A 144,179-nucleotide genomic window follows, 5' to 3' on the forward strand; every position below is an offset into this window, starting at 1 on the left:
TGCTGTAGCAGCTGCAGCAGATCATAGCTATACCTCAAACATGTCGCCCCTGCAACACTGATTGGAGCGATCGTGCTATGACGCGCAATCAGTGTGCAGTGGGGCGGTCTGATCTGCAGGTCGCCACCCTCCCCAGGCCTTTGCTGGTCTGGGAAGCCCTCCCCCAACATGTCTGCAGCGTGCACTGGCTGGTACTTGTGGTACCACGCCACCGCCGCCGCCACTGCTGATGCCTCTGATGTCACCACTCCAGCTCCTGCTCCACGTGAGTATTCCGCTCCCCTTACAGCACGTGCACGCTCCTGCGAAGGCCCCTGCGCGCTCCCGTGATGGCCCCTGTCCGTGCCCCCCGCGATCTGCCCCCCCTCGCCCCGATCTGCCCCCCGACATCCCAATCTGCTCCTCCTGCGATCTGCCTGCCTCCTTTTTGATCTCTATTCTGCTTCTGCAGCTCTTTCTCCGGTATCCCCCTCTGCTCTTCCCACCTCCCCATTTGCTCTCCCCTCTCCCCATCTGCTCTCTTCCTCCCCCTCTGTTCTCCCCTTGACGTCCACTTACCTGCCTTCACCGGGTCGTCTGAGGTCTTCACTGGCCCAATCACATCTGCCTCCATCGCTGGGTCCTTCTTCCTGGGTCTTCTGCTGATCTGTCCAATGTCCTGCCTGCTGCTCCTGTACAGCTGTCTATCTCGCTTGCCTTCTATTCCTCCTGCAGTTCTTCTGGTAAGTGATCCTCCTGCTAATCCTCTGGGTACTGTGGGTATAACTTTTTTTTTTCCTGTATCCCCTGTCCATTTTTATACCTAATCCGTCCGTGCGAACCGCCGAGCGCTGATCAGGAATGCACATAACGTATCTGCATCCGTGGTCATTCTTCGGCGAGAATTTTTTTTTCCCGTATCCCCGACGCTTTTTGTATCGCATCCATCCGTGCGTCCCACCAAGCGCTGATCAGGCATGCACATAACGGATCTGCATCCCTGTTCAATTTTTGCCGTGATTTTTTATTTTCCGTATCCCCGACGCTTTTTATATCTCATCCGACCGTGCGTCCTGCAGCGGCCGATCAGTGCACCGCGTCTGTGCTTTTGAAAAGTCAAATGCCGTTCCTTCTCTTCTGAGCCCCGCCATGCGCCCAAACAATTTATTTCCACCACATATGAGGTATCTGCATTCTCAGGAAAAATTGCACAATACATTTTATGGTGCATTTTTTCCTGATACCGTTGTAAAAAAAAAAGTTACCTGGTTGATGCAAAAATGTTGTGGTTAAAAAAAAAATGTCACGGTTCAACGTTATCAACTTCTGTGAAGCCCCTGGGGGTAAAAGGGGCTTACAAAACATCTAGATAAATTCCTTGAGGGGTCTAGTTCCAAAATAGGGTAATTTGTGGGGGAGCTCCACTGTTTAGGCACCATAGGGGGTCTCCAAACGTGACATGACGTCAGCTAATGATTCCAACCAATTTTGCTGTCAAATGGTGCCCCTTCTCTTCTGAGCCCCGCCATGCGCCCAAACAATTACTTTCCACCACATATGAGGTATCTCCGTACTCAGGAGAAATTGCACAATACGTTTTATGGTACATTTTTTTGATACCCTTGTGAAAAAAAAGCTATCTGGTTTAAGTAACAGTTTTATTAGAAATAAAATAATTGTATTCATGGCTCAACATTATCAACTTCCGTGGAGCCCCTTGGGGCTCGCTAAACATCTAGATAAATTCCTTGAAGGGTCTAGTTTCCAAAATGGGGTCACTTGTGGGGGAGCTCCATTGTTTAGGCACCTCAGGGGGTCTCCAAATGCAACATTACGTCAGCTAATGATTCCAACTAATTTTGCTGTCAAATGGTGCTCCTTCTCTTCTGAGCCCCGCCATGCGCCCAAACAATTACTTTCCACCACATATGAGGTATTGTTGTACTCAGGAAAAAATGCACTATAAATTTCATGGTGCATTTTTTCCTGATACCCTTGTGAAAAAAAGCTACCTAGTTGAAGCAACAGTTTTGTGGTAAAAAAAACCCTTTTTTTTCTTTTCACGGTTCAACGTTATAAACTTCTGTGAAGCCCCCAGGCGCTCAAAGTGCTCACCAAACATCTAGAAAAATTATTGAGGGCTCTAGTTTCCAAAATGAGGTCATTTTTGGGGGAGCTCCATTGTTTAGGTACCTCAGGGGGTCTTCAAACCCGACATGGCGTCCGCTAATGAGTGCAGCTAATTTTGCACTCAAAAATTCAAATGGCGCTCCTTGCCTTCCGAGCCCTGCCGTGTGCCCAAACATTTGATTTCCACCCCATATGGGGTATCTGCGTACTCAGGAGAAAATGCACAATAAATTGTATGGTGCATTTTCTCTTTTCTCCCTTGTAAAAATGTAAATTTTATGGCTAAAGTAACATTTTTGTGTTAAAAAGTAAAATTTTCATTTTTTCCTTCCACATTGCTTTGGTTGCTGTGAAACACCTAAAGGGTTAATAAACTTCTTGGATGTGGTTTTGAGCAGTGTGAGGGGTGCAGTTTTTAGAATGGGGTCACTTTTGGGTATTTTCCATCACCTCGGCCTCTCAAAGTCACTTCAAATGTGATGTGGTCCCTAAAAAAAATTATTTTGCAAATTTTGTTGGAAAAATGAGAAATTGCTGATGAACTTTGACCCCTTCTAACTTCCTAACGAAAAAAAAAATGTTTCGAAAATTGCTCTGATGTAAGTAAACAAGTGGGAAATTTTATTTAGTAACTATTTTCTGTGACATATCTCTCAGATTTATGGGCATACATTTTCAAAGTTTGAAAATTGCGAAATTTTCAAAATTTTCGCAAAATTTCCTACATTTTCACAAATAAACGCAAAAAATATCAGCCTAAATGTACCACTGACATGAAGTACAATCTGTCACGAAAAAACATTCTCAGAATCGCCAGGATCCGTTGAAGCGTTCCAGACTTATAACCTGTCAAAGTGACACTGGTCAGAATTGCAAAAAATGGCCCGGTCATTAGGGTGTTTTAGTGGCCGGGGGTGAAGGGGTTAATTGATATACTGGTGGGTGCGAGCCAGACCACCTCCTCCCAGATGTCTGACAGATAAGCACTGGGGACGGAAATCCCTGCCACAAAAAGCCAGTGGTTGGTGTGGTTCAAAGAAGAGATGGCAGCTCTGGGTGGGTTTTATAAGACCTGATCAGGCCGACACAGGTCTCTGGAGTTATCTTGGCCCACTCCTCCATGCAGATCTTCTCTAAGTTATCTAGGTTCTTTGGGTGTCTCATGTGGACTTTAATCTTGAGCTCCTTCCACAAGTTTTCAATTGGGTTAAGGTCAGGAGACTGACTAGGCCACTGCAACACCTTGATTTTTTCCCTCTTGAACCAAGCCTTGGTTTTCTTGGCTGTGTGCTTTGGGTCGTTGTCTTGTTGGAAGATGAAATGACGACCCATCTTAAGATCCTTGATGGAGGAGCGGAGGTTCTTGGCCAAAATCTCCAGGTAGGCCGTGCTATCCATCTTCCCATGGATGCGGAGCAGATGGCCAGGCCCCTTGGCTGAGAAACAGCCCCAGAGCATGATGCTGCCACCACCATGCTTGACTGTAGGGATGGTATTCTTGGGGTCGTATGCAGTGCCATTCAGTCTCCAAACGTCACGTGTGTGGTTGGCACCAAAGATCTCGATCTTGGTCTCATCAGACCAGAGAACCTTGAACCAGTCTGTCTCAGAGTCCTCCAAGTGATCATGAGCAAACTGTAGATGAGCCTTGACATGACGCTTTGAAAGTAAAGGTACCTTACGGGCTCGTCTGGAACGGAGACCATTGCGGTGGAGTACGTTACTTATGGTATTGACTGAAACCAATGTCCCCACTGCCATGAGATCTTCCCTGAGCTCCTTCCTTGTTGTCCTTGGGTTAGCCTTGACTCTTCGGACAAGCCTGGCCTCGGCACGGGTGGAAACTTTCAAAGGCTGTCCTGGCTGTGGAAGGCTAACAGTAGTTCCATAAGCCTTCCACTTCCGGATGATGCTCCCAACAGTGGTGACAGGTAGGCCCAACTCCTTGGAAAGGGTTTTGTACCCCTTGCCAGCCTTGTGACCCTCCACGATCTTGTCTCTGATGGCCTTGGAATGCTCCTTTGTCTTTCCCATGTTGACCACGTATGAGTGCTGTTCACAAGTTTGGGGAGGGTCTTCTTAATTAGTCAGAAAAGGCTGGAAAAAGAGATAATTAATCCAAACATGTGAAGCTCATTGTTCTTTGTGCCTGAAATACTTCTTAATACTTTATGGGAACCAAACAGAATTCTGGTGGTTTGAGGGGTTGAATAATAAATGACCCTCTGAATAAACTTTTCACAATTTAAAAAAAAAAAAAAAAAAAAAAAAAAAGAGATAACATTCTTTTTTGCTGCAGTGCATTTCACACTTCCAGGCTGATCTACAGTCCAAATGTCACAATGCCAAGTTAATTCCGAATGTGTAAACCTGCTAAATCTGCTGGGGGTTGAATACTACTTGTAGGCACTGTATATATAAATATATATATATATATATATATATATATACACAGTACAGACCAAATGTTTGGACACACCTTCTCATCTCTAGAACAACTATTAAGAGGAGACTTTGTGCAGCAGACCCTTATGGTAAAATAGCTGCTGGGAAACCACTGCTAAGGACAGGCAACAAGCAGAAGAGACTTGTTTGGGCTAAAGAACACAAGGAATGGACATTAGATCAGTGGAAATCTGTGCTTTAGTCTTATGAGTCCAAATTTGAGATCTTTGGATCCAACCACCGTGTCTGTGTAGAAAAGGTGAACGGATGGACTCTACATGCCTGGTTCCCACCGAGAAGCATGGAGGAGGAGGTGTGATGGTGTGGGGGTGCTTTGCTGGTGACACTGTTGGGGATTTATTGAAAATTCAAGGCATACTAAACCAGCATGGCTACCACAGCATCTTGCAGCTGCATGCTATTCCATCCGGTTTGCGTTTAGTTGGACCATCATTTATTTTTCAACAGGACAATGACCCCAATCACACCTCCAGGCTGAGTAAGGGCTATTTAACTAAGAAGGAGAGTGATGGGATGCTACACCAGATGAGCTGGCCTCCACAGTCACCAGACCTGAACCCAATCGAGATGGTTTGGGGTGAGCTGGACCGCAGAGTGAAGGCAAAAGGGCCAACAAGTGCTAAGCATTTCTGGGAACTCCTTCAAGACTGTTGGAAAACCATTTCCGGTGACTACCTCTTGAAGTTCATCAAGAGAATGCCAAGAGTGTGCAAAGCAGTAATCAAAGCAAAAGGTGGCTACTTTGAAGAACCTAGAATATAAGACAGATTTTCAGTTGTTTCACACTTTTTTTTAAGTATCTTATTCCACATGTTTTCATCCATAGTTTTGATGTCTTCAATGTGAATCTACAATTTTTAGAGTCATGAAAATAAAGAAAACTCTTTGAATGAGAAGGTCTGTCCAAACTCTTGGTCTGTACTATATATAATAATAATAATAATAATTTTATTCATTTATATAGCGCTATTAATTCCACAGCGCTTTACATACATTGGCAACACTGTCCCCATTGGGGCTCACAATCTAGAGTCCCTATCTGTATGTCTTTGGAGTGTGGGAGGAAACCGGAGTACCCGGAGGAAACCCACGCAAACACGGGGAGAACATACAAACTCCTTGCAGATAGTGTCCTTGGTGGGATTTGAACCCAGGACCCCAGCGCTGCAAGACTTCAGTGCTAACCACTGAGCCACCGTGCTATATATATATATATATATATATATACATATGTATGTATATATATATATATATATATATATATATATATATATATATATATATATATATATATATATATATATATATATATATATATATATATATATATATATATATATATATATATATATATATATATATATATATATATATATATATATATATATATATGTATATATATTATATAATATATATATGAAACTTCTTGATGATATTCTAATAATTGAGATGTACTCTCATGTGTATATATATATATATATATATATATATATATATATATATATACACTCCCTGACAGAAGTTCTGCTTCTTATCCATGTTATGTAAATAAAAGCTTATAACCTGACTTTAAATTCATCCATTGGTTTTATAAATTACTCTTTTGAAAGCTGTAATCCTCCCAAATTTGGTTTAGGTTGCGAAAATAAAGTTGCTGCAAAGCTGAAATATTGATCAGTTAATGAACACAGAAAGGTCAGATTTCGAGACTGCTCAGGTCTCTTCTTCAAGCTGAATATTTTTTTAAGCCTAAAGAAGAGACCTGAGCAGTCTCGAAAGCTTGCTATTACTACCATCTTTTCAGTTAGCCATTAAAAGGTATCAACCATGGAGGACTCTCAGTTCTTTTAAACAATTTTTTATCTTTACTGGCTAACTCGGTACAAAGATATATTTTACCTGAATCAGAAAAGTCTAAAATTTGTTTATCTAAAATTTTAACTTTCTGGAGTCCATAGGTAGCACAAACTTCCCATCCTATAATTAAAATCACTATTGCTGTAAAAACATACATACTGTGGGGTATATTGTAAAGCATGAGGGAGTGTCTACTTAATTACTGATCATGGGTTATTGCTAATTAATCTATCTTCTGTTCCAGCTAAAGATAAGGTAACCCATTGTGTGCTGCCTATGGACTCCAGCAAATTAAAATTTCAGGTGAATAAATTTTAGACTTTATTAACTATTTTGTCTGATATAACTTTCTGGTTTAAGGGACTAAAAATGAAAAGTTTGAAAAGTGTAAAATTTTCACGATTTTCACCAAATTTCCATCTTTTTAAACAGCTAAATGCAAAAAATCATCCTAAATTCACCACCAACATGAAGTCCAATATATTATGAAAAAGCAGACTTGGAATCACCGGGATCTGTTTGAGCATTCCATAGTTATAAGCTCACAATTGTCAGAATTAAAAAAATTGGCCTGGTCATGAAGGTGAAAGGCTGGGTGGTTAATTGGTAATTGTTCCTTTACTCCCTGTTTGCGATCACCAGACTAGTCTTAAGGCCGCTTTACACGCTGCGATCTCGCTAGCGAGATCGCTAGGGTGCGTACCCGCCCTCATCATTTGTGCGTCACGGGCAAATCACTGCCCATGGCGCACAAAATCGCACAGACCCGTCACACTACTTACCTGCCTAGTGACATCGCTGTGACCGGCGAACCGCCTCCTTTCTAAGAGGGCGGTTCGTTCGGCGTCACAGCAACGTCACCCAATCAAAGCGGAGGGACAGAGATGAGCGGGACGAACATCCCGCCCACCTCCTTCCTTCCTTCCTCCTTTTCCGGTGGACGTAGGTAAGGAGATGTTCGTCGTTCCTGCGGTGTCACACATAGCGATCTGTGCTGCCGCTGGAACGACGAACAACATCGTACCTGCAGCCGCAACAATAATTGGGATTAGGGGGGCATGTCACCGATTAGCGATTTTGCACATTTTTGCGATGATTCAAAATCGCTCATAGGTGTCACACGCAACGACATCGCTAACGCGGCCGGATGTGCGTCACAAATTCCATGACCCCAACGACATCGCTTTAGCGATGTCGTAGCGCGTAAAGCGGCCTTTAGGCTGCTGTCAATCAATAAGGAAAATATACCTCATAACCATAATTATGCAATTTAAGGTCACGGATGCCCACAATGGGGATTAACCGTGACTAGCACTTACTCCATAACATATAAAAAACCAGGAGAATCAAGAGTAATAAATTGTGCAAAATGTAACAATATTTATTGATGCACAAACATGCAAAAAGACACAAAAGAAAAAAATGTCCACTGTAAAACCATTAAAAGCATCATAGACAGAGAGGATATGACCCTAAAATGGGACAGGAATGCAGCTGCATGAATGAACAGTAAAAGTAACCTGAGTTACGGTAATAGTAACTGTCTCATAAAATATATCAGCAATTTTGTGATATCTCCACTATAGCCTATTTTGGCTTTTTGCATAACTGCAAATTCTCCCTTTTTACTGTGATTTTGTAGTACTTTGCACGTAGCACTTTCTTGCCCTTAGTAACCTGTCCATTGAATTTTACCATGTTTGCATTTCTCAGGCTATATTATTAGCAATTCTGGGATATATCCACTACAGCCCATTTTTTGCTCTCACATTATTGCAATTCATGGCAAGATGCAACTATTTATGTCTCTTGTGTTGATTCGAGTATTACACATGATGTATTAATGCATGATACATTTTATATGAGACAGTTACTATTAATTCAGGTTACTTTTACTGTACATTCATGCAGCCGCATTCCTGTCCCATTTTAGGGTCTCTGTCTATGGTGCTTTTAATGGTGTTTTACAGTGGACATTTTTTTCTTTTGTGTGTTTTTGCATGTTTGTACATCAATAAATATTGTTACATTTTGCACAATTTATTACTCTGGATTCTCCTGTTTTTTTATATGCTGTCTATCAATGCCACTCTTCTCCTGAGGTTACTCTGATCTTACTGTTGGCATTTACTGTGATTATAAGAGTAAAGCAGAGCTATGCTTCATTACAAACACCTCTGCATCTGCAGCTTTCGTCTAATATTAGTGTAAGGGATACTTTGCACGCTGCGACCTCGGAAGCCAATGCTGCGATGCCGAGTGCGATAGTCCCCACCCCCATCGCAGCTGCGATATCATTGTGATAGCTGCCGTAGCGAATATTATCGCTACGGCAGCTTTACATGCACTCACCTGCCGTGCGATGTCGCTCTGGCCGGGAACCGCCTCCTTACTAAGGGGGCGGGTCGTGCAGCCAATAGGAGCGGAGAGGCGGATATGAGCGGGATGTAAATATCCCGCCCACCTCCTTCCTTCCGCATAGCCGACAGGAGCCGCGGTGACGCCGGTAGGAGATGTTCCTCGCTCTTGCGACTTCACACACAGAGATGTGTGCTGCCGCAGGAGTGAGGAACAACATCGGACCGTCGCATCAGTGTAATTATGGAATTCACCGATGCTACACCGATGATACGATTATGACGATTTTGCGCTCGTTAATCGTATCATCTAGGATTTACACACTACGATGTCGAGAGCGATGCAGGAAGTGCGTCACTTTCGACATGACCCCACCGACATCGCACCTGCGATGTCGTAGTGTGCAAAGTACCCCTAAGGCTATGTTCCCACAGGACATTTTTGGTGTTTTTTTTCTGCATTAAAACTGTAGCAAAACCTCATCTCTTGTCAGGACATAACACATGGTTTTGGTGCAATTTTTCTGGTGTTTTTTCCTGGTGGTTTTGCACTTTCTCTTTGCTTTGTATGAGTAAAGAACTGCAGCAAAACTATGGCAAAGCCGTGGAAAACTGATGAAAGAATTAACATGCTGTTCTTTCAAAAATGCAGCAATAACCAAGGAGGCTGACATTTTAGTCAGGAAAAAAACACAGGTATTTTGTGTGTGTGTGCATGAGATTTCTGGAATCTCATAGACTTTGCTGGTAATGTAAAAGCAGTGTTGTATTAGCATGGATTTGCATAAAACCAATGAAAAAAAAACTAGGCAAAAACACAGCAAAATCGCCCTGTGTGAACATGGCCTTAGTGTGTGGTGAAGGGAGTACAGCAGAACTGTGTATCATAACAAACATTTCTTGCAACATTCCACTCACAGCTTTTAGGGTGGGTTGAGGGGGAGTAGAGCAGAGCTGACTACGCTGTTAGAAGAAAGCTGCATGAGAAGTTTGTAATGACACACAGATCTACTCTGCTCCCCTCCAACACTTGTAATCACAGTAGATTCTGACAGTAACATCAGTAAGGAGAGCCAGGTTGTGTGTCATTACATGTCTCACAGACACAAAGCTGGGTCTGACATTTGCTGAGGGCATCTTCTTTTTTTCCCAGGAATGATATCTCTTGGTAATTATTAGTCAAAGTTAGATTTAGTGCAAATCGAATTGCACATCCCATTACATGAGCTGCAAAAGTGGTCTGTGGCTGCTGCATGGAGGAGGGAATACCGCCCCTCACCTGTTGACATCTGTGACCCTTCTTTGGATTAGCCAGCCTGGGTGACATGGTCGTAGCATGACACACATGTGACATCACATCAAGCTGATTACAAGGAAAAAGAGGTATACCAATAATGGGATCACCAGGCAAGATATATAACAAAATACAAAATCTTTATTAGTAAAGCACATGAACAGCACATGGCCACACATTGGTTAAACAGGACACACAACTATTAAAAACATTTAAAAAGCCAAACAGGCATAGGTGCTAAGTCAGAACCCTATAATCATAAATTGAATATTGTATTAATAAGTTTCAGAAACACACCCCTTGCAAAGATAGCAAATATCAGAACTTGATCAGGATTAGAGGTAGTAATTACATATACACCCCTATAGGAGATACCAAAAGTGCCAATTTATAGTCTTAGACAATAAATGTCAGGTTGTAAACAGGTGGTCACAACAAAATCCACACTTAGAATATCTGGACAGCAGTACATCTATGCTCTATCAGCCCGAGGGCACAATGAGATCGTACAAGGCACCACTCTGGGTATATTGTATATTCCAATTAGTATATACCGTAATCTATTAAGTAACAGTACAGATGGTAACACACTATGCAAGTAAAAGGATTACCACAATTATCAGTCCTAAGATACAATAAGGTCATATAAGACACCACTCAGGGTGTATAAGACATTCCAATGATAAACATGATGATATACTGTGCAGACATAGCTACATATACTTAAACAGTATCTAATATGTCTCACAGGGGTGTAGGTGCACCAGGGTCACTGACTGTGCTGACTGTGGAGGACCGGTGGATACTAAGAAGGCTGATCAACGGCACTTATAGTAAAAACACTAAATCATAGTTTCCTGAAAAAAGAGAGACCATGGGCGAGTCATTTACCCAGTCAAATATATAATGCAGGGAGAAAAGGGTCCTGGCGTGGTTACCCCAACCCACGCGTATCGCCGCTTGAAAAAGTGGCTTCCTCAGGGCAAAAGGGGAGCCATGAGCAGCTAAGAGGCAACAGTCCCTTTCTCAGGTCATAGACCAATGTATTGATTAATGGATTGGGAGGGGCAAATAATTTACACTAACTCTATGCAATGTTTTACTTGGGAAAAAATACACAACCCAAGAGACAAATATACTAACAATCTTTTAGTTGAAGGGGAAATTTGAATCTAAACTTTACAAACGCATATCTCCACAATGCAGATGAGAAATAAAAAACATGTTTTACTCAGCACTGCAGCTGCTATTCCACGATGTGGCCAGTTTAAAATGCTCAAAATGGTGAAAAGTCTTTTTCAATAATTTAAATAGTTATAGGTTGAACCTGATGGATCTATGTGTTTTCTGAGCTTATGTAACAACGTAACTTTAGTTTTATTATCAAATATATGAAGCACTGCCACCATGCAAGTCAAAACAACCTTTTAATGGGTTATGGTAGGCAGGAATCAATTCTCAGACAGATTGTTTGCAAACCAGTATGACTCGCCCGCCCCAGGGCCTTAGTGGACTCGGTGTCGGGCCGGACTAGTCCGGGGTAGTCAGCGGTGGCCTGAACCCGTGACCCTGGCGGAGTCAATTAATGTGGCGGTATTGGGGACGATCGTAATAAAGTTTGTAGAAGATTCGTGACGCAACCTGTGCATTGCGGCTTTGGAGCCGCGGCTGCTGGACGGGACCTCCGGGGCTGGTGTTATGGCAGCTAAGGTGTTTCTTGCTCCCCACAGGTGGAGCGGGTACCCCGGGGCAACCGTTTGTAAAGTCTATGGTTGGTGTTGTATTCCGCAGGGCTGATGGGGCAGTGGAAAGGAACGGACACAGACAATGATTTCTTTTACCTTCTCTTTTACTTATCCTCAACGGGTGACCTACAGGGAGCCTGTTACAGATGGTAGCGGCGATCCGGTAGCCTGGAAATAGTCAGGGAACTCACACTGGCCAGGTGAGTAATGAGGCCTGATCCCTACGCACTGTCTGTGTAAGCAGGGCCATGCTGCTTCAGCGATGCTGAGACTCGTTTTCTCGTTCTCTGAGGTAATCTATTACCTTCCCTGTATGGCAGGCCGCGCGGACCGTCACAGGTGCCGCTCTCCCAATCCTGGCTCTAAGTCCTGACTTTACGGCTGTGCCTCTGGGTGTGGGGTGGACTGAGACCTGAAGTCCTCTAGTCCTCCAGATACAACCACCGGTACTCGAGTACTCAATTGGCCCCCAACTCCGGTATTCGATTTGCCAGCAATGACGTTGGGGTAAGCTGGCTGCGCTCCACTCCCCGGTGTCCTTCTCCTCTTTGCCTCTCTATGGACTGTATTTTCCTGGGCTGAACGATCCGGCTCAGCTCCCAGCTGACACACCACACTACTCGAGTTCTTTCCTCACTGAACTCTCCTCACAGACTGAATAATTCTCCCCCAGGTCAGAGCTTAAGAAATCTTCCTCATACTTCCAGGTTTGGAGCTCCCTCTGCTGGCTCGGGGGAGAAACTGTGTTGAATTATGGTACTTACTGGCCAATGGACTTCCCCAACTACCTCCAGGCTCAGCATTAACCCTTTTGGGGAGGGCAACACTGCTGCGGCATCCAGACCGCATGGGTGCCACAAGTATACTTTGTGGCTGTCCCAGTTACAAATTCATTAGCTACTGTGTTTCATCATAAACTTCATGTCGGGGGGCGTGGCCTAGCAGAGCATGGTGCTGGTCACATAATCCAGGAGCTCTGACGACTTCAGGCGGTGAAGCGGCTCACACATCTTACCGGCAGTTCCTTCAGCGGTGAATCTTTCTCCAGGCACTCAGTATCATCCTTGGATCAGATGAGGCGGTCCAAAACCAGGCTCCGGAGCTCCCTCAGAAAGGCATCTGACTTCTTTGTCAGAGGCTCCGGGCTGGAGAGGATTTCTAAGATGGTTGCTGCCTCCCCTCATGCTGCAAAGTCTGCAGGACCTGCACGCTCTGCTGTTTCCTCTGCCTCAAGCAGAGGAAGCTCCATGGAGACTGCGGGCACTGTGGAAATGGTAAGCCCTGATAACCAGCCTGTCACAGAGGAGGAGATGAAATCCCTCTTTGCAGCTTTCAGGAAATCTATGCAAAATGATATAAAGAGCATGTTGGCAGAGCTAAAGGGGGAAGTTGGAGCCATAGGTAACCACACAGATCATTTGGAGAACAAAATGGAGGAGTTAACAGGGTCCCACAATGCCCTGATAGATGAGCATAAGGAGCTTAAAGCTGAAGTCCACAAGTTAATATCTAAAATGCTGGACCTGGAAGACAGATCCAGGAGAAACAATGTTTGAATAAGAGGAATACCAGAAAAAGTACATGATAAAGATTTGCTCCCCCTGTTACAGGACTTTAGTCAAGCTGTTGTGCCTGATGTAGAAGGGAGAGATATCTTAGTGGACCAGATCCACAGAATCCCTAAGCCTCAAGGACTTAACCCTTCGATTCCCAGAGATACTATTGCCCGCATTCACTTCTATAAAATAAAGGAGGCCTTCCTGCTTGGTTTAAAGAACAAACCTTCCCTGCCAGACAGATTTGCTTGCCTTTCGGTGTTCCCAGACCTCTCAGCTGACACGCTGGCAAGGAGGAGAGAATTCACCCCTTTTACAAAGATTCTATGGGATAAAGGCATTATATATCGTTGGGGTTTCCCTATCAAGCTCATTGTCAGCAAAGATGGTAACACTCGGGTTTGCTTCTCTACTGCGCAACTTGGGAAAGTGTTTGAGGACTGGGATATTCCACCCCCTCCGCCATCTACCTTGGATAAAGATTCACCCCAAAACAGGAGAATTAGCCCTGAATGGTTTAAAGCTTGAAGTTCCCATAACTTTCGCCTTTTGAGGTCGTGGTCTCCATTTTTCTGGATTTTTTTTTGTTTCTGCAGAGGGTGCTGGCTACTAAATTTTGTGGCCATATCCTGCCCACCTGCAGTTCCTGCCCTACGAGCGTCTTTTTTTCGCTCTTTCTGTTTTGACTGCTTGTCAGTCCTTGTGTAGCTCTGTCATGTTATGTGAGGAGCAACTTGTTTCTCAGTTTTTCTTTAATTATGTCATGTTATTTGTTGATAGGTCTTGCCTGTTTGTACCGTTTCTTTCTGCAGGGTTAATACTCCAAAGGAAGCAGATTCTCAGCTATCACAGCTACTTTTGGCCTTACACACCATGGGTTTAAAGGTATTGTCTCTAAATGTGAAGGGATTAAATTCTCCGCATAAAAGGTCATGGGTCTGGAGGAAGGCAAGGAAGGCGAGTAGTGATGTTTTATGCATTCAAGAATCACATTTATTAGCCCAGGATAATGGTAGAATGAAAAATGTTAATTATCCTCAACAGTTTTTTGCCAATAATGTCCACAAAAGAGTGGGTGTGGGAATCCTCATTAAAAGCTCTGTAGCTTTCCAGTTTGAAAGGGTGGTGGGGGACATTGAGGGGAGATATGTCATTTTAATTGGTCTACTAAACAACGTGCAATTCACTATTGCTTCAGTGTATGCTCCCAATATAGGCCAATTAAAATTCATACGTAAATTTTTGGAGACTTTTAGGGGAGTGGCAAAGGGTTCCTCGGTGATGTGCGGAGACTTTAATGTCCCTATGTGTAAATCCCTGGAGTGTTCCCACCAAGCCCCGGCCAGAAAAGAGATGGACCACCTGATCCGTGAGTTTCGTTTTCATGATATATGGCGATATGCTCATGCAGGAGAGACTACTTTTTTCACTCCCTAAGGTTTAATACCTACTCTAGAATAGATTATATCTTAGTAGATGATTCGTTACTGTTGGGTTGTGACCAGATTAACATTGGCCCCATTACGCGGTCAGACCACGTGCACGTTATGTTAACAATTTCAGACGAAGGTCCTACCCGGTCTACTTACAAATGGAAACTGAATGATTATATCCTCACTAACCAAGATACCAGTGATGAAATCGCTCGGCAATTAAAATATTTTTTTGCCATTATTGATAATCAAATGGTCTCGGATGAAACTCTTTGGGCGGCCCATAAGGCCTTTGCTAGAGGTGTCCTCATCAAAATTGCAGCAATGGAGAAAAGGAAAAGGTTACAAGCATTTAATGATATTTTGTCTAAATTCCAGCTCCTGGAAAGGGCAAACAAGGCCCACCCCTCTGACATTTTCTTTGACTCTATTAGAGGTCTGAGAGATCAGCTGAGATCATTTATGCTGTATTCCTATGAAAAAAATCTAAAAAAGCTTAAATCCAAAATCTATAGCTTGGGTGATAGAGCCGGTAGGGTCGTAGCAAGTCGTGTGAAGAAAAGGGAGGCTCGGATGGCCATTCCCTTTTTGATTAAACACGACAGGTCCAAAGTTTTAAACCCTACTCATATAGCTAGTGAGTTTAAAGAATACTATTCCCAACTATACAATCTCAAGTCAGATCCTAAAACACACCAGCCCACGAAGGGTGAAATTTCTTCTTTTCTTGCTAAACTAAATTTGCCCAAACTTTCTCCCACACCTCTGGCTGCTCTTAATGCCCCCCTTACTGAGGAGGAAGTAGTTTGGGTTATTAATTCCTCTAAGAGACTTTCTGCCCCAGGGCCAGATGTTTTTTCTAATTCTTACTACCGCCAGTTTGCGCACATCTTGGCTCAATTTTTGGTTAGAACGTTCTCACTATGGAGGGACTCATCTGATATCCAATCTGAAAGCTTGGCTGCGACAATCACTACTATTCCTAAACTGAGGAAGCCTCCAACCTCTCCTTGTAACTTCAGACCTATCTCTCTTTTGAATTGTGATGTGAAGTTATATGCAAAAGTCTGGGCTAATAGACTCCTCTCAGTTTTGCTGGCACTGGTCTCCCCTGACCAAGTGGGATTTGTCCCAGGGAGGCAGGCTAGAGATGGCACTAGAAGACTGATTGATTTGATGGATTTTCTTGAGTCCAGTGGTACCCCCAGTGTATTCCTGTCCCTAGATGCGGAAAAAGCGTTTGACAGGGTACACTGGGGCTATGTGGACGCCGGTTTGGACACATTTGGTTTCCATGGTAATATAAAGGATGCTATTATGGCGTTATACAAAAAACCAAATGCTTCGATCTGTGCAGCAGGCTTCTATTCTGATAGATTTGACCTGACTAATGGGACCCGCCAGGGTTGCCTCCTTTCTCCTATAATTTTTGCTTTAGTCATGGAGCCCCTGGCGGAGTCCATTAGGCTCATCCCGGAAATCTCTGGAGGTAAAATAGGCCCTGTAGAACATAAGATCGGTCTATATGCAGACGATGTAATACTTTCTTGCACTGGTAGTGAAAGATCATTGATAGGGGATCAAAAACGCTCTCCTTGAATTTTCTAAGATTTCATATTACAAGCTAAACGAAGGAAAATCGGTTCTCTTCTCAGTTAATGTTCCACCATCGTTCCACCATCTGTTAGAGATAGAATATCCTCACTTGTTCCATATACTTGGGCCCAGGACGGCTTTTCGCACCTAGGGCTAAGGATTTATAAACTTTCCAATATTGTCAAACAGAATTTTAATACTCTGCTTGATTCCATTCGAAAGGACATAGACAATCAAATGCATTTACCCCTTTCCTGGATGGCACGCATTCAGATAGTTAAGATGATGTTCCTACCAAAAATTATTTATTTATTCCGCTGTCTCCCCAAGAGGTTTCTCTCTCTCCTGCAGGCAGTTGTGAGCAGATTTATTTGGGCAGGAAAGAAACCTAGGCTTGGTATGTTTACCTTATTTTATAGTTATTCACATGGTGGTCCCGAATTTTTAAATGTACCATAAAGCAGCAGTTCTAGAGGCGTTAAGGGAGTGGTATGATGATTGTAGTACTCACAAATGGGTGTTTGTGGAGAAATACTTGGCCCCGCGTGGGACTTTGAGATTTCTACTGGAGGGGCGAGTACTTAGTTCCTTTGCCCCCTCTCTTCCCCTGCAGACAATGAAAGTGGCATTTTCTTACTGGTCTGATCTGGTCTCTACTCGTCAGGTGATTAAATTTGAGTCTATTTCTATTTGGGTACTTTCACACTTGCGTTCAGCGGAGTCCGCCACTATGGAGAATAGCGCAGTCCGTTAACACATTGCGCTATTCTCCATAGACTTGTATCGACAACGCACTGTAACGCAAGTGTCAGCATTGCATCCGCTGGACAACGCGGCGTCATTATTTTGACGCTGTGTCGGGCGGAAGGAACGCTGCATGTAACGTTTTTTTGAGAAACGGAAACCTTTATTTTTCACTGCGCATGCTCTTTTTTTTTTTTTTTTTTTTTTAAATCACAGAAACATTATTTTGTTTCTCGGTTCACGTTCAGCTGAGCGCCCGGCCGCCGACATGTGAGAGCGCTCAGCTGAGCGCCCGGCCGACGGCATGTGAGAGCGATCAGCTGATCGTTCACAATAGCAGAGTCATGGTCCAGAATTATGTTTAAAAAGGTATAACTTTATTAAATACAAAATTCATTAAAATTACACACAGTAGGAGGGGAGATAAGGTACAAGGAGCAGCAATAATACCACAGTAAAGGTAATTGGTGAGCACAAATATTCAAAGTGACATACAGTGCAGAATATGTAAGATGAACCGTTAGCCAACAAAAAGGTATATCCCACTTATGATAAGGATGGTATTTACATGGTAGTACTGATGTCTGGGTCAGCCAAGTCTATTGAGCACGATGTAATATCACCAGTCAGTATGGGAATCACCATACCACCTTCATAAAGGTAGTAAATATAGCATATGCTAAAGTCAATAACAAGACAACACATGTGGCATTAAAGTCATATGTCTATAGTACGGTGGCAGGAAGAAGAGTCCCAGTTACTAAGTGGAAAAGTATTCCCAGTATATAGGGAAGCGCAGGCATCCAAAACCCAGCACACATAAGTGAGATTAGTTAAGTCAGCTGCACGTTAAATCTGCACTGCAGCCACCAGATCACTAAGTTACATACAGTCACGAGTGCTCACCCATAATGTAAAGGTTGCAGTAGATGCTGTCCAGGGGGCCCCGACGCTGCATTTCGCGTAGGGCTTCCTCGGGGGGCCATGCCTTGATTATGTGTGCCGGGCTACTTAAAGCCCCGAGTGAACGTGAAATGACCGACACCTGTAGCGCATGCGCAGCGCGAGCGGACGCCACGGGCACATCGCTTCCGGTCTCAGAGTGATGTCGTGGGTCAGGGAAATCCCTGGTGACGTCACAAAGTCCCGCGCACATCACTCGTAGAGACCTTCCAGGATGCGTCCAAGCTGTCAGCCCGCGGCGCGCATGCGCACCAGCCATCTCACGGACAAACAGTGCTTGGGAAGTCATAAAACCAGTAAGTATAGAGATAGAGATCATGCATAAAGTTAACAAGAATATGACAAAATTGTATTCTTACAATACAGTGAGAGTGAGAAAACAAGGATTGTTTACAGCAATGTGCATCATAGATAATTTGTTTTTGCTCAGAAGGATGATGTCAACAGTTGAAAAAGATATGGATCCCATAAACCTATACAAAGAATAAGAAAAAGACAAGAATAAGAATATTAAAAAAGACACACATTATTAAAAACAAAGGACCTGAAAATGCTCAGCATAAATTACAGGAATGGAGCAAAGCTCTGCTGCTCATTTAGCCCACCAGGCCTGAGTGTACCCAAAATATGAATCCAGCGGCACTCACGTTGTGCCAGGACTGAACTGCAACGACTCCAACATCAGACTTACCTATAAGTTTGATAAACAGGAGATTGATTTCCTGGATATAAAAATTCTGGTACAGGCTGACGGTGTTGTATACACTGATTTGTACAGAAAAGAGACCTCTGTTAATGCACTCCTGCACGCCTCCTCCGCCCACACACCATCTACCATCAGGGCAATCCCCACGGGCCAGTTCCTCAGAGCCAGAAGGATTTGTTCACTGGCAAACGTTTTGAGGAACAGGCCGAGGATTTAAAAGACAGGTTTACTGAGAGGGGCTATAGCAGGAGGTGCATTAGGGGAGGTTATCTTAGGGCTAAATCTAGCAATAGAAATGATCTTTTGACACCCATTTCCAGGAAATCGTCCCCTGGGGCCATTCGGTTTATCTCCACCTTTAACCACCAATGGGAGTTGATGCGTCAGATTCTACAGAAACATTGGTCCATTTTGCTCACTGAGCCAATGTTGGCTGGTGTTCTGCCTACATCTCCCTTGATAACGGCAAGGAGGAGTATGAACTTGAAGGACCATCTTGTTAAAAGCCACTATGTGGCAAAGGTGACCAATCCCTGGGCTGTGGGTATGAGGAGGGTCGGTTTTTATCCTTGCGGTGATTGTCGTGCGTGCTCCAATATGGTGAGATATTAGATTTTATATCATGCAGCAGTACGTATGTGGTATACTACGCCACATGTACTTGCAATTTAATCTATGTAGGTCTCACCTCTAGGGAATTATGTGTTCGCACACGCGAACACGTAAGAGACATTCTGGCAGCACGAACCGTCTCTCCTCAAACCTATACCGAGGCATTTTCATGCTCATCACAATTGTGATCCCGCTGGATTTAGGGTTCGTGGCATTGAGCAGGTTAGGATGGGTGCTAGAGGTGGCGACATGAAGCGCCTTCTGGCACAACGCGAGTGCCGCTGGATTCATATTTTGGGTACACTCAGGCCTGGTGGGCTAAATGAGCAGCAGAGCTTTGCTCCATTCCTATAATTTATGCTGAGCATTTTTGGGTCCTTTGTTTTTAATAATGTGTGTCTTTTTTAATATTCTTATTCTTGTCTTTTTCTTATTCTTTGTATAGGCTTAACTAATCTCACTTATGTGTGCTGGGTTTTGGATGCCTGCGCTTCCCTATATACTGGGAATACTTTTCCACTTAGTAACTGGGACTTTTCTTCCTGCCACCGTACTATAGACATATGACTTTAATGCCACATGTGTTGTCTTGTTATTGACTTTAGCATATGCTATATTTACTACTTTTATGATGGTGGTATGGTGATTCCTATACTGACTGGTGATATTACATCGTGCTCAATAGATTTGTCTGACCCAGACATCAGTACTACCATGTAAATACCATCCTTATCATAAGTGGGATATACCTTTTTGTTGGCTAACGGTTCATCTTACATATTCTTCACTGTATGTCACTTTGAATATTTGTGCTCACCAATTACCTTTACTGTGGTATTATTGCTGCTCCTTGCACCTTATCTCCCCTCCTACTGTGTGTCATTTTAATGAATTTTGTATTTAATAAAGTTATACCTTTTTAAACATAATTCTGGACCATGACTCTGCTTTTCCTGAGTTTTCATATTGTTGGGAGTCTCCACACGTAAATTTCTATGATGTACCGGATGTATCTGATTATATGATCGTTCACAATAGTCTGCTGCTGGTAAAACTGTAAAGAAGAAAAAAAATAAAAAAAAAATAAATAAAAAAAAAGCTTTTCGTTGTTTTGTACGATTCGTAGCATCCGTTGTGCCACTATATGCAACGCATCCGTTGCATCAATCACACAACGCAATGCTATGGAAGCCGTCCAACGCAAGTGTGAAAGTAGCATTAGAGCCTTGGAGCTTCATGTGGATGGCCTCACGTTAGGCAATTGGGTGAGGAATGGTATTATGGTCATGAAAGATATCCTCTTAATTCAGGAGTTGAAACCTTTCTCTGTCCTAATGGATGAATTTGGCCTTCACAGAAATAACTTCTACCAGTATCTGAAAATTCGGCATTTTTTAAATTCATGTGTATTTCCCTTATCCTGCCATAATGCTGTTTGCTCGCCAATACAGCGTTTTTCCAGTTCCTCCTCCTCTTAAAAACACCCTCTCTCGGTAGTATATAAAGTGTTTAATTCCCCCGGTAATGATCCTAAACAAGCGTATATGAGGCGCTGGGAAGGGGCTCTTGCTTTCTCCTCAAGCCCAGACCAATGGATGTCAACTTCTAGCGACCCGCAGAAATATTCCTCCTGTATCAATCATCTTGAGCAGCCTAAGAAAGTTCACTTTGACTGGTACTACACCCCATTGAAGATTTCCAAATTCCGTGGTTCCTATCCCCAATCCTGCTGGAAGGGCTTGTCGGGTGTTGGTTCCCTACGGCACGTGTGGTGGGATTGCCCGTTTATTCGGCCTTTTTGGGAAGAAGTGTCTAACATTATTACCTCGGTTACAGGCCTGGCTGGAAGTTTGAGCGGTCCGCTAGCGGTTTTGGGGGTCGGTTTACATATATTCCCTCACGATTTGAGACCAATTGTATCACACATTCTAATAGCAGCACGTATGTGTCTGGCAGACCACTGGAGAGAAATAACTATCCCCTCTAAATTGGAAATTATCAAAAAAAATCAATAAACATTACTAATATGAGCTCCTTCTGACCTCAGATCTGCTTACCAAAAATAAAATAAGGAATCGTTGGTCCCCCTGGCTGGTGTCCAAATTCTTGTCCTTCCAGTCCTGATTGGTGGACCTGTTATCTTATTACCTATCATCCCTACCCTTGCTTCCTATGTGGCAAATTGTATGCCCTAACCCTACTATGCAGAATTTTCAGCTGTTATCTGTTTTTACTTTGAATTTTATTGTCCTGCTGTTATAGGACAAATTTTTCAACTGTCCGCATGTTTGTTGCGGTGTATAACCTGTATTATGTAAAATCTTGATAAAAAATTATTGAAATAAAAAAATAAACTTCATGTTGTGCGAAAACCATTCTAGTTTAGCCTTGTCCTAGAATTGCTGCATGGAATACAAAATGTCATTGCTTACCTAAACCACTAGATGGCAGCTGTGTATAATATAATCCAAGTTCAAAGCATATGCATGAACAATGTACAATAGCAGGTCCAGGATATAACACCGCATCACAGTAGTCTATGAAATAAGCAATGGTCACCGCTGGACCTGGGGTGCTTTGTGTGGTGAGATCAGTGGTCAGATAAGTATCTGATTAAGATCAAGGATACAATTGAATAGTACATATGGTCATCATACTTTTGTCAGTAACTGCAGAAAATGGAACAATTCTTATTTCTTCTTCTATGCAGATTAGCACACATGTCCAGATAAGTGCAGACCTCATGTATTGTTATTATTATTATTACTTATTATTATAGTGCCCTTTTTTCCATGGTGCTTTATATGTTAAAAGGGAGGTCATATACATAGACAAGTACAATTTTACATGCTAAATGATTTTGCTAATGAACATAGTCAGATCTTTCCATTTTTGTTATGTGGTGGTGTAACAATAGATGAAATTTAACTGGGCATTAGTGCTAATATATTACAGAGAAGAAGAGAATTTAGGATTGGAAAGAAGACTGCCTGACAGAATGATATGACACAAGACTGAGTTTGTGGCATTACCACTACTGTCATGTACAGTATATGGAGAAAAATATTGGCACACACCTCTCCATCATTGACTTTAGGTTTTGCCTTTTGTTCTCATTGCCATAGGTTTATAAATGTAGCCCCTCGTTATGCAGTCTGCCTTTACTAACCTTAGTATCAGAATCTAATGATCTAAAGCGCTCAGTGAAAAGGAGCCCTGTACTGGAATATGAAATCCATGTTGTAACAAGTTGCTTCGTGAAATTTCTTCCCTTTTAAATATTTCACGATCTCCTGTATGAGCAATATTGAAAAGTAGAACTGTTTAAGAACCACATCTACTCAGCCAAAAAGTGGAGACCATATAACGATACAGAGCGAGGTCGCCGAGTGGTGAGACATATAGAGCATAATTGTCCCTAAAGCTGACTGAGTAACTATAGAGCCTAAGGGGTACTTTGCATGCTGCGACATCGCAGGCCGATGCTGCGGTGCCGAGCGCGATAGTACCCGCCCCCGTCGCAGCAGCGATATCCTTGTGATAGCTGCCGTAGCGAACATTATCGCTACGGCAGCTTCACATGGACTCACCTGTCCTGCGACCGTCGCTCTGGCCGGCGACCCGCCTCCTTATTAAGGGGGTGGGTCGTGCGGCGTCACTGCGACGTCACACGGCAGGCGGCCAATAGGAGCGGAGGGGCGGAGATGGGCAGGATGTAAACATCCCGCCCACCTCCTTCCTTCCGCATATCCTACGGAAGCCGCAGTGACGCCGGTAGGAGATGTTTCTCGCTCCTGCGGCTTCACACACAGAGATGTGTCCTGCTACAGGAGCGAGGAACAACATCGGACTGTCGCGTCAGCGTAATTATGGATTACGCCGATGCTGCACCCATGATACGATTACGACGCTTTTGCGCTCGTTAATCGTATCATCGAGCCTTTACACACTACGATGTCGCATGCGATGCCGGAAGTGCGTCATTTTCAATTTGACCCCACCGACATCGCACCTGCGATGTCGTAGTGTGCAAAGCCCGTCTAAACCTCCTCTAGCATTACCATCAGGACAAAACGTGTGTGATGAAGACTTCATGTCATGGGTTTCCATAGTCCTGCACCTGCATGCAATCCTTAGCTCTGTATTAATGTCTACAGAAATGGCATGTTTTAGACAAAGTGAGACCATGCACAAAAGTTAAGTCTGGCCCCAATTGCTAACATAGTGCTCCATCACACACAAATATTTAAGTTGCATTTACAGGAGCCGATTTCAGACCTTTAAATGGGCCTGATCAACTATAGTAAAGTCAACACCAGGCGTTGCGCTGCTAGGAACTATGGTCCTGATTCATTGTGCATTCCAGTCTTACTAAATGAAACCACTGGAGTTATACTGACCCAATTTCTTAAAAGGCGCATACCACTTAATAAAATTGGAATCTTACAAGTCCTATGCGCCTCCAGCACAACGTACATGCACATATATCTACTAGAGATGAGCGATGTTCGAGGTTCGCCAATTTTATGTTCGAGTGATTTTGGGGGGTGTTCGAGACGTTCGACGAACTCGAGCTTTTTGCTAAAAGTTCGGCAGTTCGAGTTACGTTCGAGAACAGTTCGAGCACCAAAAATGTGGCTTTTCACAGTAAGGCTATGTGCACACGTTGCTGTCTGTATGCGTCCTGCATCCCCAACACAATCCCTCTCTCTTTCCTACTCACCGATCACGGGCGTCTCGCTGCACGGCTGTCACAAATCTGCGGCGTCTTTTCCTCTTTTGAAAATGGCTGCCGCTTCATTATTCAATCAGTTATTCCGTGCTTTCCCCACCCACCGGCGCCCATGATTGGTTGCAGTCAAACACGCCCCCACAATGAGTGACAGCTGTCTCACTGCAACCAATCACAGCTGCTGGCGGGCGGGTCTATATCGTGCAGTAAAATAATAAATAAATAATAATAAAAAAAAAAATGCAGTTCCCCCCATATTTGATATCAGCCAGGATAAAGCCACATGGCTGGAGGCTGGTATTGTCAGGATGGAGAGTACCACGTTATCGGGAGCCCACCACCCTAATAATATGACCGAGCAGCCGCCCGGAATTGCCGCATCCATTAGATGCGACAGTCCCGGGACTCTACCCAGCTCATCCCGTTTTGCCCTGGTGTGGTGGCAATCGGGGTAATAAGGAGTTAATCATGCCATGCATCTCCCCGAGATACCTTCTTTAATTAAACTGTAAGTGAAAGTAAAGATACACACACAGCGAAAAATCCTTTTATATAAGGATAAATAAAAGACAAAAAAAATCCTCTTTCACCATTTTTTTTTTAAACATAAATTTTTATTGCATTTTTCAGAATTATTACAATATGTCTAACATTTGAACAAGAATAAATTCACCTTACCAATTTACCCACCCTTGTCTTAACCCACCCTCTTTTATTCCCACTATATCCCCCCCAACATTTTTAATACGCTGAACACCAGGTATAAGTCGCAAAAGAACACACAGCTCCTCTATATTCTGATTCCCGTTTGAAGCCCTATTTCTCTGAAACCCTCGTCTCGCCCTACTGTTGTGTCTCTACTGCGTGTGTATTTTCAGCTTTCCCAATGTGCCTTGCAAGTCTCCCAGTAGATACCATTCCGTATTAGTGAAAGGAGATACCACTTTCCGTATTTCTGCAACTCCATACTGTTGTACTATAAATCTCTTCCATTTTTTAAAAAAGTTTCCCGTTAGTTCGTCCTTATTTCTTTCGGATTCCAACTGTTCAATATTGAGCAGCTTTTTAATCTGATTGACCACCTCCTCCTCTGATGGAACAGATTCCTCGAGCCATCTGCGTAGTAGGGCCTTTTTCCCTATCATAGCAATATTATGAAAGAGTCTTGGAATCGTGGTCCCCCGTGTATCTCCTCCTCCTTCCTTTTCTTTAGTCCTGTGGTGGAAAATCCATAACAATGGGTCTAGTTCCATTTCTACTTCCCATACTTTTTCTATAAGTGTCTTCATTTTTCCCCAAAATTTCTGACTTTGTGGGCACTGCCAAATCCCGTGGTATAAGTCCGTTTTCGTCTGTTTACATTTGGGGCAATGTTCTATTTTATTCATAGTCTGCTTGGTGGGGATGTTAAAACCATAAATTGCTCTGTGCATTAATCTAAACTGTGTGTCCCTGCAGCCCTCATTAATCACCTCCTTCCTCATCCATCCCTGCTGTATCTTTTCCCCTACCTCTGTATCTTTTAGTTGTCGTGCCCATGCTCCCCAGACCTGGTCGAAGTGCAGTGGTACCAGTGCTGTTCTCAGATCTTTGTACAGGGAGGAGATAGTAATCTCCTGTTTATCCTTCATTATAAATTGGTCCATTTCATTCATTACCTGTTCTTTTCTAACATCCCTCAATAGTCCCATTATTCCCTTTTCCACCTGTTTGTATTGTATGATTTGGAATGGGGAAAGCCCGTACCTGTTCACCATCTCCTCAAGGGTCAACCACCTATGTTCCGTTTCATGGAGCAGATCCTTCACCCCACTGATCCCCTTATTTCTCCATTCTAGAAATAGTTTGTTTTCCCTCCCTGCTGGGAATTCCGGAAAATTCCAGATATTTAGGTATTTGGAGATTCGCCAGGACCGGTTAAACTTTTTCCTCACTGCTTTCCACGCCATTATCGTATCCCTACATACCAGGGAGTGCTTAATTTTCCTCGGAATATTGGCCAATGACGTGTAATATTGCCCCCAAGTCCCATGGTCTACAGTACTCACTTTCCAATTTTATGTTAGAATAGCTATTTGTCTTCCTCAGCCAGTCTATTACGTGCCTCATCAAGCATGCAAGGTTGTAGCCTCTCACATTTGGCATCTTGATTCCTCCCTTTTCCAGTGGTAGCATTAGTTTTTCCGCCCTAATTCTTGGTCTTTTTCTCTTCCATAGGAAGCTTGTAAATGCTTTATTCAGTCTATTTACATCCGCATGCTTTAATAATATAGGGATAGTCTGCATTGGGTATAGCAGCTTCGAGAAACTCATCATTTTTAAGAGGTGGTTTCTACCTAGCAGGGATAGCGGCAGCCCCTCCCACATCTTTAGCTCTCGTTCTATTTTCTGTATCAACGGTTTGAAGTTTAATTCATAAATGGAGGCAGGCTGGCGTCCCATCTGGATCCCCAGATATTTAAGGTGGGTTTTTGCTATCGGTATCCCACATATGTTATCCCCTATTCCATAGGTTTTCAAGGATGACATGGTTCGCTCATTCAGAAACAGTATTTCCCATTTTGTCTTGTTCAATTTAAAACCTGCCATAGACCCAAATCTCTCTATCTGTTGTATTGTTTTTAAAAGGTCATTCTGTGGTCTATTCATGAATAATATGATATCGTCCGCGAATAGAGCTGAATGTACTTTTTCCATTCCAATGTTAATGCCCTCAAAGCAGTCTCCTCCATTGATCAGTTTTGATAATTGCTCAATGGCTAGATTGAACAAGAGAGGAGACAGCGGGCACCCCTGTCTCGTCCCTTTGGTCAAAGAGAAGGGTCGTGACAAAAATCCGGGTGTCACCACTCTTGCCTGAGGGTTTGCACATAGTATACCTATAAATGTTCTGAATGCTCCCCTGAAGCCCATATTATCTAGGACTGTTTCCAGCCATGGCCACTGCACATTATCAAACACTTTTTCAGCATCCAACGTGATCATGGCTGGCAACTCCCCTCCTTGTAGATCCCTGTGTCTGATGGCGTCCATTACTATCATGGCCTTTCTTACGTTCGTCACGGCTGCTCTCCCCTTTACAAACCCCGATTGGGCGGGAGAAATTAGCCTTGGTAATACCTCTGCTAATCGATTGGCCATCAATTTGGCCACTAGTTTAAGGTCTTGGTTGATTAGTGAGATTGGTCTATAATTCGTTGGATTGTCCAAATTTTTGTCTCCTTTGGGTAAAAGTTTTATATATGCAGTGTTAAGGTGGCTAGACATTCCCGTACCCCCTAACATTTTATTAAACATACGTGTCAGCGTTGGTGATATTTCCTCCTTTAGTACTTTATAGAATTCCCCATTGAACCCGTCAGTGCTTTATGTATACTCAGTTCTCCTATTGTTGTTTGCACTTCCTCTATTGTGATGTCCGCGTTCAGTCTAGTCAGTTCGTCCTCGGTTATTTGTGTAAGTCCTAATGTCTTTAGCCACTCCCTCCCTCCTTCTCTATTTTCATCCCCTTTACTATATAGTTTGGCATAGTATTCCCCCAAGATCTGGTTGATCTCCTGCAGATTCGTCGATTTGGTCCCATCCTGTCTTGTCATACTAGCTATTAACGTCAACGATCGTCTTCCCTTTGCCAGGTTAGCCAGCAGTTTACCTGCCTTATTGCCAAATCGGTGCAAGTCAACCTTCTGCTGAGACCTTACTAGTTCTTCTCGTTTTCCTACCCACATGTCAAACTCTTGTTTTGCTTCCTTCCACTCTTCTTTTGCTTTTTGGGATTTGTTTTCTAGGTACCTTGTGTATTTCTCTCTCAAACTAGTGCTTGCCTCCTGGTAATGTTTTTGTGTCTGTTTCCTGATTTTGGCTATATGCCCCATCAGTCTCCCCCTTAATACTACTTTTGCTGTTTCCCAGAACAGCCTCTTCCTCGTGCCCGCTGTTAGTGCCGCAATATTCCTCCCACCACTCCTTTAATGTTTTAATAAAATCTTTATCTTTGAGTAAGAATGATGGAAATCTCCATATATAATCCGAGCCCCTCTGTATTCTGTCATTTAAGTCTAAGGTCACCGGGCTGTGGTCGGATATAACCATGTTCTCTATGTCTACATCCTTGATCCTGTGCCAGAGTCTTTGGTCTACTAACATAAAGTCAATCCTTGACCATGCTTCGTGTGGGTGTGAGTAGTGTGTAAATTCACGTTCATATGGGTGTTGTGTTCTCCAACTGTCCTGCAGATTTGTGTCTTCCAGTAATTTGGCCATCAAACCCTTTGTATTCCTACTCTGCCTACCTTGTTCCTTGCCATACCTCCTATCCTCCTCTTTCGAAACTACTGCATTAAAATCTCCCCCCACTATCTTATTTGGGTCTACATCCACTCCCAATTTGTTGGTGATAAAGTCAAAGAAGGCTTTTTGTTCGGTATTGGGGGCGTATATATTGTGTATACTAAACTCTCCCTGTGGGCTAGTTAATTTGATATGTATGTACCTCCCATCATCACTGTCTTGGGACACTATTTCGGGAGTAAAGTGTTTGTTTATTAAGATCATTACCCCTGCCTTCCTTCCCTGGGATCCTGACCCGACTACCGCCCCCACCCATAATTTTTGCATAGGAAAAAAATCCCCTTTTTGCAGGTGGGTCTCCTGCAGTAGTGCGATATCTACCTTCAGTCTTTTAAGGTGTCGTAATATCATCATGCGCTTATGTGGAGACTTCAAACCTTTTACGTTCCAAGTGACTAATTTAACCACTATCCCAACATCTCGGGACATTTATGTCACTATATGTTCTAACTTGTGTGTGTCTTGGCGCCTTTCCCTGGTCTTTTCCCTGCCTTAACTCCGCTGCGTACTGACAACTATGTATTGCCTGGGCGCAACCTTGTGTCCTCTTCTTGGCATTAACTATAAACCTGTTGGCTACCCCCCCAACTGCCCTCAGTTTTCTTTCGGTGTTCTTATAGCGTTGCTTTCCCTGAACCCAACTATTCAACCTAAATCTATGGTCAACTAACAACCCCTCAACTGTCCCCCCCTTTACAATCAATCGTCTCGTCACTTCCATTTTTTCTGTGATGCTCCTGGCTCCGCAATCCCCTCTCAGCCCCCTAATTAACATTTACATATGGCCTGTCTCCCATTGTTCTGTTATCTAACACACCAGAGCAAGGCCTTCCTGGTCAATAGCCGTGCCAGCATACAATACTCCCTCCCTCATTGCCCAATAGCCGTGCCAGCATACAATACCCCCTCCCTCATTGCCCATACCTATTATTTGTTACCTCTGGTCTCAATTTCACTTCACCTCCCATCAGCATATGTGACCTGGCTACCAGAAGAGCGATTTATCAGTAGATACTAAAAAGAGAGAAACCCGGTCCCCCATAGATGTTAGGATCCCCTACACCCCCGATGGGGCAGGGCACTTTGGTCCATACAGATTGAAGAGTCGAGGGGAACTGAAGAGAAAAGAAAGGAAAAGCCTACAAGAGGGGGGGAAAAAAGGAAGAGGAAGTAGGAAGTGGAAAAGGAAGTGGAAGAGGAAGTAGGAAGTGGAAAAGGAAGTGGAAGAGGAAGTAGGAAGTGGAAAAGGAATTAGGAAGTGGAAAAGGAAGTGGAAGAGGAAGTAGGAAGTGGAAAAGGAAGTGGAAGTTGAAAAGGAAGTGGAAGAGGAAGTAGGAAGTGGAAGCGGAAGTAGGAAATGGAAGAGGAAGTGGAAGAGGAAGTAGGAAGTGGAAAAGGAAGAGGAAGTAGGAAGTGGAAGAGGAAGTGGAAGTAGGAAGTGGAAAAGGAAGTGGAAGAGGAAATAGAAAGTGGAAGAGGAAATGAAAGAGGAAGTAGGAAGTGGAAAAGGAAGTAAAAGAGGAAGTAGAAGTGGAAATGGAAGTAAGAAGGGAAAGAGGAAGTGGGACAGGAGGTGAAAGTAGGAAGTGGAAGAGGAAGTGGAAGTAAGTAGGAAGTGGAAGAGGAAGTGGAAGTAGGAGGTGGAAGAGGAAGTAGGAAGTGGAAGAGGAAGTAGGAATTAGAAGAGGAAGTGGAAAAAGAAGTAGGAAGAGGTAGATGGGATGGTAAAGGAAGTGCAAGAGAAGTGGAAGAGGCAGTATGAGGTGGAAGAGGAAGTAGGAAGCAAAAGAGGTAGTGAAAGGGGACGCAGGAAGCGGAAGGGGAGGCGGAAGAGGAAGTAGGAAGCGGAAGCAGAAAGTAAAGATGCAATAATAATCAGTAGATGTTACTCATCCCCTGCATTCCGTCAGTCCCCTCTCTCTTGGGCCCCTCAGTTCAGTTCAAAAATATCGATTCTTCTCCCTGCAGCCTCTCTCATGGCGCTCCCCTCTTCTGGCCTCCAGGCCAACGCGACGGCGACCTCCTTGCTTTTGGACTTCCTGCATGTATCTCCTTCCCCTCCATCCAGTCGTTCCGGCCCGATGCCCGGCTCTCCTCCTCTCTTCCTTGCCGAGTATGTTGCCTCTCCAGGAAGTCCTCCGTCTGGTTTCTGTTCTCCATCTTCTCCATCCATCTCTCCGCCTCACTCAAGTCTTTTGTCGCAAAAAGGGATCCATCACGTCTTGTTACTCTTAGTATTGCAGGATACAGCAGTTGGAATTTTATGCCTTTACGATACAGCGCGGTACAAATCTTACTAAAGGCTTTCCTTTTGCGTGTAACCTCCGCCGAGTAGTCACCGAAGATCAGCACCTTATGCCCTTGTAGAGACAGTGGGGTCCTCCTTCCTCTAAACGCTCGCAGTATCTCTTCTTTGTCTTTGTATTCCAAGTATTTTATTATCACTTGGCGCGGCCTGGCTGGTCCCGTCACTCCCGTGCTGTCTTCCTTCCCATTTGTTCCTCCTGTGCCTGGACGCTCTCTTACAGGGCCCACTCTGTGCACTCTTTCCACCCTGCATTTGTGCGTTAGACCTAGCGCCTTGGGGAGCTCTGCTTCACATATGTTGTCCAATTGCCGCATGCTTATAGATTCCGGCAAACCCACCAGCCTTAAATTGCTTCTTCTGGAGCGGTTTTCCAGATCCTCTAGTTTGTCTCTCATGGCCTGGGATCCCTCCACCATCTCCTGCAGCTGCCCCTTTAATGCTGCCACCTCGTCCTCTGTGTCAGAGATTCTTTGCTCCATCTCTGACATCCTGGCTCCCTGCTGTGCGATCTGTTCCTTTAAGGGTGCTAGCACTGCCCCCACCATAGCCTCTAGAGAGTCTTTGATCTTGTCTGCCAGGTGCACTGCCACTGCTCCAGCCAGACGGTCATAATCAATTTGCAGGCCTGGGAACTGCTCGTGCTGCTGGGCTGTCTGCTGCTGGGCTGTCTGCTGCTGGTGCTGCTGGGCTGTCTGCTGCTGGTGCTGCTGGGCTGTCTGCTGCTGGTGCTGCTGGGCTGTCTGTTGCTGGTGCTGCTGGGCTGTCTGCTGCTGGTGCTGCTGGGCTGTCTGCTGCTGGTGCTGCTGGGCTGTCTGCTGCTGGAGTTTCTGGGCTGTCTGCTGCTGGAGTTTCTGGGCTGTCTGCTGCTGGTGCTGCTGGGCTGTCTGCTGCTGGTGCTGCTGGGCTGTCTGCTGCTGGTGCTGCTGGGCTGTCTGCTGCTGGTGCTGCTGGGCTGTCTGCTGCTGGTGCTGCTGGAGTTTCTGGGCTGTCTGCTGCTGGAGTTTCTGGGCTGTCTGCTGCTGGAGTTTCTGGGCTGTCTGCTGCTGGAGTTGCTGGGCTGTCTGCTGCTGGAGTTGCTGGGCTGTCTGCTGCTCGTGCTGCTCGGCTGCCTGCTGTTCGTTCTGCTCGACTTCCTGTTGCACGTGTTGCCGAGCTCTTTGCTGCTCTCTCAGCTGCTCCCCCTCCTCCTCCTCCATCCGTCTCCGCTCACCTCCCTGCACACTGCCGTGGCCCGCGGCCGCCATTTTGCGCAACATGTGCACTGCTTTCTCTGCAGCACCCTGCTCCAGCTGTCTGCCACCGCTCCGGAGGAGGTACCGCTCCATGCACGGTCACCTCCCGCTCCTCGCCTCCCCCTCTCCACCTCCTCCCCCGACCGTGGGGCTCCTGTAGTCGGTGTGTGGGGCTGAGGAACGTGCGGAGCTCTGTCTCCCGCGTCCTCACATCACAGCGCCGGAACCGGAAGTCCCTCTTTCACCATTTTATTAAATCCCCAAATACCCCTCCAGGTCCGAAGTAATCAACACGACACTGTCAGCTGTGCTACAGAACATGAGTGCTCTGTATTCTCTCCACATAGCACATGAAGAGAATCGTGCTGTAATCTGAGACTTCAGTCTGCTTTGCAGACCTCAAAATAGCGAAATCTGCCTATGTTCCTCAGTGGCTGAATGGATAGAGCGCTCGCCTAAGAAGCATAACTTCACGAGTTCAAGTCCCAGCTGTGTCGATAAAGATTTTTTCTTTTTTATTTCAATTTTAAATTAATTAATTATTATTCTTTATTTTTAATTAATTATAAAATATTATTATTTTATTTATGCACAGAGGGGAGTAGCCGGACATCATCTATCAGCCGCTTTACGGAATGAGCTCTCTCTCTCTTTTTTATGCACTGATGCCATTTATCCAGCAAACCGATCAGATGATATTGGATCCGGATTGGACGGCGAGGGACCCTTGATCCAGGATTACTGCGGAGGGGGGTTCTTTAGTTCAATAAAGATGGAGTTACTAATTGTGTTGTGTTTTATTTCTAATAAAAATATTTTTCTGTGTGTTGTGTTTTTTTTATCTGTACTAGAAATTCATGGTGACCATGTCTAATATTGGCGTGACACCATGAATTTCGGGCTTAGGGCGAGTTGATAATATACAGCTAGCCCTTACCCCATTATTACCCAGTGAGCCACCCATCACCAGGGCAGCTGGAAGAGTTATATACAGCGCCAAAAGATGACGCTTCTATGAAAGCACCATTTTCTGGGGCGGCTGCGGACTGCAATTCGCAGCAGGAGTGCCCAGAAAGCTTGGGCACCCTGAGCTGTGTATTCCAATCCCCAGCTGCCTAGTTGTACCTTTCTGAACACAAAGATATGGCGAAGCCCACGTCATTTTTTTTAATTGTTTCATGAAATTCATGAAATAATTAAAAAAAAGGGCTTCCCTATATTTTTGGTTCCCAGCCGGGTACAAATAGGCAGCTGGGGGTTGGGGGCAGCCCGTAGCTGCCTGCTGTACCTGGCTAGCATAAAAAAACATGGCAAAGCCCACGTAATTTTTTTTGGGGGGGGGGGGGCAAAAAACCCCTGCATACAGTCCTGGATGGAGTATGCTGAGCCTTGTAGTTCTGCAGTTGCTGTCTGTCTGTATGGAGGAGAGCAGACAGCAGCTGCAGAACGACAAGGCTCAGCATGCTCCATTCACTAATGTATGCAGGATAGCAGACAGCAGCTGCAGAACTACAAGGCTCAGCATACTCCATCCAGGACTGTATGCAGGAGTTTTTTGCACACCAAAAAAAATTACGTGGGCTTCGCCATATTTTTGTATGCTAGCCAGGTACACCAGGCAGGTATGGCTGCCCCCAACCCCCAGCTGCCTATTTATACCCGTCTGGGAACAAATAAATTAGGGAAGCCCTTTTTTTAATTATTTCATAAATTTCATGAAATATTTAAAAAAAAAAATTGACATGAGCTTCGCCACATTTTTGTGTCCAGCCAGATACAACTAGGCATCTGGGGATTGGAATCCGCAACACAGGTTAGCCTGAGCTTTCTGGGCCCCTCTGCTGCGAATTGCAGTCCGCAGCCGCCCCAGAAAATGGCGCTTTCATAGAAGCGCCATCATCTGGCGCTGTATCCAACTCTTCCAGGAGCCCTGAAGCCGGGTGGCATGCTGGGTAATAATGAGTTAATACTAGCTTTGTTTTATTAGCTAGCATTAAGTCAGAGAGTCTTAATGTCAGGCAAGTTTAACCTGGCCATAAAGAATCTCCAATAAAGGGTTAAAAAAAAGACACCACACAGAGAAAAAATACTTTAATAGAAATAAATACACAGACACATTAGAGACTCCATGTTTATTACTCCCTGTCAGCCCTCCACAATCCTGCTCTTCTGTCTTCTTTCTCCTTCAACGCATGCAGCTCTGCTACATCAGACAGCGCTGCATTGTGAGGAAGACGCTGCTGCTCCCCGTGCAGTCTATTCACTCAGTGAGTGACGTCACCACTGACAGACGGGTTGCTATAGCAACGGTGATCTCCGTAATTGACCGGCTGTGGCAGCCGGTGAATAACGGAACGAGGAAGCAGAACGGGGAAGCTGACCATGTGCCAGAGAATTTTGCTGGTACATGGAGATGCTTGAACGATCACCGCGTACCGGAGAGATGCACTGACAGGACCTAGCAATGACGTCTAGCCATTTGACCAGTCTGTAGCCAATGAGATAATAGACACATGACTGGTCACATGCTATTTTGATGTCACGATAGGTCCTACCATCAGTGCTGGTTACTGGTAGGACGCAGTGATTATCGGAAGGAAAAGCGGAGGGAGACAGAGTGCAGGACGCGTCGCGGGGACCTGCAAGTGTTATGGCAATGTTTATTAACTGTATGTTTACATGTATAATGTGTTTTTATGTGTTTGTGTTTGCCTCCCATTGTTTTCAATGGGGTTCGAGTGGTTCGTCAAATGGTTCGTTGAACGTTCGTTGAACAAGGCCTCCATTCGACGAACCGAACCGAACTCGAGCCTTCAGAGGTTCGCTCATCTCTAGTACCTACATACAGCAAATATATATATTTATATATTCACAGATCACATACATAAATACACTATATATTAGATATATTAGATATATACACACCACCATTATACATGAATACAGTGCCAGAACCACCGGCAGTACATGAATGCAGAGCCAGAACCACCATTAAAACGTGTATACAGCACTAAGCTAAATACATAGTTAAATTGTAATGTCAGATCAGCTCCATATATAATTGTATTGATTGAACCTACAATTTCCAGTATGTCCTTAACAATGGTAAGGAACTACTGGGAGTTTTTGCCAGCCATTATCAGACTGCTGACCATACAGGATCCACAGTACTGATGAGACGCAGACAGTATCACAAATAAACAATTACATCCAAGTACCCTATAGGTGACATCCTCTCTGATTGGAGTTGTTTCCTTCACTTTTGTCATGTAGTACAGACGAAATGATGAGATTTTACTCCCACGTCTTTTCTCTACAGATTTCTCTTTTTTCTGTATTCAGCAGCACATCCCAACACAAGGCCCTTAAAAACAAATATCATTATACTGCCCCAGAAATAAAAATATCTCTCAGGCTCCACCCTTGAATAAATAATGGCCCCTCACAATGTCTACTGCAAAAAATATATCCACACACTTCCCCTTTCCATAATATCCCTTACTCTGTCCCTCTCCATAATGTCTCCCATACAGTGGCCTTCTCCATAATGTCTCGCCACACACGACCGCTCTGCACAATGTCCCACATACAGTGCCCCTCTATAGTATTGCACACAAACTGCCCCTTTCTATACTATCTCCCTCATACTACAGTGCTGTCCAAAAGTATTGGCACCCCTGCAATTCTGTCAGATAATACTCAGTTTCTTCTTGAAAATGATTGCAATTCCAAATTCTTTGGTATTATTACCTTCATTTAATTTGTCTTCAATGAAAAAAAAATTGTCATAATGCCAAATTGGATATAATTCCACACCAAACATAAAAAGGGGGTGGTCAAATGTATTGCCACTGTTTGAAAAATCATGTGATGCTTCTCTAATTTGTTAATTAACAGCACCTTTAACTTAACCTGTGGCACCTAACAGGTGTTGGCAATAACTAAACCACACTTGCAGCCAGTTGACATGGATTAAAGTTGACTCAACCTCTGTCCTGTGTCCTTGTGTGTACCACATTGAGCATGGAGAAAAGAAAGAAGACCAAAGAACTGTCTGAGGACTTGAGAATCCAAATTGTGAGGAAGCATGAGCAATCTCAAGGCTACAAGTCCATCTCCAAAGACCTGAAAGTTCCTGTGTCTACGGTGCACAGTGTCATCAAGAAGTGTAAAGCCCATAGCACTGTGGCTAACCTCCCTAGATGTGGAAGGAAAGAAAAATTGACAAGAGATTTCAACGCAAGATTGTGCGGATGGTGGATAAAGAACCTCGACTAACATCCAAACAAGTTCAAGCTGCCCTGTAGTCCGAGGGTACAACAGTGTCAACCCCTACTATCCGTCGGCGTCTGAATGAAAAGGGACTGTATGGTAGGATACCCAGGAAGACCCCACTTCTTACCCCGAGACATAAAAAAGCCAGGCTGGAGTTTGCCAAAACTTACCTGAGAAAGCCTAAAACGTTTTGGAAGAATGTTCTCTGGTCAGATGAGACAAAAGTAGAGCTTTTTGGGAAAAGCCATCAACATAGAGTTTACAGGAAAAAAAAAGAGGCATTCAAAGAAAAGAACACGGTCCCTACAGTCAAACATGGCGGAGGTTCCCTGATGTTTTGGGGTTGCTTTGCTGCCTCTGGCACTGGACTGCTTGACCATGTGCATGGCATTATGAAGTCTGAAGACTACCAACACATTTTGCAGCATAATGTAGGGCCCAGTGTGAGAAAGCTGGGTCTTCCTAAGAGGTCATGGGTCTTCCAGCAGGACAATGACCCAAAACACACTTCAAAAAGCACTAGAAAATAGTTTGATAGAAAGCACTGGAGACTACTAAAGTGGCCAGCAATGAGTCCAGACCTGAATCCCATAGAACACCTGTGGAGAGATCTCAAAATGGCAGTTTGGAGAAGGCCCCCTTCAATCTTAGGGACCTGGAGCAGTTTTCCAAAGAAGAATGGTCTAAAATTCCAGCAGAGCATTGTAATAAACTCATTGATGGTTACCAGAAGCGGTTGTTTGCAGTTATTTTGGCTAAAGGTTGTGCAACCAAGTATTAGGCTAAGGGTGAAAATACTTTTGTCTGGCCCATTTTTGGAGTTTTGTGTGAAATGATCAATGATTCAATTTTTGTTTCATTCTCTTTTGTGTTTTTTCCTTGCAAGCAAAATAAATGAAAATAATAATACCAAAGAATTTGTGATTGCAATCATTTTCAAGAAGAAACTGAGTATTATCTGACAGAATTGCAGGGGTGCCAATACTCTTTTGGCCAGCACTGTACTTGTCTGCATAAAGTCCCCCATCTCTTGTTGTACTATGCCCCCTTTCACAATTCCCCTAATTGCTCTAGAATCTTGACCATTGCCCCATAATGTTTCAAATTACACCATAGTCTCCCATTGTACCATAATGACCCAAATTGCTTCTTCACCTTTTTTTGAGCCACTATTCCAGACTTGTGTAATGTGCATAGCATGGTAGTTGTATGGACATATGTGATCTCATTATTACAAAACATCTGAGCCACCTTCACTGCAATGTTTGTCACACCAGAACTGATAGACCTTGTGATGAGCGGACTTGTTGACCTCTGATATTTGGCTTGGACATCCACCTCTTGGCTTTTGATTAGATGGATGGACTTCATTTCATATTATTCCAAACATAATGGCACTCACATGATGCAGTTTGGCAATTTTCTTGGCTGAGAGACCTCTATCAATGAGCTGGAGAATGCTGGTTTTCCTTTCTTGGGAAATCTTCTTCATAACTGCTCCTCTATTCAAACCAGTGATCTTTCACTTAGGAATCAACCTAATAACACACTGAGCTATTAGGGAATGAAAGAATAGGTTGTAATTTATAGCATAAAGGAAGAAAAATATTTTTCCACCATCAGGAGCAAAACCATAACTATGCAGGGACATGCCAAGAATCTGCATAACTAATCATATACTAAATAGTTGCAAGTTAAATTTATGTAAACAATAGCTAAGATGATTGTCTATAAAATGACAGTAGTCTCATGTTCGAAGCTATAGTCAGTGGTGAGACATAGAGTCTGAAAGTCAAAATTCAAAACATTGTTACCCTTATGCTTGGCAGTGTATAATTAAAAAACATTTAATCTTCAGCTCCTCAATGGAGCTCTTACAGGTGCCTGCCACATTTTCTCCACCTTTGCAGACTCAGTGCTGGCAGCAGTGATGACATCTGCAGTGTGCTGACCTCATCATGCCGTTGCGTGTCATTTGTGAGGGCTGATGAGCTCTTCTCTACCCCAGTCCCAGTGCCTCATTGTTCAAATGTATTAGATTTGAATGTAAGAAATGATCGGCATCTCTAAGTTCCTGCGGGCCACATGTTGTGCAGTTCTGGACTCTCACAGTATTAAGGACATTTGGTGACATCATGGTCACATGACTGTAATGTTACCAAAAGTCTTTCTGCAGTCTTAACCTGCAGTAAAAATACAGAACTTGTATTATCACTTCAGTGTGTTCTTGAAAAGCTGGCGGCCCTTAAGAGAATGGGGGCCCTGTGTAATTTCCCACTCTGTCCCCACTAATGCCAACTCTGCCTATGGCTGTAGAATGAGAAATCATAAAATATCCTGTAGGTGTAATATGTAGGGGTCCATATTTTATTGTCATTACGGCGAGAATTATTTGTCTGTGGAAGAGAAAGCGCACATAGGGTCTTACCAGGTATAAGATTTCGCAAATATGGTGCCAAAGGCACACTCACCTCTTGAAGTTGTGTCAGGCACAACTCCTTGATTCACATATATTAAAAAGTGGTCAGCAGCAGCCCCGAAGTGATAGATGGGTAAAAGAAATCTGGGTTTCAACGCGTTTAAAAGACATATCCTGTTCTTTTGTCCTGATGAAGAAGACGGATATGTCTTTGAAACGCGTTGACCTGCAGAAATAAAGAAAAAGGATTTCATCACATACTCCTGGATTCATGTGCTTTCTAGCGCAGCATTAAACCCGGATTTCTTTTATCCATATTGTTTTATTGTCATTACGGCAAAAGTTAAATAGAAATGACAACTCCAAGGGAAATGTTTTTGATGCAAAGCACCTATGATATTCCGTCCATACGCCAGTGTAGAAAATGAAAGCTTAAATGTGAGTGGTTCATATGGACAACACCATTTTTCTCTCAGTAAGTCCTCTATAGAGATGAGCGAACCGGTCCCGGTTCGGCTCGAGGCCGGTTCGCCGAACGGGGATCCCGTTCGAGTTCGGTTCGTCGAACGTTCGACGAACCGAACTCGAACGTATAGGCTATAATGGGAGGCAATCACAAACACGTAAAAATGCATGATAAATGTACACAAACAGTTAATAAACATTGCCATAACACTTACCGGTCCTCGCGATCCCTTCTGCACTCTGTCTCCTGCCGCTATTCCATCCGATGTTCGCTGAATCCTGCCAGCAGAGATGCAGGACCTATCGTGACGTTAAAATAGTCATGTGACCAGTCACGTGGCTATTATCTCATTGGCTACAGACTGGTCACATGACTATGACACGTCATGTAGGACCTGCGAGTGCATCTCTCCGGTACACGGTGCACATATGTGTATCGCCGTGTACCGGCGACATGCTCTAGCACACGGTCGACTCCCCGTTCCGTTAGGGACTGGCTGACACAGCCGGTCATTAACGGAGATCACCATTGCCATAGCAACGCAGTTAGCGGTGACGTCACCGCTAACCGCGGCTCCGAGAGCACCGTTGCAATGGTAACGCGTCTGTCAGCGTTACCGCTAGCAGCCAGCACTGATCACTCACGGAGTGAAGGCTGCACGCTGCTTCCCGATTGTAGTGATGATTGTAGTGAGGATGAGGTTCCCCAGCCCCAAGTGATGAGCTGGTGAATCTCATCCTTCCTCACTACAATCGTCACTACTACTACACTAGAAAGAAAGAAGACAGAAGAGCAGGATCGTGGAGGGCTGACAGGGGGTAATAAAGATGGAGTCTCTAATGTGTCTGTGTATTTATTTCTATTAAAGTATTTTTTCTCTGTGTGGTGTTTTTTTTAACCCTTTATTGGAGATTCTTAATGGCCGGGTCAAACGTGCCTGACATTAAGAATCTCTGGCTTAATACTGGCTAGTAAAACAAAGCCAGTATTAACTCATGATTACCCAACAAGCCACCCGGCTCCAGGGCTGTTGGAAGAGTTGGATACAGCGCCAGATGATGAGGCGCCCACAAACCTCGGGCTAACCTGTGCTGCGGATTCCAATCCCCAGCTGCCTAGTTGTACCCGGCTGGACACAAAAATGGGGCGAAGCCCACGTCATTTGTTTTTTAATTATTTCATGAAATAAGTGAAATAATTAAAAAAAAACGGGCTTCCCTATATTTTTGGTTCCCAGCCGGGTACAAATAGGCAACTGGGGGTTGGAGGCAGCCCGTGGCTGCCAGCTGTACCTGGCTAGCATACAAAAATATGGCGAAGCCCACGTCATTTTTTTGGTGGGCAAAAAAATTCTGCATACAGTCCTGGATGGAGTATGCTGAGCCTTGTAGTTCTGCAGCTGCTGTCTGCTCTTCTCCATACAGACAGACAGCAGCTGCAGAACTACAAGGCTCAGCATACTCCATCCAGGACTGAAATTGGTTAAGGGATTTCACCAGCACAAAACTCCAGGCATTTTGTTCTTTAAAATGAAACTTCCTTTATTTTCTTATCATTAAAAAGTCCATGCTATGGTGGTCAAGCCCATGTCAGAGAGGACGCGTTTCGAACATCCAGTTCTTATTCAGTCTCTAAACCATCTAGTCACAGAACTGTTTAAAAAGGGCTGAACCCAAACATGTGATCAAATGCAAGGAGAGAGCAAGACAATTACAAAAACATTAACCCCTTGAGTTATATCACTCCATATAATGCTTATAACACTTATATATATACAAAGTATTTTTTTAGCCAGATTAATATGCAAACATCAATTCATTTCTTTTATTTAAACCTTTCGGAAATCTTGTGCCCATTAAAAACATCCATTTTATTTCTCTCTGAAAGAGGATATCTTTCAAATTTCCACCCCTTCTAGGTAGTTGAATTTTTTCAATGGCATTGACTTTCATGCCTGTTAAATTACCTGCATGTGCGTCGCGAAAATGTTGAGACGCTCCTGATAGTTTTCTGGTGGTGGCATTATTAACATCATAAATGTGTTCAGATATCCTCTTTCTGAGAGAACGACAAGTGCTGCCTATATATTGTAACTGGCAAATAGTACACGATATTAAATAAACCACATGGTCTGAACTGCAGTTTATGAGTGACATTATTTTATACGTTTTTTTATCTGTAAATGAAGAAAATTCCTTCACATTTGACATATAACCGCATAGTCCACACGATCTGTGGCCACATTTGAAAGAGCCTGTGCTGGGTAACCAATTGACAGTGTTTTTTTCTTTTTTAGTGGAACCGCACCTATTCATATGATCACTAGGTGATAACATGGATCCCAATGTAGTGTTCCTTTTTGAAACAAATTTAACTCCATTTTTTAAGATTTTGTGTAATGTGTCATCTGTAGATAAAATGGGTAAATATTTTTTAATAATTTTGATTACATCATAATAATTTTTACTGTATGTTGTTGAAAAAACAACTGACAATTCTTTCTGGGGATTATCTCTGGTTTTATTCATGTCCAAATATTGTGACCTACTCACTTTGATTGCCTTGGTTTTGGCTTTCTGGAGATTTGTCATTTTATACCCTCTTGCCAAAAACCTTTTTTCAATAGTGCTGCATTCTACCTCAAAACCATTTTGGGTGTTGCAACATCTCCTAGCACGGATATATTCACCTGTAGGGATGTTATTTATAACATTGCTTTGGATGGCAACTTCCCGCATGTAACAGTGAGTTGCCTGATATGGGTTTTCTGTAAAGACTACAATTAATTTCTCCATTGTCACCCTTCCCATGGAATTGTATATCCAAAAAATTAATTTTTGATACATCATGAAAAAAAGTGAAAAAAAGATTATGGGCATTATTATTAATGTATGATATGAAATCCTCAATTTTTTTATTTGGATTTTGCCATACAATAAGTACATCATCTATAAATCTCAGATATAATGCTATATCCGAGAAAAAAGGATTGCACTGATTAAAAATATATTGTTCTTCCCACCAAAACATAAATATGCCTGCTAGAGAGGGGGAAAACCGTGCGCCCATTGAACATCCCTGTAACTGAATATATCCTTTATTTAAAAAGGTAAAATAGTTGTTTTTGAGTAAAAACTCAGTTACGTCAATCAAATAGTCCTGTAATTCAAGTGAGTATTCAGAATATTTTTTGAGCAAATCTTTCAACGCTAAAATGGCAAGAGAATGTGGAATGGATGTATACAATGATTGCACATCACAAGTTAACCAACTAAAATTATCCTGCCATTTCATCTGAGAAATAATATTCAACACATGTTTGCTATCCAGGACATAGCCAGGAGACATTTTAGGAAGAAATTGAAGGTGGTTATCCAACCACTCTGCTAGATGTTCAGTATAAGAATCTATACCTGAGACAATCGGTCTCATTTTTGGGGGAAATTGGTTTTTATGTGACTTGGGTAAGGCATGCAATAATGGTATTAAACAATAAGATGGATTAAGATAATCTCTCAATTTTTCATCAATTAAACCCAAATGTAAGCCTTCTTCTAGAATTTTTTCCAAGGATTTTTTTATATCTGCAGAGGGGTCATGATCGACTCTCCTGTAGGTATCACAATCCTGTAACATAGTCACTACCTCCCTTTCATAAAGTCCAGTATCCAAAACTACGACTGCTCCCCCCTTGTCAGAATTTTTTATTATGATGTTAGAGTTTTTTTGCAAGGAAATAATCGCATCCTTCTCAGTCTTAGACAAATTTTGAACCATAGGTTCTTGTAAATGAGAAAGAGCAGTTAACTCCTTTTCTACTATGTTCTGGAAATCAGTCATCTGATCACACCTCGAAGGTATGGGATAAAAACTGGGATTAGGAACATTAAAGTGGGAAACCGCACAGTGTGGATTGGGTCCGGCACCACTATCACTTGACAAATCATGCAAATCTTGTAAAGCCATTTGTTCTTTAAATGACATAGGAGAGAAAAAAATGTCAGCTGATGCATTTGAAACATTAGGAACATTAACCTCATTTTCATCGTGAAAGAAGTGTTTTTTTACTGTTAATTTTCGGATAAACTTATTAACATCTAGTATTGTTTTAAAAAGATCAAACCTCTTGTTGGGAACAAAATTTAAACCCCTTTTCAAAACACTAATTTCACTACTGTTTAAAATGCATGTTGACATATTTATAACAGAAAAATTATTATTATCAATATTCATTTCCTTTTCCCCCTCGTGAAATGATTGTGTTGGTACACATGACTTTCTATGTTTGCGGCCGCTCCTCCTTGTTTTTTTAGATTTTTTTGAAAAAACGGCTGGTTTTTTAAGTTTTTTGACACACTTGAAGAAGTGGATGGAGTGTCAAAATTATTATCGGACGTGTCAGTATTATAGTCTGTAGAGTCCACATCAGTCGTTTCAAAGTCCGTAGAAGAAAAATTGACACGGGTAGAATTGTTGCGTCTTTTATGATTTTTCAATATGGATCTGGGACCAGCTTGGAAAAATCTCCTGGAATTATGCCAATTGTAGATTTTATTATCCTCATAGTCCCTTAAATCACGAACAAACTTTTTTTCTTTAAATGCAGTGATTGTGTCCTCAAGGGCAATGATTTTAGTGTTGATCTGGTCTTTCGTGGTCTTATAAGCATCCAGACCTGAATATTGTGCAAGGGAAACTTCAATTTCTTTAATCTTATTCTCCAACACACCTATTTTATTTCGTTCTTGTTCTATAATTAATTGAATAAGTTTTTTGGAGCATTCAGATAAGATAGTGTCCCATTTTGCAACAAATTCTTGATTAAATTCAACTGTGGGTCTTTTGTTCAGCCGAAGTCCCCTGGGAACCATATTTTTGTCAAGATATGCTTGCAAGGTCTCACTGTCCCACCAGGTACGAATTCTCGCTGACATCACTTTTTCTAATTCCCACATAATTTGATTCATTTCTGTGTGCGTTTCCAAGGGGGTATTTTGCTTATTCAATGAAAACATTTTTGCTGCTCTCTCCATACGTAGTCTATCTGAAGTAACAAAAATCTGATTGCTATTAGCTTCATTCCTCTGGTCTTCCATTTTATGACACAATTTTTTATATAAGGAACTATAAGTCATGCAATTTCATCATATATAGTATACAATGTCTCTTATTGAAAAGATCCAAAACAATGATAATTGACTTACTGACAGTTCCTATTCATGAATCACAGGGAGCACGGGTATAGCAGCTCAAGGTGAAGGTAGAAAGAGGTTTTTTGCCCAGCTCACCTGTGTGATGGAAGCCAGTAATCCTGGGCTGTGCACGGAGAAGAGGTTTGGAGAGCCAGTCCATGTGCATTGAAATTGGTTAAGGGATTTCACCAGCACAAAACTCCAGGCATTTTGTTCTTTAAAATAAAACTTCCTTTATTTTCTTATCATTAAAAAGTCCATGCTATGGTGGTCAAGCCCATGTCAGAGAGGACGCGTTTCGAACATCCAGTTCTTATTCAGTCTCTAAACCATCTAGTCACAGAACTGTTTAAAAAGGGCTGAACCCAAACATGTGATCAAATGCAAGGAGAGAGCAAGACAATTACAAAAACATTAACCCCTTGAGTTATATCACTCCATATAATGCTTATAACACTTATATATATACAAAGTATTTTTTTAGCCAGATTAATATGCAAACATCAATTCATTTCTTTTATTTAAACCTTTCGGAAATCTTGTGCCCATTAAAAACATCCATTTTATTTCTCTCTGAAAGAGGATATCTTTCAAATTGCTATACCCGTGCTCCCTGTGATTCATGAATAGGAACTGTCAGTAAGTCAATTATCATTGTTTTGGATCTTTTCAATAAGAGACATTGTATACTATATATGATGAAATTGCATGACTTCTAGTTCCTTATATAAAAAATTGTGTCATAAAATGGAAGACCAGAGGAATGAAGCTAATAGCAATCAGATTTTTGTTACTTCAGATAGACTACGTATGGAGAGAGCAGCAAAAATGTTTTCATTGAATAAGCAAAATACCCCCTTGGAAACGCACACAGAAATGAATCAAATTATGTGGGAATTAGAAAAAGTGATGTCAGCGAGAATTCGTACCTGGTGGGACAGTGAGACCTTGCAAGCATATCTTGACAAAAATATGGTTCCCAGGGGACTTCGGCTGAACAAAAGACCCACAGTTGAATTGAATCAAGAATTTGTTGCAAAATGGGACACTATCTTATCTGAATGCTCCAAAAAACTTATTCAATTAATTATAGAACAAGAACGAAATAAAATAGGTGTGTTGGAGAATAAGATTAAAGAAATTGAAGTTTCCCTTGCACAATATTCAGGTCTGGATGCTTATAAGACCACGAAAGACCAGATCAACACTAAAATCATTGCCCTTGAGGACACAATCACTGCATTTAAAGAAAAAAAGTTTGTTCGTGATTTAAGGGACTATGAGGATAATAAAATCTACAATTGGCATAATTCCAGGAGATTTTTCCAAGCTGGTCCCAGATCCATATTGAAAAATCATAAAAGACGCAACAATTCTACCCGTGTCAATTTTTCTTCTACGGACTTTGAAACGACTGATGTGGACTCTACAGACTATAATACTGACACGTCCGATAATAATTTTGACACTCCATCCACTTCTTCAAGTGTGTCAAAAAACTTGAAAAACCAGCCGTTTTTTCAAAAAAATCGAAAAAAACAAGGAGGAGCGGCCGCAAACATAGAAAGTCATGTGTACCAACACAATCATTTCACGAGGGGGAAAAGGAAATGAATATTGATAATAATAATTTTTCTGTTATAAATATGTCAGCATGCATTTTAAACAGTAGTGAAATTAGTGTTTTGAAAAGGGGTTTAAATTTTGTTCCCAACAAGAGGTTTGATCTTTTTAAAACAATACTAGATGTTAATAAGTTTATCCGAAAATTAACAGTAAAAAAACACTTCTTTCACGATGAAAATGAGGTTAATGTTCCTAATGTTTCAAATGCATCAGCTGACATTTTTTTCTCTCCTATGTCATTTAAAGAACAAATGGCTTTCCAAGATTTGCATGATTTGTCAAGTGATAGTGGTGCCGGACCCAATCCACACTGTGCGGTTTCCCACTTTAATGTTCCTAATCCCAGTTTTTATCCCATACCTTCGAGGTGTGATCAGATGACTGATTTCCAGAACATAGTAGAAAAGGAGTTAACTGCTCTTTCTCATTTACAAGAACCTATGGTTCAAAATTTGTCTAAGGCCTGTGCCACACATCCGTGCCTCCGGCACGTGTTTGTCATTTTTTACACGTACCGGCGGCACGGAGACACTTTAACCAATGCTACCCTATTGTAGCAGGCACACACACGTAAAACCACACGGAACGTGTGTCCGTGTGCGTTTGTACGTGTGTGCGATTTTCAAAGCGCTGACATGTCCGGTTTTTCGCCGGCAGCACGGGTGTCACACGGCCCGCACCCGCACCACACGGGTGTAGTGTGGATGCGGTCCCGTGTGACACGCGCCGGAGAAAACACACATGTCAGTTAAAAAAAAAAAAAAACATTAACTCACCTTCTCCAGCCCTCCTGTCTCTGCCGCTGCTGCCTCTTGCTGCCGACCGCCGCTCATTATTCTCATTGAATATTCACTTCACAGCCTGGCAGCAGCAGCAGAGGGGAGACGGGAGGGCTGGAGACCGAGGATCAGCACCACGGACAGCAGCACGGACATCAGGAAGGACCAGGTGAGTATAATAATTACTGATTCTACGTGTGCTATCGCGGATAGCACACGTAGAACACACGTGTCACGCACGTACCAGAGACACGTACTTACCTGCACGCAACACGCAGGGAAAATACGTGTCTCTCGGCACGTGCGTGAAATTCACGTGAGTGTGGCAGAAGCCTAAGACTGAGAAGGATGCGATTATTTCCTTGCAAAAAAACTCTAACATCATAATAAAAAAATTCTGACAAGGGGGGAGCAGTCGTAGTTTTGGATACTGGACTTTATGAAAGGGAGGTAGTGACTATGTTACAGGATTGTGATACCTACAGGAGAGTCGATCATGACCCCTCTGCAGATATAAAAAAATCCTTGGAAAAAATTCTAGAAGAAGGCTTACATTTGGGTTTAATTGATGAAAAATTGAGAGATTATCTTAATCCATCTTATTGTTTAATACCATTATTGCATGCCTTACCCAAGTCACATAAAAACCAATTTCCCCCAAAAATGAGACCGATTGTCTCAGGTATTGATTCTTATACTGAACATCTAGCAGAGTGGTTGGATAACCACCTTCAATTTCTTCCTAAAATGTCTCCTGGCTATGTCCTGGATAGCAAACATGTGTTGAATATTATTTCTCAGATGAAATGGCAGGATAATTTTAGTTGGTTAACTTGTGATGTGCAATCATTGTATACATCCATTCCACATTCTCTTGCCATTTTAGCGTTGAAAGATTTGCTCAAAAAATATTCTGACTACTCACTTGAATTACAGGACTATTTGATTGACGTAACTGAGTTTTTACTCAAAAACAACTATTTTACCTTTTTAAATAAAGGATATATTCAGTTACAGGGATGTTCAATGGGCGCACGGTTTTCCCCCTCTCTAGCAGGCATATTTATGTTTTGGTGGGAAGAACAATATATTTTTAATCAGTGCAATCCTTTTTTCTCGGATATAGCATTATATCTGAGATTTATAGATGATGTACTTATTGTATGGCAAAATCCAAATAAAAAAATTGAGGATTTCATATCATACATTAATAATAATGCCCATAATCTTTTTTTCACTTTTTTTCATGATGTATCAAAAATTAATTTTTTGGATATACAATTCCATGGGAAGGGTGACAATGGAGAAATTAATTGTAGTCTTTACAGAAAACCCATATCAGGCAACTCATTGTTACATGCGGGAAGTTGCCATCCAAAGCAATGTTATAGATAACATCCCTACAGGTGAATATATCCGTGCTAGGAGATGTTGCAACACCCAAAATGGTTTTGAGGTAGAATGCAGCACTATTGAAAAAAGGTTTTTGGCAAGAGGGTATAAAATGACAAATCTCCAGAAAGCCAAAACCAAGGCAATCAAAGTGAGTAGGTCACAATATTTGGACATGAATAAAACCAGAGATAATCCCCAGAAAGAATTGTCAGTTGTTTTTTCAACAACATACAGTAAAAATTATTATGATGTAATCAAAATTATTAAAAAATATTTACCCATTTTATCTACAGATGACACATTACACAAAATCTTAAAAAATGGAGTTAAATTTGTTTCAAAAAGGAACACTACATTGGGATCCATGTTATCACCTAGTGATCATATGAATAGGTGCGGTTCCACTAAAAAAGAAAAAAACACTGTCAATTGGTTACCCAGCACAGGCTCTTTCAAATGTGGCCACAGATCGTGTGGACTATGCGGTTATATGTCAAATGTGAAGGAATTTTCTTCATTTACAGATAAAAAAACGTATAAAATAATGTCACTCATAAACTGCAGTTCAGACCATGTGGTTTATTTAATATCGTGTACTATTTGCCAGTTACAATATATAGGCAGCACTTGTCGTTCTCTCAGAAAGAGGATATCTGAACACATTTATGATGTTAATAATGCCACCACCAGAAAATTATCAGGAGCGTCTCAACATTTTCGCGACGCACATGCAGGTAATTTAACAGGCATGAAAGTCAATGCCATTGAAAAAATTCAACTACCTAGAAGGGGTGGAAATTTGAAAGATATCCTCTTTCAGAGAGAAATAAAATGGATGTTTTTAATGGGCACAAGATTTCAGAAAGGTTTAAATAAAAGAAATGAATTGATGTTTGCATATTAATCTGGCTAAAAAAATACTTTGTATATATATAAGTGTTATAAGCATTATATGGAGTGATATAACTCAAGGGGTTAATGTTTTTGTAATTGTCTTGCTCTCTCCTTGCATTTGATCACATGTTTGGGTTCAGCCCTTTTTAAACAGTTCTGTGACTAGATGGTTTAGAGACTGAATAAGAACTGGATGTTCGAAACGCGTCCTCTCTGACATGGGCTTGACCACCATAGCATGGACTTTTTAATGATAAGAAAATAAAGGAAGTTTCATTTTAAAGAACAAAATGCCTGGAGTTTTGTGCTGGTGAAATCCCTTAACCAATTTCAATGCACATGGACTGGCTCTCCAAACCTCTTCTCCGTGCACAGCCCAGGATTACTGGCTTCCATCACACAGGTGAGCTGGACAAAAAACCTCTTTCTACCTCCATCCAGGACTGTATGCAGAAGTTTTTTGCCCCCTGAAAAAATTATGTGGGCTTCGCCATATTTTTGTATGCTAGCCAGGTACAGCAGGCAGGTACGGCTGCCCCCAACCCCCAGTTGCCTATTTGTACCCGGCTGGGAACCAAAAATAAAGGGAAGCCCTTTTTTATTATTTCATGAATTTCATGAAATAATTAGAAAACAAATGACGTAGGCTTCGCCCCATTTTTGTGTCCAGCCAGGTACAACTAGGCAGCTGGGGATTGGAATCTGCACCACAGGTTGGCCTGAGCTTTCTGGGCCCCACTGCTGCGAATTGCAGTCTGCAGCCGCCTCAGAAAATGGCATTTTCATAGAAGCGCCATCTTCTGGCGCTGTATCCAACTCTTCCAGCACCTGCCTGCTATACCTGGCTAGCATACAAAAATATGGCGAAACTCACGTCCTTTTTTTGTAGTTTTTTGGCAAAAAAAATAAAAAATGCTTCCCTGGATTTTCCATTGCCAGTGAAGGTAACACCAAGCAGTGGGGGTTAGCAGCCAGTAGCTGCTTGGATTACCCTTAGCTAGCAATACAAAAAATGCAGCGGGAGCCCATATTTATTTTTTTTAATTATTTATATAAATAACTAAAAATAAAATGGGCTTCCCTGTATTTTGATTGCTGGACATCACAGTGCTGTAAAAATAAATCTTTAAAAAAATGACGTAGCGCTCCGCGGTATTTTTGATTCTCAGCGCAGATAAAGCAGACAGCTATGGGTTGCCACCCCCATCTGCCTGCCGTTACCTTGGTTGGCAATCAAAATATAGGGAAGCCCATTAATTTTTTCTATTTAAAAAATAGTTAAAAAAAAAAATGACGTTGGGTCCCCCCATTTTTGATAGCCAGCTAGGGTAAAGCAGACGGCTGTAGCCTGAAAACCACAGCTGGCAGCTTTACCGTGGTTGGGGATCCAATGTGGAGGTCCCCTCAGGCTCTTTTTTATAATTATTTTATAAATATTAATAATTACACAAAAAAAGTAGGGTCCCCTCCAAATTGGATCACCAGCCAAGGTAAAGCGGACAGCTGTGGTCTGGTATTCTCAGGGTGGGCCGGTCCATAGTTATTGGACCTTCACAGCCTAAAAATAGCAGGCCGCAGGCACCCCAGACGTGGCGCATCCACTAGATGCGCCAATCCTGGCGCTTCACCCCAGATCATCCCTGGTGCAGTGGCAAACGGGGTAATAAATCGGGTTGATACTAGCTGTAAAGTCACCTGAGATCAAGCCCAGCAGTTTGTGATGTCATGGCGTCTATTAGATACCCAACATCATAAACTGTCAGTACTAACAAAAACAAAAAATCGACAAAAGAAATTTATTTGAAAAAACAGTCCCCAAAACATTTCCTCTTTCACCAATTTATTGTAAGAAAAAAAATAAAGGGGTCCCACGACGACTCTGGACCGTCTAGAATATGGGGGGGAGACACTCAGGGTTCGTATCCCCCATTTTCTAGGAGTGCGGACCCTTCATGTGAGGAGTGTGGGTGCAATGAATCTGCACTCACTCTCCCCGGGTCCACAGCAGCAGAGTCCATGTCGTAATGGTTGCTACCAAAGCTGCAATGCCCTGCTCATGAGGTAAGGGCATGCCTAATCAGGAGAACTACTGTAGAGGAAGCTCTGCTCACTGGTATATAGGTGCTCAGAGGTAATAATAGATAAAATTAGTGAGTAACCTCGGCACTCTAAATCTCCCAGACTAAGTCAGTAAGTCACAATGGATAGTAATGCAAAATCACTCTTTATTGGTCCGTATTAAGAACATTTTTTTTTTCATAAGCATATATGTTTTTGTCCAAAACAAGTTACAAATGACGTTTCGACCTGAGCCTTCGTCAGATTGGACTTATCTGCATGTAATCATGAAAAATGACAATAATCAGTATCACATAAGAGTGAGAGAACAATAACATAAACTCGAACAATGTAGAGGTACAATTGGGATGCAGCAAAAAAATTGCAACACAGCAAGAAATGAAACACATGATACAAATGTCATAATACAGTACAAGGACAATATAGTAATGACAAATATGGGGTCAGAGTAGACTTAGACAGCTCTGGTACGAAAGAGATGTCAATCATAAAGTAACATGTGCAGTAGGTGTAGAGCTACAGTATGCATGGCAGAGCTAATGGGTAGACCGACCATAGAAAAAGAACGGAGAAAAAGTGGAGAAAAAGTGGAGAAAACGTGGAGAAAAAAATGGAGAAAAAGTGGAGAAAAAGTGGAGAAAAAGTGGAGAAAAAGTGGAGAAAAAAATGGAGAAAAAGTGGAGAAAAAGTGGAGAAAAAGTGGAGAATAAGTGGAGAATAAGTGGAGAAAAAGTGGAGAAAAAAATGGAGAAAAAGTGGAGAAAAAGTGGAGAAAAAAATGGAGAAAAAGTGGAGAAAAAGTGGAGAAAAAGTGGAGAAAAAGTGGAGAAAAAAAATGGAGAAAAAGTGGAGAATAAATGGAGAAAAAGTGGAGAAAAAGTGGAGAAAAAGTGGAGAAAAAGTGGAGAAAAAAATGGAGAAAAAGTGGAGAATAAATGGAGAAAAAGTGGAGAAAAAGTGGAGAAAAAGTGGAGAGAAAAATGGAGAAAAAGTGGAGAAAAAGTGGAGAAAAAGTGGAGAAAAAGTGGAGAAAAAAATGGAGAAAAAGTGGAGAAAAAGTGGAGAAAAAAATGGAGAAAAAGTGGAGAAAAAGTGGAGAAAAAGTGGAGAAAAAGTGGAGAAAAAAATGGAGAAAAAGTGGAGAATAAATGGAGAAAAAGTGGAGAAAAAGTGGAGAAAAAGTGGAGAAAAAGTGGAGAAAAAGTGGAGAAAAAAAATGGAGAAAAAGTGGAGAATAAATGGAGAAAAAGTGGAGAAAAAGTGGAGAAAAAAATGGAGAAAAAGTGGAGAAAAAGTGGAGAAAAAAATGGAGAAAAAGTGGAGAAAAAGTGGAGAAAAAGTGGAGCACCCTTTGGTGCCTTTCATGTGGCACTAAGGGGTGCTTAGCTTTGTATTTAGCAAAAAAAATGAAAAAGAAAATGACGTAGGGTTCCCCCTAGTTTTGTAGCCAGCTAGGGTAAAGCAGACGGCTGCAGCCTGCAGACCACAGCTGGCAACCTCACCTTGGCTGGTAATCCAAAACTGAGGGCACCCCACGCTGTTATTTTAAATTAAATAAATAATTTAAAAAAAAAACACGTAGGGGTCCCCCAAAATTGGATCACCAGCCAAGGTAAAGCAGACAGCTGGGGCCTGATATTCTCAGACTAGGGAGGTCCATGGTTATTGGACTCTCCCAAGCCTAAAAATAGCAGGCCGCAGCCGCCCCAGAAGTGGCGCATCCATTAGATGCGCCAATCCTGGTGCTTCGCCCCAGCTCATCCCGCGCCCTGGTGCGGTGGCAAATGGGGTAATATATGGGGTTAATACCAGATGTGTAATGTCACCTGGCATCAAGCCCTGGGGTTGGTGAGGTCAGGCGTCTATCAGATACCCGACATCACCAACCCAGTCAGTAATAAAAAAAAATAGACGACAAACACATTTTTATTTGAAAAAACACTCCCCAAAACATTCCCTCTTTAACCAATTTATTAGAATGAAAAACAAATCCAGGTCTGCTGTAATCCAAGGGGTTGCCATGACGATCCACACTGTCCCAGTCAATGAAGAGCAGGATGTTCCCCATTGGTTGGGAGAGCAGTGCAGTGACCTGAGCTAACATCAATGGGTCAGCCCAGGTCACTGCAGGGGATGACAAGTGCTGCTGTCAGCGAGGTACATTACCTGCGCTGATCTCCAGCACTGCCGACAGCCCCTGTCACTGAGTTCAATGACCGGCGCCTTCACAGCCAAATATCGCGAGAGGTCCGTGACGTCACCGCTAGTCAGTCTCGGGTCGGAAGCGAGAGGTGATGTGACAAGCGGCGGCCATGGAGGACAGTGACAGCGCTGAGGTCGGGATGGCGGGACTTCATCACCGCAGGTAAGCCGAGCGGGACCATATGTGTGTGTGTATGTATGTGTACGTGTGTGTGTGTATATGTGTACATGCCGCGGGCAGGAGGGGGCGGAGCGAGCTGAGCGGGGAAGTGTGGGCTTCCTGCACGTAACTAAGATAAACATCGGGTTACTAACCAAAGCGCTTTGCTTGGATACCCGATGTTTATCTTGGTTACCAGCTTGTGGCAGGCTGCCAGCGATGGCTCCTGCACACTGTAGCTGTAAAAAGCCCTGCTTTTTGCTGCTAGAACCGTTCTCGAACGTATCTAGAACTATCGAGCTTTTGCAAAAAGCTCGAGTTCTAGTTCGATCTCGAACAGCCCCCAAAATCACTCGAGCTTAGAACTGGAGAACCGCGAACCGCGCTCAACTCTAGTCCTCTATCTTCACCCTGCTGCTTTAAAATGTAATACAAGGGTATTATCTAATCTTAAAATTGCAGTTTCTTGAACTTTGATCTCTAATGCTGGTTAGGATTTTCTGTTATCACTAAAGTTAATGGTAATTCTATAATTATTAGTCAAAGTGCAAATAAACCCTATATAAGGAACTGGTGGCTTTAAAATCATCCCACTACGTTGTCTGGATTCTCCCCCCTACAACAAAACACAATGTGCTGCAACGCAAAATGCTGGCTAATAGCGGGATCTGTCATCGGGGGACTGCTGGCTATTCTTGGAGGGGTCCTAATACCTGTTGGAGATATCATTATTAAAGGAGAAATAGACAAGGTATGGTAAATCTGGGGTAATGAAGCCATAATACTTTTTGTAATCAGTATTATTGTTGTTAAATCCTCATTTTCTGTGAATACATTATTTTGTGGTAACTTAGCTGAAATAAAATGGCATGTATTACACAAAATGTATCATGCTATTACAGGAGGACATTTGTGTATAGTTTCACTAGCACAATCCTCACAAGTATGCATCAAACCGTTTTCTGTAGAGAAGCACATTTTTTTGCCAGTGACTTTCCAAGATGATTTCATAGTACTACAGCCATCGGGTAGTATCTACATCGTTTCTTGTCTGTGCTTTTTTTTCTCTTTTTCAGATTGCATCAATCAGGAAAATGAGAAATTTGGCTGTGTCCATTTTTTTTTATGTTTTTTTTTTAAGTTAAAGCCAGTGGTGAACAGAAAAGAAAAATCTATGTACAAAGGAGGGACTTGGGGTCTGTTCACATCACATTTCGCTATCTTTTTCACACATCAGTCTGATTTGTTTTTCCAACATAACGGATCAATTGCTTTCTACCATGTTTAGGCTACGTTCACCACTATAGTAACAATTCAATTTTTCTGCTTTATTATGAAAGCAGAAAAATAAAATTCATGCAAGCAACTGATCCATTAGATGACGGACAGAAACAGAACTTGATGGACCCAATAATAGTACACCAGTGCCTGTGATGTTAGTGGAATATTGTAGCAGGAAATCCCTTTACATGTGTAACTGAGCTTTATTACAGATTTATCATTATAATATTAGCTTCCTCTCATACAGATTTGTTTAATTATTACTTTATTACCCCTGTATTTGCTTTGGTGTTATATTATTCCTAATCCAATGGATTGGAGTCATCCTTTATTTTGTTTGTATTGTTACCTATTAGGTTATGTTTACATGACCGTATCTTCAGTCCGAGTGCTATCCATAAAAAAACTGAGTACAAACTGACAGCCTTAGGACCAATGTGCTTAAATTGGGCTTAAGATGGCAATTTTCCCACATGAAACAAATGTCTGTGTAAAAAAAAATCGTAGCATGTTCAACTCCAATTTTTGGGTGTCTTGCCTAATCACGTCTTTGAGTGTACAAAAATAATTGGATCTCATTTATATAATCTGATTTTTATGGATACAGTACAAATATTAATATATGAAATTATTTGGTCTTGTAAGTTTTATTAACTAATGATGTGTACAAAGAGATGTCATGCAGATGTAAAAAAGGCACATGGATAGCAATACAAATAAAAGATCATCCATTATTAATGGAGGAAATTCCAATGTTTTTGAATGCGCCTATGTCTTACAAGAGATTCAAGAATTAGATAACAAGTCTACTATTTTCGCAGAAGTGCCACCTTTACTCGAAGGGCAATGTCTGCTATTGCTGCTTGTCCTGAATGTGGATTAGTTTTGATATCAAATACAACTTTTGTACAAGAGTAAAGCTACTTCTGAAAAACAAAGGCAGACATGATTTTTTAATTTTTCAAACTTCCTCTTATAAAATGTGTATAATAAACAGATACAGATAGGGATAGGGATCTTGGTTTATGTATATTTTGTTCTTGTAGGCTTCTACATGGAAACAATGGACTGAGAGCTTTCATAAGTTACCAACTTTGAGGATCTGTTCTCATGTTTTCTGACATATGCGTATATTCCATGCCTAAATCTGTACAGAATCTAACAATTCTCACTTTGCAGAAGGCACAATATTGTGATACACCCTTGAGATACATGTCAATTAGCACTACATCAGTATTATAATGAATCTACAGTTTTATTCTTTCTGAAAATTCTACGTGTTTTTGTTGACATATACCACTGTAGTTTTCCCTAAGTCGCTGAGGATGAACTTATTAGTCAAAGTTGTAAGATGCTTTCATAAATTTTTGGCATGCAGGATAGAAGTACAGGTGGAATAAATAAGGAGTGGGTTTAAAACTTGTTTTTGATCAGTCTTCTATTGCTGTAATGTAAAAGCTATAATATTAGTAACAACAAATAGAGTAATCACTACATGATGAGTGCAATAGTGTATACATTAATCTTGTAGCTGACTTCAATTAAAGTAACATTCGTTTATACTAATTATTTCATCAGTGAAATGCATCAGGGGTGTGAGCACTGGAAAACTTAATGCAGTAGTAATTGGACAAGGAGCACAGTGGTGAAAGTTATATAAGAATTACAAAGACTAAAGGGGGCTTTAGACGCTGCGATATCGCTAACGATTTATCGTCGGGGTCACTGTGTTTGTGACGCACATCCGGCGCCGTTAGCGACATCGCAGCGTGTGACACGTATGAGCGACCTTCTACTATCGCAAAAGTGGTAAAAATCATTGGTATTGGAGAGGTCGTCCAGAAACCAAATATTGTTGTCTGGTGAGTAGCGATGTTGTTCGTCATTGCTGCGGCACGACACATCACTATGTGTGACACCGCAGGAGCGACGAATATATCCTTACCAGCGTCCACCGGAAAAGAAGGAAGGAAGGTGGTGGGCTGGATGTTACATCCTGCTCATCTCCACCCCTTCACTTCTATTGGCTGGTCGCTTAGTGATGCCGCAGTGATGTCGCTATGACGCCGAACGCACCTCCCTATTGAGGGAGGAATTGTTTGGCGGTCACAGTGACGTCGCTGACAAGCTTTGTGCGTGTGACGCTGCTGTAGCGATAATGTTCGCTACGGCAGTGATCAACACATATCGCACATACGATGGGGGTGGGTGCTATCGCTCTCGACATCGCTAGCAATAGCTAGCGATGTCGCAGCGTGTAAAGCACCCTTAAGATGCTTTTGCTGTGTTACCATCATAGATGGAACATTAGTTGCAATAAACTTTACCTTTTACTCATAATTTTTAGTTCTGGACTAGGACCATCATCAGATCATTACTTTCAACAGATCGTTGTGTTTTTTAATCTGATTAGGATCCTGGTTTGGGACTCAAATATGTAATCCTAAGACATGAAAAATGAACAAATGATTATTATGGCAGCTACCCTTTGATACAGACAATGCCACAAAGTCATCATCTCCTTTGAAATTGTCTCTTTCTGATCTAGATAAACCAGTCTGGGTATATATAGGCCTACAAGGATCAGAGGCAGAGGTCGCACACTAGAAAGCGTTATAGATCTATGCCTAAACACTAGAGATGATCAAATCTGCAGAAATTTGAATGTGGAAAACCTCTCAAATGTATTATCCAACTTATTTGATGCAAATTGTATATCACTTATTATGCTCTTTTTCCAGACTCTAGAGCATAATAAATGTAAGATGTAGAAAAAAAAATCCACTCACCACTCACCTGTCCTGCCACCCTGGAGCCTGCTGTCCTGTCCTCTGTGTCACTTCTTTATATCTTCTTCCGCCAGGCGCATCCTCTTTAGCCTTCTTTACTCTGGGCCAAGGCTTTCGTTGTGGCTAGGCCTCTGAGGTTCTTGCATTTTCTGCCATTGTAGTGCATGCTGTGATGTCATGATGTTAAGATTTGCATCCCCTGAGGTTTAGTCAGCACCAGCATCACAATGAGCACAGGGATGGCATGTTGTGCAGGAACATCATAGGCCTACTCACATGCTTGAACCAGTAGACTTGGCAGAATTAGGAAGGCTGAAGAGGATGCAACAGGGAAAGGCAAAAACAAGAAGAGCCGAGCTGGCCATCTTCGGGGGATGGCAATACAGGTGAGTACTACTTCTTTTTAACCTTTTGCCAGCCCTCTACGGTCAAGCAAAATGAAGGTCAGCTGGCCATTATTTTACGTAATTCGCGAAAAGCAAATAAGAAAATGTGTATTCTGTAGAATATGAATCTCTGTGAAATTCAAGGACGATTTAGTTTCACTCAAATAAATGAGCTCAGCTCTACTAAATATAATTTAGGGCATCTACAGATAATGTGGGCATGTTACCTTTCTGAGCAAGCATTTTTCTCTTTTCAAATTGTATCTCTGTATGGCAGATAGGAGACTAAAGGCCCCGTCACACTAAGCAACATCGCTAGCAATATCGCTGGTAACGAACAACTTTTGTGACGTTGCTAGCGATGTTGCTGTGTGTGACATCCAGCAACAACCTGGCCCCTGCTGTGAGGTCGTTGGTTGTTGCTGAATGTCCTGGGCCATTTTTTAGTTGTTGCTGTCCTGCTGTGAAGCACAGATCGCTGTGTGTGACAGCGAGACAGCAACAACTAATGTGCAGTGAGCAGGGAGCCAGCTTCTGCTGAGGCTGGTAACTAATGTAAACATCGGGTAACCAAGAAGCCCTGTCCTTGGTTACCCGATATTTACCTTTGATACCAGCCTCCTCCGCTCTCACTGTCAGTGCCGGCTCCTGCTCTGTGCACAAGTAGCTGCAGCACACATCAGGTAATTAACCCGATGTGTGCTGTAACTAGGAGAGCAAGGAGCCAGCGCTCAGTGTGCGCTGCTCCCTGCTCTGTGCACATTTAGCTGCAGCACACATCGGGTTAATTAACCTGATGTGTGCTGTAACTAGGAGACTGGGGGCTGGTCACTGGTTGCTGGTGAGCTCACCAGCAACTCGTGTAGCCACGCTCCAGCGATCCCTGCCAGGTCAGGTTGCTGGTGGGATCGCTGGAGCGTCGCAGTGTGACAGCTCACCAGCAACCTCCTAGCAACTTACCAGCGATCCCTATCGTTGTTGGGATCGCTGGTAAGTTGCTTAGTGTGACTGGACCTTAAAGAGTAAAGGCTGCTTTACACCAGACAATCTATCGTGCGATAGATCGTCGGGGTCACGGATTTTGTGACGCACATCCGGCATCGCTGGCGATGCCGGCCTGTGTGACACCTCCTAGCGAAGCAGTATCGCTCACAAATCGTGAGTCGGGTACTGCTCGCTAGGTGCCATAATATCGTTTAATTTAGTTGACCATCGTTTCCGTGGTAGCACACGCCGCTCCGTGTGACACCACGGGAACGATGAGCAGCTCACCTGCCTCCCGCGGCCGCCGCCGGCTCTATGTGGAAGGAAGGAGGTGGGCGGGATGTTTACGTCCCGCTCATCTCCGCCCCTCCGCTTCTATTGGCCGGCGGCCGTGTGACGTCGCTGTGACGCCGAACGTCCCTCCCACTCCAGGAAGTGGACGTTCGCCGCCCACAGCGAGGTCGCACGAGAGGTAAGTATGTGTGACGGGGGTTACTAACTTTGTGCGACACGGGCAGCGATTTGCCTGTGACGCAAAAAGGACGGGGGCGGGTACGATCGATTGTGAAATCGCACAATCGGTCGTACCGTGTAAAGCAGGCTTAAGTGCCCACATGTGCAATCGAGCCTCATTGTGAAAATAAACTGGTTACAGGGGTTGTGGTGCAGCACGGTGGCTCAGTGGTTAGCACTGTAGTCTTGCAGCGCTGGGGTCCTGGGAGCAAATCCCACTAAGGACACCAACTGCAAGGAATTGATAGGGAATTTAGATTGTTAGCCCCAATGGGGACAGTGTTGCCAATGTATGTAAAACGCTGTGGAATTAATAGCGCTATATAAGTGAATAAATAATATTATATTATTATGTTACTGTACCCTTGATTATTAGCAGGTGTTGAGTATTTCTTTATTTTTTACAGGAAGCTGTTATCAAAGATGGAACCATTGCCTATGAAAACTGGATAGTGCCTGGAAGTCCTGTCTATAGACAGTTTTGGTTCTATAACGTTTCAAATCCAGATGAAATTCTAAATGGAGCAAAACCTAAATTAGAGCAAAAAGGTCCATACACATATTTGTAAGTACACACGTAAACTTCTGAATTGGGCCTGAAGTATTCATGTATACAAATGTATTTGTTTTTTAACCCCTTCAGCAGCGGGGCACTTTCCGTTTTTGCGTTTTTGTTTTTTGCTCCCCTTCTTCCGAGAGCCGTATCTTTGTTATTTTTCCGTCAATCTTGCCATATGAGGGCTTGTTTTTTGCGGGACAAGTTGTACTTTTAAATGAAACCATAGGTTTTACCATATGGTGTACTGGAAAACAGCAAAAAAATTCCATATGCAGAAAAATTGCAAAAAAAGTGTGATGGGACAATAGTTTTTGGGATGTTTTATTCACGGTGTTCACTATATGGTAAAACTGATGTATGGGTATGATGCCTGAGGTCGGTGCGAGTTTGTAGACACCAAACATGTATAGGTTTACTTGTATCTAAGGGGTTAAAAAAATTCACAAGTTTGTCCAAAAAAAAGTGGCGCACGTTTTGCGCCATTTTCCAAAACACGTAGCGTTCTTATTTTTTGGGATCTATGGCTCAGTGACAGCTTATTTTTTGCGTCTCGAGCTGACGTTTCTAATGGTAGCATTTTTGCGCAGATGCTACGTTTTGATCGCCTGTTATTGCATTTTGCGTAAAACTTGCGGCGACCAAAAAACGTAATTTTGGCGTTTGGAATTTTTTTGCCACTACGCCATTTACCAATCAGATTAATTGATTTTATATTTTGATAGATCGGGCATTTCTGAACGCGACGATACCAAATATGTGTATATTTATTTATTTTTTAAACCTTTAATTTTCAATGGGGGGAAAAGGGGGATGATTTGAACTTTTAGGTTTTGTTTTTTTTTAAACTTTTTTTTTACTTTTTTTTACTAGTCCCCCTAGGGGGCTATAGCGATCAGCAATCCGATCGCTATTATCTATCTGCTGATCACAGCTATACAGCTGTAAACAGCAGATTCAGTCACTTTGTTTTTCCCTCTGCTCTCGGCCGAGGGAAAGCGAAAGTGAAACATCATAGCTGCAGGCGTCATCACATGACCCTGTGCTATGATGGCAACCACCGATAGTCACGTGATAACGCACGTGACTTCCGGTGGGGGCGGCGGTAAGTAAAAAACATGGCCGCGCGCATTTAGATCTTGCTGGGGTTAATGGCCGTGGGTGGAAGCGATTCCACCCGCGGCTAGCAGGCACACATGTCAGCTGTTGAAAACAGCTGATATGTGTGCCGACCGCCGCCTGCCCGCGGCAGGGGGCGGGGCTTAACGGGACACGCTCCATGACGAATATATCCGTCCATGGTCGTGAAGGGGTTAAAAAACTCTTTTTAACTCTCACCCAAGAAAATGCTTCTTAGGAACCTATAGTTAGGTTCTACATGTAAACAAACCATTAGAAATGTGACCTTTTCAGGGCTTTTCCACATTAAAAGTTCAGCATGTGCATGAAATATAATCAACTGTTGATAATGCTGTGCTGGGATAATTGTTTCTTTTCATTTTACATTTTTTTCAAAGGATCCGTCATGTACCAAAGTCTAATGTGACACAGAACAACAACAACACGGTGACTTTTTATCAGCCAAATGAGGCCATATTTCAGCGAAATAAATCTATTGGACCTGACGATGATATATATACAGTTCTGAATCTTGCTGTTGCTGTAAGTAAACGATTTCCTTTAAGAACATTGAACATTGTCAGTGACCCGATAACGATTCTATCTCTGAACAAATCTGGTCTTTAACTCATGTCCTACCGAAATTAGATCATTTCATCATGAAAAGGTTGGAGCAGGAAGAACTGTGGGCAAATCGCTTCAAAAATGAATCAAATTTATCAAAACATTTGGGTACAACAGAACCAGATTTTTTATTAGATTTGTTTGAATCAAGCAAAATGACGGCCCAATGGTGCTATTTTTCTTGTTTTATTTTAGGGCCTTGAAGGGGTTTAAAATATAAAAATATTATAGTCACCTCATCCCTCACCTGTCTGGATGCCATAGCACGCAGCTTAGTCCATCATTGGCTCACTTCCTTCTCGCGGCTCTGGTCTTCTTTTTCATATTCAGCCCTTTTGACAGGTGAGGGGTAAGATATGTATATTTTTTTATTAATTTAATATGCTCTGAGGTGTAAAAAGACCCCACAAACTATAATAAACAACTGAGATCAGCGATTCAATTCATGTTGAATAAACTCAACACACAAAATTTCCCAGCCAAATTCAAGTGAATCTGGCAAAGATTGGCTTATCTCTAGTGGTTCAACATTATAGACTCAAGTCTAAAAGAATCACTAAAACCTAGATAATGAAATCATATAACCTGCAAAGCTATAAGTCTGAAAAATACAAATAGTGGTTCAGTCTGATTTCATGACAGATATTGAAGAAACAAAAGAGTCTGAAATATGATCCATAGAGAATCTATCAGTCTTATTTACTTAAATTAGGTGCAAGCGGCTTTAGCCTATGCTAATACACTGCTGATTAAATTAGCAGCCATAATATTAGCCAGAAAAGTTACATAGAAACCTATTGTGTGCTGCGCGGGCTGTAGACACAGTCTCTTTATTGCTAGCACACTCACTCAGCTTTGACTGACATCCAGACCTACACATACAGCTATGCTGATTGTCCTTGTGGCCGCAATTAAAACTTGTATTTTTTTTTTTAACATGTAAATAAGCATAGAAGGAAAATAAAAAAATTGGGTTTTCTTGAAAAAATATGTTTATAATAAACACCTGGATTCAATCATATTTCATTTTCTAATTATACATTATTTGTAACAAAGTGATCTGTGCAAACTGCGTAGGGATTTTGGTAGTCTGTATGAAAAAGAGCCCTGGACCCTAGAACAGTATAATAGGAAAATAATACTGCATGGTTTTCCTTTTTTTAAATTAAACCCATTGTCATAGGTATTGCCTACTGCAATGTATCCAAGACTTTCATTTTTTAATACATTGACTGGATGTTTCAAAGACAGCACTTAACCACCCTGCTTCTTCTCTGGTGTGCTGTAAGTCAATACAGATAAGGAAAAAAACAATATGGCTAAGATTTCTTTTTAACATTCTGTGTGTATGTTTGCAAGGAGAAAAAGACTGCTGATTATGTTTCAAGAGACTTAAGCCTTAGGGGAACATCTCACATAGCGAGATCGCTAGTGAGATCGCTGCTGAGTCACAGTTTTTGTGACGCACCAGTGACCTCATTAGCGATCTCGCTGTGTGTGACACTGAGCAGCGATCTGGCCCCTGCTGTGAAATCGCTGCTCGTTACACACTGCTCTGGTTCATTTTTTGGACGTTGCTCTCCCGCTGTGAAGCACACATCGCTGTGTTTGACAGTGAGAGAGCAACAATCTGAATGTGCAGGGAGCAGGGAGCTGGCATCTGGCAGCCTGCGGTAAGCTGTAACCAAGGTAAACATCGGGTAACCAAGCAAAGTGCTTTGCTTGGTTACCCGATATTTACCTTAGCTACCAAGCACAGCATCGCTTCCACTCGTCGCTGGTGGCTGGGGGCTGGTCACTGGTCGCTGGTGAGATCTGCCTGATTGACAGCTCACCAGCGACCATGTAGCAACGCACCAGCGATCCTGACCAGGTCAGATCACTGGTGGGATCGCTGGAGCGTCGCTAAAGTGTGACGGTACCCTTAGTTCATAGGTATAAGTTGGAATTCTAGACCTGCTATCGGTACAGGTATTGGGGTCCATATATGGACCATGAAATATACCTGTCTGGACCCAGACTAAAAGATATATACACTCTTATTGGCGATATATTTTTTTACATAAGGAGGTTATTCACTACTTTTACATTGATGGCTTTCCCCTTAGGATAGGTCATCAATGTCTGATCAGCCGGGGTCCAACACCCAGCACCCCCGCCAATTTGCTGTTCTTGATCCCGGTTGCAGCAGCAGGCAGTCCGCAATGTTCAGTTCCGAAGCTGTTCCGTCTTTTGATAGTGGTCGTGGATGGGTACTGCACATCCGTCTCCTATTGATTTAAATGGGAGGTGGATCTGTAGTACCCGACTGCGTCTGTTATTAGTTGATGGTGCAGCTCAGAAACTGAGCATTTCCAGCTGTCTCCTGTTGCCACTGGGACAGAGAACAGCTGATCAGCGAGGATACCGGGTGTCGTACCCTGGCTGATCAGACATTGATGACCTATCCTAAGGATAAGCCATCAATGTAAAAGTAGTGGATAATAACCTCCTGAAATGATTGCATGCCTCCTATAATTTCTCCTATAATTTATGTGTCTGCTGGAAGCAGAATGAGTTAAAGAAGCACTTCCAGCTATATATGTTTAAAATAATTATATATATATATGTGTTAATACACTTTTGTACTGCTTGGCTCTCCATTGCTCCCTTTTTCTCAGTGACGTCACCCCTCTGCAGATTATACAGGTCCCACTGCGGTCTGCGTGACACGGGATTCTCTTTTGTAATGTAAGTCTATGGATCATCAGAACAAGGCTTCATAGGCTTTCATTGTAAACTGATTCCAATGCAATCAGCACTCTACTGTAGAAGTCATGGCACCTAATCCACACCTAAATCCTGACAGAATCCTGCACGTAACATGCCATTAGCATTTTGCGTTTCACATGCCATCCCTTAGGCTGCTTTCACACTTGCGTTGTTTTGCATCAGTCACAATCCGTCGCCTTGAGGAACTACGGTATCCTGGAAAATATTTTGCAGGAATCCGTTTTTCCCCGTAGACTTCTATTAGCAATGGATTGTGACTGATGGCCCTGCTTTGCATCCGCCGCGTGACGGATCAGTTGTTTACTGACTGACCGTCAGGCAGTAGGAATGCACACTGTAACCTTTTTTGTGTGCAGTGGATCGTTTTTTTACTGTGAACATGCGCACAGTAAAAAACCATGATCTACTGTAATTTCAGTTCCAGCGGCAGGAACGATCAGCTGATTGCCCGGCGGCCGGCTACTGTGAACTATCAGCTCATCGCCTAGCAGCCAGCTACTGTGAATGATCAGCTGATCGCCCGGTGGCTGGCTTTTGAGAGCAATCAGCTGGACGCCCGGCGGCCGGATTTTGTGAACGATTAGCTGATCGTTCAAAAAAAACGGCTGCCAGGCGATCAGCTGATCGTTCACAAAAGCCGACAGCTGGTTAAACAGTCCAAAAAAAAGAGAATGGATCCATTTTTTTGCAGCATCAGTCACATTAGTTGTGCCACTATCTGCAATGCATCCATTGCATCAGTCACAAAACTTATTGTGACTGATGCAAAACAACAGAAGTATGAACATAGCCTTACTTGCCCACAGCCATCTTCTCCTTGCCTCATCCAAAAATTTCCAGTGCACAATCTCCTTCTTGAGTTTTTCTTTCATCTATTCTCTCCATCAACTTATATTATGCTCCCATTAACAGTTAAATAAAGTGCTAATACATTAAATATGTTTTAGGCTGCACCTAATATGTTTCCAGCGCTTCTGAAATTGCTGAATACGTATATTAAACAATCAAACTCATCACTGTTTCAAAAAAGAAGCGTTAAAGAGATCCTATGGGGCTACACAGATCCTTTCTTGGAACAAATACCAAATGCTGTTATAGAGGATAAAAAAACTGGAGTATTCTATCCGGTATGTATGAATTGATATACGAGGCTTGGAACTGCAGTGGTGTAAAAATATAGAGTATCTAGAATATGAAATGCAAAGATAGCCAAACTCACCTTCTGGGTGCTATTATTACAATACATAGGCAAACCATCAAAAAGATGCAAGCGATACAATGTATTGAAAGATTTTATGTTACTTATTTTAAATTGCCATTATATTACTATATTTTCTATACTTTAGAGTCAATTTAATCTGAATTTACAGCGGTTTTTATGCAAATATGTCAGAAAATCTCCCACTACACTCATCAAATATTACTCTATTGCCCCATTCACTGAAAGCCAGGCAAAGAGTGTAATTTACAATCAAATGGCATTGGAGATGTACATTGGAAATTTATCACATATATCTTCAATGTACAGTGTGATTAGATGCTGAAATAGGAGATTCTTACTACACATTTTAACTATAGTTAATAAAATACTGCTACTACTACTACTACTACTACTACTAGTACTACTACTACTACTACTACTACTAATAATAATAATAAAAAAAAACAGCCTTGTGCAGATATATTTATGCATAAAATCTTGAATTTCATCTGCAATCCTAATCAAAATGGCTGTTCTTTAATTTTTATTAGGAGCTACACAATTTTCCGTTATTTTAAAATACATATTTTATGTCCATGTAGGTGAAATTGCTGTCGGGTTGAGGTGCAAAACTCACACATGAAAGTCACAACATCTCAATACAATACATATGATGGGTTCTTTAAAACTCCATTAGTATGTGGTAGGGGAAAAATTTGTGCACAAAAATCAGCATACTGATAATCTGCAAATCTATGTCTTTTCAAAGTGAACTTCTTTCTTTCATTGCATGGGGTGAAATCTGCAATGATTCCACAAGGTCTTATATTTGCAGCAGAGCATTCCGGCTTCAGTAACAGGGGTGCTACGTGCGCAGGTTCAGTCACCACACTTTAACCGCACCCCCCTGCACTGACTGACATCCATGGGATTGTGGCAACAAGCTGTCAGTCATCAGTCAGTGTGGAGGGGGCGCACCATTCCAGCCACTGCTCATCACAGAGCGGTGCCTGAACCCATGCCAGCGCTGCCACTATGACTAAAATTTTAACACTGGAGGGAGGAATAAAGTTCTTGGTGAGGTTCAATGTGCAATAGCACTGTGATCCTAAATTTAATTCTCTGTTATCCCTTGGAAACACCCAGATTGGGATCGGGGTGTGACATCACACACAGGAGAGCAGATTCTGCCCACTTTACTGCAGCTGTAATCCAGGCTATTTCTACAGTAGGATTTCTGTAGGATTTCAGAAGCTGCTCCCCCTAGTGTTTAAGAGTGGAAAATATCAAACTTTTTAATTTTTTTTATATTTTGTTCAATTAAAAACAAATAATAATATCTAAACAAAACATTAAAACAGTAATACTTTACATTTTCTCAGTTATTGAAATATTTTTTTTTTTTGGACGACACCTTCCCTTTAAGAAAAAGTCAAGCTAGGTATGATAGGAAGGAGTCAGGACACACAGAGTATGGGAAATACACAGTAGTTTTCAATGGCAGTGTCTTTTTCACCAAGATCTAAATTCTGCCACACTGTAAAAACTGTTCAGCAATGGGTTGACATAGAGTTTAAAGTGTTGACTTAGCTGCTAGATTTCATAAATCTTAATACAATCTTGCATCTGTGAGAAGTGCTGGAAATACTTACAGAAATTATAGGATCTGCTGCTAACATAATGGGCCATATACACTGGATACTTTGAGAGTTCTTGTGCAGTCTATGTCCCTATGCAAAATTAGGGGAGTGATTTAATATCTAAATTAGTGTGTAACTAACACTAGAACTTGGAAATAACTAAAGTAAAAATAATACATCAATTCAACGCTTACTGAACACATATTTTATGTAACAAGCTAAAAATCTGTGTATCCATCACAGGTTCAGCACAGATCCTATTCCCCAGAAGTAAAAAATGGTTTTTCCTTTTGAACACATTTGTCCTTGCCCTGATTAAAAAAAAAATAACCAAATCAGCTGGTACTCCCCTTCATCGGTTTAGCATTGGGTCTGGTGATTGTGTATAAGGTGATGTCAAGTCTACTGCACTGCAGCCTATCACGGAGGTCAGCATCTTGTACCATCTACATTGGTAGAGCCACTGAGTTCCTTAAAGCTGTGAGAAATTGATCCAAAAATTCCTTTAAAAAGATTGTAAAACTTTTAATTGCAGAAAGAATAACCTTTGTTGGCTGAAACTAGTATAACATTATTTCTACACCTTATAGGATGGTTTTAAAGTGCATTAATATCTATTGTCTTTAGGTACTGATGCAAAAATCATCAAGTAGTTATGCCTTTAGTGTGCAACTATTAATGTGCATAACACTGATGTAATATATATCTTATATATCTTCAAATACATAGTACAATGGAACTGCAGATGGCCCTTATGTCGTTAATAATGGAAAGGATGATATCAGCAAAGTTGCCTTAATTACCAGATACAAAGGACAGAGGTATTTTACTTGATTTTTTTTTTTACTAAAATAATTCATACCTGTATTATATATTGGCAATACTCTTATGACTGGTGTACATTCTCTTATTCCTGATGTTTAAAATACGTAGTATATTACGTAAACAATGTCCCTAGTTGTGCCTAGGTCTACTTCTTAGTAATCAGTGTCAAATTCATTGTTATTATTAGGTATCTAGATATCTTCATCCCATGGTACTGTATATACTGCAACATCACCATTTCATAATAGCTGGGGCATGTATAATATTGTACCTTTTAGAATAAGTCACTGACCCAGATCAACTCAATTATATAAGAAACCACTTAGATTACATTTAAGACAGCGAAAAAAGTGGTACAATTCCATAATTCAATAAAAAATATTCTTAATTAAATTTCATAAATACATTAAAATTCAACAAGGAGTCCAATATAGGAGACCTATACCACATACAGAAATGTAACAAGAAACCACATACACAATAATAGGCTGATATGGCCAGATGTAAGTATTTATGTGCTTAGTAATAACAATTGTGGGCACAATTACATAACATTTATCCACTTAGGGTCATAGAAAAAAGTTTTTTTAGCAACAATATTGTTATAAATTAGAAAAGCTATCATAATAAGGACCACATGTACAGCAATAAGCCAGTATGGCCAAATATAAATACTTTTGTGCAAAATAATACTCCTTATGGGCAATAATAACCAGTATTCACCCTAATTGGGTCATAGAAAAAGGTTTTTTGCACCACAATTATTATATATTGCATTGGCTATACTATCTCTATATTATGTATGGATACGTGGTAACTGATTCACATCAACAGTGGAGGGGGACAGGGCTGAGACCCGTTGCTCAGATGACAGTAAGACAATAACAGCAACTCTGGTAGTTATTTGTTAATTTATACAGTGCCTACAAGTAGTATTCAACCCCCTGCAGATTTAGCAGGTTTGATAAGATGCAAATAAGTTAGAGCCTGCAAACTTCAAACAAGAGCAGGATTTATTAACAGATGCATAAATCTTACAAACCAACAAGTTATGTTGCTCAGTTAAATTTTAATAAATTTTCAACATAAAAGTGTGGGTCAATTATTATTCAACCCCTAGGTTTAATATTTTGTGGAATAACCCTTGTTTGCAATTACAGCTAATAATCGTCTTTTATAAGACCTGATCAGGCCGGCACAGGTCTCTGGAGTTATCTTGGCCCACTCCTCCATGCAGATCTTCTCCAAGTTATCTAGGTTCTTTGGGTGTCTCATGTGGACTTTAATCTTGAGCTCCTTCCACAAGTTTTCAATTGGGTTAAGGTCAGGAGACTGACTAGGCCACTGCAACACCTTGATTTTTTCCCTCTTGAACCAGGCCTTGGTTTTCTTGGCTGCGTGCTTTGGGTCGTTGTCTTGTTGGAAGATGAAATGATGACCCATCTTAAGATCCTTGATGGAGGAGCGCAGGTTCTTGGCCAAAATCTCCAGGTGGGCCGTGTTATCCATCTTCCCATGGATGCGGACCAGATGGCCAGGCCCCTTGGCTGAGAAACAGCCCGACAGCATGATGATGCCACCACCATGCTTGACTGTAGGGATGGTATTCTTGGGGTCGTGTGCAGTGCCATCCAGTCTCCAAACATCACGTGTGTGGTTGGCACCAAAGATCTCGATCTTGGTCTCATCAGACCAGAGAACCTTGAACCAGTCTGTCTCAGAGTCCTCCAAGTGATCATGAGCAAACTGTAGACGAGCCTTGACATGACGCTTTGAAAGTAAAGGTACCTTACGGTCTCGTCTGGAACGGAGACCATTGCGGTGGAGTACGTTACTTATGGTATTGACTGAAACCAATGTCCCCACTGCCATGAGATCTTCCCGGAGCTCCTTCCTTGTTGTCCTTGGGTTAGCCTTGACTCTTCGGACGAGCCTGGCCTCGGCACGGGTGGAAACTTTCAAAGGCTGTCCAGGCCGTGGAAGGCTAACAGTAGTTCCATAAGCCTTCCACTTCCGGATGATGCTCCCAACAGTGGAGACAGATAGGCCCAACTCCTTGGAAAGGGTTTTGTACCCCTTGCCAGCCTTGTGACCCTCCACGATCTTGGCTCTGATGGCCTTGGAATGCTCCTTTGTCTTTCCCATGTTGACCAAGTATGAGTGCTGTTCACAAGGTTGGGGAGGGTCTTAATTAGTCAGAAAAGGGTGGAAAAAGAGATAATTAATCCAAACATGTGAAGCTCATTGTTCTTTGTGCCTGAAATACTTCTTAATACTTTAGGGGAACCAAACAGAATTCTTGTGGTTTGAGGGGTTGAATAATAAATGACCCTCTGAATAAACTTTTCACAATTTAACAAAAAAAAATAAAAAAAGAAATAACATTCTTTTTTGCTGCAGTGCATTTCACACTTCCAGGCTGATCTACAGTCCAAATGTCACAATGCCAAGTTAATTCCGAATGTGTAAACCTGCTAAATCTGCAGGGGGTTGAATACTACTTGTAGGCACTGTATATGTCCAAAGTAAATCCCTTACACAAATCATGGGATATAATAGCAAAACGGAGTGACAGCCAGTGCCCCTCAATTGCTCCAAGTATAAGTACTAACCCATGATTGTAGTGGTATCTGTCTCCCAGCAGTCCCTATGCGCGTTTCACATCTTCATCAGGAGCGTATGTTATTACTAAGCACATAAATACTTACATCTGGCCATATCAGCCTATTATTGTGTATGTGGTTTCTTGTTATATTTCTTTATGTGGTGTAGGTCTAGTATATTGGACTCCTTGTTGAATTTTAATGTATTAATAATATTGTACCTGTAAGGACACCTGACGAGCGATGCACTTTTCAAGTTTGCTTTGGTGGTGTTTGGAAACCATTCTTTAGTAGGCAGTGACTTTGTAGACACAATGAGCTCTGTGGTTGCTGGATAGACAAACACAAGGTGGCTGGTACACCCTTCCGAGTCACTCGTAGACAGGACAAGCCAACTGAAGGTGGTAGACTTCCCAAAGATCCACAGTACCACCGAAGTATAGGTGAAACCTAGTAGCCTCTCCAAATGTAGCCTTACTATTGGTGATGAAGTGCAATATTGCATAGTCCTCGATTCAGTGAAGATTAACTCAAGAAGAAAACTGAACATAAATAGTAGCAGAATTCAAATACAGTATATATGCAACCATTTGGCACTTCATGTGTGCCTTTTAATGAAAAAAATAAACTTTTTCAACCTATGTAACTATGTAATAAACTTGTTGGTTATAAACGACTAAAGGCCACTTTACACACAGCGACATTGCTAGCAATGTCGCTGGTGAAAGCACCCGCCCCATGGTTGAGCGTCACGGGCAAATCGCTGCCCGTGGCGCACATCGCTTACACCCGTCACACATACTTACCTGCCTAGTGACGTCACTGTGGCTAGCGAACCGCCTCCTATCTAAGGGGGCGGTTCGTTCGGCGCCAAAGCGGCGTCACTAAGCGGCCGCCCAATAGAAGCGGAGGGGCGGAGATGAGCGGGCCGAACATCCTGCCCACCTCCTTCCTTCATCATAGCGGGCGGCCACAGGTACGGTGATGTTCCTCGTTCCTGCGGTGTCACACATAGCGATGTGTGCTGTCGCAGGAACAATGAACAACCGGCATCCTACAACAGCAACGATATTCGGGAAAGGAACAACGTGTCAATGATCAACGATTAGATAAGTAATTTTGATCGTTAACGGTGGTTCCTGCGTTTCACATGCAACGACGTCGCTAAAAAGGCCAGATGTGCGTCACGTATTCCATGACCCCAATGACATCTCGTTAGCGATTTTGTTGCGTGTAAAGCCCACTTTAATGACATTTTTCAGACTAACTTCTTCTCTAAAAGGGACTGGTGTGGATCAATGCAGAATCTCTAGTAAAAAGAATAGTAAGGTGGTTTGAAACCCAAAGAGAAAAACATTTTATTAGAAAAAGTGATTCCCACCAAGATTTATTTAGTCATTGTACTGACCTAAAGCAAAAGCCCTTGTTATTGTTCCCTCACATTCTGGAAAGCAGAAAAGTGGTGGAGCAGGCTTTGGTGAAAGGATCACCTGAACTATAGGTCCAAATGAAGCACCTATCGGTGCCAGAAGGCCTTCATTTAGAAGGTGAGTTTAGACAAATTCCAAAGGCCCAAAGTTCCAAAGTGACCCAAGACACTAGACAGATGAAGCAGAAATATCTCACTTTCAGTTGTTCATTTTTGTTCACTTTTAGAATGGGCACCTTTGGAAAGCCGATGCCTGAACATTCACAGTATATGGCAACGCTGCCATGCTTGACAGAGTAACAGTGGTATTCTTTTGGCTGCCAGTCTGCCAATATAATTTATAGCATCAGCAAAACTTTTATATTCAAAAATTGATGCTTGTAAATGTGAATATAGTGCCATTGTATCATTGTAATTCTGGTAGAAGGGTCAAGTTGGAAAATATTTACTATCAATGTTTGGTGCCACAGTGAAAGGATGCAATGAAACTTTATGTGATGCCTGTGGGACCTGGAGTTGGCTGAAAGAGTTAGGGGCACTTTGCACACTGTGACATCGCAGGTGCGATGTCGGTGGGGTCAAATTGAAAGTGACGCACATCCGGCATCGCATGCGACATCACAGTGTGTAAAGCCTAGATGATACGATTAACGAGCGCAAAAGCGTCGTAATCGTATCATCGGTGCAGCGTCGGCGTAATTCATAATTACGCTGACGCGACGGTCCGATGTTGTTCCTCGCTCCTGCGGCAGCACACATCGCTGTGTGTGAAGCCGCAGGAGCGAGGAACATCTCCTACCGGCGTCACCGCGGCTTCCGTAGGTTATGCGGAAGGAAGGAGGTGGGCAGGATGTTTTCATCCTGCTCATCTCCGCCCCTCCGCTCCGATTGGCCGCCTGCCGTGTGACGTCGCAGTGACGCCGCACGACCCGCCCCCTTAACAAGGAGGCGGGTCGCCGGCCACAGGGACGTCGCACGGCAGGTGAGTGTGTGTGTGAAGCTGGCGTAGCGATAATTTTCGCTACGCCAGCTATGACCACATATTGCTGCTGCGATGGGGGCGGGGACTATCACACTCGGCATCGCAGCATCGGCCTGCGATGTCGCAGTGTGCAAAGTGCCCCTTAGTGGGCCTGAGCATGTGCACTGAGGACTCAATTAGTGGGCTAGAATCTGAGAGGATTGGCAATATACCTGACATTTCCTGGTAGGTAAACTGAAACAGCACTATGGTTTATAATAAGGCCTAGGTATGATCTCAAAAGGCAGTTGGTGAGCTGGTAGGTGTACCCATCCATCCCCTCATAGTATATTCAGTGCCCTCTTTCTGTTAGTATAGCATATACTATAACGTGGACAATGAACACTAGCAATTGCGGTACTAAATATGTTGAGTCTTGTTCTCGTAGAACTGCATTCAATAACCTTTCCTGATTACCTTAGTTTAAGGCTAAGGACACACGGCAAGTAAAACAGAGCAAGTGGAATGCGATAAAAAAATCGCATTCTACTCGGACCCATGTTACTCTATGGGGTCACTCCCATGAGCGATTTTTTTTCTGAGCCCTAAGCGGACCGAGAAACAATCGCAGCATGCTATGGGTGGAATCCGATTGATTTTCTCTTGGACCCATACAAGTCTATGGCTGCAAGAGAAACATCGCATTGCACTGGCATTACAAGGGAGTGTAGTGTGATATTCCCATCAGCTGACAATGGAGGAGATAGGAAAATTAATCCCTCCCTCTCCTCCGCAGTGCTGTGCTGCGATCACAGGATTGCATCGCGGTGGCATGACAGTTACACTTGCAGCAGAGCAGGAGCCTGGTGTCATGCGATGCACTCGCACTAAAGCTTGTGTGGCCCCAGCCTAAGTATTACCATCAGATTTTAATTACTCAATTAATTATTGGAAACAATGCCCATTTATTGGAAATTAATGAAATATGCTACATGACAAGACATCTAGGATATGTTGTCTTGTGGTATGGTATAAACACTAGATATTTTAGATGGCTAGAAGTTTTGGTATGTGCTAGTGGTTTGAATTGTTTTTTCTATAATATATCTATATGTATAATAGTGTTTTTCCATTGTAAAGGTTTATGGCCACTCATCTGACCCCCAAACTGACTTTTATTTTTTTAGCACACTGTCGTTCTGGAAGGATAACTACTGTGATATGATAAATGGGACAGGTATGTGTAATATTTATATCAAAATCTTCAAGTCTAGAATTAGTGACAAAACAACAGAAGCACCTGAGGACAGTTTACATATTGAAGAGAAGAAATAATGACTTTCTTAAATACGTCTTGGCATCTACCCTCTTAGAGATAGATTTTCAGTGAACAGCAAAGTATGAAGAAGTGCCATCTGTAATGGCTGTTACTTTGGATGATTTTACGGGGATATGACATCATTGTTCGTAAAGAAACTGATCTGCACTTTTACATTTTAGATCGTTGCTTAGAAGGTAGGCATCAGTTGTTTAAAGAATGTAGTTCTTCCAGTGGTCTTTCACACTTTTTAAGGGGTTCGCAGTGGGAGTACTCTCCATTACATCTGTATGTTTTTATGAGACAAGACTTTTTAATTTTTAATGATCTTGTCAAGGACTACATTTAGGGACAAAACAGCATTGTTTGGGCCTCCTTCAGATGTCCATCTTGCACGTTCCTGTTTTGTCCATTTTTGTCACGGATACAACATATGCTCATTATAGCCTATGGGGCTGACAGTGTTTAACATTGCAAAGTATAGGAGAAGCTTTGTAATTTATTTATCCATCGGTGAAATACACTGATGAAACACTGATGACACACTGACCAAATACTGAGGGCACACAGATCCAAAACACTTATGACACCTGAACCATTTGTGTGTATGTACAAGACATGCATGTTTGAAAGAGGCCTTATGGCTAACATATATGGTAGGATGTCACATTATGACTGCAATTTGCATGATTGCATTTTCCTTTAGGATGCACCCAGAACTATCATATTAAGAATAATTTTTATTTATATAGTGTCAACATACTCCGCAGCACTTTGCACATAGTTATAACTTAATTTATGATCAACATGAAGCTTTAGGCAATCCTAGATGGCCAAGTCTAGTGAGAAGTAAGGAATACAGGGTTTAGGAGTTACACAATTATATCTCTTTTTTTGTACAGCTAAATGTATTAGCTTCCCAGTGGGCAGAAATCATTCTGTCTATCATTACTTTCTGAGCATTCAAACCATCAACCATTAAATTAATCTGGGAATTTTGATCTTTAAGCAATTGTCTGTTGAAAAATCTAGCTTGTAATTTATATAAAAATTTTAAAGAAGAAGCCATGAAATTATGTAGAAATAACCCCCCCAAAAAAACGTTATGATAGAATTTATTAGATTTAATATTTACTTTTTTTGTGAAACAGATGCAGCTTCTTTTCCTCCATTTGTGGACAAAAATGTTCCTTTATTTTTCTTTTCATCAGAAATCTGCAGGTAAGAAAAATAATGTATCTTGAGACTTTTGAAGTGGTTGTCAAACAAAGAACCTGTTTGCGTAAGATGTAACAAGCTATGCATTTTCCTTATATCGGCAGTTGTATGAAAAATGTTGTGGTATACACCAATTATTCAAATGAATAATCTTCATTTATAAAATGTAAAATTTGTCTTTAGGAAAGAAGGGGTTTTCTGTTTAAAGGAAGCCTAGCTAATGATCAACACCCAATTGGCACATTTGAAATGTAAATCCATCAACACTTTTATATCTTCTATCTGTTGCTGCATTGCTGAGTAATTAGCGTTTTCATCAACATATAAATGATGTGTTAAGTACTCTGGGTGTGGCACTATACTATGAGCGATGGCTATAACCTCGCCCTGGCACTTTAATTGACAAGCTTGCTCCGCAGTGCATTTGTGAAAAATGAGCTATCAAAGTGCCAGGGCATAATGTCTGCAGTGACAATGGCAAATCTGTGCGTGCTATCATGACTGAAAGCCGGTGGCTCCTGGGAAGAAAATAATTTTATCTCCCAGTAGCCACACTTTAAGTGAATCTACATGGTAACACTATTTATCTCCAGATTGACCTTATATATATATATATATATATATATATATATATATGCAGGTAAATAGCATTTTACCCTGTGATAGTTTTCCTTTTAAAGCTCTATGTAAAATTAATACAAAACAAAAGTTACTAACAATTGACACAGCACTGCAGGGTTGCTAAAAGAGATAGAGAAATAAATGGGAAACAGGGTCCATTCAAATAATGGAGAAAAGAAGGAAAAGCACATTCCACATCTCTTATCTTATACGTGGATTTATTCTCATAGTTAGTAATGGATAGAAAAATAGAAAAATATCAGACCCCTAGAGGTCAGTACTTCAGAGTGATATTATGGTGTAAGACATATTTCTTAAAAAATGTGATTTACTATTTTGCTTTCCAGGTAATTACTTATCAGACTGGCTTATATTGTTTAAAGTAGAGTCTTTTTCAAAGAATTTAAGTAGTTTTCCCACAAAAAAGTTAATTTTAAAGTTAATTTTAATTAATAGATCTTGGAATAATAATCAGTTCCATAATTGGATGTGTTTGAAAAGCTGTTCCTGTGCTGAGATAATCTTATATATGTGCTCTTACTATGACTGTGTAATGGCTGTGTCTGACCGTACAGGGATATGGTCTGATCATACCACAGCTCCTGAATAGGGGAGGAAGTAACAAAGTATACACACATTACACACATTACAGCATGGGATTAATAATTAATTATTTATTTGAGGTAAAACATTTTAAAAAAAATAGCCAGACTTTTTAATGCAAGTATGTGAGAAAATTGTTTAGATTATTGCACTAAATATATAGGGATTTAGAATGAAAATTACTTTGCCTTTGAACTACACCTTTAAGCTATAGTTAATTTCTAATTCAATTACTTCCATCATCAGTAAGTCTATCTATCTGATGTATTGACACAGGGCTGGCTTAGCTACTGAAAAGAGCAGTAGGATGGCCCTTCTTACACACAAAACAAACACACGATTAATAGCTTTCAACAAAAAAATATAAAACAGATGTAAGGATAACAAATAATACATCACAGAATATAGAAACTCAAACAAGCACTATAATCAGCCTCCATTACATCATCTAGGGCAGCCTTTATTGTATCTACAACGTCCGGTTTTGAGAGAAGACTTAAGCGGGCTTTACACACTACAATATATCTTACGATGTGTCAGCGGGGTCACGTCGTAAGTGACGCACATCTGGCATTGTAAGTAATGTTGTAGCGTGTAAAACCTACGTGCGATTGCGATTGAACGAAAAAACGTTAATCGCATGCACGTCGTTCAAAAGCTAAAAATTGTACGTCGGGTTGTTCAATGTTCCCGAGGTAGCACACATCGCAGTGTGTGACACCTTGGGAACGATGAACAGATCTTACGTGCGTCCCGCGGCTCCTGCCGGCAATGCGGAAGGAAGGAGGTGGGCGGGATGTTTATGTCCCGCTCATCTCCGCCCCTCCGCTTCTATTGGCTGCTGCGTGACATTGCTGTGACGCCGAATGTCCCTCCCACTCCTGGAAGTGGATGTTCACCACCCACATCGAGGTTGTATGGAAGGGTAACTACGTGTGGCGAGAAATAATCGTTTGTGCGACACGGTCAACAAATTGAACGTGCCGCACATACGATGGGGGTGGGTACGATCGCATACGATATCGTATGCGTAATTGTACAGTGTAAAGCAGGCTTTAGGTCCCTGGTTGAGTAAACTTGGGTTCCTTTGCTTTGTATGAAACAAACCTACATACCCCAATATTGGACATCATCTCTAGGGTTAAACAACAGTTTTTACAGTTTCTTGACCATTGCTACAGGGTTGTGGTTGAAGATATAGAAGTAGAAATATATAATATTACAAGTAAAATCGTATACACTGTTACTGTATACAAGGGCTTTCAGCACTGTACTACTAGTGTTGTATGGTAAATTTTAGTTTTATGCTTATAGAACATTTAAGGCATCAATATGGAAATATTGGCTTTCTAGATCTAAATCTAAATCTAGATCTAAACCATATGTTTTGTAATGTTAACAGATCCATTTATGGTGAATTTGAAAAAGAATACACGCTAAAAGGAATTAAGCTGTATCGATTTGTAGTACCAAAAACAGCTCTTGCCTCTCCATATGAAAACCCAGACAACCATTGTTATTGCACAGATAAAGTTATTTCTAGAAACTGTGATGCTGCTGGTGTGTTGGATCTTCGAGCCTGCCATGATAGTAAGTGTGGTGATAAAATGTGCTGTGAGCTATCAAAATTCAGGAAATTTCCAATTCATTGTGTTTGCCTGGCAGAGTTGAAGAATAAAGTCTACTGTATTGGGCAGTTGGCCTTTAGTGAGCACTAAAGTGAGTAAGTAAGCACTACCATGCTTGGTACTCGCAACCAGAAGTTGGATGCTCAGATTGTGCGACTCGAGTACCTGAGTATAATAGAAGTCAATGGGGAACTCATGCATTTTTCCGGAAGAGTTTCCAGAAAATGCTTGATTCGTTTTTCACTTCTATTATACTCTGTACACGAGTCACTGCGATCCGAGTATCCAACTGCTGGTTATGAGTAATGAGCCCCCGAACCTGGTAATGCTCTCACATCACTATCGGTATTCTCTTGGTTGCAGGAGGTATATTGCAGATTTTCCCCACTGGCTTCAATTGTGAGGTCAAAATTTGCAATAAATCTGCAATGAAATGCAATACAGATTTTCAACCCACTGATTTTTTTTTAGCTTCTTTTCAGAATCTGCAGGAAAAAATCTGCACCAAACAGCACAATTTGGTGATTTGGTGTAGGTGTTTCCTCTGCTGATTTTCAAGCTGTTTTCCTCAGATTTACTGCAGACATTTTCTGAAAATACACCTTAAAATCTTTAGGAAGATTAGTTTTGGATTTCACACCTCTACATTGTAATGGATGAAAGCACAAATCTGCATTTCAATATCTAGATGGAAAATCTCAACCTTTTTTACATTACTATTACTATAAAATGGTGTTGATTTTTCAACTAAATATAATAAATCATTAACTACATCCCTTCCTTTAATGTAGAAAAGCCCATATTCCTTTCCTTACCCCACTTCCTGTTTGCAAGTGATTTCATTTTGGAATCCCTTGACGGTTTGAAGTCGAATGTGGAAGAACATCAGACTTTTGTGGATGTGGAACCAGTAAGTTAAATTGCAATGTATTGTGTTTTATTTTCACAAGACTTTCTTACTTTAAATGTGATTTATCTCTAATGAATAACATTTTAGACAAGTAGTATGAATTTAGGGGCTAAAATAATCAAAGCGATAAAATATAAATATACCATATATTATACCATAAAGTTAACATATATGAAGAAAGGATGATATACAACTCAAAAATACCATTGCAGATTTACTATAAAGGATGAGCGGTTCTGCAACGGAGACTATTCTTGGCCTCCTCTCTCTGATTACATGCCCACTCGGCTTTATTTGACATCCCTCTCGGAAATACTGGCACACTTGGTGGGACATTAAGGCTATGTGCGCACTAGAAAAGTGATTTTTCTCAAGAAAATTTCTTGAGAAACTTCTGGGAGTTGAAGATTTCCGCAGGAAAAACGCATGCAGATTTGCCGCGGATTTTCCGCGGATTTGCCGCAGGTTGGTCCCTGCGGTTTTGCAATAAATAATATAGATAATCGATAGACAGATAATGGATAGAGGGAAAGATGGATAGATGAATAGATAGATAGATAGATAGATGAGAAAGACTTCTATAATGTCCCACCCCCCTGGATTTTCTAAGCTGGCACCCTTTAGTGACTTTCATGTGGGACTAAAGGGTGCTTAGCCTTGTATTTAGCCATAAAATAAATAAATAATTTAAAAAAAAAAACGACGTGAGGTCCCCCCATCTTTTGTAGCCAGCTAGGGTAAAGCACACGGCTGCAGCCTGCAAACCACAGCTGGCAGCTTCACCTTGGCTGGTAATCCAAAACAGAGGGCACCCCACGCGGTTATTCTACATTAAATAAATAATTGAAAACAAAAAACGTGGGGTCCCCCCCAAATTGCATCACCAGCCTAAAAATAGCAGGCCGCAGCCGCCCCAGAAGTGGCGCATCCATTAGACGTGCCAATCCTGGCGCTTCGCTCCAACTCATCCCGTTGCCCTGGTGCGTTGGCAAACGAGGTAATATATGCGGTTGATGCCAGATGTGTAATGTCACCTGGCATCAAGCCCTGGGGTTGGTGAGGTCAGGCGTCTATCAGATACCCGACATCACCAACCCAGTCAGTAAGAAATAAAAAATAGACAACAAAAAAAGTTTTATTTGAAAAAACACTCCCCAAAACATTCCCTCTTTCTCCAATTTATTGAAAATAACAGTCAATTCCACGTCTGGTGTAATCCAATAAGGGGGGGATCCCACGGCGATCCATACTATAGTCGCTGTCCCAGTCAATGAAGAACAGAATGTTCCCCATTGGCTGGGAGAGCAATGCAGTGACCTGAGCTAACATCAATAGCCCAGGTCACTGCATGGGATGCCGAGCGCTGCTGCCAGGAGGATAGATGAGATCATTACCTGCTGTGATCATCTCCTGTACTGCTGACGTCAGCGCTGTCACTGACTTCTATGCCCGCCGCGTTGTCAGAAGTATCGCGAGAGCCCGTGACGTCACCGCTAGTGACAGTCTCGGGCCGCTCGCGAGACGGGCATAGACAGCAGTGACCGCGGTGACGTCAGGAGGCAGGAGATCGTCACAGCAGGTAATGATCTCACCTCCTGACAGCAGCGATCGTCATCCCCGCGGCTGCCAGCACAGCAGGGTGTCAGTGTCTGCCTGCGCTGCCGCGTGACAGGCTGCTGACACTGCGGGCAAACACTGACACCCTGCAGTGCAGTGTCAGTGTCTGCCTGTGTCAGTGTCTGCCTGCGCTGCAGCATGACAAGCTGCCGATACTGCGGGCAGACACTGACACGCTGCAGTGCAGGCAGCCGCGAGGCTGGAGCGGGACACAGACTGCGCGGGCACCTGGAGGTCGCACGGAAGTGCTTCTGTGCGGCGTCCAGGGAGTGTGACGTCTGTGTTTACTCTGCTCCGCTTCCTCTTCCTGGCATAATGACATCGCTTCCTGCAAAACCGCAGGCAGCGATGAGCATTACCGCAGGTAAATCGCGGCTATACCGGGGGTATACCGCACATCATTTGCTACCTGCGGTATACCCCCGGAATTTCGCGATTACATTACAGTGAATGGAGTGAAATTCCGGGGGTATACCGCAGGTACCTGCGGAAAATAATGGACATGTTCATTTTCTCAAGAAATTTTCTCAAGAAATTCTTAAGGAAAGTTCTTGAGAAAAATCTGCAGTGTGCGCACAGCTATTTTTTTTTCACATAGGATTTGCTGGGAAATGTCTGCACAAAGATTGCAGACATTTCTCAAGAAATTTCCGTGGCAAATCCGCGGGTAAATCCGCGGGTAAAACGCACTAGTGCGCTCAGGGCCTTCAAAACATGGGTTTCACTAGATAGTTAACTAGCAGTGGTTTTATAACTAACATCTTCATCCTATTATATACATTGTTACTGACGCCTGATAACTTTCCTGATCTGTCTGTTTTAGTCAATACTCAATTTCGAAGACCCTTTTTTCATAGTTCTGCATTGTGCTATCCATTTGTTTTGCCTCCTAACTATTTATGAAACACATTTTTTCTGTCCGAGGCTCACCAAAGTCTGTTTGTGTCAAAACGTTGTGAAAACAAATGTTCCAAAATTGATAATTCATGAAGAATTCAAGTATTTACTAAAACAGACATGTCATAAGAGCTGATGGGTCCTTCTTAATGTAGTCTGTCACCTCCAAAAATTCTAAATACATAACTTAAAAAGATATTTAGGGGTGTTAGCCCCTACAAAAAACATTCCCGTAGTATTGATTTTAGTGGTTTAGTTGGCATGAAAAAAATATTTATTTTTCATAGAAATGAGGGGGTTTCAATGCACCCTAGACATGACCTTTGGCTCAGTGCACCGTTCCCACCCCAACTTGAATTTGCATACTGGGCAAGGTCATATTTTGATTACGCAGTACCGAGCGGCAGACACAGAGCGTGCACAGCAATATGAGATGGCAATGACACTCTGAGCACTGTGCATAGGCATGACGATCAATAGCTCTGCTCTCATCACTGCCCCCTGTCTATGGCCACAAGTAGGCACTGTACTGCAGACAGGAACCAGCAATGAGAAGTGCCAAAAACACTGTGAGTGTTGCTGCAGAGGTCAGTTCAGTCATGTCATGACAGTGATCAGCAGGCAAATTGAGAAGTCATATTGGTGCTGTGCTGCCCTCGGTAGACCTCTGATGTCACTGTGGTGGTTCCCAGTAGCAATGTGGCCATACTAGGCACGTGCAACAGGCTTTTGTGATGGGGTTAAAAATGATATTTAAAAAGAGAGAAATAAAATAAAATAAATAAAGAGTTTGTGACGCCAGTTGGGATGTTTGGCTGTGGTGTGGCCAGACACTGCTGGAAGTCCCCAGGAGTTAGGTGGTGATGCACAGTGCCAGAGGGTTGTCCCTTCACCCCCCAACTAGGGCTGGGTCCTGGGGGATGTTGAGGTAGGGATGGCGCAGCAGAGAATAATTCAGCCAGAGACTGGACAGGGAGCTTTTACCTTTTAGTGAAGCTGTGTAGAATAGTCTGGAAAATTCTATACAGCCTTTACAATGATGGTGTTTTTTCCTGTTCAATGAAGAATTTGGTTTCTGTGCTGTGTGATGGTAGTGCATTCTTCCTGCCACTACTTCCGTACTCGGGTATAAGTATCTTGAAATCCTGGGATTTTCAAGATAAGAAAACTCTATATCTTTAATCCCTTCCAGTGAGCAGGTGACTTGAATCCTGGGGAAAACTCACTATTTCTTCTAGAAGTTTGCAGACTCAATCATGTCACTGAGCTCCTGGGCAATTTTCACTGCTCCTTATAAAAAGGCTAATAGAAGTCTCTGAGTTTGCCACTGACCTTGAAAGTCCAGGTGGGCTTGGGACTGATACATTGCCAATTTGTAGCTAGCCCCTTCAGAGGTTTCAACAGTCACCTCAGGAAAGGACTGTCTCCCTTATTACACTCTTCATTTCACCTCACATCGACTTCAACTTCAACTGTCTCTGAATTTACCTCACACCTAAGCTCCTCCCCATCTCCTTCTAGTGCGCACTCTCAAGCTATGTTATTATCTATTGTGAACAGCCCCAGCAAAGGAGTGTGGGCAAATGTTTGTTGTGAACAATAGAGAAAACCAAATTCATTAAAGCTGGCAATACATGTTATCCATATTGAAATACACGTTAGCTATTATTTCTGGCAACCCAGGCACAGGGCGCCAGATTGCACTAAGCCCATGCATACAAAATAGTTTATTATGCCAACTAAACTGCTAAGATCTCGACTGGAGTTATGATTTGTACAGGGATTATGTACCCTATATATGTGTATAAGTAGTTTAGTTAGCATTTGGGGAGGGACAGACTATCTTTAAGTTATAGAGTTGTTTAATACCTTATTTTTGTGTTTTCCTATTGCTTAGTGGGAAACTGTTTTCTTCTATTTCAGATAACGGGCTTTACTATGCATTTTGCTAAAAGATTACAAGTCAATGTTTTTTTTAACCGCACAAAAGATATTGAGTAAGTAAACCTACAACAGTCTGCTTTATGTTGGACTTCATTCTCTCTTGCATTTAGGTCCACAATTTATATTTCGGTGCACAAATATTTGGACAGTGTCTGAATCTTGTGATTTGGGCTTTTGTTGATTGAAACTGAACCAACTGAAATGCAATTGAAGTGTAGACGTTCAGGTTGAACAAAAATATCCTGTGTAACATTTAGAAATTGTTAAACAAAATGAATCAAGAAAAATCAAACATGCATCCACCAAAATAAAGATGGAATACCAAAGTGGATTGGTAATAGGGAATGCAGGGGTTGTGGATCTCAATGCAACCAAATGGCAATATTATATGAAACCGACAAAAGAAAAACCGAAAAGAGGTTAATGCAAACAATACAACTTTATTGATGTACTAATAAAATCAACACACGTGATAGAAATGGTTACAAGTAATAAAGGCTTAGCAAGCATACAGGACTAACAAAATATGCATATATATGAACATGCAGCTCCAACGCTACATATATATATATATATATATATATATATATATATATATATATATATATATAAAATCAACAGACTTACTGGGTCCACCGTTCAGAAATTAAAAGTAAGGTAGCTGTCATGGTAATGCTGTTAGAATACAAACTGATTAACTGATTACTGGGTAGCAGGCAAGGTATCCCTGTAAGAGTGTAAACATAGTTATAAAGTGCCTAGTGCCGAATACCTGTGGAATAGCTCATGGTGCATACAATAAAAGCATTAGCAGGTCTATGGAATCAATGCCTAATAGCACACAGATGTGGAGTTACAGACATGTAAATATAAGTAAAATGTGGAACAGTGCCATAAGAATTATATATAGAGGCTGCAATGACAAAGCAAATAGATCATAAATTAAAGTAAATGGCTATCATCAGAGGCTGAAACTAGACCACATCTGTGTGCATGTGTGCAAAAGGAATCATCAATATCCAGTTCTGCCACCTATAAACAGTCAGATATGCAAGAAGCAGAGCATTCTCATGGCAAAATGAAAGGGAAGAGTGGGTATGATAGTTTATTTACCTGTGCTTGGACCGAGGTATGATGTGTGTGTGTATGCAGCGCCCACCCCAGCGCACGTTTTGGCGTCACCTTCTTCAGGAGGTGTCTGAGAAAGAAAACACCAAAACGTGCATCGGGGTGGGTGCTGCACACACACACACGGTACCTCGGTCCAAGCACTAGTACATCGGGGGCACTGATGAGTAGTCAGAATAGAGAGCTCCCATGCTAGCGCTCGCTAAGTTCCGCTGTTACAGATTGACAGCAGCATTTAGTAGGTTCAAAGCTGAGGGAAGTACAGTGCCCCAACCGCAGGTGTGACAGGCATATGTCGGCTGAGTATATCAAAATGACAGATGACTGACATAGTGCATCATTAGTCATTAAAGGATAAAATGCTCTACTTTCATGATAAAATACCATTATAGTGTGAACTTTTTACGTTTTCCATAAATTTCACCCGAAAGTCAAATATCCTTAAATGTTTATGAATAGGCAGTGTCAGAATAAACTCCATATAAAAAGAAGACACTGATGTTAGGCTATCTGCATAAAGAGTTATTTAAGCCAAAACGCAACCATAAAACCAGTCTGCAGTAGATCTAACATAAGAATTCAGGCATGTAAACTTACAAGTTAGCTTCCATAAATTGAATGAGCATAGTATCTAAAAAATAGTTACTGTTATTTTTTCATATGATAATGATTCAACTTTATAATTGACTCTTTTTTAGATACTGAGTGCAACTAATTTATGGAAGCTGACTGGATGTTTTACAGAAAGTCTTGATGTCAGTGACAAATTAAAAGATAGTAAATGTAATGGAAATCTAAAAAGTGTCTCCAATAACATACGTGTTAAGAATATAAGAGACACCAAGATAAGATGAATAAAGAGTATTACCACAAGCGATCCGTGGCCATTCTCCACGATGCATATTTCACATTCACCTTTTCATCTGACTTTATGAGATTTACAATTGTATTTGATTATTGTAGTAAATCAGCATTAGCTTTGTTCTATGTACAGTTATTGGTGGTTTCATGGTCAGTCTTGATTAATATTGATAGATGGAGCTTATTTTTGATAGATGTAAACATTATTCATCTATTGGTAACATTCTATTATGTGCTTTTTTCATGTCAGATAGATTTGTTTCATTCCTAATTCCCTTTTCCACACTTCCTATTTCAGCATTTTGGCAAATCTTCAGTCAGAGTTTGTGTTCCCTGTATTGTGGTTAAATGAGGTAAGCGTTTGAATACTTTTATTTAGCGAAACAAAATGCATAGAGTATATCAATCAATTTCTAAATAGTACTTACCCCTCACTCTCACAAAAAAATAGTAAAAATTCTGTCCAGCCGCTTTTTATGTGTTAATATAGTTAAGTCCAGAAATATTTGGACAGTGACGTAACCTTTGTGATTTGAGCTCTGTATGCCTCTATTTTTGCTTTAAAATGGAAAAGCTGAGATGCAATTGAAGTGGAGACTTTCAGATTTAAGGAAATTTTTTTTAGGTTTTAGGAATTGCAAGGTTTTAGGAATTGCAGCCATTTTTGCTACAAAGTCTCCTCATTTCAGAAACTCAAAAGTAATTGGACAAATTTACTTTACCTTAAATAAAATGTTCATTTTTAATTCTTCATAGAGAATCCTTTACAGACACTTACTGGCTGAAGTCTGGTAGTCATAGATACCACCAAATGCTAGATTTCCTCCTTTGTGATGCTTTGCTTGGCCTTTACTGCATCTGACTTCAGTTGATGCTTGTTTATGGGTCTTTCTGCCTTATGTTTTTTGTTAAGTATGCAAAATACATGCTCAGTGGGGTTGAGATCTGGTGATTGACTTAGCCATTGAAGAATATTCCACTTTTTAGCCTTAAAACTCATGGGTTGCTTTTGAAGTATATTTGGGTCATTGTCCATCTGTACTGTGAAGTGCCATCCAATCAACCTTGTTGCATGTGGTTGAATCTGATCAGAAAGTATATCCCTGTACATGTCAAAATTAATCGGCCTGCTTCTGTGTTCAGTCACATCATCAGTAAACACTAGTGACCCAGTGCCATTGGAAGCCATGCATGCCCATGCCATCACACTGCCTCTATCAAGTTTTACAGAGGATGTGGTGTGCATTGGATCATGAGCTGCTCCAAGCCTTCTGCATACTTTCTGCTTCCCATCATTCTGGTACAGGTTAATATTAGTTTCATCTGTCCATACAATGCTTTTCCAGAACTGGACGGCTTCTTTAAATGCCTTTTGACAAAGTTTAATCTGGCGTTTCTATTTTAAAGGCTGATTAATGTTTTGCACCTTGTGGTGCACCATCTATATTTGCACTCAGGAACTCTTCTCTTTATGGTAGACTTAGATACTGCAACATCTACTTTCTTGAGAGTGTTTTTCACTTGGGTAGATGTTGTGAAGGTGTTTTCCTTCACTAAGGAAAGGATTCTGCTATCATCCACCACTATTGTCTTCCTTGGATATCCAGGCCTCTTTGAGTTCCCATGCTCTCCAGTTTGCTAATTTCTTTTTCCAAAATATACCAAATTCTTGATTTTGCCACCCCTAACATTTCTGCTATCTCTCTGATGGAGTTCTTATTATTTTCAGCCCAATGATTTTCTGCTTCTCCTCCATTGAGAGCGCCTTTGATCGCATGTTGTGGGTTTACACCAACAGCTTCCAAATGCAAATGCCACATCTGGAATCAGCTCCAGACCTTTTAACTGCTTTATTGATGATGTATTAATGAGGGAATAGTCCATGTAGTCCATTAAAGAGCTTTTGAGATAATTGTCCAATTACTTTTGGGCCCTTTAAAAAGAGGCAGCTACATATTAAAGAGCTGAAATTCCTAAACCCTTACTCCAATTAGGACGTGAATATCTTCAAATTAAAGTTGAGAATATGCACTTAAAACACATATGGATTACATAAGTGTATATTGAAAATGTTTTGGTAAAGAGATAAAATTCCAAAATTTGTGTCATTGTCCAAATCTTTCTGAACCTAACTGTGTATTTTGGAAACCTTGGAAAAAAACTAATATGTTTGAAACCTACAGCGTCCATTTTCATCTACATGGTAAAGCTGCCTATTTGTTGAGCAATTAATGGGGAATAATTTCACATCTTTCTAATTGCAATCAGCACATTGGAATCACGTCAGCGAACAGTCAAAGGTGTATGGGGCCTTCCACAGATGATGTTTTTGCCCACTAGAGATAAGTCACCAAAAGAAATGAATGGCAGTGGGTTTCTCATAGAGAACACAGGAGCACTCAGCTAAGCAAATGCTACTGTGTATGGGAGAGTCGGGTAAGAAAGCTGTTCGGAGAGATACCATATTCGACCATAAGCTATCTAAGGAGCATAAAGATAAGTCCTATGGGAACAGCAATCAAGGTTGCATTGCTTGTCAACAGCCTTTTCACACATGGCCATTAGTGATGAGCGAGCACTGAAGTGTTTGAGTGCAAGGTACTCGAATCAAGCAGGTCAGACACTCGGACAGGCTCAATTCAAGTAATGAGTATGATGGGAAACTGTATCATCTTTCCAGAATACTCCCCCAAGAGGGCTCTGTGGCAGGAAAATTGCTGAAATTGATGGAAACATCCCTTAAATGGAATGTAAACAGCATGGGCAAGACTACCCTATTTACAAGTTATTTTCCCATAGTCATCTTCCAACCATTCAACCTCCGTGAATGGATTCATTTGGTTATGCCATTTATTGTGTGCATACTGTCCATCTACAGTATGAGTTTGGTGATATTCTGTTTTTTAGCTTGTTCTAATACTTTACAAGCTGTCTGTATTTCAGCCTGCTAATTTGTTGCTTTTCTTCAAGTCTTTCTGCCACATTCAATGGATGGTTTGGACCTCAGTAAACCACAATTCCAGCTTGTGCTTTTTCTCGTCCATTAAGGGAGCAACAACAATCAGTGTAAATATCTGTGAAACCTCCCATTTGGGTTAAGGATTGTCCATGTAATGGTGGCAGTGAGTTGATGTTTATGAGTTTCATTCGCTCATTCTATACACGGACAGTATACATACCATAAATGGCATAAGCAAGTGTATCAATTCCTGGAAGTTGAATGGTTTTAAGATGAGCATGGGGAAGATGGCTCAATGCATCTCTGACTCCCAGGTCGCTGCTGGAAACAATTTTGTCAGAGTACTAAGCTGTGTGCATTTTTGGCTAAGTTTTTAAATACAGATTTGTTACAAAAGCTGAAGGGTATCGTGATGCCAGCAAAGTCAATGAAGACCATGAAGTGTCATGCACTCGTTGCTTCTTTGGGACTTGCAGATTTGGTGCAGAAAATACTCCACTTTTACGGACTGACAACAAAACATACAAAAATGTGTACATTTGATTCTACAGGACAAAATGTTAGGGAACATTCTTTCCTATATACAGTATAATGACTTGTATATAAGGCAGAATTAAAAAGAGAAAAAAAAAAACACCCCATAATAGCGGGGCCATCTCTCACCGTATTTCCCTGTCGCCTATGACTGCAATGGATAACATAATACAGGGAAAAATAAAACTACACCCACTGGTAGTCACAGGTAAAAGTAATTTTAACATTTTACTACCGTATCTGGGTATGCGGTGTGTGTGATATCGTCAGACACACCCTGTTTAATTTATGAAGGAAGGACTCTGAAACTCACAAAGCCTTACAAAAACTGGCAGAAATAAGAAAGGAAAAGGGACTATGTTACATCCTGTATTAGCCATAAAGGAGTGTCTCATACACATTCTGTTAAAAATGTTAGGTAGTGGCACTTCTAGACTCATAATGCCTATGCACAAAGTGAAAGGGCTGCCAAAAATTAGAAGACAGGATTGCAATATGCCCTGGAAGACACATAGAGCAGGACATCAGGAAACTTTTTTTTCCCATTATGAAGGAGTGAGACTCCTAGACTGGCTATGCCTATGCACTAAGTGCAAGGGCTGAAAAACATGAAAAGGAAGGACTGCAATACACCCTAGAGGACACAGAGGAGGGTCTCAGAAAACATTTTTTTTCCATTTTGAAGGAATGGGATGCCTAGACTGAGAATGTTTATGTACTAGGTGAGAAGACTGCCAAAAATGAAAAGGAGGGACTGCAGTACACCCTGCAAGACACATAGAGGAGGGCCTCGCAAAACATTTTTTCCCATTATAAAGGAGTGGGACTCCAAGACTGGGAAAGCTTTTGCACTAAGTACAAGGGCTGCCAAGAATTAGAAGAAGGGACTGCAATACACCCTGGAAGACATGTAGAGGATGGCCTCACAAAAATATTTTTTCTCATTTTGAAGGAGTAGGACTTCTAGACTGGGAAAGTGCAAGGGTGTCCAAAAATTAGAAGAAGGGACTGCAATACAACATGGAAAACATGTAGAGGAGGGTTTAAGATTTTTTTTCCCCCCATTTTGAAGGAATTTGACTCCTAGACCGGGATCTCATGCAAGCGCTGGAAAACATTTACCCCAGGGGGTATGCATCTATATATGTAAGAGAATTGTAGGGGTAGGCCTCATACAATTCCTGAAAACTTTATGAAGGAGGGCATCATACCCACCCTGTAACAATTAAGATCGTGGACTGCACAATGATCCCCTTGATATGCTTGAAGAGGAGGAGGAAAACAAAAACAAGAAACCATGAACCATATAGCCTTTTGGAATACAACAGAATAAAAGGAACATTTGAATTGATTGCCTTTAGGCTCTGATGCTGTCCTCTTGTGGAGTTGAGAAGCCTGAGCCAATCAATGCCTTGTTCATTTTGATAAAAGTCAGTCTGTCAGCATTTTCAGTTGACAGGCAGATGAGGCTATCAGTTATCAGACTTCCCGGTCCCTACCAGGAGAATGACTTTCTATCTCCTCCTCCCTCTCCTGCTCCTTTCCAGTCCTCTTTAGCCCATCCACACTGAACAGACAGGAGGAAGCTGGTATGGACAAAACCCACTGTGCCGCAGGTAAATATCTCCTGTCCCTGCGCCCCCTCCTCCTCAGCCTCTTCCTCCTCATTATCACCCAATCTGCGTTGAGAACATGAGATGAGGCTGGGCAGATGCCAGACATTTATGTCCACTTGTCAGTTCTTATATGTGGAGGTTGACTGGAATGATGACTGATATGTTGAAGCTGTTATCTGATGCTCAAAAATCCTTGCCAAATTTTGTAATATAGAGTTCTAGAGCGTGGTCATGTCGCACACCAGTAAGTGAGCTGGCACTTGCAAGTGCTGCTGCTGCTGCACTGCTAGACCAGCAGCAACTGTAACAGACTTGCGGAAATGGGCTAACACACAGCGGACCTCCACAATAGGTCAGGGAAATCTGGGTAGATTTTCAGAAATCGCTTAACCATTAAGTTGAGCATGTTGTTCAGGCAATGTTTGTGTATAAACTTGTCTGGTCCGTTATTGCTTTCCACAATTCTGCGGTGGTGTGCTGTTTGTCACCTAAGCAAATTAGTTTCAGCAGAGTCTGTTGCCACTTCACCAAGGCAGTGCTGCAGTGCTTCCAGCGTATCACTGATATGGGCAACAATTTGGAGATTGAGAATGAGGAGGAGAAGAGGGTGCAGGAACTAGTGTAGAAGGTGGGTGAAACCCTGATAGAACTAGGGCCCACGCTCTTTAGTGTTGGCAGCATGTGTGCCATCCCAGAGTCCGACTCAGTCCCAGACTTCACAAGGTTCACCCAGTGTGTTTTCAGGGAAACATAGCTTTCCTCACCACAAGCACTTGTCCATGTGTCAGTTGTTTAGTGGATTTTGCCAGTAACTACATTGGTCAGAGAATGGGTGATGTTATATGACATCTGCTGGGGCAAGGCAGGGACAGCACACTGGGAAAAATAATGGAGGCTGGGGTCAAGTACTGAGGGGCTGCACCCCCATGAGGTTGTGCAAAGCCTCAGTGTCCACAAGCCTAAACAGTAGAGTTGAGCGCGGTTCGCGGTTCGAGGTTCTCCAGTTCGAGGCTCGAGTGATTTTGGGGGCTGTTCTAGATCGAACTAGAACTCAAGCTTTTTGCAAAAGCTCGATAGTTCTAGATACGTTTGAGAACGGTTCTAGCAGCAAAAAAACCAGCTAATTCATAGCTGGCTTTCCGCTGTAATAGTGTAAGTCACTCTGTGACTCACACTATTATGACATTTCAGTGTATAGTGTGCGGGAACAGTGCATTCAGATCACTGCTGTTTGGATAATTTTCCTTGTCTTCCTTCCCTAAGCGCGCGTGTGTAGTGGGGAGGGCCAGCATGTCAGCCAATCCCAGACACACACACAGCTAAGTGGACTTTTAGCCAGAGAAGCAACGGCATGTGTGATAGGATGTCCATGTCACATGTCCCTGCATTATAAAAACGGACATTTTCCTCCAGCACGCCATTATCTGCCTTCTGCGTCCTTGGTGTCAGACATCACTGGCGCAGCTCTGGCCTGAGTCCTATCGCCGATACTGCTGTATGCGCTCCATACACAGCGCTGGACAGCTTAGGGATAGCACTTTCTATCAGTCCATTTAAGGGCTCATACCGGCAGGGTCAGAGCCATAGGTGACAGGTCCTGAAAACAGAGACAGCGTCTGTGTAGCTAAGGTCAGGGATTTCCTTGCTGCATTTCCCCATTAGGAAGGATAGAAAGGCAGGCTTCCATTCCTCTACCCAGAGACCCACAACCCTGCCACTGTACCCTCCTGTCCTTTGCACACTCCAACTTATTGTTACTAAGCCATTATACTAGCAAACACTGATTGAACTTAGTGGCATCCTTAACGTGGCTGTTGGACTGCTGTATTGCCCCAGTAGTGCACAGATATTTGCAGCACGTCTGCCTGCATTGTACACACCAACTCATTGTAGCTAAGCCATTATACTAGCAAACACTGAGTGAACTTAGTGGCATCCTAAACGTGGCTATTGGACTTTTGTATAGTCCCACTAGTGCAAAAATATTTGCAGCACCTCTACCTGCATTGCACACTCAAACTCATTGTAGCTAAGCCATTATACTAGCAAATACTGAGTGAACTTAGTGGCATCCTTAACGTGGCTATTGGACTGCTGTATTGCCCCAGTAGTGCACAGATATTTGCAGCACCTCTACCTGCATTGCACACTCAAACTCATTGTAGCTAAGCCATTATACTAGCAAACACTGAGTGAACCTAGTGTCATCCTAAACGTGGCTATTGGACTTGTGTATAGTCCCACTAGTGCAAAGATATTTGCAGCACCTCTACCTGCATTGCACACTCAAACTCATTGTAGCTAAGCCATTATATTAGCAAACACTGAGTGAACTTAGTGGCATCCTTAACGTGGCTATTGGACTGCTGTATTGCCCCAGTAGTGCACAGATATGTGCAGCACCTCTACCTGCATTGCACACTCAAACTCATTGTAGCTAAGCCATTATACTAGCAAACACTGAGTGAACCTAGTGTCATCCTAAACGTGGCTATTGGACTTGTGTATAGTCCCACTAGTGCAAAGATATTTGCAGCACCTCTACCTGCATTGCACACTCAAACTCATTGTAGCTAAGCCATTATACTAGCAAACACTGAGTGAACCTAGTGGCATCCTAAACGTGGCTATTGGACTTTTGTATAGTCCCACTAGTGCAAAGATATTTGCAGCACCTCTACCTGCATTGCACACTCAAACTCATTGTAGCTAAGCCATTATACTAGCAAACACTGAGTGAACTTAGTGGCATCCTTAACGTGGCTATTGGACTGCTGTATTGCCCCAGTAGTGCACAGATATTTGCAGCACCTCTACCTGCATTGCACACTCAAACTCATTGTAGCTAAGCCATTATACTAGCAAACACTGAGTGAACCTAGTGTCATCCTAAACGTGGCTATTGGACTTGTGTATAGTCCCACTAGTGCAAAGATATTTGCAGCACCTCTACCTGCATTGCACACTCAAACTCATTGTAGCTAAGCCATTATACTAGCAAACACTGAGTGAACTTAGTGGCATCCTTAACGTGGCTATTGGACTGCTGTATTGCCCCAGTAGTGCACAGATATTTGCAGCACTTCTACCTGCATTGCACACTCAAACTCATTGTAGCTAAGCCATTATACTAGCAAACACTGAGTGAACCTAGTGTCATCCTAAACGTGGCTATTGGACTTGTGTATAGTCCCACTAGTGCAAAGATATTTGCAGCACCTCTACCTGCATTGCACACTCCAACTCATTGTAGCTAAGCCATTATACTAGCAAACACTGAGTGAACCTAGTGTCATCCTAAACGTGGCTATTGGACTTCTGTATATTCCCACTAGTGCAAAGATATTTGCAGCACCTCTACCTGCATTGCACACTCAAACTCATTGTAGCTAAGCCATTATACTAGCAAACACTGAGTGAACTTAGTGACATCCTTAACGTGGCAGTTGGACTGCTGTATTGCCCCAGTAGTGCACAGATATTTGCAGCACCTCTACCTGCATTGCACACTCAAACTCATTGTAGCTAAGCCATTATACTAGCAAACACTGAGTGAACCTAGTGTCATCCTAAACGTGGCTATTGGACTTGTGTATAGTCCCACTAGTGCAAAGATATTTGCAGCACCTCTACCTGCATTGCACACTCCAACTCATTGTAGCTAAGCCATTATACTAGCAAACACTGAGTGAACCTAGTGTCATCCTAAACGTGGCTATTGGACTTCTGTATATTGCCACTAGTGCAAAGATATTTGCAGCACCTCTACCTGCATTGCACACTCAAACTCATTGTAGCTAAGCCATTATACTAGCAAACACTGAGTGAACCTAGTGTCATCCTAAATGTGGCTATTGGACTTTTGTATAGTCCCACTAGTGCAAAGATATTTGCAGCACCTCTACCAGCATTGCACACTCAAACTCATTGTAGCTAAGCCATTATACTAGCAAACACTGCTGCCAGTTTAAGGGCCGTAGTTGCATTGTCAGTGATAATTATTGTTGTTTATTCTGCTGTTAATAAAGATAGACCACCGCTGCAATCTACACCACCTCTCAATTTTTACTACCACATTTTAAGTGCACCATCTTGTCGCAATCAAAATGAGTGGCAAAATGACAGATGCTGGTGGAAAGGGTAAGAGGCGTGTTGGAAAAGGAAAAAAAGGGTTTGTCCGTGGGGAAGGTGGCAAAGCTCCATTAACATCTGCTGAAGAAGATCTGCTGAAGACAATCTACCAGCAAAAGTAAGATGTCTACTACTTACTGTGGACAATCCGATGTGCTCCCTTTTTTACGGACACGGACGACTGGAACAAAGGTAGATGATGGCCAAAAAAGGAAAATGCTGAATGGATCTCAAGTGGTCCAACAAGTGCCCTCTCCGCCACCTCAACTACCGCATCCAAAAAACACCAGTCCTCTGAGTTGTCATCCCAATCAAACTTGCTTTCTCCCAGCTCTGAAGTCTCCATCCGCCCTGCACAGTATGGTGGAACTGAGATGGCTGAGTCTGCAGAGATGTTCAGTCACACTATAGCCTGGGAATCAGAGGTCTGCTCCCAAACTACAGTGAGTACAGACCAGGAAATGGTCTGCAGTGATGCCCAGAACCTTTGTGACTCTGATTCAGTCCGTGAGGACCAAGTTTCTGAGCATAATGTTGACCCTTTTTCACCAACTGTAACACCTGTTGTTATAGACAATGAGGAACATACTGATGACGATGAGACGCAGATACCAGATTGGGATGACAACTTAAATATTCGGTCAGGGCAAGAAGAGGCTCGGTCTGAGGGTGAGGGGAGTGCAAACACAACACTTGATGAGGAAGTTCTAGATCCCACCTACTGTCAACCCACAGTCAGGCACTCAAGGAGGTCAACAGAGGTGGTGGAGGAGGATGCAACTGATGACGAAGTTACCTTGCGCCTTCCTGGACAGAGTCGGAGTACTGGTAGCACGTCTACAACTGCATCCTCAGCCACCACTCTGCCTCTGAGCACTAGTCGGGGTGGATCAACAGGTCGCATGCCCTCTAAGCCTTGCCTAGCCTGGTCCTTTTTTGACATAGCAAAAGATCGCCCAAATTATGTGATCTGTAAAATTTGTCATGGTTCTCTTAGTAGAGGTCAAAACCTCAGCAGTTTGACAACTTCTTCCATGAATCGTCACATGAATAAATATCATATGTCCCGGTGGGAAGCTCACCGTGCTGCAATGCGGCCTAGCGGAGCGAACCATTCACCGCCTGCGGGTAGTGGGACTGTGGGGACAGCTGTCACACCTGGTTTTCCACGCACAACTTCCACCACTATAACCGCAACAGGCAGTTTGCTTGTTAGGTCATCAGTTGGTTTGGAAGGGGAAACAAGTGCGTGTGTACAGCTCTCTCAGACATCGATAGCACCAACGTTGGAAGAAGGCGACATCATGTCTCCGCCTGCACTTTCCTCATAAAGCTGCATTTTTCCAGGGACACCCTACTCAACACCGTCTACACACAGCAGCCAGATCTCTGTCCCTCAGATGTGGACAAATAAAAGGCCATTTCCTGCGACCCATGACAAAGCTAAGAGGTTGACTTTATCCCTCTGTAAGCTCTTGGCTACCGAAATGATGCCTTTCCGCCTGGTGGACACACAGGATTTTAGAGACCTTATGTCTGTCGCTGTGCCCCAGTACCAGATGCCCAGTCGCCACTACTTCTCTAAGAAAGGTGTGCCCGCGCTACACCAGCATGTCGCACACAACATCACCGCTTCCTTGAGAAACTCTGTGTGTGAACGGGTGCATTTCACCACCGATACTTGGACCAGTAAGCATGGACAGGGACGTTACATGTCGCTGACTGGGCACTGGGTAACTATGGTGATAGATGGTGAAGGGTCTGCTGCACAAGTCTTGCCGTCCCCACGACTTGTGTGTCAATCCTCTGTCTGTCCAAGTTCTGCCACTGCTTCTGCCTCCTCCACCTCATCTGTGTCCTCCACTGCCACCCCAAGCCTGCCTGGTCAGGCCACCAGCGTTCTCACTGCGCAGAAGGAATCACGCACCCCTCATTACTATGCTGGCAGCAGAGCGCAACGGCATCAGGTGGTCTTTAGCTTGACATGTCTTGGGAATAAGAGTCACACAGCTGAGGAGTTGTGGTCAGCTCTGCGGTCCGAGTTTAATAAATGGTTGTCTCCACTCAACCTGCAGCCTGGTAAGGCCGTGTGCGACAATGCTGCAAACCTGGGTGCGGCCCTTCGCCTGGGCAAGGTGACACACGTACCTTGTATGGCTCACGTGTTGAACCTTGTTGTCCAGCAATTCTTAACACACTATCCCGGCCTAGATGGCCTTCTGACCAGGGCACGAAAACTGTCTGCTCACTTCCGCCGTTCAAGCGCCGTAGCTGAGCGACTTGCATCGCTCCAGAAGTCTTTCGGCCTGCCGGTTCATCGCCTCAAATGCGATGTGCCGACACGCTGGAATTCGACTCTCCACATGTTACAGCGACTGTGGCAGCACCGTCCAGCCCTGGTGTAATACGTCATGATGTATAGCCTGGGCCAAGGAGATGCAGAGGTGGGGCAGATCACCCTGATAGAGTGGTCTCACATCAAGGACCTATGCACCCTTCTGCAGAGTTTCGACATGGCGACGAATATGTTTAGCGCTGACAATGCCATTATCAGCATGACAATTCCAGTCATTTACATGCTGGAGCACACGCTAAACACTATTCGGAGTCAGGGGGTGGGACAACAGGAAGAGGAGGAACTACAGGAGGATTCATATGCGCAAGACACAACAACATCACCAAGGTCCAGACGTTCATCATCACCAAGGCGGCAGGCATGGGACCATGGGGGACAGGGATCAACAAGGGCGCATGGTAGCAGGCGAGATGTTGAGGAAGGTGCAGGAGAACATGAAGAAATGGAGGACGAACTGTCCATGGACATGGAAGACTCAGCGGATGAGAGAGACCTTGGTCAAATTTCAGTTGAAAGAGGTTGGGGGGAGATGTCAGAGGAAGAAAGAACGGTTAGCACCTCTATGCCACAAACACAGCGTGGACTTGGTCCGTATGGCCGCGCAAGACACATGACCCTCGTATTGTCAAAATTAGAAGTGATGATGACTACTGGCTTGCCACACTATTAGATCCCCGGTACAAGTCCAAATTTTGTGACATAATTCCAGCCATAGAAAGGGACGCACGTATGCAGGAGTATCAGCAGAAGCTGTTACTTGATCTTAGCTCGGCTTTTCCACCAAACAACCGTGCAGGTGCAGGGAGTGAATCTCCCAGTTGTAAATTGACAAACATGGGACGGTCTCGTCATCTTCAACAGTCTACCCGTACCAGTAGCACCGTATCTGGTGCTGGTAACAGCAATTTTATGGAATCTTTTCATAATTTTTTTTAGACCGTCCTTTGCAAGGCCACCAGAGACAACAAGTCTGACACATAGTCAATGGCTGGAGAGGATGATACAGGAGTATCTCCAAATGAACATCGATGCCATGACTTTGCAAATGGAGCCTTGCTCATTTTGGGCTTCAAATCTTGAAAAATGGCCAGAGCGCTCAACTTACGCCTTGGAGATTTTGTCGTGTCCAGCTGCCAGCGTTGTCTCTGAACGTGTCTTCAGTGCTGTTGGGTGTGTGCTGACAGATAAGCGCACGCGTCTGTCCAGTGACAATGTGGACAGACTGACGTTCATCAAAATGAACAAGTCATGGATCCACAAGGAATTTACTACCCCTGTGTCATCCTGGGGAGAGTAAATGCTTGTGGATTTGGAATGTGCTTGATGCAAATCAAAACATCCTGTTTGCAACTAGGGCACAAGTGCTGCCACTGATGGGGTGTCTGTGTGGCCCAATTTTTGGAAAAAGGGAAACTCCGCTTGGAGTAACCCTTGCTTACATTGTTTTTAAAAAAGATCGAAGATGAACAGAGCTGGGATCAGCAAAGACTTTGCTACCTACCCTGGTGTCATCCTGGGGACGGTTAACAATGGCGTATTTTTGAATGTGCTTGATGCAAATCTAGCTGTGAAGTGTACAACTAGAGCACAAGTGCTGCCACTGAATGGGTGGGTGTGTGTGAGGCACAATTTTTGGAAAAAAGGGAGACTCCGCTTGGAGTAACCCTTGATTGCTGTGTTTTTTAAAAGGAGCCAAGATGAACAGAGCTGGGATCAGGAAAGACTTTGCTACCTACCCCGGTGTCATCCTGGGGACGGTTAAAAATGGCGTATTTTTGAATGTGCTTGATGCAAATCTAGCTGTGAAGTGTACAACTGGGGCACAACTGCTGCCACTGAAGGGGTGGGTGTGTGTGTGGTCCAATTTTTGGAAAAAAAGGGAGACTCCGCTTGGAGTAACCCTTGATTGCTGTTTTTTTTTTAAAAAGAGCCAAGATGAACAAGTCATGGTTCAGCAAAGACTTTATCTACCTACCCCGGCATCATGCTGGGGACGGGTAATTATGGCGTATTTTTGAATGTGCTTGATGCAAATCTAGCTGTGAAGTGTACAACTGGGGCACAACTGCTGCCACTGAAGGGGTGGGTGTGTGTGTGGCCCAATTTTTGGAAAAAAAGGGAGACTCCGCTTGGAGTAACCATTGATTGCTGTTTTTTTTAAAAGGAGCCAAGATGAACAAGTCATGGTTCAGCAAAGACTTAATCTACCTACCCCGGTGTCATGCTGGGGACAGTTAACAATGGCGTATTTTTTAATGTGCTTGATGCAAATCTAGCTGTGAAGTGTACAACTAGGGCACAAGTGCTGCCACTGAATGGGTGGGTGTGTGTGGGGCACAATTTTTGGAAAAAAGGGAGACTCCGCTTGGAGTAACCCTTGATTGCTGTGTTTTTTTTAAAAGGAGCCAAGATGAACAGAGCTGGGATCAGGAAAGACTTTGCTACCTACCCCGGTGTCATCCTGGGGACGGTTAACAATGGCGTATTTTTGAATGTGCTTGATGCAAATCTAGCTGTGAAGTGCACAACTAGGGCACAAGTGCTGCCACTGAATGGGTGGGTGTGTGTGGGGCACAATTTTTGGAAAAAAAGGGAGACTCCACTTGGAGTAACCCTTGATTGCTGTTTTTTTTTAAAAGGAGCCAAGATGAACAAGTCATGGTTCAGCAAAGACTTTATCTACCTACCCCGGCGTCATGCTGGGGACGGTTAATTATGGCGTATTTTTGAATGTGCTTGATGCAAATCTAGCTGTGAAGTGTACAACTGGGGCACAACTGCTGCCACTGAAGGGGTGGGTGTGTGTGTGGCCCAAATTTTGGAAAAAAAGGGAGACTCCGCTTGGAGTAACCCTTGATCGCTGTTTTTTTTTAAAAGGAGCCAAGATGAACAAGTCATGGTTCAGCAAAGACTTTATCTACCTACCCCGGTGTCATGCTGGGGACGGTTAATTATGGCGTATTTTTGAATGTGCTTGATGCAAATCTAGCTGTGAAGTGTACAACTGGGGCACAACTGCTGCCACTGAATGGGTGGGTGTGTGTGGGGCCCAATTTTTGGAAAAAAGGGAGACTCCGCTTGGAGTCACCTTGCGGTGTTTTACATGATTTTCGAAGGGCGTGCCATGCCTATATCTGTGTGTCCTCCTCTTTTTCCTTGTCCAGCTCTTTTATTTTCGCATGAGTATATGTCCTTGTCACTTTCCCATGTCTTTGTGTTGTGTTGTGAGTTGTTTGTCACCTTTTGGACACCTTTGAGGGTGTTTTCTAGTTGTTTTTCTGTGTTTGTGAATGCCTGCCATTGTTTCCTATGCGGTTCGAGTTCGGTTCGTCGAACGTTCGACGAACCAAACTCGAACGGGACCTCCGTTCGGCGAACCGACCTCGAGCCGAACCGGGACTGGTTCGCTCATCTCTACTAAACAGCAACATTTCCAGGACAATCAGTCTGGAATTGTGCCTGTTTAGTGTTTGGGCCTTTAGGTGGGTCGGTGGCTGGGTATTTCCTCTTGCGATCCAAGGCCAGGGGCACAAAGGCTGAGAATGGCATGGGGACAGAGAACTGGACGTGGTTGCTGATTGTTCTTGTAAATGTGCAATGACAGGTGCAGGGCGGGGGGCATCCATGCCTATGTTCTGGACAGGAGACTGGCAAGTATGTAGCATCGAGGAAGAGACAGTGATGTCACCCGCAGACACTGATTATGGACCCATAGATTTGGCCCACCTAGTTGGATGCTTTCATGATATGTGCCTGAGCATACTGATGGTTGTCTGGCTGGTTGTGGTCAGGTCCCTGCTTATGTTGGAAAGGCACAGGTTTCAAATGACCATTCTTTTATTGTCTGCACTTTATTTTAAAAAGCACCAGACTGGGGAACAACTAACCTTTCTCCTGGTAATTTTCCACTTGTTGGTGCTATTGGAGAACAGTTTCCCACCTTCTCCCTATTGCCACATCTCTGCCTCTTCTTGACGTTTGCACTGCTGTGGATCCCACCCTCTCAGCTCTGTTGTCCTCACTCTGCCTGGCACGTTCCCAGGTTGGGTAGGCAAGTGTGTCTCATCATCATCTACAGCTTGAGACACTAATTTCCATTCTCCAATGTCTCCTTTTAAGCATCACTACACACAATCTCCTCTTGAAACATGCAAGGCAAGAGGCCAGAATCAAATGGAAATGTAAAAAGCTCCTAAGAGTGTCCAAACGAGGGATCACTTGTCTCTTGGGACTCTCTACAGTGAAGGGAAGGAGAATCAGAGTGAGGATTATTTGGTCCAGACTTTTGGCTAGTGAGACTGGACCATGCGGGAGACATTGTGATGCTGAGAAACTTACTTGAAGCATTATCTGCCATCCAACTGACCAGTTTTGTTTTTTAGTTGCAGCAATAGTATAAATATAGAAGGACTGTTTTGCCATAAACCCTGCCTATATGCCTGCTCTAATACCAAACTATCCCTCCTCCAACAACAATTCCTACAGTGACTGCAGGTAACAGTGGTATTATTACAAGAAAGGACAGTATTTAGCTTTGAAAAGAACTTTTGGTTTTGGGCTTCAACAGCAGTATAAGTATAGAAGGACTGTTTTGCTATAAACCTGCCTATGTGACTGCTCTAAGCTCTCCCTCCTAGACCTACTCTCCCTGAACTGAAGTATGTTGAGCATCGCACACCCAGGTCTTATAGAAGACCTGATTATGCGATACGGCCAGCCAATCACAGTAATGCCAGCAGCCAATATAGCTATGGTATTGCCGTGTGTGGCAGGCAATTCCCACATGTTAATTGGCTGTCAAAACATTCAGGGCAGGCAATCTAGCATGGTGCTAGAGCACTGGCAATACTTAAGTAACGACCGAGTATCGAGCATGCCCGTGCATTACTAATTTCTTTATATAACATTGGGATTGCTTTCTCATGATAACACTACAAACAAAACTGTGAGGCTTAACTGCCATAAATATTCAATGAGCAGAGGGAAGAAAGCTTCTTCCTTTCATCTCTGTAAACAGGTTATTTCCCCTGCTGACATTAGCCTATAAGGTTGTTTTTTATCTTATACATATATGTGATTCATAACAAGCAACTTGTAAGAGTTGCATTGAAAAAAAACATTTTTAAGGGTATGCACATCATTAATGTGGTATATTTATAGTTTATAACATAACATTGTGACATATGGGGGGGTCTATCCTGATCCAAAGAGCATGACGCATCTATTAGGGATAAGCAGGTTACCATACAAAGCACCCAACCATATCTACCTAAAATAAAGACTAGAACCACGACTTTATTGCAGGAATGGCCACAGTTTTATTTAAACCGTATATATGTATACCAAAACTCGTGGCTCAACATGCCACTCAATTGTTACTTAAACCTTATACATATATACCCGTATAACCATACACCCCGATAGATCCGTCCAAGAGGCCAACCATCCTTCATAACCCCCCGGCCGTAACCTCCAAACCGGCCCAGAGGACCACCTCGGCCGTAACCACCCGGCCCAAAGGTGAGGGGTAACAACGTTCCATCGTTAATTACCCCTTCCCAGAACCTGCGGGACCTCCGCCCACAAGTTCCCATCCAATCCGAAGCCACTCCCCTTGAGCGACTTCGTACCAACCAACCAACTGTCGGTACTCCCAACCTCTCAGACGGACCTATCACCCCGCCACAGACCGGCCAAGTGACCCCTTACTTGGCCCGGGCCCCCCACACCCCTAGTGCTTGCTCCAGGCCATCCCTCAAACCCAACATCCATAAATCCAGACCCACATCGGTCAAGTGAACCCCATCTCTCCTTAGATACTGCTCCGTGGACTCCTCCAATTCTCTATGCCGCACCACCAACCCACCATTCCTCGCCACAAACCTACCAATCGCCCGGTTCAGCTTGCTCCGAGCCCTATTAATCCGGTCCACCGACCTACCAAAACGCCACTGCGTCCGAGCTATAATGTCTGACCAAACGATAACTATGCCCGGGAACGCCCTCCACAAATGTAACAGGTCCAGCTTTATGTCCCTTTTTAATTCCCTTGCCGACCTTACTCCCAGATCGTTCCCACCCACGTGCAAAATTAACACATCAGGGTCACGATCCATACGGCTATAATAAGCCACCTCTGGGCGCACTCTACCCCAGGTCATGCCCCGAATTCCGAGCCACTTTACTCGGGCTTCCGACACCGACACTCCAAGCTGCCGACCGTCACGACGCACATCCGCTCACAACGCTCCCCAATACACATAGGAGTGCCCGAGGATCCACACAAGGCATGGACCTACAAATACAAAAACCACGAATAAAAACAGCAACAGAACAAGAAAATCACAACAAACCAGCATCAACACAAACCAGGAATCCCCCACCCCTGACCATCACCTGACTAAGTGAGGCCTAATGTACAAGCGAAACCTGGAAGACTCCCACCTCCCTATCTGCCGGATACAATCCTCACTCAAACCCCACCTGGCGGCCTCCGTCGCCGCCCCAATCCGGAAGGAGTGAGACCCGTACTCACGTGGCTCCTCCCCCACCCTTACCAAAGCCATCTTCAGCACCGCATTGAATTGGTACCGCAACAAAGCCAATCCATCCGCATGTCTAAGAAAAACGCCAGGGAAACCGCCGCGCACCTTTAAAAACTCTGACACTTGTACCACCGGGCACAACTGGTGCCCCGGTAAAGCAAACAACACTACTAAGCGCCCCCGGCCCCTCTGATCCGTCTTCGAAAAGCGAAGGCGACATTCCACTCTATCCTCCCCCAGCATAACATCCTCCAACAGCAACCCACCCATCGCTTGCTTGGTCGGGCTGACCAATTCACCAATGCGAAAGGCCCCAAAAAACGCCAATACAAAAGCTACCGAAAACAACACCCGCTCATAAGGAGACGAACACAATTCCCCCAAACACCCCACTAACCGACCCAACAATGGCAATGACACCGGCCGCCTAATGTCACGCGACTGGGCCCCTTTTCGAAAACCCTTCATTGCCTGCCGCACCAGAAAATCCTTAGTCGCGTCCCGAACCCCTTGCATCTGAAACAAGAAGGCCAATGCCGCCAATTTGCAACCAATCACAGAAACGGACCGACCTGCCGAAAAATCCCCACTAATGAACACCAGGACCCCCAACACTCGGCCCTTGTAACCCGACTCCATAAAATCCCCTCTTTCCAACTCCGCCCATTCCTTCCACACCGCCTGATATCGGCACCAAGTAGCCTCAGACACCGATCTCCTAATCCCCTCAAATGCTACACCGATGCCAGGTCCCACAGCCATTCCGGACAAGGTTCTCCATCCGCGTCCGCTCCCGGCACCAGCTTCCTGAACCTGCAAAACTGAAATCGTGATAGCGCGTCAGCCACCTCATTTCGAATCCCTGGCACGTGCCGGGCCACCACACAAATGTTCAACTCCAAACACCTCAACACCAAGTGCCTCAAATACCCCACAACCGGCGGGGATTTTGCCGACAGCGCATTGATGGAATGCACCACCGCCATGTTGTCACAATGCATGCAAACCCTTCTTCCGGAAAAAACAGGGCCCCATAACTCCACTGCTACAATGATGGGAAACAATTCCAGCAGAGCCAAATTCCTCACCAGACCTGCTTCCACCCAAAGCCGTGGCCACTTTCCAACACACCAGTGCGTCTGAAAAATTGCCCCAAAACCGGTCGCTCCAGCCGCATCCGTGTACAACTCCAACTGACTATTGGACAAAGCCTCGCTCATCCAAAGGGTCCGACCGTTGTACCGGTCCAAGAACCTCTCCCAAACCAACAAATCCCCTTTCATCACTTTGGTCACTCTGACAAAGTGATTTGGAGCTTTCACCCCCGCGTTTGCACTTGCCAGCCTCCTATTAAAGATCCGCCCCATTGGCATAATGCGACAAGCGAAATTCAATTTTCCAAGCACTGACTGCAAATCCCGCAACCGCACCTTCTTGGCCTGATACAAAACCCGCACCGACGCCTTCAAATCCAGAAGCTTCCCCTCCGGCAATCGGCATTCCATTGCCAGTGTATCAATTTCGATCCCTAAGAAACATAGGGCCGTCGCCGGCCCTTCTGTTTTTTCCTTTGCCAACGGGATACCTAGGCTCCGCGCGATCCGCTCTAACGTGAACAACAACAAGGAGCAGACCGAAGAGCCCGCCGGACCCACGCAAAAGAAGTCATCCAGATAGTGAATCACTGAATGGACTCCTGCCACCTCTTTGACTACCCATTCCACAAAAGTACTAAATGCCTCAAAATGAGCACACGAAATGGAACAGCCCATCGGCAGGCAACGATCCACATAGTATTCACCATCCCACATACACCCTAAGAGATGAAGGCTCTCTGGATGCACCGGGAGTAAACGAAAAGCTGCTTCCACATCCGCCTTTGCCATCAGGGCCCCCCGCCCGGCAACCCTTACCAGCTCCAAAGCCTTATCAAAAGATACATAAGAAACTGCCGACAACTCTGGCGATATCCCATCATTCACCGACAATCCCGCCGGATAAGATAAATGATGAATGAGCCGAAATTTGTTCGGCTCCTTCTTAGGCACCACCCCAAGGGGGGAAATCCTTAAATTGGAGAATGGCGGGTCCTGGAATGGACCCGCCATCCTCCCCATTTCCACCTCCTTTTGCAGCTTTTCCTTCACCACCGCCGGATGTTCTTTTGCGGACCTCAAATTCCCCGGGCGAAACACCGGCGCCTCAGATTCAAACGGAATCCGAAAACCTTCCGTAAAACCACTTGCCAACAACTCCGCCGCCCTAACATCCGGATACCTATTTAAATAGGGAAGCATCGCCTCTACTCTCACTGGCGTCCTCCCTTTTTCCAGACCCCTCCCCCGCCTTTCCTTTTCCTTTTTTGAAGCACCTGGCCAAGGAGTGGGACCCTCCACATCCGGAACCCTCGTGTTTAAACCGACACGAGGCCCCAAACTTACACTGTCCCTCGTTATACTGCCAACAAGCCCCCTTTTTCTGTCCAGCCGAGGACCCGCCGCTCGCACCCGGGCTCCCGGCACCCCCTCGAAAGGGCTGAGCCGGAGCCGTCATTAACCGCATCCACAAAGAAATATCCTTGTGGCCCCACTGGACACCCTGCCGCAGAGCCTTCCGTTGCCGGAACTGCTCATCATATCTTAGCCACCCTAAACCGCCATACACTCTATACGCCTCCCCTATCGCGTCCATATAACCAAATAGGGCGGAACAATGCTCCGGCTCCTTTTCCCCGATCACGCTGGCTAAGATCGCAAAGGCCTGTAGCCAGTTAGTGAACGTCCTCGGGATCAATCTATACCTTCGTTTTTCCTCATCCTCTTTCTCCTTTTTTGTATCACTGGGTTTCACCTTATCCAAATTAAACTTCTCCAAGGGAAGCAAGGAAAAAATTTCCACATACTCCCCCTTCCAAATCTTTTCCCTCACCTCCTTCTTCAAGTGAACCCCTAACTGCCCTTCAAAACACACGTAAATTTCACTCCGTGCCCTATCATCCAACCGCACAACCTCATCCTCCTTTTCTTTTTCCTTTTCCGCCTCCTTGCTCGCACCCACGTCAGCCGCCCCACTGGCCGCCGCTCCCGCACCTACCGCCGAGGCAGGGTCCCGCACCGTCACCCCGCTCACCGCCGCCTCAGTCTGCACCACCTCCGTGGGGCCCACCCACGCCCCCACCGGAGCCCCCGGCCCAGTCCGACTAACCCGCTCCGCCGACAACCCCTGCAACGCTCCCAAAAGTTGCCCCCAAAACTCCGGGCCCGGGAAACCAGCCTGACCGACCCCACTCGCCCCCTGTGCCACACTTCCCGCGACGGAACCCCCGCCCCCACTACACACAGCATTAAACATGTCAGTCGTCTGCTCACCAGGCTGCCGTGGAACCTCCGGCACAGCCGTACCACGATCTTCCTGCTGCCGCTCTGCCCGACCTGCCGCTGCCATTGCTCCATCGTCACTGCCGGAATCTGACGTGCTGCCGAAGTCTTCAGGGGGGACCAGTGAGGGGACAGCCTGCACCTGGCGGCCGTCAACCCCCACGGTCACCGCACCCTGCTCCTCCGGGCGCCTCCTGCTCGACCTTTTTCGTTTCTCACGCCGTGGCGCCCTGCCGCCGTCGTTCCTCGCTGTCTGCATGGGCACCTGCTGCGCTGCTGTTGTTGCCGCCGTCCTCAGTGGGCTCCCTCCCTGCCGACTGCAGGAAGGCCGTGCTGCATCTGACCGTCGCTGGGAACCCCCCCCAGCCCGATCCTTGCTGGCGGGGACCGTGACTGTGGACCTCATCTGTGCCTCCGGGCCACCGTACCCCTCCTCCACGCTCCTAACGTCGCCGCTCCCCTCATCACCCATCCTCCGACCTGTCGCTCTCCCCTGCCGTCTGCAGGGAGTCTCCATCCGTGCTATACCCCGACGAGCGCCACCCCCAGCCGGCACTTCACTGGGGGCTGCTGTGATCGCTGCTCCGGTCCTGGACTGTGCTGGCCGCGGACCGGAAGTGGGCCCCGCCGAGGCTCCGCCCACCCCCGACCCGCGGGATCTCCGTCGAGGATTCCTCCCGGCGGCCGGCAGCTCCCCCTGGTAAGATGGAGGGCTCCGCTGTCCCGGAGGGTCCCCGTAGGGGCTCCTAGATCTCTCTCTCCCCCTCCCACTGGGGGAGTAGCGCTCCGGCGGTCGCGCCCGCCGAGCACGTAGCAGCGGTCCGGGCGCAGGAGTAGCAGGCTGTACCGCTCCAGCTCCACAGACCGCCACCAGCTGCTGCCGCAGAGCGTCCACGCCGAGGACCTCGGAGGCCCCCCGCACCATCTCCAACAGCGCATTAAGGTCAGTCATAGCAGCGGCAGCACAACGTCCTGGGGCCACAACTTTTCAGCGACGAAAGGGGAGGTAATCAGTCCACCCCCCTCTCTTATACCCCCCACAACCCCCACCCCTTCCCTGCTCCCCTCCAATCCCCCTACAGCTTCCTTCCACCAATCCAATAGTCCTAACTATCCCCTATCCCAGTTCAACCAATTAACCCCCTCCTAACCTTGCACCCTCACGATGGTCATGGGGTCCATTCACCCCTATGGGGCTCACTGCCCTTCTAAAGCATGGAGGACCGTAGACAGTACACCAGGATTTGAGTGCATTATGGCAGCTGAAATAAATAGGTGTCCGTTACCAGAAAAATTTAGTAGATTTTTAGTCTTCAAGAAGTGATAGCATACAGCCCCCTCCTATAGAGACCAGGGAGTTGCATACATAATCTTATCTATGTGTATAGTTTATAGTGTTGCTATCCTACCTTATCTGGTCCTCAAGCAATACAATAAAGTTGTTGTTAACTTACCCAACCTCTAATATTTATGAGATGATGCTCCTCATGCTGTGCATATATGTACAGAAAAGTCAATAGACGACAGGAAATTTGTGAATTGTGTACAGGCTCAAGTACACAGTGTAAAAACTGCAATATTTCAAGATGTCTCTTTTATTGCTAAAAAATATTCCCTTTTAATTCTAAGTGACTTCCGATTGCCAAATACTCAATTTCTTTCTATCTATCTATCTTTCTATCTATCTATCTATCTATCTATCTATCTAAGTGTATACTTTATAAGAGTTTATTTTTTCAGTTGTGGAGTGGTCTAATATTCACCATAGAAATATGTTTGTACTTTGTTTTCTTCTAGACTGCCCTGATTGATGACAAATCGGCAGATACATTTAAATCCAGTGTAACTACTCCAATGAATGTTTTAGGGATTATACAGATCGTATTTCTCTGCCTTGGGGGTGTTATATTTCTTGCTTGCTCCATAACACTTTGTGTCAAAAGCTGTAGAGGAAAGTGAGTATAAAATTATATTACTTTCTTACTAAACTGTTTGGGTTGTAATTATGACTATGAACACACATTGATCCAGGAGATGTAACCAGCTGTCCCTATGTAGTCACGAGCGATAATATGTTAGATAACATTAGCCTTTATTGCCTTTATTAAAGTAACACTTCAGTGTTGTTTTTTTATTGCACCCCTGGAGTGGAGCTTTTAATCTAAGTCCCCTGGACCCTGTCATGTACTGTACTTACTCACCTTCAGGCAGCTTCACTAAAGGCCCAGTCACACACAACGACTTACCAGCGATCCCGAAAACGATGCGACCTGATAGGGATCGCAGGTAAGTCGCTGAGAGGTCGCAGGTGAGATGTCACACAGTCAGATCTTACCAGCGATGCAGGAACAATACAGGTCGCAGTAGCGACCTGTATAACGATCTCCGCAGTCACTGTGACCCTGTCTCACAGTGTCAAACACAGCGATGCGTCCTACCCAGCAGGACATCGCCTGTGAAGAAAATGGCCTCGGCCATTCTGCAATGACTAGAGATCTCACAGCAGGAGCCTGATCGCTGGTAGGTGTCACACATAACAAGATCGCTAACGGGATCGCTACTGCGTCACAGAAACCGTGACTCAGCTGTGATCTCGCTAGCGATCTCGTTATGTGTGACGGTACCTTTACTTTCGCCTTTGCTTCAGCTGGTTCGGGCAATTTGTGATCTGCCAGCACACTCCAGTGTTTCATGGAGCGCGCCGAAAGTCATAAATCAATAAATCTCTGAGAGCCTTGTTCTGACCTCATTCTAGCTCTCATAGAGATGCATTGGGAGCTTGTGATGTAACTTCTGACGCCTGGCCAATCAGAAGTTACAGTCACAAGATGGCACTGCGGAACAGAGTGGCATTGGTAAAAGGTGAATACACTGGAAGGTGAATATATGACAGGGGTCTTAAATGTAAAACCTCTACACTGCTGAAAGTGGTGCTTTAAAAGAAAGACATTTGTTCTGTTTTTTTTCTATTGTCAAAATTGCCAAACATCCACCAATTAGCAGTCATTTAATAGCCTGTTTACACAGAGACTACACAAAACAATGCACACTGAACAATCTGTTATAAATTGTACAGTGAACATAGGTTGACATTATTCTCGGCACCACGAGACCTGTTACACAGAATAATGTGCTGCCAAAAAAGTAAGTTTAAACTTCTTATAACCCAAGGATTGAGTGTTTTGCTCATCTATTGGATGCTCAGCAGCCTGTTTACACTGCAATATTATTGTGAATGAGCATTATTAGGAATGCTAAATAAACTTAGACAAATATCTATTTATTACCACTGTTTTTACTTCTACATGTTTATGATGAAAGGTGGAAACATTCTGGTGGTTTGACGAGTCAGAATTCCAGATTATACTACTTGAACTTAGTAATACGGTAGATATAGTATCTTTGAGACTAAGGGGTGCTTCACACACAGCGAGCTCACTGCCGAGATCGCTGCTGAGTCACGGTTTTTGTGACGCAGCAGTGACCTCATTAGCGATCTCGCTGTGTGTGACAATGAGCAGCGATCTGGCCCCTGCTGCGAGATCGCTGCTCGTTACACACAGCCCTGGTTCGTTTTCTTCAAAGGCGCTCTCCCACTGTGACAAACAGATCGCTGTGTGTGACAGCGAGAGAGCGACAAATGAAGCGAGCAGAGAGCAGGAGCCGGCATCTGGCAGCTGAGGTAAGCTTGTAACCAAGATAAACGTCGGGTAACCAAGGTGGTTACCCGATATTTACCTTAGTTACCAGCCTCTGCAGCTCTCACGCTGCCTGTGCTGCCGGCTCCGGCTCTCTGCACACGTAGCTGCTGTACACATCGGGTTAATTAACCCGATGTGTACAGCAGCTAGGAGAGCAAGGAGCCAGCGCTAAGCAGTGTGCGCGGCTCCCTGCTCTCTGCACATGTAGCTGCATTACACATCGGGTTAATTAACCCGATGTGTACTGTAGCTAGGAGAGCAAGGAGCCAGCGCTCAGTGTGCGCGGCTCCCTGCTTCCTGCACACACAGCTAAGCGGTGTGCGCTGGTAACTAATGTAAACATCGGGTAACCATACCCGATGTTTACCTTAGTTACCAGTCTCCGCAGCTTCCAGACGGCGGCTCCGTGCAAGCGCAGCGTCGCTTGCACGTCGCTGCTGGCTGGGGGCTGTTCACTGGTCGCTGGTGAGATCTGCCTGTTTGACAGCTCACCAGCGACCATGTAGCGATGCAGCAGCGATCCTGACCAGGTCAGATCGCTGGTCGGATCGCTGCTGCATCGCTAAGTGTGAAGGTACCCTTACTACGTCACTGAAGATACCGACAGCTCCTTCCTTACTGCTAAGCACACTACAATATCTCTTTGTATGCAATAAGAATAAAGATATGTTCACTCGGGATAGAATCGGTGTCAGGAAAATTTTCACAACAACTTAGAAACTGAAGAGAAATCAGCAACAGCAAATTCATAGCAATTTGTGGGGATAGTGCGAACTAAAAAAATAAACACGTACAGTATATGTTTACCTTTGATGCCTCTTTTTCTGGTCTTTCGCTAGCTCTTTCCGACAGTGCCATGTATTAGTGATATGTTATCTTGATTGGACAATCCCTTTAAGCTTTTAAGACTAATTGCTGTTTTTTTTCTTTTTAGGAAGGTGTAAACAAGTAGCATAAATGCTGGTATGGCACAAACTTGAGACAAAATTCACAGAATATAAATGTTAGTGGAAGAAATGAAAAAAAAGAAGAAATAAGCTACTCCATCATAACATTTATACAGCAATACCAACATATCAAAAAGACAATATATCATTCCAACTGTACACATGTCAACATATGTTCATAGCCAAAATGTATATTTATATATGGTCTAATGAATAAAGTGGACATGTATGATAACTGTGTAATATATTGCAATGTATTGTTTTGTAGCTGTTCTATAAACATAGCTATGACCAGTACGCAATTATATTTGCACATTATGTTTGAACTGTCTCTTTTATATCTAATATGGCTGTATGTTAACATGAAATTTTACAATATAGAGTAAAGTGTAATGCATTTATATACTGTATAACAGACACTGAGATATACTTTGTTCATGTCATGTAAAATAATACATTCTTTAATTTATATTTATCCAACTCGAGTGATTGTGTAAATTTATCAACATATCTTTTAACAAATATATTACAAATAGAGATGGGAGAGCACTAAAATGCTCGGGTGCTCGGTCCTTGAGTGCAGCATATCAGATGCTCTGAAACTGCTCAACTCGAGTAACAAGTGCGTCGCTCAGGGTTATGGGGTACTCGGTCCCGGGTAGTGTATAACTGGGGAATGTCACTTGGGTGGCCGTTGCCCAGGTCCGTGCCCTGGGTGCTTTTTAAAAGGGGTTATATTTACAGGGGATAATAAAAGAAAGTTTATCACGTAATGTCACTTGCGGTTTGCGGCTATGTGGATAGAGCCGCCGCTGCACAGTTTTCACTACTGGGGCTGGTGTTAGTGGCAGCCTGGATGGTAGACCCTCCGCAAGCAGGGCCAGGCCCCAGAGGATAGGTGATGTAGATGGGTGTTGAAAGAAGGTAGGCCACACAAGGGGTTGCAGTGTAACTGGTTCCTTTACTCACAGTAAGCTGGAAACTGGTCATCCGAGGCCGGCTGGTCTCAACCGCAGGTCCCCTTAGTCATAGTGCCAGTTTAGTGACCTGGTGGCTTCTTTCCCTGTGGTGGGTTGGTGAGTCCCTGTGGCTTGGGGTCCCCTCCTGGTAGTCTCTTAACGGTAATCCGTATGATGGTAGTGTGAACCCTGTGGGGTCAGAGTCTCTGGTCCTATTCCCCGTTTCTCCCATTGCTACTGAGTCCCGAACTTCAAAGTCAGTGAGATCCTTGATGGTCCCCTCACTGTGCAGATTTTATCAGGTCTGCCTGGAGCGCTTGCCTGACCTAGGATTCTGTACCCCGTTAGTGCTTGGTTCCATGACTACACCACTGTACACCACCGGCAACCAACCGCCTGGGCCCTCAGGTCACTGTTACACTGTTGACAGTCTTTCCTCACTCTCCATCGCTGACTCACTCACTCACTCACTCACTGTCTGACTGTCCATTGTCTGCCCCTCCCACCTGGTCATCTAGTGGACTGGATTGGCTCCACCTCTAGGCGGCCATTCATTGGTCCCACCCTAGCATGGTACCAGTCTATGGGGAATTTGGGGAAAACAGGGATTCTCTGGAATGTTTGGTTGTTACCGGCACTGGTCTTCTGGATTCCTGGGGGTAGGCCCTGCATCCTGGTGGGGATACAGTACCTTGTAGCTCCCTGATCGCTACAGGGGTGCTACACAAGTATAATGAAAGTCAATGTTTGGGCAGCTCGTCTCTCCGTCCGCACACAGCCAAACATATAGAGAGCATTTCCAGAAGTAGGGAGGGCGTGGATTTTTTCTTTTGACACACTGTTTCTGCAAACGTTTCTTTAACCTCAGTGTGAGCCATTCAGAGATTGCAAATGGTTCTCTATGGAGTGTCTGCACAGATCATGCAATTAAGCAAGCCTATGCATTGTAGTAATCGTTCCAAGGACGAAACATCCATGCACCAGCGATACTCAGCCGAGCTATACAGGTACCCCAAGCACCCCGATGCTCAATTGAGTAACAAGCAGTGCCGAGGATGCTCGCTCATCACTAATTATAAACATTCTTTTCAAAAACAGCTTATATCACTCACTACGGTACAGTCTACAGAATGAATATTCATTTTTATTGTTCTCATTATTTTAGGAGATTTAACTATATATATATATATATATATATATATATATATAAAGCTGAATGTGTGTGTGCATGTGTGTGTATGTGTGTGTGTATGTCCGGGATTGGCATCCGCACCGTCGCAGCTGCAGCCACAAAATTTTGCACACTCACACTTCTGGACCCCGAGAGCGTCATAGGCTATGTTTTGAGGGGAAATTTTAACCCCGCTCTTTACAGTTATTCACCAAAAATCCTGCCTCCATTAAAGCGAATAGAGCTGGGAGCCACAGTGCAGCCAGAACTTCAGAAGAATGCGCAGCCACGTCCTTATATGGAATGTTGACGTGTCACAATGCAGCCAGGCAAAGAGACAGACACAGACAGGGAAAGAGGCAGACACAGACAGGGTAAGAGACAGACACAAAGAGACAGACAGACACAGACAAAGAGGCAGACTGACAGGGAAAGAGACAGACAGGGAAAGAGAGGGAAAGAGAGAGACAGGTTAAGAGACAGACACAGACAGGTAAAGAGACAGACACAGACAAAGAGACAGACAGACACAGGGAAACAGACAGACAGGGAAAGAGAGGGAAAGAGACAGACAGAGAAAGAGACAGACAGGGAAAGTGACAGAGATAGATACAGACAAGGAAAGCAATAGATAGACAGACAGACAGGGAAAGAGATTGAGACAGATGGAGAAAGAGACAGAGACAGTCAGAGACAGACAGGGAAAGAGACAGACAGACAAAGATAGAGAGAGAGACAGAGAGATATATACAGAGGGGGAGACAGACAGAGAATGGTAGAGAAACAGAGAGACAGTTACTATCCCGGGCGTTAATACATTCTATTTTGTTAACAACAGTTATTAACCCGGGCGAAGCAGGGTTCATCAGGAAACCGGCAGTGCGGTGAAACGCGCGTCGAGGTTGGAGCGGGTGCAATCTGCGGTACTGCATAGGACACATACTTTTTACTGATTGCCACAGGTATTTGGGCTGATTTGAAGGGCTAATATATAAGTGGAGGCAGGGATATAGGCACGTTTAGTACTTGTTCAATATTTAACACTACATGAACCATGGTGTCTTTCTGCCAGTTTATATGGTGGTAAAATTAAGTACCTATACCTCTATATATCATTAGAGCAATGTTATTTAGTACCATATTTATTTAAATCATGCCCTGCTTGGTCCATCCCTGTGGACACAAGATAAACATGTATGTCCATCTATAATTAATACTAGTCGTTTTACACGGGTAGATGCAGTTACTGCAAACATTGCACCACTCCTTATAGTGCGGCTTGACATCCCTCCCTATATTCCAAAACTGTTATCCTATGTATAATGAAATTTTTATGTATTTTTTGCACGAGCACTTTATATAAATAAAAATCTACTGTTTCAATATCATAATCTATGATTCCTGAGTCCTTTATAGGTTATTACTGGGCATGTTATCCTGTTCGTGACGCCAAAAGTAGTGCCCCAAGGGGCAGGTTGCATCTAACCTACTCGTCGCCAGGCCATTGACTGTCATGGTCACGGGCGGCCTAGCCCAGCTCCGTTGCCCCGAGGCATACAGGAAGTTGGCAGGAGAAGGATGATGGGGGTAGTTGTGAGGTGTTTTTCGTGACGCCACCTATGTTATGCGGCCAGGGAATAGGCCGCCGCTGCTATCGCTGTCCTCTGGGGCAGATGGTAGTAGCAGCCAGGGATGGTATCGCTCTGCACAGGTAGAGCAGGCCCCGGGGAGGATGTTGAGTGGAGTAGTAATGGCGGTGGGGAGCGGCAGTATGGGTAATAAAAAGTCAGAGTCTATAGCTGCGGTTCCAGGTTGTTTACTCACTTTTGTACGATGCCGCTCACCCAGATAATACCGGTCACTTGCTACGATGGGTTCCATCGAACCTGAATCTCTTTAGAGATCAGCCCGGTTTAGTGTTTGGTGGGTTTCTCCTTGTAACGCCTATCTGTGGATCCCCTGGCTTGAAGCTATGAGGGGACCCTGGGTTTCACGAGATGTACTCTTGTCCCTATATGCAGGTTTCCAGTTCCGATGTGGGGTCCGGCTTGAAGCGAGGCCCCGAATCCTTTATGGCACTGTGCTGTCGGGGGCTGTGTGGTCAAGCAGGCTTGAAACTGTCCCCGTCCAGGCAGATTCTGGAAAACCAATGTGAAGTATCATCTTCTCTAGGGTCCTGCCGCCCTATGTGGTGTCGGTTCCGTGGGGAGCAGAGATCTCTCTCCCAGCGGCAAACGTGGTGAACTTCTCCTTCTTCCCACCGGAGAACCTGTGAGGCACATCTGCTCCGCTGCTCTCCTGCTGGAGAACTCCCTAACTGTTGTGTTGGCTCCTGACTCCCCCTGCTGGCTGCACCTCCCCCTTCCAGATCCCAGACTAGTGGGACTGGGGTCCCTGTTGAGGGTATCCTATAAATGCTTCCTCTGTCAGAGACCCCTTGATTACCCAACCCTAGCCCAGTTCCCAGTGGGAACAGGGCAACCTGGTTTGTATTGAGTGTGTAATGTGGGAGGTAAGAAACCCACTCCTGCACATGTGCCCCTGTAGGCCTGTCCGAGCCTGGATTCTTCTTTGGAGCTCATTTACAATTTCAAATACCATTGTAGATTCTTAGAGTAGCATCTTATTTATGCTGAAGAGTAGAATAAGCGCATTGTTGCTCCAAACCTAGGATCAAATTCAACAGGAAAGCAAAAAAACCCTCCTTCTTACTAAATCTAATTATGTTTTGATTAACTTTGGAGAAAAGTGGGGCGTGCAATATTCGGCCCCGTTCTTTCAGTGCAGCAAACTCACTCCAGAGGTTCATTGAGGATCTCTGAATAATCCAATGTTATCCTAAATGACTGATGATGATTAGAGATGAGCGATGTTCGATGTTTGAGGTTCGCCAATTTCTTGTTCGAGTGATTTTGGGGGGTGTACGAGTCATTCGACAAACTCGAACGATTTGCTAAACGTTCGGCAGTTCGAGTTACGTTCGAGAACGGTTCGATCACCAAAAGCGTGGCTTTTTACAGCTACGTGTGCAGGGAGCCATCGCTGTCAGCCTGCGGTAAGCTGGTAACCAGGGTAAATATTGGATATCCAAGCAAACCGCTTTGCCTAATAACCCAATGTTTACCCTGGCTACGTGTGCAAAAATCCCCGAAAGCCATGCAGAAGCACTTCCATGTGACTTCCATCGGATGCCGCTGCAGTCTGTGTCCCGCTCCAGCCCCGCGGCTGTCCGCTCAGCAGTGTCTGCAGCTGCCCGCACTGTACGGTGTCCGCAGCTGCCCACACTGCAGTGACAGCAGCCGCGGGGATGACAAGCACTGCCGTCAGGAGGTAAGTGAAGTTCCTTACCTGCGGTGATGACGTCCTGCCCTCCTGACGTCAGCGCTGTCACTGTCCTCCATGGCCGTCGCTTGTCACATCTCCTCTCGCTGCCGACCCGAGACTGTCACTAGCGGTGACATCACAGGCAACCGCGATACTTGGTTGTGAAGGCGGCAGTCATTGAACTCAGTGACAGTTCTGCTATCAGGAGTGCAGCGATCACCGCAGGTAATGTACCTCGCTAACCTCCTGACAGCAGCACTTGTCATGCCCTGCTGTGACAGCTCTGCTATCAGGAGTGCAGCGATCACCGCAGGTAATGTACCTCGCTATCCTCCTGACAGCAGCACTTGTCATGCCCTGCAGTGACCTGGGCTGACCTATTGATGTTAGCTCAGGTCACTGCATTGCTCTCCCAGCCAATATGGAACATTCTGTTCTTCATTGACTGGGACATTGATTATGGTATGGATCGTCATGGGAACCACTTGGATTACACCAGACCTGGATTTGTTTTTCTTTCTAATAAATTGGTGAAAGAGGGAATGTTTGAGGAGTATTTTTTCAAATAAAAATGTGTTTGTTGTCTATTTTTTTTTTTATTACTGACTGGGTTTGTGATGTCGGGTACTGATAGACGCCTGACATCAAAAACCCCAGGGCTTGATGCCAGGTGACATTACACATCTGGTATTAACCCCATATATTACCCCGTTTGCCACTGCACCAGGGCAACGGGATGAGCTGAAGCGAAGCACCAGGATTGGCGCATCTAATGGACGCGCCACTTCTGGGGTGGCTGCGGCCTGCTATTTTTAGGCTGGGGAGAGTCCAATAACCATGGACCTCCCTAGTCTGAGAATATCAGACCCCAGCTGTCAGCTTTACCTTGGTGGGTGATCAAAATTTGGGGGGACCCCCACCCACGTGTTTTTTTTTTAGGTGCCCTCAGTTTTGGATTACCAGCCAAGGTGAAGCTGCCAGCTGTGGACTGCAGGCTGCAGCCGTCTGCTTTACCCTAGCTGGCTATCAAAAATAAAGGGAACCCCACGTCATTTTTTTTTAAATTTTTTTTTTTGGCTAAATACAAGGCTAAGCACCCCTTAGTGCCACACAAATGACATGGGATGAGCTGGGGTGAAGCGCCAGGATTGGCACATCTAGTGGATGCGCCACTTGTGGGGCACCTGCGGCCTGCTATTTTTAGGCTGTGAAGGGCCAATAACTAAGGACCTTCCCACCCTGAGAATACCAGACCACAGCTGTTTGCTTTACCTTGGCTGGTGATCCAATTTGGGGGGGACCCTACATTTTTTTGTAATTTTTTGTAATGCTACATCAGACAGCGCTGCATGGGAGGAAGAACGCTGCTGCTTCCTGTGCAGTCTATGCACTCAGTGAGTGAGCAGAAGCTGCGTGCTGTAAGCAGTGATGTCACCGCTGACAGGCGGGTTACAATAGCAACGGTGCTCCGATCACGTGATTCCTGATGCCGCTATTTACCGGCTGTGACAGATAGTCCCTGCATGTGGCTGACTCTGTAAAGAACGCCCACATGCAGGAACAGGGAGTCGATCATGTGCCAGAGCATTTCGCTGGTACACGGACATGCTCAAACGAGCACCGCGTACTGGAGAGATGAACTGACAGGACCTAGCATGATGTCATAGCCATGTGACCAGTCTGTAGCCAATGAAATAATAGACACGTGACTGGTCACATGCTATTTTGATGGCAGTGATTATCGGAAGGAAAAGCGGCGGGAGACAGAGTGCAGGACGCGTCGCAGGGACCTGTAAGTGTTATGGCAATATTTATTAACTGTATGTGTACATGTATAATGTGTTTTTATGTGTTTGTGTTTGCCTCCCATTGTTTTCAATGGGGTTCGAGTGGTTTGTCAAACGGTTCGTCGAACGTTCGTCGAACCGAACCGAACTCCAACGCTAGGGGTGTGGCTCATCTCTAACGATGATAAATATAAGCCACCTGTGTGTAATCTAGTCAACGTATAAATGCACATGCTCTGTGATTCTGTTTAAAGCACAGAGAGCATCATGAAGACCAAGTAACACGACAGGCAGGTCCGTGATACTGTTGTGGAGAAGTTTAAAGCCGGAGCATCCCAAGGAGCACTGTGCAAGCGATCATATTGAAATGGAAGGAGTATCATACCACTGAAAATCTACCAAGACTCGGCCGTCCATCCAAACTTTAATCTCAAACAAGGAGAAGACTGATCAGAGATGCAGCCAAAAGGCCCATGATCACTCTGGATGAACTGCAGAGATCTACAGCTGAGGTGGGAGAGTCTGTCCATAGGACAACAATCAGTTGTAGACTGCACAAATCTGGCCTTTATGGAAGAGTGGCAAGGAGAAAGCTATTTCTCAAATATATCCATAAAAAGTGTCGTTTAAAGTTTGCCACTAGCCACCTGGGAGACACACCAAACATGTGGAAGAAGGTGCTCCAGTCAGATGAAACCAAAATGAAACTTTTTGGGCACCTTGCAAAACGATATGTTTGGTGTAAAAGCAACACAGCTCATCACCCTGAACATACCATCCCCACTGTCAAACATGGTGGGGGCAGCATCATGGTTTCGGCCTGCATTTCTTCAGCAGGGACCGAGAAGATAGTTAAAATTGATGGGAAGATGGATGTAGCCAAAAGCAGGACCATTTTTGAAGAAAAATTGTTGGAGTCTGCAAAAGACCTGAGACTGGGATGGAGATTTGTCTTCCAATAAGACAATGATCCCAAACATAAAGCAAAATTTACAATGGAATGGTTCACAAATAAACGTATCCAGGTGTTAGAATGGCCAAGTCAAAGTCCAGACCTGAATTCCAATCGAGAATCTGTGGAAAGAGCTGAAAACTGCTGTTCACAAACGCTCTCCATCCAACCTCACTCAGCTCGAGCTCTTTGCAAAGGAAGAATGGGCAAGAATTTCAGTCTCTCGATGTGCAAAACTGATAGACACATACCCCAAGCGACTTGCAGCTGTAATCGCAGCAAAAAGTGGCGCTACAAAGTAGTAACTTAAAGGGGACGAATAATATTGCACGCCCCACTTTTCAGTTATTTATTTTTTTAAAAAGTTTAAAATAAGCAGTAAATTTCGTTCAACTTCACAATTGTGTTCCACTTGTTGTTGATTCTTCACCAGAACATTAGAATTTTTATATTTATGTTTGAAGCCTGAAATGTGGGAAAAGGTTGAAAAATTCAAGGGAGCCAAATACTTTCGCAAGGCACTGTATATTATTCAATGCTGCAGTTTATTGAAAACAACAAACCACACTGTTCTAACTGTCTCACAGTCCACCAGTGAGTCTACAATGCTACTCATGGTGTCTGGCATTGGCTGCAGCACTGATGTCACGTTGACAGTGCCACAGCCAGTGAGCTCAGCAGCTCTGAAGGAAGTCTTCCATGTACATTTCAGAGCCATTGAACTCAATGCTTTGTTACTATGCTGTCAATGTGACGTCCACGCCACAGCGAAAGCGAGACGTTGGGAGCAGCCCCGGAGATTCTCTGTTGGGTCTCTAGACAATAAGCACAGTGCTGTTAGTAGGTTTTTTTTAAACTGCCGCTGGGGCTAAACTTTATCTGAAAGGGAACAACCCCTTTAAATACATTGATAGCAAATAAATCTCTTTATATCAGAATGAATATGTTTTATTTTCTACAGTCAAAATATGTATAATGTTTATAGCTGTATAGAAAATACAGCTGCCTTATACAAAGTTACTGTAGTTCAGCTCATACAATGTCCCAAGTTTACTTCATATCAAAGGAGTCAAAGGCTAATCCATTATCTGATGTCTTCTTTTGCAGTCACATTGGTCTAACCTTGATTTCCACTGTAATTATAGATAAAAAAGAGTTGATATAAAGTTCAAAATGTAATTAGTTTCTACATAACCAAGACAGATAGCAGATTTAAAGAGCAAATATCCACAGGTTTTCTTTATATAAAATGGAACATTAAACAAAAAGGTTTATCAAAGAATGATTTTATGATTCTCTGTTCAGATAACCCTAAATACTGCCATTTACACGATAAGAGATAAGATCTGAACTACATCTGATGATTCTCCCCGATCTTTGGATGATGGATCTGTTTGTGTTACATTTTTATGTATAACCATACAGATATTTATGGCTGGGTCTATCAGATGCATTACTAATCTAATTAACACACCACCCAAGGTTTTAGTATACCATAGGAAAAAAGTGATTCATCCAGTAACATTAAAATTTAAAAAAAATAATAATATTAACATATACGATATTAAATATACATAAATAACAACAGGGACATCTACTCCTAAGAGGGAACACAATCTATACCTGGATATACATATAGCTCAAGTAATAATGTAAAATAAAGAAATTATACTATCAGGGCAAAAAATTCACCTAAATGCAATTAAATCACATTGTATATACTATCATTGCTAAACATAGCTTGTATCTATTGAAATGCACTGGTGTAGTTCCATGCCATATTAAGCCATATCATAATTGACCATATCAGGGATGCCTTTATGTAGTGCAACTCACTGCAAGGCTTAGGATATGCCATTAACAATTCAATTTGGACAACATTGGTGATATATATTACGTTTCAGAGATGCACCATAAATGAGAGCTCCAGGCAGCGTGTCCCTCCACCTCGGCTCATGTTCCGCACCAGCTTCTTCCAAGGGGCATGTCAGGGTGGGGCATGTCTGTTTTATATAGTATACTGGCCAATAAAAACGTACTGCTCGTCATGTAGGTATGCTTGACCGGCTGATGGCTACTGATTGCGAGCGGTTCTCTCAGTGCATAGCGCATCATGTGCTCCCTCCATATGGAACTTCCGGGTTGCGCACAGTGGAACTCAAGCATAGAATGCTTCCGGTCACATCTTGAGTGCACCCAGAAGCTTGAGGGACTTCAGGCTACCCATGCACACTACCGCTGCGCTGCTAAATAGGGACTAGGCATAGCTATTACTATGAGCTTAGAAATGAGGGGCTACGAATGCCACATGCGCGTCACTGCTAAGCTAATCACTCATACCTGATTGTAATAATTAAAAGGTTTACAGACATAAATATATATAATTAGTAAATGTATGTTACATGTGCTGACTAATGTGATGATTGTGAATACAACTATTATGCCATTATAAACAGAGATATTATGATAAAATAGCTGTATGATGTTAATAAAGATACTCATGAGATACAGTCAAATAAACTTAATAATAATAATAATAATAATATGAAAATAACCTTTAAATTAAAATAATAATAATAATAATAATAATAATAATAATAAAAAATAAATAAAATGCGTGCACCCAGACGTTTGAGGTGCTTCAGACTACACATGCGCATCACCGCTGCACTGCTATATGGGAACTTGGCATAGAGGCTTCAAATGCAGTATGTGCGCCATAGTTAACTACTTACTTGTACCTGAGTGTAATTATTAAAGGTTTACAGACATAAATATGTATAATTAGTAAATGTATACTACACGTGTTGACTAATGAGATAGTGAATACAACTATTATGCCATTACAGAGATATTATGATATAATAGCTGTATGATAACAGTAAAGATACTCATGAGATACAGTTACATAAACTTAATAGTAATAACAATAATAATAATATGAAAATAACCATGAAATTAAATAAAAATAAAAATCAATGAAGTGCAAGGGATTAAGAAATATAAATCCAGATACATAGAATTTGTACATTATAATGCCAAAAGTAATATATGAATAAATAAATCTTATAAATATAAACAATAGATAAACATATTGTGATCTTATGTGAACAACTAACAACGAAAATGTGATATAAATATATTTGTACATATACCATGGACATGGCAGCTACTTCTATACACCAAATTTATTGCAATGGATATACTGTATATATAACAATGCATATATCCATTGCAATTTCAAGTGATAAATGTGAAGTTGTAACTGTACAATAGACATGGCAGCTATGTCTATATAGTATACAGTATGTTCATAAAATGTTTTGCCATGGATGTACATAGAATTAACCGCCATAAAAAGTCACAATACATGTAACATACATCAACATGTTTGCAATCAATATCAATCCATGCTAAAATACATGTCCCAGTAATATAACAGAATTAAAGTTGCATATCAGCTATATCATTAATATTTGTTGAATAATTCATTTGAACACCTTATACAGCAATTATTTCACATATACATCTATAGAACATTAATCATTCAGTCCAAAAAAGGCAATCTTTTTTTCCACAGCTTTCACCAGTGATGATGGTTCACACCAAAGCAGCTCCAGTAACGCCAATCGGTCTTAAACCTTCAGGGGATATCAGAAATCAAAAGTTCTAAAACCAACAAAGCAAAAATAATTAAAATACACATACATATATAGACAACTAAAACTCTACCAACCCATTAAAAACCTCAATGGAGATTGCTCAATGACTAAAATGGATCTAATGGTAAAGAAACTACCAGATTACAAAAAGGACCCAAAACCAAGATTTTCGCTAAAGGGGGCTTTACACGCTGCGACATCGCTAATGCGGAGTCGTTGGGGTCACGGAATTTGTGACGCACATCCGGCCGCATTAGCGATGTTGCTGCGTGTGACACCGATGAGCGATTTTGCATCGTTGCAAAAACGTGCAAAATCGCTCATCGGTGACATGGGGGTCCATTCTCGATTATCGTTACTGCAGCAGTAATGATGTAGTTCGTCGCTCATGCGGCAGCACACATCGCTATGTGTGACGCCGCAGGAATGAGGAACCTCTCCTTACCTGCCTCCCGGCCGCTATGAGGAAGGAAGGAGGTGGGCGGGATGTTCCGGCCACTCATCTCCGCCCCTCCGCTTCTATTGGGCGGCTGCTCAGTGATGTCGCTGTGACGCCGCACGGACCGCCCCCTTAGAAAGGAGGCGGTTCGCCGGTCACAGCGACGTCGCCGGGCAGGTAAGTATGTGTGACGGGTCTGCGCGATGTTGTGCGGCATGGGCAGCGATTTGCCCGTGTCGCACAACAGATGGGGGCAGGTACTCACGCTAGCAATATCGGGACCGATATCGCAGCGTGTAAAGTAGCCTTTAGTCTCTGAGGGGCAAGGACACCTAGGCAATATATCCATTTGCTTTAAATTTGGGTTAAAACTTAGCCCAATTCGCCACACCTTAAACCCAAACTCATCTGATTGATTGCTTCAAACCTCTGGGATTACAATCATTGAAAAGACTGAAGTGTTTGGGTATTGTTTTAAGCTGACTAAATATTATTCACAGTCTTCGCATTTTCAATGTCCCTAATGTGTTGTGAGTCCAAAATATGTTTTGGGACACTCAGCCTGGTAAATCACTCCTTTGGATGAGTAACTGAAGGACTTATGAATTTCAAAGGTTCTTGAACCATTGTGATTCTTGGATGTTTTAGTTTTTTCAAGGTTTTTCCATGCCTTACATAGACCGCAGGGCTAAAACCAAGTCAGGGAACTATATAAATCTGGCTTCTTATGTTTTTGATTGGGTTCCCAATGGCTGTGAACTAAGAGCGGCTTTGCATGTTGCAAGATCGCATGTGCGATGTCGGTGGGGTCAAATTGAAAGTGACGCACATCCGGCGTCACTTTCGACATCGTAGTATGTAAATGCTAGATGATACGACGAACGAGTGCAAAAGCGTTGTTATCGTATCATCGGCTTGCGATGTCGCAACGTGCAAAGCCGTCCTAAGAGATCACACAAATTATGAGAGTGTCTAGCAACAATGAATGGTTTTGGTGGCAAGAGTTTCCTCATAATTACATCAGTCAGGAGTACGTTCCAATGCCTACCTATAATTGTTCTAAGTTCGTCCCATTGTGAATTGTAAGTATTGATGACCCTTGTTATATTGGGAATGTCATTTTCCAGTGGAGTCTTGGGTCCAAACAGAAGGTTTTCCAGGTCACACTTGATGGCTTTTTTGTATCCGTTTCTATTGTTATGTCTGCTATATCCCTGCTCCTCAAATCTGCAGGCCATATCTCTCAATTGGGCCTCAAAACTCATTGCGGGAACATATTTTCCCGACTCTTAAAAATTGGCCCACAGGAATCCTGCAAAAAGTAGAGTATGGATGTAATGACATTGCGAGTAGCAGAGAGTTTGCTGTCGGTTTCCGGAACATGTCTGTAATGATCTCGCCATAATCAAATACCTCAATTTTGATATCAAGGATATATACTTGCTTTCCACATTTCTACATAAGTTTCATATTGAGATCATTCTTGTTTAACTTTGAAATAATTGCATCTAGTTCATATTTGGAGTCATCCCAGAGAAACCAAATATTGTCAATGTAGCGCATCCATTCTTGAACCTGTGTCACTACTGGAATTGATTCACCCTGGAAGATTTCTCATTTCCAGAATCCCAAAAATAAATTAGGTACCACACTACCACAAACCACGCTACCCCACGTAAACCATCCTCATGTTTGATGGCAGTATATAGGGATTCAACATCTACTGTTACCATGATCATACCATCGTCCACCTGTATATGATTAAGTATACACAAAGCAGAGGTGGTATCCTTAATAATTGATGGCAACTTTGCTTCAAGTGGTGACAGAGATGACCTCACATAAGCTCCCATTGATCAGCCTTATACGTAGATCTTTGGGATTTTTACTGATTTTGGGAATTAAGTACAGGGTGGCTAATGAGGGTGTAATTTTTTGACCGATTCCAAGAATTTTTTTGCAATTATTCCCTCTTCGTACGCTCTTTCAAGAATCGTTATTAGTTATTTTTTAGATTGATTAGTGGGATTAGGTGATAGCCTCCTATAATACTTCTCTCAATTCAGCAGTTTGTATGCCTGTTTCTCATAAAGACTAGAGGGCCAAGCAACCAAATTCCCACTTTTATCCGCTGATCCAATTCTGAGGAAACTCTTGCCACCTAAATCATCCATTGTTGCTAGGTGCTCTCATAGTTTGCGTGATCTCTTAGTTCATAGCCACTATTAACCCAATCAAAAACTTAAGAAGCCAAATTTATATACTTCTCTGAATGGGTTTTAGCCTTGTGGTCTATGTAAGGCATGTAAAAACCTTGTAAAAACTAAAACTTTTAAGAATCCTGCTGGTTCAAAAACCTTTGAAATCCATAAGTCCCTTAGTTGGTGCTCCAAGGAAGTGATTTATCAGGCTAAGTGTCCCTGGACAAAAATAAATGTTGGACTCACAAATCGTGAGTTCAAGATTCATGAACCATCGTCACCGGTGAAAGCTGTGGAGGAAAAAGATTGTCTTATGGATGTCTATGTGAAATAATTATAAAGTGTTCAAATGAATTATTCAACAAATATTAATTACATAGCTGATATGCAAGTGTTATTCTGTTATATTACTCGCACATGTATTTTAGCATGGATTGATATTGATTGCAACCATGGTGATGTATGTTACATCTAGATATTGTGACTGTTTATGGTGGTGAATTCTATGTACATCCATGGCAATAAATTTTGTGTATATATACTATATAGCTATAGCTGCCATGTCCATGGTACAGTTACAATTTTATTTATATCACATTTTTGTTGTTAGTTGTTCACATAAAATAACAATGTGTTTGTTTATTTATTGTTTTAAATTATAATATTTATTTATGCATATATTAATTGGCATTATAATGTACAAATTATATTAATCTGGATATTTCTATTAATCCCTTGCACTTGATTGATTATTATATTATTATTATTATTATTATTTTAATTTAATGGTTATTTTCATATTATTATTATTAGTATTAAGTTTATGTGACTGTATCTCATGAGTATCTTTATTAACATCATACAGCTATTTTATCATAATATCTCTGTTTAAAATGGCATAATAGTTGTATTCACAATCATCACATTAGTCAGCACATGTAACATACATTTACTAATTATATATATTTATGTCTGTAAACCTTTTAATAATTACAATCAGGTACAAGTGATTAGCTTAGCAGTGACGCACATGTGGCATTCGTAGCCCCTCATTTCTAAGCTCATAGTAATAGCTATGCCTAGTTCCTACTTAGCAGCGCAGCGGTAGTGTGCATGGGTAGTCTGAAGCCCCTCAAACTTCTGGGTGCACTCAACATGTGACCGCAAGCATTCTATGCTTGAGTTCCACTGTGCGCAACCCGGACGTTCCATATGGAGGGAGCAGATGACGCGCTATGCGCCGAGAAAACCCGCAATCAGTAGTCATCAGCTGGTCAAGCACCCCTACCTAATGAGCAGTAAGTTTTTATTGGCTAAGTTACTATATAAAACTTACAGCGTCCTCCATCCTGACATGCTCCTTGGAAGAAGCTGGTGCGAAACGTGAGTCGAGGTGGAGGGACACGTTGCCTGGAGCTCTCATTCTATGGTGCATCTCTGAAACGTAATATTTATTACCAATGTTGTCTAAATTGAATTGTTAATGGCATATCTGAAGCTTTGCAGTGAGTCACACTACATAAAGGCATCCCTGATATGGTCAATTATGATATGGCTTAATATGGCATGGAACTACACCAGTGCATTTCAATAGATACAAGCTATGTTTAGCAATGATAGTAAATACACTGTGATTTAATTGCAATTAGGTGAATTTTTTACCCTTGTGATGCCCCAGGGCAGTGAGATACTCGGTCCCGGGCGTGTGGCGAACAGGGGAGTCATAGTCGCGGCCGATGCCCGGTTCCGTGACCCTTTTTCAATCCGAATAAGGGTGAAAAAAGTCAAAAAATAAAAGTAAAATAAAAAAAGAGTTTTTGACTACGTTACTGTGATTTAATTGCATTTAGGTGAATTTTTTGCCCTGACAGTATAAGTCATGTATTCTACATTACTTGAGCTGTATGTATATCCAGGTGTAGATCATGTTCCCTCTTAGGTGTAAGGTGTACTTTGCACGCTGCGACATCGCTAGCAGATGATAGCGATGGCGAGCGTGATAGTACCCGCCCCGTCGCATATGCGATATCTTGTGATAGCTGCCGTAGCGAACATTATCGCTACGGCAGCTTCCCACGCACTTACCTGTCCTGCGACGTCGCTCTGGCCGGCGACCCGCCTCCTTCCTAAGGGTGTGGGTCGTGTGGCGTCACAGCGACATTACACGGCAGCCGTCCAATAGAAGTGGAGGGGCGGAGATGAGCGGGACGTAAACATCCCACCCACCTCCTTCCTTCCGCATTGGCGGTGGAGGCAGGTAAGGAGAAGTTCCTCGCTCCTACGGCTTCACACACAGCGATGTGTGCTGCCGCAGGAACGAGGAACAACATCGTATCTCCTATTAGTGCGACATTATGAAAATGTCCGACTCTACACAGATCACCGATTTACGACACTTTTGTGATCGTTTATCGGTGCATCTAGGCTTTACACGTTGCGACGTCGTTACCGACACCGGATGTTCGTCACTTTCGATTTGACCTCTACGATATCGCAGTAGTAATGTCGCAAGGTGCAAAGTACCCCTAAGTGTCCCTGTTATTACTTATGTATTTTTAATATATATGTTAATGAAAAAAATGAATTTTAATGTTATTGCATGAATCACTTTTTTCCCATGGTATATTATAACCTTGGGTGGTGTGTTCATTCTATTCATTTTGTGCCATGTATTTATAATTGAAAAATGTATTAGTTTAGGACATTTAGTTGATAAGTAATACTAATCTAGTATAATTCCACCTTTCCAAAGATTTAGATAGATATAAAATACATCTGTTTCTGAAGTTCCCATTCTTTTCTCTGATTTCCCTTTTTTCTTCAACTTTTATTTTCTTTTGTTATATTTTAATGCACTTGCATTTTGTATATTAACATTGCCCAAAGATTGAATTCTTTTTTTTTTTTAATGAAATTGGATTGTAACACTTAAGTAGCAGGAATGAACAATGAAAGCAGGGATGACATGGAAGATGCGTAGTAGATGATTTAAAAATATATACAGCTCTGGCAAAAATTAAGACACCACTGCAAAATTTTCAGTTTTTCCGATTTCTCTCTTTATAGGTATATTTTTGAGTAAAATGTAAATTGTTCTTTTATTCAATAAACTACTGACAACATGTCTCCAAATTTCCAAGCAATACATTTTGTATTATTTTCTGAAAATGAGAAATGGTCAAAATAACAAAAAAATGCCTTGCTTTCAGACTTTGCCAAGTACGTATGACTCAAACTGCATACAAGGTTATCCTGGAAAAACAGTTGCTTCCTTCTGCTCAGACAATGTTCCCCAACTCTAAGGACTGTTTTTTCCAGCAGGACAATGTACCATGTCACACAGCTAGGACAATCAATGTGTGGATAAAGGACCACCACATCAAAACCCTGTTATCTCAACATGTATTGCTATTTTTTAGAGCCTGAGAAAAAATGTGCTATTAAACCATCTCCAAACACCTCAAACTTCGATTCGTCTGTTCATAACACTTTGTTCTAATCTTCCTCTGTCCAGTGTCTGTGTTCTTTTGCCCATATTAATATTTTCCTTTTTATTAGCCAGTCTCAGCTATGGCTTTTTCTTTGCCACTCTGCCCTGAAGACCAGCATCCCAGAGTCACCTCTTCACTGTAGACGTTGACACTGGCGTTTTGCTGGTACTATTTAATTAAGCTGCCAGTTGATGATGACCTGTGAGGTGTCAATTTCTCTGACTAGAGACTCTAATGTACTTGTATTGTTGCTCAGTTGTGCAGCGGGGCCTCCCACTTCTTTTTCTACTCTGGTTAGAGCTTGTTTGTGCTCTCATCTGAAGGGAGTAGTACACACCATTGTAGGAAATCTTCAGTTTCTTGGCATTTTCTCGCATGGAATATCCTTCATTTCTAAGAACAAGAATAGACTGTTGAGTTTCACAGGAAAGTTCTCTTTTTCTGGCCATTTTGAGTGTTTAATGGAACCAACAAAGGTAATGCTCCAGATTCTCAACTAGCTCAAAGGAAGGTCAGTTTTATAGCTTCTCTAATCAGCAAAACTGTTTTTAGCTGTGCTAACATATTGCTATCATATGCACTGGCCCAGGGCGACATTTTTTTCGCCATATGAAGAATCTAAGAAAGTGATGGCTATTGCGCCATTTTGCTTTGTCTCCTAATGTACCCCAGAACATGAATGGGGGGAAACGCGTTGAGCGAGTTTGGGATATTTCCTGTTAAACGACTCTAGGATATTTTGGCATTATCGAGTGCCCACCTTAATAAGGAAAATACCACGGAGATGCGGCTTTGAAAGTTCCCATGAGATAAGTGATTGACAATGTTTATTCCTATGGCTTTGAATGTTAAAATGACATATTAGGTTCATACCATATTTCCATAGGGAGCTTAAAAATAATTGAAGGGATAGTCGCCGTGGAATGGGGGCACCATTTGAACTCTAGGGTGCATGTGACTTAAATGTCATATCTCCATTGACAGGTAGTGGTCAGTTACCCCTGAGGGACATTTAGATTGCCCACTAATTCTTGTCTTGATGTTCAAACTCCATGTTTGGATTGGAATTATTCCTTTCCTGAGATAGCCTTTAGTCAATTGGTGTGCAATTTTGTCTATTGTTGTGTGGGATTTAATGGTGTTTTGAATTTTAATAGTTGTTAATAAAAATTAGTTTTTAATTATAGAGATAAGGTAGAATCTGTCAATAGCTAATCATATGCTAAATAGTTGCAAGTGAAATTTATATTTGAAATGTCAAGATGATTGTCTATAAAAGAATGGTAGTCTCACATTTGAAGCTTTAGAAGATGGTGAGATATGGAACCTGCAAGTCAAAAGTTCAAAACATTGTTACTCTTTTGCTTGTCACTGTATATACTGTATGCGCCGACATGGCACCTGCATAGTGTTTGTGGGTTGATGTGACCCAAAGTCATGGGGGATTGGATTCTCCTGCTGGCGCAGTACAGTGGCGGTCGTCTTGCATTGTTCCACCTAATAGAGTAGGGACTAGAGCTGATCGAACTCCCTGGCGAATCACTGACAGATTTTAAAAAGAGTCCGATCGGCTCTGGAATCCGGTGCCCATATAAGTCAATGGGGACCGGAATCCGGAGATTAAAAATGTTTGTGGAGGGAATGGGAGTAGTAGTGTGCGCGGCATGCTCACCGAGGTGCTGTCATGGCGGTACACGCCTTCCGGCTCACGCTTTTCTCTCCGGAGCTGACAATTCAATATTCACTACTTTGCCCGCCCACCGACATGTGTAATTGGTTGCAGTTAGACGCGCCCCCATCCTGAGTGTCAGCGTGTCAGCTGAGTGCAACCAATCTAAGGCGCCAGGATGGCTGGTGGGCGGGGAAAGCAGTTTATCCCTCGCAAGCGTGACTCCAGCTTTTTTTTAGTTATTTTTTTTTATATTTAAATAAATAATTAAAAAAAAGTGACGTGCAGTCCCCTCTAATTTTCATCCCCAGCCATGATAATGTTGGCTGGGGGCTGGTATATTCCAGCCCGCAGCCGCCCGGTATTACTGCATCTATTAGATGTGACAATCCCGGTGCGATACCGGCCCTTCCCATTGGCCTGGTGTGGTGCCAATCGGGGTAATAAGAGGTTAATAGCAGCGCACAGCAGCTATTAAACCTTAGGTTTGTAATGGCACAGGCGTCCATCAGATACCTGCATGACAAACCTGTAAATGAATGTAAATAATCACGTACACAGAGAAAAATCCTTTATTTGGAATAAAGTACAAAACACACCCTCCTTTACCACTTTATTAAGCCCAAACACAGCCCTGAGGCTCCGGCATAATCCACACGAGCTCCCACGATGACACATCCAGCACTGCTACATCTCTGAGTGAGCAGCCATAGAGAAGACTGCAAGCTCTGGGTATAGCCTATTACTGAGCCATGATAAGCGATGACTGCAGCAGAGACTGTCACAGGCTGCAACCAATTACAGATGAGAGGACGGTTGGTGGGCGGGCAGAGCAGTTCAAGTGTCTGCGCTCCTGTCGGAAGAGTGCTGCTGTGCCGGTGATGTCAGACTCTTTTGGGTCTGTGATGACATCACCCGGCACAGCCTGCTGCTGTCTGAACATGAGCGTGCATGTACCTAGAAACATATGCACGCTCCTGTCAGAAGTGTGCGGCTGTGCTGCGATGTCAGACTTGCGGGAGTCCCTCGCAAGTCTGACTGCGGCCTAAAAAAAAACGCATGCGGCTTTTTTTTTAATTTAAATAAATAATTTAAAAAAATTACGTGCGACCCCCCCTAATTTTCATCCCCAGCCATGATAACGCCGTTTGGGGGCTGGTATATTCTCAGCCTGCAGCCGCCTGGTATTGCCGCATCTATTAGATGTGACAATCCCAGTGCAATATCTGCTCATCTCGATTGCCCTGGTGCGGTGGCAATCGAGGTAATAGCAGGGGTTAATAACAGTGCACAGCTGCTACTAAACCCTAGGTTTGTGATGGCACAGGTGTCTATCAGATACCCGCATCACAAACCTGTAAGTGAATGGAAATAATCACAGACAGAGAGAAAAATCCTTTATTTGGAATAAAGTACAAAACACGCACCCTCCTTCACCACTTTATTAAGCCCAAACACAGCCCTGCAGGTCCGGCGTAATCCACACGAGAGCCCACGACAACACATCCAGCTCTGCTACATCTCAGAGCTAGCAGCTAGAGAAGAATGCCAGTTCTAAGTGTAGCCTCTTACTGAGCCGCGATAAGCGATGACTGTCACAGGCTGGAGGGCGAATCAGCCTGGAACCAATCACAGATGAGAGGATGGCCGGTGGGCGGGGAAAACACGGAAAGCTGTGTGTATGTGATTAACACGCAATTATACAGTACAGGAAGTGAATACGCGACCCGGAAGTAGTGTGCCGCCATGACACCAAGTCTCGGTAAGTATGAAACTCTCACTTATTTCTTCTTTTGTTTAATTTTACTTTAATTGCCGAATCCAGATCATGCACGCAGAATCCCAGCACCCAGAGAGCATTGAAACTGCGTGGATCCAGACTTGCACAGTCCGGATCCGCTCAGCCCTAGTAAGGACTCTTTACAGAGGTTCTTTATGACATGGCAGTGGTTTCCACATTCTGATCAATATAGGAACTAGGAAACACATGTTCAATTTTGAGAATTTGCTTAACTGCAGTAGAGCAAGATATAATATTTGGATGTAAGGTCCATGTCTTTTTTGTACAGTTGTCTTAAAAAAGTCCAGTTTTATGCCAATTGGCAAAAAAGAGAACGAACTTTGTTCTTTGTGTAATAAAACATTGAAATAACTGTCAGTTATAATTAATATATCAAAGCTCAAAGACATCAAACTCAAATTGCCAATCTTACATAATCCATTAATAAAACTTGCACAAAAATTATAATTATTACATTACTCTAATTGACCCTGATACTTGACAATAGTCTACACCATTATTAATTAACTTACATCTGTCATCATAGCTCAAATCTGCTTGAATATGCAGTTAATCAAAAAGTAAAAGAATGGAGCAATAGTATGACAACTTTGTTTTACTTTGTAAAAAAGATCTATGCCTAACGTGGTACAATCATGGTATAAACAGAATTCATTCATAAACAGCAAAGCCCTTTAATATGGAAGTTACTCTTATTATAATAATGATAATACTATTATCACAATAGGTTTCTGTCACATTGCAAAACAACAATATCTTGTAACATTATACAGTTGTTGAAAAGTGTTCTTTATAGGGCTATCTAATTAACTACGTGGTTATAAATTGCTTTTCTTCCCTTGTCTTGGGTTTAAAGGGAAGGTGTTGTCCAAAAAAAGTTCAATAACTGAAAAAATGTAAAGTATTAATGTTTTGTTTAAATATTATTATTTGTTTTTAATTGCGCAAAATATAAAAAAAAAATAAAAAATGTGATATTTTCCACTCTTAAACAGTAGGGGGAGCAGATGCTAAAATCCTTCTGTAGAACTACTGTAGAACTAGCTTACATTAAAACTGCAGTAAAAGTGGGTGGAATCTGCTCTCCTATGTGTGATGTCCCACCTCCCCCTCCCAATCTGGGTGTTTTCAAAAAGATAGGGGAAGATGAAGTTTAGGATCACAGTGCAGAGCCATTTTGTTGGTGACTGCAAAGTGATCATAGTGCTCCCCATACTGCTTTGCACGCCCCGTACCAGCAATGCCTTGCCACATGCACACTCGCCTGCAATGCTCTGTTGCCCGCATGCCCGCAATGCTCTGCGGCATGCTTGCCTGCAATGCTCTGCTGCACACACGCCCGCATGTAATGCTCTGAAGTATGCCCATCTGCAATGCTCTGCTGCACGAATGCCTGCCTGCAATGCTCTGCCGCACGCATGCCCACAATGCTCTGCCGCACGCACGCCCGCAATGCTCTGATGCATGCACGCCTGCAATACTCTGCCACACGCATACCCGCAATGCTCTGCCTCATGCCCGCAATGCTCTGCCGCACGCCCGTCCCCATTGCTCTGCTGAACACCTGCCCACAAAACTCTGCTGCACTCTTGCCCGCATTGCTCTGCTGCACGCATGCTTGCAATGCTCTGCCGCACGCATGCCCACAATGCTCTGCCGCACGCTTGGCTGCATGCATGCCCATGTATACCGCACTCCCCAGTATATCGCACTCCTCAGTATACCTCGCTCTGCTGTATATCGTGCACCACTGTATACAGTGCTCTCCTGTATTCCGTGCTCTGCTGTATTCCGTGCTCCTGAGTATACCACTGTATACAGCGCTCCTCAGTATACTGTGCTCTGCTGAGCTGAGGAGCGGAGGTCCGAGGTGAGCACATGAGAGCAAAAGAGTTTGAGAGAAGCGGGGGGATTTGCGACAGCGGCAGGAGGGCCACGTGGAGAGCTTGGAAGGGGGGAGGGTAGCGGTCAGGAGAGCGGGGGAGGGGGGAGGATATCAGTGGGGATAGCGGGGGTGAGTGTAGCAGTGGTGGTGGAGATGGGGAAGGGGGAGGGTAGTGGCAGCAGCCCGGTGCCGGTACTCACACATCCCGGCGGGTGACAGAGGTAAAGTGCAGCACACAATATATGCCACAATGCTCCACAAAGATGGCAGTGATCTCCTCCCTCAGTTGTGACCTGGACAGCCCAGGGAGCATGTCAGATCACAGCAGAACCAGTCTCTGTGTTAGAGAATAGGGTCGGAACCTGACAACAGACTCTTATACCCAGAGGGCTGCCATAAATGAGGTGTGTAACTATCGTTACACACCGCAAATCCAAGATGGCAGCCCACAGTGCTTCAGTAAAACCAGAATTAAATAAAAATAAATAAACAGTGAGTTTAATTTTGTATTAAAAATACTTGATTTCATAATCACTATTATTAATACAAAAATAAAAAAGTGACACCTTCCCTTTAAAGTATTCAACAAGGGGACACTTTTCTACTAGTGATTAGTGAATGTTCTCAGCACTGCTCAGTACTCGATTGATCACTACTGTGCTCGACACGCTCAATACTCGATTGAGTATTCTGGTACTTGGCACCATGCTGGAGTCCCTGCCCCGTATGTTTATAGGCTTTTTATCATCCAGTAAACATTATATTCTATTCTCTAATAATACAGTTCATATTCTGCATATAGTGTAGGGCAAGCTTCTGGAGTAGACATAGTGTATTAGAACACTGTAGGCAAGGATTCTACCCTTAGAGAACGTGCTGTTGTTGCTAGGTAAAAAAAAAAAAAAAATCTATTCTATAATAATACTGCTGTTAGTTTACAATTCATTTTTGATTGATATTCTTTACATAAAGAGAAAGATGTTTCCACCACCAGAAACAAAAACAATGAAGTGACATGACAGGAATCTGCATAACTAATCATATGCTAAATAGTTGCACGTTAAATTTATGTATGAGATAGCCAATATGATTTCTATAAAATGAAAGCAGTCTCATGATCAAAGCTGTACTGGATGGTGAGATATGGAGGGTGAAAGTCAAAAGCCTAAAGTATGGTTACCCTTTTGCTTGTCAGTATATTTTCAGTGCAAATTGTAGTGCCTATGATTTGTAGGGAATTTATTTGCTGAGAATTTAATTTTTTGGGGACATATTTACTGAACATGTCAAATTCAAATTTGAAAAGATTAATTCATTTCTACTGATTAATTCTTTAAGAAGTTTAGAACAATCTCATTGACAAATATCAGTAAAATTGCACCTAGAAGAATTGATGGTGTTTTCAAGGCAAAGGGTGGTCACACAAGATATTAATTTGATATAGATTTATTTTTTGTTCATTTACTTTGAGTTTTGTTACTTGATAAAAACTATTATCTTTTCTATATTTAAAAGCATTCTTACTTTGCAGCATTTTTTCATACATAAAAAGTAAAGAAATCAATAGCTTACCGGTATAATGGATTGCAGCTCATATGTGAAAGTCCACACAGAGGAGGGTGGGGGCCAGCCGCTCAAAATGATATAGGAAAAAGCAAAATCCAGTGGACAAATGTAGTAGATTTCTTTTAAGTTAAAAAAGTTTTTGTCATGGTCCAACCATGAGAAAGGTGTAAATATGCTCCAAAACGTGTAGTTCTGAGCGGTTAAACACCGTCACCTGCCCTATATGTGATGTAGCTATTATATCATTTTTTAAAAATTTTGGATAATAAAAGATGAAAAGTTTTTTAACTTAAAAAGGAATCTACTACATTTGTTTGCTGGATTTTGCTTTTTCTTATATCATTTTTCCATACACACCTAAAACTTTAGTACAGAATATAATAGTATATAAAATATGTGAACAATTAATTGTTGGAGTTATTGGTTTCAAACTGACCAAAGCCAACAGCTGCATGGAATTTGAATGCACTCCCAATTTGTGGGGACAAAAACAAAATGTCCCTGGCAAAAAAAATGTTTTTTCCTTTGAGGCTTTTCCATTTTTAACATGATTTTTTATGCAACATTACTTTATATTAACCCCTTAACGACCGCGGGCCGTAAAATTACATCCTAGTGGTCATAACGTTACTGCCCGCGGTCTGCCGGCGGCAGCATGCTGCGATCGGCACACATCTCAGCTGATTTTCACAGCTGAGATGTGTGCCTGCTAGGCACGAGCAGAATCGTTATCTGCTCGTGCCGTTTAACCCCTTAAATGGTGCTGTCAATATGTGACAGCGCCATTATAAGCGCGATCGCGGTAAACTTTTACTTACCGCCCGATACCGGAAGTCACGTGACGTGATCACGTGACTTCCGGTAGTTGTCATGGTAGCACAGGGTCATGTGATGACTCCTGTACTACACATGAATTGCTTTCACTTTCGCTGTGCCCGCGGCACAGTGAAAAAGAAAGTGAGCGTATCTGCTGTTTACAGCTATTTAGCTGTGATCAGCAGATAGTGCAGTGCGATCGGACTGCTGATCGCAATATCCCCTTAGGGGGACTAGTAAAATAAAAAAAAAAAGTTAAAAAAAAGTTTTAAAAATTTAAAAAAAAACAAAAAAACCTAAAAGTTCAAATCACCCCCCATTCGCCCCATTGAAAATTAAAGGGTTAACAAAATAAAAAATATACACACATTTGGTATCGCCGCGTTCAGAAACGCTCAATCTATCAAAATATAAAATCAATTAATCTGATCAGTATACGGCGTAGCGGCAAAAAAATTCTAAACGCCAAAATGACGTTTTTTTGTTGCCACAACTTTTGCACAAAATGCAATAAGAGGCGATCAAAACATAGCATCTGTGCAAAAATGGTACCATTAAAAACGTCAGCTCGAGACGCAAAAAATAAGCCATCACTGAGCCATAGATCCCGAAAAATGAGAATGCTACGGGTCACGGAATATGGCATAAAACGTGTGCCATTTTTTTCGGATAAACTTCCGATTTTTCTTTAACCCCTTATATAAAAGTAAACCTATACATGTTTGGTGTCTACGAACTCGCACTGACCTGAGGCATCACACCCACACATCAGTTTTACCATATAGTGAACACAGTGAATAAAATATCTCAAAAACAATAGTGCTATCGCACTTTTTTGCAATTTTTCTTCATTTGGAATTTTTTTGCCGTTGCCAGTACACTATATGGTAAAACTTATGGTTTCATTTAAAAGTACAGCTCGTTCCGCAAAAAAATGAGCCCTCACCTGACTATATTGACTGAAAAATAAAAAAGTTACGTCTCTCAGAAAAAGAATGGCGAAAAAAAAAACGGAAAGCGAAAAATCGGCCGGTCGTGAAGGGGTTAAGACAATACCAAAAAATGCATTCATTCTGATCATCTTGATAATTATTTTTTCGCACAATTTAACATTGGATTTTAGTGATATCAAAAGAAAGTCAAGTTTTTACTGCAATGTAACATATTTAGGTCTAATTTCAGACAGTTGTACTAAAACTGGGACTAGTTATGTCCTCAAATTGCAGATATGGCTGAATGTGCAGCTCTGTGTGCTTATGCACATTGCTGAAAAGTTCAGGAGCTGCCTGCTATTTACATGCTCTAGTCTGGTTCGTAAATTGGACGAGAATAGTGCATGCTGTGATATTTTTTTACAAGCAGTCAACTGGTCCATTTGAAAAAATGTGTCCATGTGTTCTTCGCATCCAACCCATGGCATACAGACAGCACACTTATGTACGTCCACACATTCCACTAAATCATTCCAAAAGGAAATAGCAATGTTATTTTTTTTAGTTGATCATTGTTCACAATCCTATTTAAATCATGTCTCTGAATGTGCAATATATGACTTGGGCAATACATTGTAGTATAAAAAAAAAACAACAGCCTAATCTCATACCATGATGTGTCATAGTCATCCAAGACTTATCTGACGTACTAATGTCTGAAGATATTATGTCAGTGTCCTTGACTCTTTCAAAATACCTGAGTTATCTACAGCAATATAACTGATATGAAATCTGTTTTCCAAGTTTTGCTAGATACGGTATATCACAAAAGTGAGTACACCCCTGACATTTTTGTAAAAATTTTATTATATATTTTCTTGGGGCAACACTGAATGTATAGCACCTTGCTACTATGTAAACTAGTTAGTGTACAGCTTGTATAACAGTGTACATTTGTTGTGCCCTCTAAATAACTCAACAAAGCTAGTGATGGGCGAACCCAAACTGTAAAGTTCAGGGTTCGTACAGGACACCTAGTGTCAAGTTGAAAGGAAACAAAAGAGAGATTAAAACTGGAGATTTATACATACCTAGTCTCCTGAGTGACTGTCACACTGCTTCTGGGTCCACTCATTAGCAGTCATGCAGGTTCACTGCTTACCCCACCCACCCTCTGTGACACAATTTGTGATTTGTTGCAATCAGATGGTTGAGTGTAAAAATAAATAGGCTGCAGCCCCCAGCTGTATGCATTATCTTGGTTGTGCATCAAAATATAAAGAACCCGACATGGCTTTTTTAAAATTTAAATAGACAATTTTTTTTAAAAATGGAGTGCAGCCACCCTAATTTTGATACCCAGCCAAGATAAAGTGGACAACTTGGGGTTAGTCTTCTCAGGTTGGGGAGGCCCATGGTTATTGACCTCTGCCAGCCTAAAAATAGCAGCCCGTAGCCACCCAGGAATTGTCGCATCCATTAGATGCGACAATTCTGGCGCTTTACATGTCTCATTCCGATTGCCCTAGAGCAGTAGCAATCATGGTCATATAATATTTTTACATTCCTCAACCAATCACAAATGCCTACATGCCTATAGTTTGATGCAACCAATCACAGACACTGTCACAAAGAGTGGGCAGGGAAGCTGTGAATATGCATGAGAGCTAATGAGCAGACCCTGAAAGCAGTGTGACAGCTGCATGGAAGACTTGGTAAGTATAATTCTCCTGGTTTGCAGCCCCCTTGCTCTTACTAGCACCATTTTACAGCACACACGTTTAGGTCCCCTTAGACCTATATAACTTTTTGTAAGGGTTTGCCCATCTTAAAAATAGCCATTAATTTCTAAACCTCTGACAATACCTCTCAATAAGGTAGATATCTCTTGTCATATGACCGATGTTTAGGTTATGTGCACATTGAGTATTTGGTTGCAGAAATTTCTGCACTATTTCTGCATGTCTTGGCAGGCAAAACAGTGCAAAAACACATTTTTTATGCATTTTTGCCACACTTTTCATGCGTTTTTACATGCATATTTCAATTGAGTTCAATAGGTGAAAAACACAGGCAAAAATGCTGAAAGAATTGACATGCTGCAGAATGATGATTTTGTGCACCAAATCTGCAAGGAGATAATATTCAACATGTGCACTACACTTCAGGATTCTCATTGACTTTGCTAGCATCAATATTTGCTTGCAGTTTATGACAAAACCGCACTCAAAAACGTATAAATAAATGTGATAAAAATGCATTGTGCACACACAGTCTGAATTTTCATTAGACCATATGTCTCTTCGCTGCCTCTCAAATCCCTACTTACATTGCAATGTAGTTGTATTATTATTGTTTTTATTTACTCTATAATAAGGATGTACTGTTGTTTGCACTAAGAATTTCACAGGTCCCTAGCATCTTTACATTTCTCCATACAACCTGTTTATAACTATGTGTTACTAAATCTATGTAAGCACTTTGCACCTTACATGCTTTCAACTGCATAATAAACCGATAAGTAGAGTTGAGCGATATTCGATTCGAATGGTTCGTCAATTTCAAATTCGAGTGATTTGGGCGACGTTCGACTCGTTTGACGAACTCGAACGATTTGCTTCAAGTTCGGCTGTTCGAGTTATGTTCGATAACGGTTCGATCACCAAAAGCGTGGCTTTTCACAGTAAGACTATGTGCGAACGTTGCATATCTGCATGTGTACTGCGTCCCCAGCACAATCCCTCTCTCTTTCCTACTCCCCAATCACGGGAGCGAGGCTGCACGGCTGTCACAAAACTCCGGCGGCTTTTCCTCTTTTGAAAATGGCTGCCACTTCATTATTCAATCTGGTATTCCCTGCTTTCCCCGCCCACCGGCGCCCATGATTGGTTGCAGTCAGACACACCCCCACGATGAGTGACAGCTGTCTCACTGCAACCAATCACAGCTGCCAGCGGGCGGGTCTGTATCGTGCAGTACAATAAATAAATAATAATAAAAAAAAAAAATCTGCGGTCCCCCCCAATTTTGATACCAGCCAGATAAAGCCAAACAGCTGGAGGCTGGTATTGTCAGGATGGGGAGCTCCACGTTATGGGGAGCCCACCACCCTAACAATATCAGCAGGCAGTCGCCCGGAATTGCTGCATCCATTAGATGCGACAGTCCCGGGGCTCTACCCAGCTCATCTCGAATTGGCCTGCTGTGGTGGCAATAGGGGTAATAATGGGGTTAATCATGGCAGGCATCTCCCAGAGATACCTTTCATGATTAATAAACACATACACCCGAAAAATCCTTTATTTGGAATAAAAGACAATAAAACACCCTCTTTCCCCAATTTATTAAAATCACCAAATACCCCTCCAGGTCTGACGTAATCCACAGAGGTCCCATGATGCATCCAGCTCTGCTACATAAAGCTGACAAGAGCACCATAGAACACGAGCGCCCTGTGTCAGATCCACGGAGCAACTCACGTGAGCTGTGCTGTCAGCGGGGACGTCACTGAGGTAATGCCTGCGTGTGCGGTGATGATGGGGGTTGTAGTGCCTTCGTGTGTGTGAGGATGAGTGCCGTAGTGCCTGCATGTGCGGTGATGATGGGGGTTGTAGTGCCTGCATGTGTGGTGATGATAAGGGTTGTAGTGCCTGCATGTGCTGTGATGATGGGGGTTGTAGTGCCTGCGTGTGTGCGGTGATGAGTGCGGTACTGCCGGTGTTTGCCCGCCTATCCGCCCATCTACCCATCTAGCCATCCATCTGCCCATCCGTCCATCCGCCCATCTATCCATCCATCCGCCCATCCATCCATCCATCCATCCGCCCATCCATTCATCCATCCGCCCGACTATCCATCCATCCGCCCGCCCATCCATCCATCCATCCACCCGTCTATCCATCCATCCATCCGCCCATCCATCCATCCGCCCATCCATCCATCCGCCCTCACCAAATATGCGGTAAAAAAAGCTGTTTTATTCGACCATCAAGTCAGGGGGAAAGGCGTGGCCTTTCATTGGAATGAGCACCGTGGCCAGACTGCAAGGAAATTTACAAGCCATATAATGCGTGTATAAACATAAAATAGGAAGATTGAGCGGTTGGCTCGCTGAATGGTGCCAGTGTTTCCTGTTTCCTCCTTCCACTATCCATCCATCCATCCTTGCAGCTGATCAATCTGCTTCTAGATTCTCTACTGCAGTATAGAGGTCAAGATTACCAACTCTTCCCATACTTTTCATTAGAGACAGTGGCTCAATGGATAGAGCTACTGCCTAAGGAGAGTTAGTTCACGAGTTTGAGTCCTGGGGGTCCTGGTAAAGAATTTAATTTATTTTTAAATTATAATTATTATTTATTTATAATTATAATTTAATTTAATTATGCACTGAGGGGAGGAGCCGGACATCAGCTGTGAGCCACGGGACACATCTCTAAAATCGGAGCAGTTCACAGACTGAGGCTGCATTGCTCTCTCCTGTCTCTCTTCTCTCTCTTCTCTCTCTCTCTTTCTCTCTCTCTTTTTCCCTCTCACTCTCTCTCTTTTTCTCTCTCTCTCTTTCTCTCTCCCTCTCCGCTCTCTTTTTCTCTCTCTCTCTTTTTCTCTTTTTCCCTCTCTCACTCTCTCTCTCTTTTATTCTCTCTCTTTCTCTCTCTCTCTCTTTTTCTCTCTCTCTTTTGCTCTCTTTTTCCCTCTCTCTCTTTTTCTCTCTCTTTCTCTCTCTCCCTTTGTCTCTCTTTGTCTCTCTCTTTTTCTCTCTTTTTCTCTCTCTCACTTTTTCTCTCTTTTTCTCTGTCTCTCTTTTTCTCAGTCTCTCTTTTTCTCTTTTTCCCTCTCTCTCCTCTCTCCTCTCTCTCTTCTCTCTTTCTGTCTTCTCTCCTCTTCTCTCCTCTTCTCTCTCTCTTCTCTCTCCCCTCTCTTTCTTCTCTCTCTCTCTCCCTCTCTCTTCTCTCTCCTCTCTCACTTCTCTCACTTTCCTCTCTCTCTTTTCTCTCTCTCTCCTCTCTCTCTTCTCTCTCCTCTCTCTTCTGTTTTCTCTCTCTTTTCTCTCTCTTTTCTCTCTCTCTTTTCTCTCTCTTTTCTCTCTCTCAGACCTGGCAATGATCAGCTGATGCGGTCACCTGACGGAATCAGCTGACACTATAAGTCGAGTGTTGAGGACAGCTTTTTACGGCCCGGCCAGCTAAACTATCAGCTGCTGCTGTCGGACAGGAGTCTGCACAGAATTGCGTAGTTTGTTTTTTTTGCACTGATGCATCAGCTGATTGTATAAAAGTCGTTTATACAATCAGCTGCTGTGTCATGTGATTCAGGCCCTTGAACCTGACACATCATCTGATCGCTTTGCCTTCCAGCAAACCGATCAGATGATATTGGATCC

The 144,179-nt window shown here is 42.9% G+C and overlaps 1 protein-coding gene across 1 annotated transcript; it reads left to right on the top strand.

The window, feature by feature from the left end:
- Positions 1-54,146: 54,146 nt before the first annotated feature.
- Positions 54,147-112,616, top strand: CD36 (CD36 molecule (CD36 blood group)). Its single transcript, XM_075345215.1, has 13 exons — positions 54,147-54,298; positions 59,908-60,065; positions 61,574-61,718; positions 65,519-65,698; positions 68,142-68,233; positions 74,418-74,467; positions 75,700-75,769; positions 78,393-78,580; positions 79,410-79,528; positions 83,966-84,039; positions 86,274-86,328; positions 109,291-109,448; positions 112,129-112,616. The coding sequence occupies exons 1-13, from the start codon at positions 54,179-54,181 to the stop codon at positions 112,136-112,138; spliced, it is 1,419 nt and encodes a 472-aa protein (XP_075201330.1). The 5' UTR covers positions 54,147-54,178; the 3' UTR covers positions 112,139-112,616.
- The last annotated feature ends 31,563 nt before the right edge of the window (positions 112,617-144,179 follow it).

This window comes from Anomaloglossus baeobatrachus, chromosome 4 (genome assembly GCF_048569485.1).
Source record: "Anomaloglossus baeobatrachus isolate aAnoBae1 chromosome 4, aAnoBae1.hap1, whole genome shotgun sequence".
Taxonomy (NCBI): domain Eukaryota; kingdom Metazoa; phylum Chordata; class Amphibia; order Anura; family Aromobatidae; genus Anomaloglossus; species Anomaloglossus baeobatrachus.

Excerpts from the sequence above, each read along its gene's own strand:
- CD36 (XM_075345215.1), top strand. The coding sequence starts at position 54,179 with ATGTGCTGCAACGCAAAATGCTGGCTAATAGCGGGATCTGTCATCGGG. Across the intron at positions 75,770-78,392 it reads TTTTCATCAGAAATCTGCAG|ATCCATTTATGGTGAATTTG; the intron begins GTAAGAAAAATA and ends TAATGTTAACAG. Across the intron at positions 86,329-109,290 it reads CTGTATTGTGGTTAAATGAG|ACTGCCCTGATTGATGACAA; the intron begins GTAAGCGTTTGA and ends GTTTTCTTCTAG.